Genomic DNA, 143,403 nt, shown 5'->3' on the forward strand with positions numbered 1-143,403 from the left:
TTGTTGTGACACCAAATCAGGACATTTGGTGCTGGGGCTCAGGAGCGGAGTCGTGCCTGGAGGTCAGGGCTGTGCAGGGATTCCTTTCCCAAATTAGAGCCTGGAGTGCCAGCAGAGCACTCAGCAGGCTGTGGGACGGCCTCAAACCCTCCTGGTTTGGTGGTGACACATCCCTGGGTGCCCTGGAGCAGCAGAGCTCTGCTGTGCTCCCCTCTGAGCCAGCCCAGCCCATCCCAGCCCTGAGCAAGGAGGTTGTGCAGGGAGCAGGAGCCACCAGCAGAGCTGGCTGGAATCATTCTGGGTAAATTTGGGTTATTTGGAGCAACAACATCTGGGTAAATTTGGGTTATTTGGAGCAACACCAACAAAAGAAAGGAAATGTTGCTGGTTTGGAGAAGTCCTGGTGGTTCTCGGTGAACAGCAGGAAATACAGGGAGATTTTATGTGGAACAATTCATTCCTAGGAGGATTTCTTTATGTTTGGTCTTGTTCTGGTCCATGAAAGTTGATGTTTTCCTCTAAATGTCTTCAGAGTTGGAGTATTTGGAAGTGTCCATGCTGCCACTGGTTCACAATTTACCATTTTCACATGGAATCATCAAGGTGGGAAGAGCCCTACAGGATCACCCAGTGCCACCCCAGCCCCAGCAGCATCACCCCAAACCCTGTCCCCAAGGCCACATCCAGACTGTTCCTGAGCACTCCCACAGACAGGGACTCCAAACCTCCCCCATGACAGCCTGGATTTTTATATTAATACTGAAAATCAGAGGAAAGTGGGGTTTTTGGTAAATGTTTCTGCTGTAAAGTGCAAATCAGTCAGAGAGGCTCAAATCACGCACAGAGATGGGAAGAGGGAGCTCTCAGCCAGACTCTTCCTTCAGCTGCCCTTCATGGGAAGATCCCTGAGCCCACCCAGGTGTTCCCTTTTCCACTCTTTTCTTTCCTCCATATCCCAATCCTATCTCAGGAAAAACCCCAGTCCTTGCCTATTAAAAACCAGAATTGCACGAGAAGGGTGGATGGATTTCCCAAGGGTGGAAAGGGGAAATCTAAAGGGAGAAATTTAAAGGGGAAATCTAAAGGAGAAATTTAAAGGGAGCCTCGTGGTTCCCTTTAATTCCTCACTTTCTTTGAGCTTCATCCCCTCCACTCTGTTCCTGTCACGTCCCACCCTTGACTGATGTGTCCAAGTGCTCCTGCTCTGCACCCTGGACCAAACCCAGTCACCTGATACAGCCCAGCTGTTTCTCCAAGGCTTTTCCTCCTCTCTGGGCTTGGTCAGCTCCAGAAACCTTCACTTGCTAAGGGCCCTCCAGCTCTAGAAAGCTGCATTTTGTGTTGCATTCCTGCAGTGGCAGGACTGAGAAGCATCCCCTGCAAAGATGCCTTGGCTATTTTTACAGATCCTCCCCGCAGCATTTGTGCTCTCAGGTTTCCCCCCCGGGTGCCTGTGGGATTTTTCCCATGTCTCTCATTATTAATAGCTGCTCCTCCTTCGTATCCCTTACCTCAAATCCACTCTCAGTTATTTCTGTGGTGACAGTTGCAGCCTCTGCACTTTATCTGATCCATCAAGTGTGGCTTTCCCCTTCTGGAATTCTGTTCTGCTGATGCATCCTGCTCTCAGTTAGAACTTCTGCCTTCCTGCCCCAGAAACAGCACAAATCCCACTTTTGCTGCATTGGAGCTTTTAAAATTCCCTGATGAGCATCAAAAGATCTTTTTGGTTTTCCCAAGTTGGGGAATTCAGACTTGGGAAGTTTCTCTGCCCATGGTACACCCAGACAAACCCCAGAACCCTGGGTTTGGACTTGGGGTTTTTTGTTTCTTTCTTTGTTTCTTTCTTTGTTTCTTTTTTTTTTTCTTTGTCTCTCACTTGAGATAAATCCCAAACTCCTCAGCACATTCCCTGTTCCCACAGGGAAGGAGCAGGGACACCCATCCAGCAGAACTGTCATCATTTCTCTTATTTGCTGGGTCACTTTGTGCCCAAAAGAGAAATTATTCCAACAGAACCAAAAAGATGCAAGGCTGAAACAATCCTTTATAAAAAGCTCCCTTGTCACAGATCTTTGCAGCAGGGTTTGTAACTCAGAAAAAAAAATGGAGTTTGTCTGAAGCTTCATTGTCAGAATGAGAGCCTTGACACAAAAATCAGGGCTCACCACCACTGCAGAGCAGAGGGAAGGGGCTGCACACTCCTGAGTTTACTCTCCCCATGACAAGGGGATGTGTCCAAAGACATTTCTTTTCATGGAATCATGGAATGGTGGGGTTGGGAGGGACCTTAAAGCCCACCCAGTGCCACCCCTGCCATGGCAGGGACACCTCCCACTGTGCCAGGCTGCTCCAGCCCCAGTGTCCAACCTGGCCTTGGGCACTGCCAGGGATCCAGGGATGGAATTCCATCCCAGCCCTGCCCACCCTGCCAGGGAACAATTCCTCATTGCCAAGATCCCAGCCAGCCCTGCCCTCTGGCACTGGGAGCCATTCCCTGGCTGCTGTCCCTGCATCTCCTGGGAATTGTCTCTCTCCAGCTTTCCTGGGGCTCCTCCAGGCCCTGCAAGGCCACCCTGAGCTCAGCCCAAAGCTTCTCCTGTGCAGGTGAGCAATGCCAGCTGTGCCAGCCTTTCCTGCCAGCAGAGCTGCTCCAGCCCTCTGCCCATCCTGGAGCCTCCTCTGGGCTCTCTGCAGCAGCTCCAGCTCCTCCAGGGCTGGGCCAGGGCTGGGGCAGCTCTGCAGGTGGGAAATCACCTGAGCAGGGCAGAATCCCAACCCTATTCCCACTCCCAATCCCAGTCCCTTTCCTGCTGCCCACCCTGTTTTGGATGAAGGCACAGATGAACATTCTCTCCTTCTCCCAAATCAATATTTAGGAGAATTCCCCCCAGGGTGTGTGGGATAAATCCTCCCAGTTAACAAATGCACCAGCAGTGTCCCAGGGCAAAGCAGATTTCATTTAAATTTTCTCTTTAAGAGAACTTTAGCTGGGTTAACTTCACCTTCCAGTGAAGTGAAAGCAGCTAAAAGTGCAAAGAATGAATGCTGGGGCACTTGTTTGAATTGGCTTGAACTCCTCCTGCAGCCTCAGTGCAGAGCATGAGGCCCAGCAGAATTTGGGAGGCTGCTGCTTCTAAAGATAGGCTCAGAATTTGGGAGAGCCGAGGGCTGGCAGAGCAGCAGCTGAAATTGGAGCCCAGCAGACCCTGTCAGATGTGTCAGGAACCCACTGCAACTTCAATATTCTTAATATTTTTCAAGCAGGCCCTTCCACCCAGGCAGAGTGAAGTTTATTTCAGGGAATGATGGGGAGTTACTGCTCAGAATTTTTCCAGATTTGAGGGAAAACAAGTCAGGAGAAAAAGCCCTGCTCAGATCTGCTTTCCCTCCTTCTCCCATTACCCCCTAAAGCCTTGGCTGGATTTTAAACCACGCCTGCCCCAGCTCCCAGCTGTGGGAGTTTGGCCAGAGCTCAAGGAAAGAGGGACAAGGAGCCTTTCCTGGGATGCAGCTGGGGCTGGGCATGGGTTTGGGATGAGGGAGAAGCTGCAGGGCAGCCCTGGGAGCCCTTCCATGGACACAGACCAGGATCTCCTGGGGCATCTCCTCCCGGATTCCACAGGCACCCAGGATGGCTCCAGCAGCTTTTTGGGCACTTTTTAGTAGCCAAGAAATTTTTCCTAACCTTCAATAATTGGGATTGATGCCCCAGGGCTGAGGGGGGTTCTCCTCAGTGTGCTAATTCTGATTTACCATCACCCATCAGCTCTTTGGGGCTTTCCCAGTGGATCCAGTGAGCGACACCACATGGATAAAATCTGGATTTTCCCACTCCAAAATTCCAGTCCATTTCAACTTTTCAAGCAAAACAATCACATCAGAAAGCAAAGTTTTGCGAAGATGATATAAATACAATATTAATACCAGGTTTATTTTAATTTATACAGGTTTTTTTTTTTGTCTTTCTCATTAACTAATCAGCCAGATTTTTTCCAAAGCCACCCAAAAATCAGCACCTGTTAAATCCAGGCTGCTCTCCTTTTGCTTCCCTCAGCCTGTTATTTTTCTGGACCTGTGCCCTTCCATGGACACAGACCAGGATCTCCTGGGGCATCTCCTCCCGGATTCCACAGACACCCAGGATGGCTCCAGCAGCTTTTTGGGCACTTTTTAGTAGCCAAGAAATTTTTCCTAACCTTCAATAATTGGGATTGATGCCCCAGGGCTGAGGGGGGTTCTCCTCAGTGTGCTAATTCTGATTTACCATCACCCATCAGATCTCTGGGGCTTTCCCAGTGGATCCAGTGAGCGACACCACATGGATAAAATCTGGATTTTCCCACTCCAAAATTCCAGTCCATTCAACTTTTCAAGCAAAACAATTTCACCTCAGAAAGACAAAGTTGTGCAGAAGATCTGATATAAATACCAATATAAATACCAATATAAATACCTGGTGTATTTTTAATTTCTACAGGGTTTTGGTTTTGTTTTATTTCATTAAATAATCAGCCTGATTCTTTCCAAAGCCACCCCAAAATCAGGCTCCTGTTAAATCCAGCCTGCTCCCCTTTTGCTTCCCTCAGCCTGTTATTTTTCTGGACCTGCCATCAAGGCCTTTGCCTTCCAGTCTCCATCCAGGAGAGCTTTTCCATTCCCCTCATCCTTTCTTCTCCTTCCCCCCTGGGCCTTTCCATGGAGCTGTGATATCCCAGTGCCATTCCCAGGATTCCAGCCCCAGGGAGGTTGCTCAGGTTTCTCACAGCTTTCATGAACTTTGTCCCAGTTTCCACAGCATTTCTGGGATTTGCCATCACCCTTTCCCAAATGTCTGCTGAGGATCCAGAAAATGAGAAAAACTTTGAGCCAGGACAGGTTGGGACAGCCAAGATTTTTTCCATTTTCCTTTAGGAAATTTCCAATTTAGGGAGGAAAAGCTCTCTCAGCCATTTTCACACCTGTAAAACAAAAGGTTATAAAGACATAAAACTAAACAGAAAAAGGGGAAATAGTTGAAAGAGAATTAAAAGTTATTAATGGAGCATTTACAGTAGGATCAAGTTAAAGTTATGTAGGGGGAAAAAGCACCAAAACCAAACAAACAAAAAAAAAAAAAAAAAAAAAAACAAAAAAAACAAACAAAACAAACAAAAAAAGGGAAATTTTCCTCCAAAAAGTGAGAATAAAGAAAAGGATGGGGGAGAAAATACCTGCAAAGGAGTGAGAATAAACAGGAAGAGTTACAAGGATGGGAAAGGGAAAGGGAAAGGGAAAGGGAAAGGAAAAGGAAAAGGAAAAGGAAAAGGAAAAGGAAAAGGAAAAGGAAAAGGAAAAGGAAAAGGAAAAGGAAAAGGAAAAGGAAAGGAAAAGGAAAAGGAAAAGGAAAAAGGAAAAGGAAAAGGAAAAGGAAAGGAAAAGGAAAAAGGAAAAGGAAAAGGAAAGGAGGAAAAGGAAAAGAAGGGAATCAAGAGGGTTATGAAAAGGAATGGAGAAGAAAGAAAATACCTGAAAAATCAGTGAAAATTAAGCCAAAGCACTGCAGGCAGTGGGAATGGGAAAAGTAGGGAAAAGGGAAGGGAAAAGCAAGGAAAGGATCTGAAAAGCAGAGAAAAGTTTCTTAAGTATTGAAAAGGATAGAGAGTGGGAATAACAGCATGAAACAAAAGGAAAAGGTAAGAATAAAAAGCAAGGAAAAGGGAAGGAGAGGGGAAAAAAGAAATTAAATTAGCCAGGAAAAGCATGGAAGAGATGGGAAAAATGGAAAAAGTCAAAGCAAGGAGGGGATGGAAAAATGAGCAAAGGGAAGAAGAAATGCACCTGGAAATCATCTGGAAAAAAAGTGGAGGAGGAAGGGGAAGAAATCTGAAAAGCCCTGAAGTGAGGGAAGGAAGCACAGAAGCACCCAGAAAGTATTGAAATAATGGGGGGAAATGCAGGGGAAAAGAAAAAAGATTGGAAAGAAGAGGGGGGAAAAGACCTGAAGGGAGAGCAAAGTTGGGGAAAACAAATGCAAATCAAGGGGGGAAAGAGAGGCAGGAAAAAACCAAGCAGGAAAGATGGGAAGTGAAAAGAGAAAATACAGGGAGGAGTAATGAAAATAAATGGGGGGTGTAGAAAGATCCTGAAAAAATAATGGAAGAGAACTCAAAGGAAGGGAGGAAAAGTCAAAGCAGGGGAAAATCTGAAAGCACCAAGAAGAAAAAGGGGGGGAAAGGAAAGACTTGGGAGGAAACCAAAAGGGGAAGGAGGAGGGAGAGGAAGGGAGCAAGAAAAAACAGGGGAAGAATGGCAGGAAAACAAAACCAAGGAAGACACAGGAAAAGCTGTGAAAAGAGAGGAAGAGAATAAAGAAATACAGGGAGAAGGAAAAACAGAAAAGATTGGAGGAAAAAGAGGAAAAAGCAGTGGGGAAAGAAGGGAAAGGCAGAGATGGAAAAAGAAGGGGGAAAAGAAAAGCAGAGGGAAAATTCAAAGCTGAAAGATGGGAAAAGGAGGGGAAAATGTGAAAAGGAAGAAGAAGTTTAGGAAAGGGGAGAAGGGTCAGAGTGGAAAGCAGGGGAAGGAAGCACTGAGAAAGGACAGGAGTTTGGGAGGGGGCAGAAAAGATTTTGAAGTGTTCCTGAAGAGGGAAATGAGCTACAGCTTCAACTGAAAACCAAATGGAAAGAGCACTGAAATTCTTCTAGCCAAAGTGACCAGGTTGGACTTGTGACAAAACTCCACCACTGTTCCCATGAAGGAGCTCTGGAACAGCTCTGCTTTTCCAGGCCCTGGCTCCTGAAATTCCTGCATTTCTTCTCCCAGGTCACTGAGGCTGTGACACTCAAGCTTTGAGAACTGAATTCCCAAACGGGCACTGGGCACAGCCCTGAGGCTGCCAGAGCTCCAGGAGGGCTTGGGCAGCTCTGACAGGGATTGGGATTGTTGGGATTGTTGGGGGGTCTGGGCAGGGCCAGGAGCTGGGATGGGTGAACTCTGTGGATTCTTCCCACTCAGGACATTCCATGACTCTGTGGTTGAAGTCCCTCAGCTTATTCTTGGCTCCAAATGTCTCCAGAGTGGGACTTTCCTTCGAGTACAAATTAGGAAAGGCTTTGCTGAGTTCAGCTCAATGTGCTCCGTCCTGGACGAGCCTTTCTTCCTGTCCTGGGTAAAGGGAACTCCATCATCATCATCATCATCATCATCATCATCATCATCATCATCATCATCATCATCATCACCATCATCACCATCATCACCATCATCACCATCATCCCTGCAGTCCCAGAACTATCCATTCCATCCACCAGCTGCTGCTATTGAAGGGAAGGAGTCCTGGATTCCTGCCTGAGCTGGCTGGCAGGAAAATCTGAAGGGAAAAAGAGGTTGGAAAATGACAGGAAGGGGTGAAGATGTCCCCAGCTGGGGAAGGGGAAGAGACATCCTGAAGAAAGATTTTTTTTTTTTTTTTTGGATGTTCTGCTTGAGATCTTCCATTTATTTCTTTAGAACAAACATTTGATTTTCCATTTATCATTTTCCAATCATTAACTCCCTGCTTTTGGACAATCAACATCCTTTAAATCCACCTCCTTTCTCAAGGGGAGGCCTACAGGAGGGGGATTTGGTTATTAACTTCTCCTGCCTTAGCCACGCTCCTCTTTTATTACACAACACCACAAGCAATACCCATAAAACCTGAAGTTTCAAGAAATTGTTAAAATTCCTGTGATTTTGCAAGAGATTCGTAAGTCAGTGCTCAGCAGGACTCAGTGATCACACAACGGATTTGAGAAGTTTTTACCCGTTTTTAACAGAATCAAAGAAAGCTTTGGGTGGGAAGGGACCTCAAAGCCCACCCAGTGCCACCCCTGCCATGGCAGGGACACCTCTCACTGTGCCAGGCTGCTCCAGCCCCAGTGTCCAACCTGGCCTTGGGCACTGCCAGGGATCCAGGGGCAGCCACAACCTTTGCCAGTGTTTTACCACTCATGGTAAAAAATGTCTTTCTTATATTAAACCTAAATCCAGCTCCTTAATGCTGAAAGCCATTCCCTGTGTCCTGTCCCTCCATCCCTTGTCCCCAGTCCCTCTCCAGCTCTCCTGGAGCTCCTTTAGGTACCAGAAGGGGCTCTGAGCTCTCCCTGGAGCCTTCTCCAGTGAGCAGCCCCAGCTGTGATTAACTCTGATGCTCCAGAACATCCACCACAAAACATAATGAGCAGCAGCTACGAACCCCTCAGGTTTAGGCAGACCCCATGAATTTCAACAGGGCTCCTATGGAGAACTGCTGAAATCAAATCAAGGCACCTTCATCAGTGAGGGAGGAACAGCCCACAAGGTAGAAACCCAAAAACCAACTGCAAATTTCCAACGTGGAGCTGTTCCTGTAGAACCCCACAAAAACAGGGATGTGGAACAGAAAACCACTGGGGGCCTGCTTTGCTGGGCAGGTATTGTGCATTTAACATGAATCATTCCAAGTAAAATAGCCCAGAATCCCAGAATCCCTGAGGCTGGCAAAGCCCTCCCAGCCCATGGAGTCCCAGCTGTGCCCATGCCCAAATTATCAAATATGAGGCCCAAGAGACTGAGGAGAGGAGCAAGACCTGAAGCAGGCTGGCCTCATGGCTGGTAAAACTTGAACCATCAGAGAAGTGGAAAGGAGTCAAAGCATATCCTGTTCAAAATGCACCTTTTCATGGAGATTGGTGATGTGCTTTTTGGTGATCAGCTTGGGCTTTGTGCCCACAGCAGCTGTGGCTGGAAGGGTCCAAGGCCAGGCTGGGGCTTGGAGCAGCCTGGGATAGTGGGAGCTGTCCCTGTCCATGGCAGGGGGTGGGACTGGATGGGCTGTAAGATCTTTTTGAATTTAGTCCCCCCTGAAGAATCATTTAGGTTGGAAAAGCCCTCCCAGCCCAGGCAGTGCCAGCTGTGCCCCATGGCCACCTTGTGCCCAGCCCAGAGCACTCAGTGCCACCTCCAGGGGACACCTGCAGGGATGGGCACTGCAGAGCTCCCTGGGCAGCCCCTGCCAAGGCCTGAGCCCCCTTTCCATGGGCAAATTCCTGCTGCTGGCCAAGCTGAGCCTGCCCTGGCCCAGCCCCAGTTCCCTCTGCTCCTGTCCCTGTGCCCTGGGAGCAGAGCCTGACCCTTCTCTGGCTGTCCCCTCCTGGCAGGGACTTGTGCAGAGCCACGAGGGCCCCCTGAGAGAATTCCAATAAATAAACAATCCAAAAGTCAGGCTGAACACCAGCCACCCTCAGGAGATCCATGCTCAGCAGTGTCTCTACTCTGCAGCCACTTCCCTGTGTATTTTTGACCTGACAGACATTTCCTTTCTATCCAGAAGTTCCAGACTGATCTTACTGGGATGAATTTGTTGTATAAACCAACACAACAGGTTCTGTGTCACCAGGCTGGAGTTTGCACTCACTCCCTCATTAGGAAGGATGTTCCTGATGGGCTTCAACAGGAATTCTTCCACAGAGGATCTTCAAACCTTTTTTCAGTTGTCCAGTATAAAATATAAGCACATGGATGGTGTGATGAAAACAAGGATGGCAGAGTGATAACTAATGGAGATGAAGTCACATTTCCAGGTGAGTCCAAGCCTTGAGACATCCAGGCCCCTGCAGACACCACGGTACTTACAGGAGGGAATCCTAAATCCTGGCAGAGCAGCCATTCCCCAAGGACTGAGCAATCAGGATGGAGAACCATCTAAATTTACAATCTTTTAATGCAAAGAACTGAGGCTGAAAGGTTGAAAACTGCAATCCTGGCAGGGATAAACAGACAAGGAAGCGAGTGAGAGCTCCAAGGATGTACCTGCACCTCCTGCACACGCCCAGCAGGACTGGCAGCACTCCCAGGGGCTGTGTGCAGCAATTCCAGCTTCTACAACAGCTTTGAAAACATCTGAGCTTTCAGAAGAGCCACAAGAGCTTTAAAGGATTTAAGGAGGTTCATCAAGTGAACATATTTTTACGTGGAATAGTTTTAAAGTGGAGCTGTTACTCCTCCTTCTGCCAGGCTCTGGTGACCACCAGCTGCAGCTCAGCAGTCCCAGAGCTGAAGGAGGACTGGGAGCCTGGAAATAACCTGGCTGAATCACTCCAGAGACAGGGAAAACTCCTCCCACTTGGAAGAATCTCCAGGAAAATCAGCTTTTTCCAGACTAGGTCCTACTGCACCCACAGCCAGCGAGTTGGTGGTGCAGGAGGAGCTGGGCTGGGCTCTGGGGATAACCAGTCCCAAAATCCCATTCCACGGTCTCCAAACCAGCTCAGCTGGGATGGGGAGGAAGCTGCAGAGCACATCAGAACACTCAGACTGAGAGATGAGGATTAAAGAACCCAAACTACAAGCACAGTCCATGAGAATCAAGCAGAGCTGTGTTCACACATCACTGATTTGCAGACCTCGCTGGTTTTCAATCAAAAACTCCAAATTAGCTGTTAGGCCTCCAACTTTTACTTTCATATTTTTAAGTCTGTTTCAATGTATCTGATATTTACATATTATAGTATAATTATACCTACCATACCATGGCTTGGAGTAGGTTCATTGCATAGGAAGACTTACTACGTTTTACATTTTTTTTCTTCGTTTTTTTCTTAAATTACCTTTTTTTTTTTTTTTTCCTTCTTTTTTTCTCTTTTTTCCTTTTTAAAAAGCACAGTAAAGAGTCTGAGGACAAATTATTCAACTGTTTATCATACATAAGACTGCATGACTATAATACAAAGGGCTTGTCTTTTCATTTAACGTTACAATATACACAGCAAGTCCGGACTAGATCTTACAATCTGAACACAGGTATTTAACCTTTTCCATGCTGTTTATGTTTACAATGCACAGAAGTCCTGTAACCAAACTGTGTAGTAAAGCACACAAAACTGGACTGTAACATAACACAGTATGCAGAAGCACTGGATTTGATGAATTTTTTTTTGTTTGTTTGTTTGTTTTCTTCTTGATGTAGAGGTTATTTCTTTGAACTGCTTTAGGTTTGGTGGGGGTTTTTTGGCGCTTGCTAAGGGGTGGCGCGTGGTGTTACCCAGATTCCACATGACCCTTCTATTCCTAGGCAGCAGTAAGATTCCTTTTAGTTGATATTGCTAAACTCAGCATTCTTTTCTAAGGTGACAGCCTTCCCAATCTCATAAACTTCTCTGAATTACTGAGCTTCCAAAGAAAACCAAACCAAATAAAACAAAACAAAAAAAGGGGGGGGGGGGGGGGGGGGGAAGAAAAAAAATCTGCTTTCATCCACAGGGTTGATGTGTCAGTACAAAAAGAAATATCTGATAAGAAAATCATGATTTACAAAAAAAAACCCCTAATCCCAAGGATTCCTTCCCATTTACATGGTAGTCAGCTGCTGTGTTGCCACTGTGAGTATAAAAAATTCCACCTTTTCCACTGAAAAAACGACTTGGCCGCATGGAATTGACCATTTGCTGCTAAAATTAACTTTTCCAAGGGCTGGCTGGCAGAGGTAGATCACTGCTTCTGTAAGAGAGGATGGGCAACACTGTTCATCTGGGATGGGCAAGCTAGGAACTCACCTTCATTCTTTCACCAAGGTGTTTTTCCTCACGCAGCTGTTTGGTTTTTTTTTTTCCTTTTCCCACAAAAAAAAAAAAAAAAAAAAAAAAAAAATCTCTTGGATGGGCCCATAAATTTTGCAACTGCCAAGCTGACTGTGTTATATTAAGGCAGCGTTACCCAAAAATTAGGCACCTGTTAAATACAGCCTGCTAACCTCAGGTCTCCCTTGAGGGTTTTGCTTTACTCAGCCTATTGTTTTTTTGGACCTGTTCATGCAATCAAGGTCTTTGCCTTCAAGTTTACAACTCTGTTAATAAGGAATACAAGAATCAACTGCTGGTTTCATAGCTTCTGGATCTAGTGTCCCTTTTAACCTTCAGAAGCCTGAACACATTGATAATGTAACAGATGTTATAGTCTCCAAGTAGATGTCAATCTATTATCTTCAGTACACAGATTGCTGTAAATGTATTGGCTATGAATTCAACGACAGTTCCAGTTTTGTTTAAGCAATAGTACAGCCATAATTTTTCAACTGACATTTAAAAATGGTCTAGTTACACCTTGTGTCAAAGTGCAGAACTGCTACATTATTGGTTACAGACATCTATGTGCTATAAAAACAGCTTTGGTACAATAAATTATCAAAAAAGAAAATAAATTTTTGTAAAATTCACAGCATAATTGTGAGGCAAAAAAGCAGTCACATAAAATTCTGCATTTTTTTTTTTTTTTAAAAATGTTCAGGATGAACAGAAGACGTCTTTGTGCAGAAGTAATGGTGGAGAAAACCACGTGCCGAGAAAAAGCAAAAGAAAAAAGTAAAAAGCAGGAAGGGACACAGTTGTAGCTATTTCCATCAAACGCAAACCACTACTCCTGTGACCTTCAACCAATAAGGAAGTCAACTTTATGACACACGCAAAGTGACCTTGCAATACCTTACAATAAGTGGGTCACAAAAGTCTATTTTAAAAGAAAGGCCTCTTGAATTACCCATTCTCTGTGTTTTCAGCATTAAGGACTGTCTGCAAAAGCATGTCCAAAAGTGATTGCATCTGAAATGGTAGGCTCTTCTAACTTAAGAGTCCAAATCCATAAGGCCAAAGGTTATCCCAAAGACCACCACTTAGACCTCCCCAGGACTGGCCAGGACCGACCCGTTGATTGCTTCTCAGTGCACCTCAGTTATGAAACCAGTCAGATTTCCATCCTAACTGCCCGTGGGCTCCAAAAGGTGGCACCCACAGGGTTCCCATCACAATTGCTGCTTTGATCCTCAGTAGATTCAGAAAAGGAGAGTTCTGCTCACCGCCACTTCGCATGCTCAATGTGCCTCACAAACTCCGTCACAACCGTCCCTTTTTACAGCTGAAGAATAATATATTTGTGTAATCTGAAGGTCCCTCTTTCTTACAGTACTGCATTTCTGTGCCCATGGTTGTTTGGGGAACTAAAAAAAATATATATATTACTCACTCCCCCTCCCACCCAAAAAACTTCAAAGGGCCTTTTTTTAGAAATCATGTGCAATGCCTTTAAAAAGAAACTAGTTTGCAACTATGACTAACATTTGAACAATAACCCCTGTCGAATGAGAGCAAAAAAAAAAAAAATTAAAATTAAAATTAAAAAAAATCAAAACCCCTCCCCAAAAAAACCAAGCTATGACTAGGTTGTGGCAAGTTAAAATGGGGGAAGCAAAAGGTGAACACCACTAAGCTATCTGTTAAGGTGGGTCCAGACATGGCTCTTAAAAAAAAAAAAAAAAAAAAAAAAAAAAAGCCAACCAAAAAAACCTCCCCCCAGCAAAAAACCAACAAAACAAAAAACTTCATTGTCCCTTTGCAATCTTTTCAAGTTTAAAAAAATAGTCAACTTTGCCCTCCTGTAGCGGTTCAGTGAGTTTATCTCCTTCTGATTCAAGCAGCTTTGCACTTTGTTTTTTTTTTTTTTTGGAAAAACACCACTTCTATAAAAACACACAAGAAACAAACTTAGTTTCAGTTTAGTCACGAGCTAGCCACAGGACTTTGCTGAACACAAACTCCTGTCATGGGAGACTCTTCTCTATCAATGCCTTGCCTCATGGCAAGGTGTCCTTCAGTCATGTAATGAGCAGGACCTGTATTAGCAGAAAACTGGTACGTGGGATGTCCAGCTATGCCAGTTTCTTGGCGAGGATTAGAGTAGACTGTTAAATTCATGTCCATAGCTCCGTTCTGTCCAAAGTCCAAGGTATTAGCAGCCACTGGGCGGTTCTGATAGGCCTGATTGCCTTGGTTACCAGTAGAGGAGGAAGATGTAGAGGAAGAAGTAGTTGAGGAAGACAGGGATGTCATGGAGTGGTGACTGTGGCCCACCTCCATAGAATCCTGGGTGGAGGAGCTGTTTGTTGGAGAATTGTAGACTCTCGGCCTGGTCCGGCTGCCCAAGGCTTGCTGTCCATGGTGGTGGTGGTGGTGGTGGTGATGGTGGTGGTGGTGGGAGCTGTTGCCGTGGTGATGGTGTAATGCGTTCTGTTGCTGAGGGTTGACGTGGAAGGTGGTTTCCTGAACCGGGTGGTTCTCCACGGTGACCTGGGTGGGAGCTTCGGTGGCTGTCCAACCGATGGGAGGGGGAAACTGCTGCCGAACCTGCAAAATTCCAATGACAACGCTGACTCACCGCTGTCCTTCCACCCAGTCACACCATCACAAAGGCTGGAGAAGACCATCCAACCATCCAAGACCATCCAAGACCATCCAACCATCCAAGGCCATCCAACCATCCAAGACCATCCAAGACCATCCAACCATCCAAGGCCATCCAACCATCCAAGGCCATCCAAGGCCATCTAAGACCATCCAAGACCATCTAAGACCATCCAAGACTATCCAACCATCCCATATCATCCAAGACCATCCAACCATCCAAGACCATCCAACCATCCAAGACCATCCAAGACCATTCAACCATCCAAGACCAACCAACCATCCAAGACCATCCAACCATCCAATATCATCCAAGACCATCCAACCATCCAAGGCCATCCAAGCATCCCATATCATCCAAGACCATCCCATATCATCCAATATCATTCTACCATCCAAAATCATCCAAGACCATCCAACCATCCAAGACCAACCAACCATCCAAGACCATCCAACCATCCAATATCATCCAGCCATCCAAGACCATGCAAGACCATCCGACCATCCAAGACCATCCAACCTCTGACCGCCTTGTCAACTGAGTGTCACATCCACTCAGTTCTTGAACAGCACATCAGAGATTAAGTTATTTGTATTTATGCCACTTTTTAAAAATGTTAACCGAGCCTTGCAGTTGGACAACTATTCTAGAATTTCAGGCATGCCCTTAAAAATAATTTCCAAGACTTTTCTTTCTTGAACAATATATGAGAGATTATTTCTATTTATGTCAATTTTTTAAAAGTTTAACCAAGCCTTGCAGTTGCACAATTTTTCTAGAATTTCAGGCATGCCCTTAAAAATAATTTCCAAGATTTTCTATCTTGAACAACACATGAGAGATTAAGTTATTCATATTTATACCATTTTTTAAAAACGTTAACCAAGCCTTGAAGCTGCAGGATTATTCTAGAAATGCAGCCATGTACTTAAAAATAACTTCCAAGACTTTTCTATCTTGAACAATAAAGGAGAGATTAGGTTATTTGGATTTATCCCATTTTTCAAAAACGTTAACCAAGCCTTGAAGCTGCACAGCTATTCTAGAAATGCAGCCATGTACTTAAGAATAATTTCCAATACCTTTCTACATATACCTTAAGAAAAATGAATGCACACCCTGGATGTTATTTTCAAACACTTAAAGGAAGTCTGATAAGTGACTTTGTCAAAATTATAGGAGCAGCTTTACATTATAGTAATAATAACAATATTTGTACAACACTTAGAAAAACAAAGCCCTGACTTCTGGCTCGGGAGCCTGGAGACAACAAGCAAAGCAAATGAAATCAAAATGTTGTAGCTCAAACCTCGAAAGGTGCCAACAGCACTAGAGGAAGCACTGGAACAACACAGCTGATTAAAGGCTACTAAAAAAGCAAGTTCTGTCTACACAGCAATGAATGGTCTACAGGGGGAGGATCTATGGTTTGATGGGTGCTGCAGTCAGGTGTTTCATTACCTGTGGGCTGTGTGTTTCACAGTCCATGGCTTGCACAGCAGCAGTGAAGTGCCCACCGCTGTGTCGATGCTGGTGCGTGGGGTCCGACCGCGCCCTTCCGCTGTTGCTCGTGCCAGAAGATCCACCTGGAAAACCCCAACATGCTCAGTGACTGAAGGGACACAGAATTTACAGCTAGGAAACAATGGCAGCATAAAAGATTTGTCGAGTGCTTCAAGGGGAAAGTATAAGATCAGTGTTAATCACTCACATTTTTGCTCATCTAGTTGGGTTTTTGGGGGTTTTCTGCTTAACTGTTCCAGCTGATTAAAATACTTGTTTAGTGATCATGACTGATATTTTTTTGACAGTGTGGAAAAAAAAAATAACATTTCAGAGAATCATGGAATATTCTGAGTTGGAAGGGACCCACGAGGATAATCCAGTCCATGTGCACAGACCCCCCAACAATCCCACCTGGGCACCCCTGGCAGCGCTGGCCAAAGGCTCCTGGAGCTCTGGCAGCCTCGGGGCCCTGCCCATTCCCTGGGGAGCCCGTTCAGTGCCCAACATGAGGAAGCAGAATTTTATCACCTGATGATGACCAAAACCCACCTGAGCTTGAAGATGTACTAGAGGTGGTTCCTGAAGACTGTGACTGCTCCATGGCAGGACTCGTGGACACGCTGTTACTCGTGTTGGTACCTTCGTCCGCCGTTTTCTTGAAGAAACTGTGCTGCAGGGCGTAGTAGGGCTGGATTCGTGTCTTGGGGTCATAGTCAAGCATCCTTAAGATGAGGTCTTTGAACTTCAAGTAGTCAGCTACAGTATGACCTGACTCCCCAGCACGGCGCCCACCAGGCCCTCCTGTCTCAACTCCCAGGATATTGTGGAGTTTGCGAGTTCCCGGTGGTTTGTATTCCTGTGGGGAGGGAGGAATGGCTGGGGATCAGTGTGTGAAGCACAGAATCTACAGCAAAAGTCAAATCAAATCAGGAAACTATTCAACACGACAGGAAATGTTATTTAATTGGCAAGACAGAACAAAATAAACAACAAAGCTGCATTTTCAGTAAGACGATGCAAAACAAAGTAACAACTCACCATTTTATAACTTTTTATATATATTTATAATTATCCTAATTGTTTTACTTACCCTTTTTCCATCTTTGGTCTTCTTCAAGTTCCAAGTGCTATCTGGCAACTTCTCAAAGAACTTCCTTGCTTTGGGTGCTTGGTCGAGGATGTGGGTTGGTGGTATCCCCAAAACTTCCACTATTTTATTCATCTGATCCACCTGTCCCAAATAAAATGGGTTGGTGAAGGACAAGTGACAGCCAGCCCAGCTGTGGCACAAATGTCAGCTACTCTCTAAGTTCTAAGTTAATTAATTTAAGAAAAATTTAACATGGACAAAACAAATTAAGGAGTAAGAGGGAGACACAGAAAATTATGAACAGGCTATTTTGTGTCCTGACAAAAGTCATGCTATTGATCAGAATTACCAGTTTTCCTAATTTATGCATTCCAAAAAACAGATGAAAATCATGATGGGCATTAACAACAAAATGAACCAGTTTCTGGTAGGTAACTTACCTCATTTGCCCCACTAAAGAGAGGCTCTCCAGTGTGCATCTCGACTAAAATACACCCAAGGGACCACATATCAATGGCAAGGTCATAAGGCATTCCCAGTAGCACCTCTGGTGAGCGATAAAAACGACTCTGGATATATTGGTATATCTGCAGGAAAAGCATCTCCAGGTCAAAATCACACACAGCATCCCAAGGGAATGAAAATCCCAAGTGATAAAACACAGCTGCCATGAAATCCCATTTTGGTGCAGGGAAAGATGAGGTATCAGGGATAATAAAATATATATCCATATTACATTAATAAAAGTATTTAACTGTTAATTTTTAGGAAAATATTATGGTCACAAAAAAAGCAGGAAGTTCAGCTTGAGTCATGTCATGTTTTTGTAATTGTGATTCTTAACATTCCAAAATTATCTTATTATTGATAAATAATGGATTTGGATAAATAATTCAGATGTCATTTCACCTCCTGGTGTCTTCCTTCAGCCCTTCCTTTTAGTTTATAGCAAGAAGTTCTTCTATTAATCTAAATCTCTGTCTCATTGCTGCTTTTAATACAATATTCCACCTTCTAATCAATTCTCCCTACATTTATTCTGGGAAAAAGCAGTGGGGTGCTACTGACCAGTGCCAGCTCCTCAAGAGACAATTGGTGAAGTCAGTCATGAATTCCTGAATTCTTTTCCTACAGATCCAATCTGCAGTGTCACTAATAATACACAGGGGACATGCTAAAGGAATGCTCATGGAAAGAGGAATGTAGATGGAATAAGATGATAATAAAAGAGTATTTTATTTATTTATTTTTACCTAATTTTTTGTTTTATTTATTAGCACTGCAGATTTCTACAATTAAGTGCTGGTGCATTCTCCACTGACAGCACAAAAACACAGCCAAGGAGAAAGAAAAAAACCATGGAAAATTTATCATAGAGTGGATTTTTATCTACTGGGGCACTAAAGGAAGTGGTGGATTGTCGAATTGTTCAAACAAAGGTGTGGATGTGACACTTTTGGACTTGGTCTAGTGGTGAACGTGGTGCTGCTGCTTCATGGTTGGACTTAATCTTAAAGATCTTTTCCAGCCTTGACAATTCTGGGATTCTGAGCTCTTGTAGACTCAGAATCTGAGCTCTTGTAGATCTCTATTTAAAACTGAGTTATTGTTTTAAAACTATTGTGTTTGCATTGCCCCCAGACCAGAGAACAGGAGGGAGGAATGAAGAATCTGAATTGAACTGATGAATCTCCCCAGAAGGGAGGAATGATGAAGCTGACTCCATGTTCTCAGAAGGGTAATTTATTACTTTATAATACTATATTATATTAAAGAATACTAAACTATACTAAAGAATACAGAAAGGACACTTACTGAATGCTAAAAAGACAATAATGCAAACTGGTGACTCTCTCCAGAGTCCTGACCCAGCCTGGCCCTGATTGGCCAAGGAGTGAAAACAGCTCCCAGCAGAATGCACTGGAACAATCACCTGGGGGTGAACAATCTCCAAACACATTCCACATGGGCACAGCACAGGAGAAGCAAATGAGATCAGAATTGTTTTCCTTTTCTCTGAGGCCTCTCAGCTTCCCAGGAGTAAAATCCTGGGCAAAGGGATTGTTCAGAGAGTGTGAACACCACATAAAACCATCATGAATGAACCTTCAATGAGCTGGATGAGTATTACAACTCACAAACCCTGCATTTTTCACCAGCACAAAGACAATTCCCACCCATTCCCCCCCAAACTCACCCTCTGCCCAAGCTGACACGAACTGCCAAAATCCACAATCTTGATGGCGCTCCTTTTGGGGTTGCAGAGCAGGATGTTCTCTGGTTTTAGGTCACAGTGAATGATGCTGAGCTCGGGGGTGGCCAGGAAGAGCAGGGCCGTGCACATCTGCTGCGCGAACTTGCGCGTCAGGTTGAGCGACACGCCGCGGAAGTTGGTGTTCCTCAGCAGGTCGTACAGGTTGTAGGACAGCATCTCAAACACCAAGCACAGGTGGTTCCTGAACATGAAGTGACGCTTCAAATGCACTAGGGAAAAGGAGAAAATGTCATTAATGCACTCTGAGAATGATGGGTGATTACAACACAGCGTGGAGGAAGGAGGACCCTCAATAAAATAACACAGCATCGGTTTTTTTCCCTGGTTCTGTGGTGTTCACCAAGTATTTCTGCCAAGGAGGCAGAAGTTTCTGTCTTGGAGGACAAGAGGACATTTCCACATCCTCAGGTGCACCTCAGTAAAACTGGGAAATCTTGTGAAATCTTTTAAATGCTTTAATCAGTGTGTAGGAAGCTGAGCACGGAGTAAAAGAAGAGGACTGGGGTTTTAAACTCATTCTGTGTTCCTTAAAAAATATTTCTGCCATGCCTGGGGTACAGAGGGGCATTTTACACATCCTTGGGAGCAAAAACTTGTGAAATCTTTTAAATGTTTTAATCAATGTGTAGAAAGCTGAGCACTGAGTAAAACAACAGCATCAGGTTTTTTCCTGGTTCTGAGTTATTTACAAAATATTTCTGCCATGCCTGGGGTACAGAGGAACATTTTACACATCCTTGGGAGCAAAAACTTGTGAAATCTTTTAAATGTAGGAAGCTGAGCACTGAGTAAAACAAGAGCATTGGGTTTCTTCCTGATTATTTACAAACTATTTCTGCCATGCTTGGAGGACAAGAGGACATTTTCACATCCTCAGGTGCACCTCAGTAAAACTGGGAAATCTTGTGAAATCTTTTATAAAGCATCTTTTAAGTTTATTTAAACTTAAAAGTTTAAGTATCTTATTTAAGCATTTAATTTAAGTTAAAAGCATATTTGAAGTTTATTTAAAAGCATCTTTTAAATGCTTTAATCAATGTGTAGAAAGCTGAGCACTGAGTAAAATAAGAGCATCAGGTTTTTTCCTGGTTCTGTGTTATTTACAAAATATTTCTGCCATGTTTGGAGGACAAGAGGACATTTTCACATCCTCAGGAGCACCTCAGTAAAGCTGAATTAACCAAAAACTTGTGAAGGAATATATAATCAAAAGAAGTTATCACTCCCTTACATGTAGAGAGGAAATATTTAATTGTGATAATAATTTAAAATTCACAATGACATCACTGCAGTTTATAAGCTGATCACTTCAATTAATAGAACTGATCAATATTCCCAAGGAACTGTATTCATTTCCTTTCAGTTTATGAAAGGAACCAATCCAAGCCTTTTTTTTTCATTAAATAAGTGAAAGAGTCATCTCATTCCTCTGCTCAGAGGCCAGCAGGGTTTGCCACTGTCAAACCTTCAGGTTGCCACAAGAAAACTGAAATAGGAAAAACATTTCAGAGAAAAAGCAAAATGCTCCCCTTTCTGACATCACAAAATCTTGAATATGAGCACCAGGAGAATTCAGATTTTTAATTAAGGTGGATTTTTGGTCAGCTTGGTGTCCATGGATTTGTTTTCTCCATTATCCCACAGCAGTTCCTTCTGTGTCCTTTACAACTCACCTGAGATGGAACATTTTGCTCCCACCCTGATGCCATTTCCTGCCACACATCCTTGTCCAAATTCCTGTTCTCTCACCTTTGGAATTCTCCTCCCACCTTTCCATGTCCTGCTGGGCTTCCTACACTTGGTTCCAGCTCCTCCCCACATTCCTGAGCTCACTGGACCCACCAGCGTTGCAGGAACCACCAAACACCATCAGAAATATTCCAAAATAGATCTGGCCATCAGCTGAAAGCAGCCAAAGCTCCACAGCAAGATCCAAACCATTCCAACTGCAACAGAAATGAGGAGTAATGGATTCCATACCTATGTAGTACTTCATCTCAGTGTCATGTTTGTTCATCAGCTCGAGCAGTCTCACTTCAATCTGGGCCTGGTTTAGGAAAGCCTTCTTGTTTTTGATGATTTTGATGGCCACCCACTCCTGCTCCACTCGGTCATAAGCCTTCACCACCTGCAAGAGAAAAATCCATCAGGGAAATCCAACTTTCAAACCCCACCCAAACTCCCTCGTTCACTTTTTTGAATTCAGAATTCTCCTTTTTAATTCTATTTCTTCTGATGATACAATAAAGCTACAACTCATTTGGTGGCATTTATTGCAGTGATGTCATTTTATATGCAAATAAAATGATCTAAACCAACACTGTAAAAGGACTGGTAAATCTGAGGAAAACTAAAACCAACAAAATAAAAGTTCCATCCTCCTTCCAGCCTTGGCTAAAGCTGCAACCAGTCAAAACAAATGCTGGTAATGACATTAATGTATAGGAGGTAAGACCCAGCACTAACTATTGTTTTAAGTTAGAAACCCAATTCAAACTAAAAACCTAACTCAAACTAAAACCAAACTCCAGTTAAAAATGTCAGCAGATGGCAGAAGGTGGAGGATTTCTCATTGTAAAACACAACACATACTGGAATATAATTAAATGTTTTCTGTAGTAACATGAAACAGCACAAGACAGGAGTGTCTGAACAGGCACTCAGGACAACAAGAGTGAGAAAAAAGAGTTTTAATTTCAAAATAAAGCAGAAACAGCACTTCAAATTAAACCCCACTGTGATATGAACACCTAAGGAGCCATTACCTGTCCAAAGGATCCTTTGCCTATCAAGGAGTCGATTTCATAGCGGTCCATCCACTTCTCCCCATTTTTCACAATGTAGTCGTAGTTGTCATCATCATAACCATCATTGTAAACTTTCCTCTCCTTTTTGTGACTGGAATCATCTCCCTGGCCCTGCTGATGCCGCCGTTTTTTTTTTGCATAGTAAACCTGGAGGGGAAAAGGAGCTTCCTTAAGAGCCCTGATTACAACTGCAGCTCAAGAAAGAGGAAAAATCAACTTTTATTCAGCATCCTGTGGTTTGAAAGTGGAATTTCTACAAGCCTCTCCTCCTGTTGATGTGTTTGAAGTCAGGTCATTTGTCCAAAGGAAAGTCTTGAAGAACTGAAGAACTGAGAAAGCAGAGCTAAAGAAATGTACTGACACTAATAAATAATAATAGCAATAACTGATAAATGCACTGACACTAATAAATAATAGCAATAATTGATAAATGTACTAACACAAATAAATATTAGCAATAATTGATAAATGTATTGACACTAATAAGTAATAGCAATAACTGATAAATGTACTGACACTAATAAATAATAGCAATAATTAATAAATGTATTGACACTAATAAATAATAGCAATAATTGATAAATGTATTGACACTAATAAGTAATAGCAATAATTGATAAATGCACTGACACTAATAAGTAATAGCAAAAATTGATAAATGTATTGACACTAATAATAGTAATAATTCTGATAAATGTTCTACCATTAATAAATAATGACACTGATAAATGCAGTAACACTGATCTCTGGAGTTCACAGGTGCCAAAGGAACAGGAACACCCCAGCACACTGTGCACACAGGAAAATTCTAAATGCTAACAAGAATTACCATTGATGTTCCCACAAGACTGGGAAAGAATTCCATGAAGTCATTAATCACTAAAAAACCTTTCACATTCCCTTTAACTGTGAAAAAATTGAAACTAACTGATGCTTTCCTGAATTAACCTGAACAACTTTGTATTTTCCATTTGTCTATAATATTTCATTCAGTAATTAAGGGAAAACACTTCAGCATTTTCCTTATAAGCTCTTAGAAACATTAATAAAGTTTTATTGAGCTCAAAGTGTGCTTGTGCCACCCGTGTCTCCTTGTCCTGCAAGCTCAACATTTGTTTAGAAAACACCAGAAAATAAATCCCAGGATAAAAGATTTCCTGAGTGCTGGACAGAAAGCAGGACAGTGACAGCCATGACCTCAAACAGGACGTGAACAACTGAGAGAAAACCTGATTTTTTTGGATCTCTTGGTGAGATAATTTGTAGAAAATCCATGTAAATCATGTGTTGTAACAAACATCAGTGCACTCTGAAGCCAGCTGCAGTGTTAAATATTAATAATTACCTCATTAATATGCTTGTATGTTTTGATCAAATCTACGGAGAGTTTCCTCAGTGGAGCAGTGGCTGGATCACGAAAAGTTTGGGGCATCCGCCTCTGGAATGGGAATAAGGCAGAAATTAGAACAAAAATAGGAATTGAATGGTGTGGTTACTGCATCAAATGGTGAAATTCATCACAGAAGTGAGCTTTAAATGAACAGGTTTTTTTTAAACTGACAATAAGAAAAACCCCACACCCAGTTTAGTTACTTTTTGATATATTAATAATATTAAATATATTAAGAACTTTTCAAAGTTCTTAATATATTTAATATTATTTACTCAAAAAGGAATAAATTCCAAGATTCCCACCTCTCCTCCCACTACATCCAACAGGTTTAATCCAAATCTCCTCTGACAACAAAGACTCTCCTCCATCACTCCTGACACATGAACTGTCACCATATTTAAGGTACAGCTCCAAAGGAACTTCACAGCAAGTTCCCACAAACTGCTTGAGAACTGGGCCAGCTCACCACATCAACTGCATTAAATTCCAAATAAAACCCAAATCCAGGGTTACCAAGGGACAAACCAGCTCCAAAGGCTGTGCCCAACACTGCTGGACAAGCTCTGGGAATTCTGTCCCACCCAGCCAGAGCCTGATGGGGCTCTGGAGAGTGGCTGCTCCCTCAGCCTGCTCCTCTCTCCATCCCAGAGCACAGGTGGCTCTGGAATGTCCCAGGGAGGAGCCCCCAGAGCCCCTCTGGTCCCTGCTCAGGGCTGGGCACTGCCCAGGGCAGAAGTTGTGCCTCCTGGGCAGGGGAATTGCTGGGCTCAGCCCCTGCCCGTGGCTCTGGGGCCATGGCTGGGCCTGGAGCAGAGCCTGGGCTGCTCTGAGCTCTGCACACAGGGACAGACACAGGGACAGACACAGGGACAGACAGGGACAGACCCAGGGCCAGGCAGGGCTGAGGCCCCTCTCCCTGGGCTCCTCTCCAGCTGAGCAGCCCCAGCTCCCTCAGCCTTCCCTGGGCACGGAGCTGCTCCAGGCCCTTGCTCAGCTCCAGGAGCTCCTGGCCCTGCTGTGCTGAGGAGCCAGAGCTGGGCACAGCAGCCAGAGGTGCCCCAGGGCTGGGCACAGGGGCAGGGTCAGCCCTGACCTGCTGGCAATGCCCATCCTGATGCCCCCAGGTCACTCTGCTGGCCCAGGGACAGCTCGGTGTCCCCAGGTCCTTCCCCAGCAGGGCACCCCCAGCCTGGGCTTGGTTCCCTCCAGGTGCAGGACAGAAAACCTCAGGGTGAATTTAAGCAACTCCAGAGAAAAGCTTCTTCTGTGCACGTTTTCCATCGGAATTATTGAACTAATAAAGGAGTTATTAAATGGAAGTGTCCCAGGAAGGCCTGGAGGTGGCACTCGGAGCTCTGGGCTGGGGACAAGGTGGGGACAGGGCACAGCTGGGATTCATCCTGGAGACCTTTCCCAACCTAAATGATCCTGGAATTCTGTGATAGGAACTTGAAAAAGCAGAAATCACCTTCAGTCACTGAAGAGAGTTTGCCATTGCCAAGTCTACCTGCTCCTCCATTTTTATGGGATAACTTAACACTGACAATGGTTGCTGCACAAATAACCCTTTCTTTTTTTCCCCTCAATGACAAAATAAAAGGAATCACATCAAAGTGACCCAAAAAAGGTCTGACAGAAAGAAATTCTAGAGAGTTTGTGCTTCTGAAACTGGACATGCACTGAGGTACCCGAGGGACCACCCTAGAAAGCCAAACTCCCATTCTCCTCCTGTGTGGGCAGGGGAAAAACCATTAATTTCATTTTATTACAAGTACAAGCACTTTGTAAACATCAGGAAACTGTTTGAAAGTTTCCTAAACAAACCATCAGACATTTACAAAACATTTTTGTTTCTTCCTTTCATCTGGCAAACAAATGTGGCCCATGAAATGAACCCCACCTAAAGGGGATCTTTAGGTTCTCTCCCACAGCAAGTCCTGATCCAGCTGTCATCCTTAAAGCATCTTCAAATCCAAATATTTCCCTCCAATTCTTTAAATTCTGACTGAGAGGAGGCGCTGGAATATGGGAACACTGGTGGGGCTTGCTGGTGAAAGAAACCAGGGTGTGGCAGAGGAATATCAGGAACACTGGCAGGGCCCAGCCTCTGTCCTGGGCTGGATGAGCAGCACAGGGATTTGACTTTTGAGGGAAAAGTCTCAATGTGGAAGAATTCCAGAGTTCAGACCAACTATTCCCACAAAGAATTGCTCTGATTTGGAAAGGGAGTTTGTATGACAAGTCTTCATGTTTATTTTCTAATTTAGAAGTCAAATTTGCTTGCTTCCTTCAAAAATAAAGATCTCATTTCCACTCTGAAATAGCCTGGTGAAAAATAAATATCTGAATTATCACCATCCAAAAACTGTAAATAATTTAAATTCTGCAGGCTCCTGCAGGCAGTCCCTTATTTCCCAACTGTGCCTTCTGACAGTCACACATTTCTGAGCACACTCCTGAACCTGTGTGAACTTTGCCACAGCTTCTAGTTTGCTCCCCTGGGTTCAAAAAGTTTTGGGTTGAATTTTTTTCCTCACACTTTTATACTGTGAAATTTGCAATATTCCCTTCCTTTTTCAAGAGAGATTCTTTCTTCCTGACGATGGAGGAGCATGGAACAAAATAATTTTGTGCTTTACACAACAACACTGTCCAATCCTTCATTGTTGGGTTACTCTGACTTCTGACTTGGATTCAAGGAATGCTCAACTGCCAAAGAAAGGGGAAAGGGGGAAAGGAAAAGGGGGAAAGGAAAAAATGGAAGGTTTGGGAAGGTTTGGGAAGGGAAGGTTTGGGAAGGTTTGGAAGGTTGGGAAGGTTGGGAAGGGAAGGTTGGGAAGGGAAGGAGGGAAGGTTTGGGAAGGTTTGGGAAGGTTTGGGAAGGGAAGGTTTGGGAGGGAAGGTTTGGGACGGTTTGGGAAGGGAAGGGCGGTTTGGGAGGGAGGGCAGGTTTGGGACGGTTTGGGAAGGTTTGGGAAGGTTTGGGAAGGGGGAAGGGAGGGAAGGGAAGGGAAGGAAGGAAGGGAAGGGAAGGGAAGGGAAGGAAGGGACGAGGAAGGGAAGGGAAGGGAAGGGAAGGGAAGGGAAGGGAAGGGAAGGGAAGGAAGGAAGGGAAGGGAAGGGAAGGGAAGGGAAGGGAAGGGAAGGGAAGGGAAGGGAAGGGAAGGGAAGGGAAGGGAAGGGAAGGGAAGGGAAGGAAGGGAAGGAGGGAAGGGAAGGGAAGGGAAGGGAAGGGAAGGGAAGGGAAGGGAAGGGAAGGGAAGGGAAGGGAAGGGAAGGGAAGGAAGGGAAGGGAAGGGAAGGGAAGGGAAGGGAAGGGAAGGGAAGGGAAGGGAAGGGAAGGGAAGGGAAGGGAAGGGAAGGGAAGGGAAGGGAAGGGAAGGGAAGGGAAGGGAAGGAAGGGAAGGGAAGGGAAGGGAAGGGAAGGGAAGGGAAGGGAAGGGAAGGGAAGGGAAGGGAAGGGAAGGGAAGGTCCCATTTCACAAGCTTCAGTCTCTATCTGGTGGCCAGACAGCAGCACTGCAAGCTCAGATCTCTAAAAGCAGAACAATCCAATGAGATGCTGCATCTCAGGTCTGAGAGACAAGAAATGACTTTAATTACAATTACAAATAGTGATTAAATAATAAGGAAATACCCACAGAATGTCCCATTTATGTGTCCTCAGCATGTTGGTGACATTTTATGGGAACTGTGGCTTTTATCTCAGGTGTGCTCTCTGAACTCCCAGCCTTTGGGGATGGAACACACAACAAATTTCTCTCTTCATGGACATTTTCTTTTTGTCCAAATGGATGGCATTGCTCCTTTTAAAAATAGTTTTATTTTGATTATGGAGAACCCTGAGCTGTTTACAGGATGCTTTAATTCAGATTTTTTTTTTTTTTTACAAAAAGAAAGATCCACCACCATCCACATTCTTTAGAAGAAGAAAGAAAAAAAAAGATAAATTCAGCTTGGGTATAGCAAATGTTCCACTCCACAAACAGAATAAATAATGAAGATTTCACTGTGTCAGGGCAACTTTTAGCAAGAATTCCAGATGTAATTGTTTAACTGACCTGCATGGCCACACTGATGACAGAGACTGCTGAAGTTAAACCATCACCAACAGTAATGCTGAACAGGGAGTGGGAATATCTGAATTAAGGATTTTAAACTGCTGCTACAGCATCAACTTGGCAATGATCTTGATGGGGTTAATACCATCTCTGGCCAAGATGTGGTCAGATAACATCAAATTCTGCAGATAATTATTTATGTATAATAACATATTAAATATATCTATTTTTATATGCAAATGATGTTAGATAAACAGAGCTGGAAAGGTGTTCAGCAATCAGCCTGACCTTCCCATTCCAGGTGTTTCACAAAAGCTGAACTGCTGGAATTTGTTACCAAAACCTCACCTCAGCTCCTTTATCAGGTAAATCAATTTTCTAATAATTTTATAATTCAATGAAAAGAGTTTTAGGCAATCTGAGCATCCATGATGGAGATAAACAGAGCAGCAAAAAAAAAAAAAAAGAAACTTTGAAGTTGTGACAACTTTAAAGCTCTTATCTTTTATTCCCATCAGGCTGTGTTGGACTCACAAGATGGAACTGGACAGAGAAATATGAATTTATTACCACTGCAGGAGAAAGATCCCAACTTTTCTGTTCACCCTGGACCATGTGCTCCCACACTTCCCTGAAACTGAAACACTCAGCAGCCACAGGCAAGAGCAGCACCCCTCCTGCCAGCACTATTTGGGAAATAAAAGCCTTAAAAAAGAACTCCTGAAGGAAAAAAATGCAAAGAGACAGAGCTGGAAGTTTTTAACTGTAACTTAAAACCTCATAAATAACTGAAAAACAAAACAATCTGGCTGGTCTTGGAGTATCTTCCTAGAATTCTTTGATCCTTGTCAGTGATGGGTGTGGGGACCACAGGCAGAAAGCAATGAGTGCAAGAGAAAATTATGTAAATAATCTTCTAAGAGCAACTTAAATGTCATTATTTCTATGATTTACATTTAATATAAATACAGACAATTGATATAATCTGAATATAAATTGTCATTATTGTTCCCTAACATTTAAGGATTCCCCAAAAACCAAAATATGGCCTGCAAGCCACTAGAACCCCAAATCCAAGCAGGACAGAGCAGGAATAAAACCAATAAATTCACAGGCAAGACCTGGCTTCCCTTTCTCTGCTTAGGAATTAAAATCATTCCAGGAACCTGAACCAGACACTCCACAAAAAAAAGGAGTCAGTCTGCAGCAGAGACACAGAAATGACCTGATAACCTGATGTAATCTAAATACATAGATTGCAGAGGATTTGGATTCAATTGTCATTATTGTTCCCTAACTTTTGATGATTCCTGTGAATGATTCCCCAAAAACCAGAATATGGCCTGCAAGTCACCACAACCCCAAATGCAAGCAGGAATAAAACCAATAAATTCACATTCCCTTCCTCTGCTTAGGAATTAAAATCATTCCAGGAGCCTGAACAGGCACTGCATTAAGGAAGGAGTCAGTCTGCAGCAGGGACACAGCACTGACCGGGGAGAGCAGGGATGGACTCGGGAGAGGCTTTGGGGCAGCACCGCGCGCTGCGGCCAGCAGAGGGGGCTGCAGCTCGGGAAAGGCTGCGCTGGAATCCCGCAGCGCCCAGCCGGGAAAATCCCCTTTTCCTGAGCCCAAATCCCCGTTCCCGAGCCAAAATCCCCATTCCCATAGCCCAAACCCCCATTCCCATAGCCCAAACCCCCATTCCCATAGCCCAAATCCCCATTCCCGAGCCAAATCCCCTTTTCCTGAGCCCAAATCCCCGTTCCCGAGCCAAATAACCATCTCCTGAGCCCAAATCCCCATTCCCATAGCCCAAATCCCCATTCCCATGAGCCCAAATCCCCATTCCCAGAGCCCAAATCCCCATTTCTGAGCCCAAATCCCCCTTCCCATAGCCCAAATCCCCATTCCCATAGCCCAAATCCCTATTCCCAGAGTCCAAATCCCCATTCCCAGAGCCCAAATCCCAATTCCCATAGCCCAAATCCCCATTCCCATAGCCCAAAGCCCCATTCCCAGATCCCAAAGCCCCATTCCCAGATCCCAAACCCCCATTCCCAAGCCCAAATCCCCATTCCCAGAGCCCAAATCCCCATTTCCCAAGCCCTAATCCCAATTTCCAGAGCCCTCCAGCTGCTCCAGCCACGGGGGAACGAGGGCAGCAAGGGGGCTCCAGCTGCTGCCTGCTCACACCAGACTGGGCACTTTTGGGGCACCAAATTTGCTGTTTAGGGCACCCAAAGCAGTTTTAGGGCACCCAAAATGTTTACTTTTAGGGCACCCAAAGAAATCATTGTTAGGATTTAGGATACCTAAATGAGTTACTTTTAGGGTACCCAAAGAAGTTTTAGGGCACACAAACAGTTTACTTTTAGGGCACCCAAATGGGGTATTTTAGGGCACCCAAAGAAGTCATTTTTAGGGCACCTAAATGAGTTACTTTTAGGGTACCCAAAGAAGTTTTGGGGCACACAAACAGTTTACTTTTAGGGCACCCAAAGAGGTTATTTTAGGGCACACAAACAGTTTACTTTTAGGGCACCCAAAATAGTTATTTTTAGGGCACCCAAATGGTGTATTTTAGGGCACCCAAATAAGTTACTTTTAGAGCATCCAAAGAAGTGACTTCTAAGGTACCTAAATGGGTTATTTTTAGGGTACCCAAAGAAGTTTTAGGGCACACAAACAGTTTACCTTTAGAGCACCCATATGAGGTATTTTAGGGCACCCTAAGAAGTGACTTTTAGGGTACCTAAACGAGTTATTTTTAGGGTACCCAAAGAAGTAACTTTTAGGGTACCTAAATGAGTTATTTTTAGGGTACCCAAAGAAGTTTTAGGGCACCCAAACAGTTTACTTTAGAGCACCCAAAATAGATATTTTTATGGCACCCAAAGATGTTATTTTAGGGCACCCAAAAGAGGTATTTTAAGGCACCCAAAGAAGTTACTTTTAGGGCATCCAAATGGGGTGTTTTAGGGCACCAAATAAGTGATTTTTAGGGTACCTAAATGAGTTACTTTTAGGGTACCCAAAGAAGCTCTCTGTAGGGTACCCAAAGAAGTTTCAGGACACCCAAAGAATTTACTTTTAGGACACCCAAATGAGGTATTTTAAGGGACCCAAAGAAATTACCTATAGGGCATCCAAAGGGGGTGTTTTAGGGCACCCAAAGAAGTGACTTTCAGGGTACCTAAATGAGTTACTTTTAGGGCACCCAAACAGTTTACTTTCAGGGCACTCAAAAAGGTTATTTTAGGGCACACAAACAGTTTACTTTTAGGGCACCCAGTTAGATTAGTTTAGGGCACACTAAGAAGTTGCTTTTAGGGCACCCTAACAGATTCTTATATCTGTACCCTAGCAGGTTATTTGAGGGTACCCAAGCAGGTTGGTTTAGGGCACCCAAACAGTTACTTTTAGGCTGTGGGAATGCCCTAAAAGTAACTGCTACTTTTAAGCTGTGGCACCCAAGCTGTCCCAATGGTCCAGGCTGCTGATGTTGGGAAATTCCAGGAAACTGAATCTCCCAGACCCAATCCTTGTCTGTCTGACTGGATGGGAGCCACTGCATGGAAAGGATCCAACCCTGAAGGATCAAACTCCCTGAATCTGCCTGAAATCACCTTTTTCCTCCTGTTTTTATGGATATATTAAGATTAAACTATCAAGGCCTCTCCAACAGCCAATTCCTTTTGCTGCATATTAAAATCAGGATTTTCTGGAAGATAAACATTGGAGAAAAGGAGGCTCGGGGGGACCTTGTGGCTCTGACCAGGGAACAGGGACAGGAGCAGAGGGAAAACAGCCTCAGCTTGGCCAGCAGCAGGAATTTGCCCTTGGATAGGGGGCTCAGGCCTTGGCAGGGGCTGCCCAGGGAGCTCTGCAGTGCCCATCCCTGCAGGTGTCCCCTGGAGGTGGCACTGAGTGCTCTGGGCTGGGCACAAGGTGGCCATGGGGCACAGCTGGCACTCCCTGGGCTGGGAGGGCTTTGCCAGCCCCAGGGATTCTGTAAAGAGCTGGGAAGGGGCTGGAGCCCCAGCAGGGGCTGAGGGAGCTGGGAAGGGGCTGGAGAATTCCTGAGGGAGCTGGGAAGGGGCTGAGCCTGGAGCAAAGGAGGCTCAGGGGGCCCTTGTGGCTCTGCACAAGTCCCTGCCAGGAGGGGACAGCCGGGGGGGTCGGGCTCTGCTCCCAGGGCACAGGGACAGGAGCAGAGGGAACGGCCTCAGGCTGGGCCAGGGCAGGCTCAGCTTGGCCAGCAGCAGGAATTTGCCCATGGAAAGGGGGCTCAGGCCTTGGCAGGGGCTGCCCAGGGAGCTCTGCAGTGCCCATCCCTGCAGGTGTCCCCTGGAGGTGGCACTGAGTGCTCTGGGCTGGGCACAAGGTGGGCATTGCTCACAGCTGGGACTCATCTTGGAGATTTTTCCCCACCTAAATGATCCTGGAATTCTGTGCTATGAACTGGCAAAGGCAGAAATCACCTTCTGTGACCAAAGGGAGTTTGCCATTATAAAAGGCAGCTCTGTGTTTGAAGCTCTACAAGGAGATGACAGAGAGAACAAGTGGGGATCCCACCAGAGTAACGAAACAACCACCTAAAGATGGTTCCAACAATGTTCTCTGCAAGGTTCCTTTCCAGAATTAACATTTACAGGACAGAATTTATCAAGTTTTTGGATAAAAAACTTTTACCAAGGCTAGAGAGAGGTGGCAGCATATTCATGGCAATGCCTTGAATAAAAGAGATTCCTGTAGGAATGTCATAAACAAAGAATCTGTAACATGCAGAGATCAATGGGACACAAACCCCCAGATGTTGGCAGATCACATCTGGAGAGAAAAGCACAAAGCCTTTAACCACAGAGGTTAAGGTTTTTACAGGAAAAAAAAAATATTTTTTAAATCAAGATGAGCCAGAGCTGTAGAAGGGCAGCCCTAAGAAAGAACAAGGAATTGATTCTGCAGAGAGAGCAGGTCCAGAGCAGATGACCTGAGGCACCAGCAGGAAGATCTCAGCTGGATCTGGCTGTGCAGATAAAATCAGAAATGCACTGCAAAGACAAAAAGTCTTTCAGAGTCCCCACAGAGGCTCACACAGAACTCCCACTCCAAGCAGGAGCCTGGTGAGGAGAACTCTTGGTGGGAGTGGGTGATGGCAGAAGCACAAGAACTCGAGGGAGGAAAGAGGCAGGGAAGGGAAGTAGTCAGGAGACTCCAGAAGTTGGCCACCATCAAAGCCAAGACCACTGATTCTGTCAAACTGTGCTGGTGGTGCAAGGACAGCCTGATTGCCATGGCCAAGGTGGATTATTTCCTCACATGGGTCATGTCCATACAACCTAAAATTCCTTCAGTTTGTTTCCAAAGTGCCTTGAAAGGATTCAGGTGCAACTTTTCTTGACTGACCAACCCCATTGTAGAACTTTTGGAAGACCTTTAACCCAAAACAACTCACATAAAATGCCTCTGTAGATCCTCCAAGCTATACATTATTATATAGGAGATTTCCTCTTCCTCCTGGAAAGGAAACCCATCCCTGGCCAGCTCCATTCACTTTGCCCCAGTCACTGCAGATCTCCAAATCCTGGCCATTCTCATCCCCTCTAATCCTTTCCTCCTCCTGCCAAAGCATCCTCCCACAGCACCAGAGCACCTCCTGATGGTTCTGGAGACTCTTCTGCCTAAAACATCTTGAGCAGCAAACACACTTCACCTCCACCCTCTTCAGTGACACACTGCTCATCAGTCTGCACCACATTTTCAATTTCTGACTTACAGGCTTTGTTGGAACCCATCTGCCCTTATGTTTCCACACCTGGGCCATGGAATTTTTAAAAACCAACAGAATTCCCACTCATCCAGAGCCACAGCAGCTCTCGGGGCTCCTGGCACTCTGGGTTGAGGAGCTCCTCCAGCACTCCTACCTACTCAAATAAAACCTATTTTGTGCAAACTTCTGTATTCCAAACACACCAACCAGTGACTCTGCATTGCAAAACTGCCCATTAGGAGAAGTAACAAAGCTGCTAACAAACACCCAAAAATTTTTTAAACAGTCATTATCTTAAAAAGAGCTTTGCACAGTTCTCCACTTTGGCCAATCTTTCTCTCCCCTTATTTAAAAAAACATGTTATAAGTAGAATAATCCTAATAAATATGTGCCAGGAGTTTAGAAACAACTTTAAAAAGTTGTTTTTGAAGTTATAGTATACATAGAGATATATACAGATATATATACACACACACACACATATATACACATATATAGATATATATATATACATACACACACACACACACACACATATATATATATAAAAAGGCATATAAAATATAAACAGTTTTAAATATACTGTTGTATCTTAATTCTATCCTTACAGAGTTGAAAGTAATGAGTTAAATAAACCCTATAAGAATAAATGCCCTGATCCTGTAATTGATGGTTGTACACTGCAGGGACAGAGAGGGACGCTTCACAAGGGCTTAGAGTGACAGGACATGGGGGGAATGACCCTAAACTGCCAGAGGGCAGGGCTGGGTGGGATCTTGGGGATGAGGAATTGTTCCCTGGCAGGGTGGGCAGGGCTGGGATGGAATTCCCAGAGCAGCTGGGGCTGCCCCTGGATCCCTGGCAGTGCCCAAGGCCAGGTTGGGGCTGGGAGCACCTGGCACAGTGGGAGGTGTCCCTGCCATGGCAAACTCGATCCCTAAAGGTCCCTTCCAACCCAAACTCCACACTGAAGAGCTGCCAGCAGCAGAAGGAGCCTTGGCCATACCTGGTTTGTCAGGGGGAGTGGCTGCTCGAGCTGCTCAGCGTAGGATAAGGCCGAGACCTGCTGGTCACTGATGCTCTGCTGCCGCCGGTCACTGTACTGCTGATGCGAATGGGACATCTGTCCAGCCATCTGAAGGCCAGCAGCATGGAATGAAAACGATGGTGCAAGCCGAACAGATGAAGGTTTGCATGCTGAAGTCTCTCCTCCTGCAAAGACAAGGAGAGGGTTAAGCACAGGGGATGGGGTGAAAATCTTACCCTGTGTTCAGAGTCCCCAATCCCGGAGCTCATCGGCACCCGGGGGTTGTCACACACGGGGGGTTCCACAGGGAGGGATCCCAGAACTGTCCTCAGGGAAAGGAGACCTGCAGGGCTGGGCAGGGACCTCTCACAAGGAGACAGGGAATGGCCTTAAGCTGAGAGAGGGCAGGGCTGGATGGGATATTGGGAATGAGGAATTGTTCCCTGGCAGGGTGGGCAGGCCCTGGCACAGCTGGGGCTGCTCCTGGTTCCCTGTCAGTGTCCCAGGCCAGGCTGGAGCAACCTGGTCTGGTGGAAGGTGTCCCTGACCATCAGACCATTGTCACACACGGGGGATTCCACGGGGAGGGTCCCAGAATCATCCTCAGGGTAAGGTGATCTGCAGGGCTGGGCAGGAAGGGTGGGCAGGGACTTCTCACAAGGACACAGGGAATGGCCTTGAGCTGACAGAGGGCAGGGTTGGCTGTCCCAGCCCTGGAGGAGCTGGAGCTGCTGCAGAGAGCCCAGAGGAGGCTCCAGGATGGGCAGAGGGCTGGAGCAGCTCTGCTGGGAGGAAAGGCTGGCACAGCTGGCATTGCTCACCTGCACAGGAGAAGCTTTGGGCTGAGCTCAGGGTGGCCTTGCAGGGCCTGGAGGAGCCCCAGGAAAGCTGGAGAGAGACAATTCCCAGGGGATGCAGGGACAGCAGCCAGGGAATGGCTCCCAGTGCCAGAGGGCAGGGCTGGCTGGGATCTTGGCAATGAGGAATTGTTCCCTGGCAGGGTGGGCAGGCGCTGGCACAGCTGGGGCTGCTCCTGGTTCCCTGGAGGGGTCCAAGGCCAGGCTGGAGCAACCTGGTGTGGTGAAAGGTGTCCCTGACCATCAGAACTCCATCTTTAAATGTCCCTTCCAACCCAAACCATGCTGGGACTCTAATCCTGAGCATCCTTTTTCTCACATCTCCCCCTGGGTGTCATAACTCTGTCAGAATTAGACAGGGGTTACTCCAAACACACAAATTCTGTGTATGGATTCCAAAAAGCCAGAAAAACACACAAGTTCTGCCTTTCAGGGCTGCTCCCAGCAGCTTTCTGGACTGACTGTACCCAAGGAAAGCCCAGTGCCCAGCCTAAGCAGCTGATCTTTGTTTGGGGATAAGGTTTAGAGGTGATGATGGTGGGACTGGGATGATCCCAAAGGGCTCTTCCAACCCTGGTGATTCCCTGAATCTCTGATTCCCTGTCCCCGGTGTTTCTGCCTCCCTACAAAGCACAGCAAGCAAAGAGCAGCTGCAATCTGAAAGCAAAATTATCACTAAAGATTAAATTTAGAAGGAAGGTGTTGAACAGCCAAGCACCTGACCAGCAAAGGGAAATCCCACTTCCTTTACAGTCCAAACCTTGCAGAAAACACAAGCACTAGAAAACAGTAGATGAGTACAGCCAAGATTTGGCTTTCTTAAAAACAACTCTGTCAAAAGAAAACTAAAATATTAAAATTGATACTGCACATTGACTCACCACCTATCAGGGCAACAGAACTGCATGGATGAAATCAAACACCATTTTACATTGATGATATTAAAATATTAACCATTTTAAGTTAGCATTGCACAAAAAACGACTTTTAACTCTTCTACAAAATGTCCATTAAAAGCTGAGAATCAGAGTTAATCTTCCTCTCTCTAACTTGGTGGATTCAGTGAGCATTTCCTTTTCAAGATTCACTGAACACTCCTGTAAGAATGGCTGAACATATGTAAGACATCATCCAGCATCTCTACTTTTTGCTCTTTTAATTTCTGAGGTTCTGCTTAACCTGAAAAAAAATCATAATCTCACTTAGCAACATCATGGTGACTGAAGTAAAAGTCAAAACAATATTTAAATCAGAGAGTCAAAAATACCACTAATTCTGAAGTGGAGAGCCAGTTCCTTTCAAAGGTTTAAATCTTGTATTTTCTCACCTCAGGCCACAGCTTTCCAATAGAATTACCTGGCCAATTACAGAACTTTATAAACACAAATTTTATTTTCAAAAATTCTGCCCTTCCATGTGTTCCTCAAAACCCAGAAAGCTCAAATATATAAAATATCAAAAATATCAAAAATCCTGGCACCATGGGGTTCTCATTTACTACACAGGATCTTCTGACACTCCAAAAATCACAACAAGTCTGAGGATAAACTGAATAATGCACTACACATTTTTAAAATGAAGTGAAAAAGCAAAGTAGAAGAGTTAAAAGTGTAATTATCCCACAAAACAACAGTTGCAATGTAACACAAATGTTGTAATGTGATGTTCTGGTTCAGCTGGAAACTTTCCATGCTTGTAGATCTTTTCCTCCCAAGTCAACCTGCATCCAAATCCATAATTTTGATTTTTTTAGTTTAGAATTCTTTTGAGATGTGCTGTTTGTGAGTACCAAAGAGGTCCCTGTCGGCTTGGAGGACAGCCCCACACCAAATGTGATACCACAAACCCAAACTGTGTCCAACAAGAACCTTCTTAACCCAGAAGCACAAATGGTTCCAGAGCCAACCTCAGGAAAAGGGACAAGATTAGAGCCTGGCCAGTGTGATGATGTGAAGGATGCCAAGGGGATGGATGGGAATTGGCCAACTCATCCCTGTGTTCCCAGCCCAAATGGGAAAGGATCTGAGTCACCTGTGCAATGGGACTGAGCCCTCCCACCTCAGCAGCCCTGGGAGCACAAGGATCAGCAGCCCCTGGGGCTCCAGTCCTGGCCACCAACACACACAAGGGCCCTGATGGAATCCCTGCCCTTGCCACATCCCAGGCTCTGCTCCTGAGCCCTGCAATCCCACCCCAGCACAGCTAATCCCCAGGGAACACTCTAGAAACGCTGGGGACACAGCAGGAGGAGAGGAGGGGAAAGAAGGACTGGTTAGAATAGAAATCTTGACCTCCTTTAGTTTTAGGTCGAGGAGTAGCTCCAGAAATAGGGACATTTGTGCACAGCCATTAATTGAGGCTTGCACAGCCCCTGGTGCCTCTGAGATTGGTTTTTGGCTCATCTGGAGAGCTCCAGACAGCCAAAACAAAAAAAAAAAAAAATCAGGGATCTGCTGACCACCAGGGCAGGGCTAAAATCCACCAGCACTTGTTCCCACAGCTCACATCTGAGAAAAAGGTGCAGTCAATCACCAATTTTCTTTTTTAACCACTAAGAGTTCAAGTGATCACACCTTGTAAAGCACCTTGGGAAGAAAATGAAGTTAAAAACCCCCAAAACATACGCCAAGATCTCTGAGCATGAAGTACATTAAGGGAAAAGATTATGGATTTGGAGTGGGTAGAACTGTCTCACAAATAGGCCTTACCTAATGTTAGTTCAGGGGAGGCATAAAAATACCCACCTTGATTTGTATTTGCACTCAAAAGAGGCTCACAGAACTCTCTGAAAATAGACACACTGCAAAAATGGATTCCCTCATAAAGGAGAAGGTTTGTTTCTTAAAGCATCATCTCAACACAGTGGAAGAAGTTCCAGAATATATTTATTTATTTATTTGGTGAGGGTGGGAAATACTTTTGTATTCAAACTGCTGTGTTTTAAATGGATTTTTTTTAAATGGATTTTTGGGGCCTCCCCATCCCTGGAAGTTGGGACAGTGGAAGTCATCCCTGCTCATGGCAGGGGGGGAAACCTGGATGATTTTAAGGTCCCTTTCAACCCAAACCATTATGTGATTTTATGATTTTTCCAAGCAACAAAGAAATTAGTAACTGCAGGCATAACAAATATTTGAGATTGTGATTATTGAGGAGTCTATGAATGAACTACAATTGGTGTAATATTGGAAAAGTTTGTGTAAATTTCTGCACAGATTTTTAAGAATTCAATGCAGATTCAATTTCCCCTCTCATCCATTCGAGATCCTGTTATTTCTATTTTGATTTCAGTCCACATAACTCGTTTAGACATTAAACCTCCCCCGAAAAAAGTATTTTTGGTGGTAAAACACATTCCTGGCCTTCCCTTTCAGCCACAGCAAGACACAAACATTCACTGACTGATGGGGAAGAGCTGCAGGTGACTGAGTGATCCCAAGAGTGGATCATCAATCCAGAAAAAAATCACTGGATTGTAAATTGGATTGAAATCCACTTTAAAACCCAAAACCCAGCTGGCCACAGGACTGGGCAACCTCCAAAGGACTCTTCCAGCCTGAAGGTTTCCATATTTCTGTGACACAAAAGTCAGCACAGTGAGGTTTCTCTCTGGATCAGGAGTTGCTAGAGTAGCTCCTCTGCTGGGTGGGACTGCACCTGAAAATCCCAGCAGTAATTCCAAGGTTTCTTTGCATTCCTGTCACCCAGCTCATTAAAGATCTACTTTGCCTCTCAAAGTATCTTTGTGACTTTCTTTGTCCCTCTGTCACACTTCTACCTTAGTGTTCTACTGAGGTGTATTCATAGTGAAATATAAAAAAGGAGGCAAAGTCAGACAAAAGCCATTAGAGCATTTAAAAAGTGACATTTCCTTAATATGTCTTCCTACTTCTCACCTCACAATTAAAAGTCAGCCCCCAAAAGGACCATGGTGACAGTTTGGACCCTGTGAGTGATGCAAATCTGCCTTCAGGACTGACAAAAGCATCTCCCAAGTGCAGCAGTAGCAGATCTTGGTTCCATGACATGATGAAGAGTTATCCTGCTGACAACAGAACCTTTGCAACAGCCTTAAAACACTTCCCTGCCTGCTGATGCTTGTGCAAGATGAAGCAGGTAACAGCAGTGAAAGTCCATCAGCATTTATCAGTTTAAATTCAGGAATTCCCCAAGTTTGGAGGTGTCCAAGGCCAGGCTGGACAGGGCTTGGAGCAACCTGGGACAGTGGGAGGTGTCCCTGCCCGTGGCAGGGGGTGGGATTAAGATGTTCCATGAAGTGTGAAACTTCCTCTGCACAATTCATTTGCCATTCTCTTTGCCTTGCTACAACTTTTCTTTCTTTTCTTCAACATTCTCTCTCCTAAGAGCATTGCTATGACCCAAAATGTTGTGAGCCTCTTTCCCTGCCTCTCCCTCCTCTGCCACCCTCCCTTTCCACGTTTTGGTTGCTCAGCCATGAGCAGACATTCCCTCTATTCCCTCTCAGGGATATGCTGGCAGCTGAGTGAGAACCTGCCAGAAAACACCACCAGAGAATAAAAGTGTGAAGTGTCTGGTTGGCCACAAAGGGTGTTCTGCCTCCCACACTCAGAGCTCAGGAGCTGGTGGGGCCACACCACAGAACAAGCACAGCCCTGACTGAGCAGGACAGGTTCAGACTTTCAATCTTTTTGTTTCCAACCCTGCTAAACCACCACAGGTGAAGGCAAGCATTTCTTGTTGCTTTTTTCTGTGTTTAAATTAGTGATGTGCTAGTCCCATGTCCGCTCTAAGAAAATCCTGTGTTAGCTGAGCAATTGTACAACCCTCTTCCTTCACAGAAGATTTTTTTTTTTGCAAAGTTCATTGTTTTGCAGAGTTCTGGTCAACTTTATTTTTCAAAATCTCTGCTTGGAAAAGCTCTCAGCATCCATGAGCATTGTGAGAGCTCAGCTACTGAAGAGTGTCTGGAAAAGGGAGGCAGATCCCTGCACTGCTCTAACACCCAACCACCTCTGAGGTGGATCAGCACATCCTGAAACAGCCAGGGAGCAATCAGCAACAAGCACTTGGATCTGAGAACTCTCTGTTCAAATAAACCCACGCTGAAGACGAGTTAGACCTAGCAGAGTTCTGCCTGAGCATCACAAATGTCAGCCCTGGGGATGGCAGAGTTGAGAACAATCGTGGTTCAGGCAATGAGCAAACGCCGACCTGAACTCTGTGTGACCTCCTGCCGCCCTGCTCTGCCCATTGTCCCCACGCAGGGCTTTGGAGTGACTGCCTGAGAACGTGGGGCTACAGGCACCTCACTCTGCTCGCTCTGGAGTGGGAAAAGCTGAGAGAACCCAGGGAAAAGCCGAGAGAACTCAGGGAACAAAGGGAAATTACCTGTGGCAGCTCCCGGAGAACAATCCCGTTATAAATATCCCCCAGAGTTCCTCCTCTGGAGGAACTTTATTATTGTGGGGGAATTATTAAGAATGGCTGCTTCACAAGTTCTCCTACAATAACCATTCAGCCAACTTCCCTGAACAGAAATGCCAAACGCTGCTTTCCCTGCGAGCAGAATGGAACCCTAAACTTAGAAACAACCCTGCTCTCCAACCCCAGGGTTCCTCCTGCTCCCGCTCCTGCTCCTGCTCCTCCCGACTGGCCAGAGCTGCAGGGAGGTCACAGGGCTCAGGAGGTGACACCAACCTCCTGGGTGCCATCTTTTCCCAGCCTGGAGAAAAAGCAGGCCAAGAGCAGGTTCATGAACTGTTGTACCACTGCTGAGCCTGTCTTGGCCAGTTCCTCCCCTGGATGAGCTGCAGCAGGAGGTGGACTTTAGGCAGGATTTGTGCTCTGTGGCTTTGGTGCAATCAGAGGACACCAGTTCCCTTTCCTGGAGAAAAACTGGAGCTCAGACCTGTCACAGGGAAACACTGTGGGAAATATCTACCAAAAAAGAAAAAAAGCCACTTCAAAAATCTGGTACCAGAAGGACAGAACGCTGCTGCTCACTGTAATTCTCCCACTACAAGAGAAAGAAGTTTCTAAAACTCATTTAATCCACTGGCAGTACAGTATATAAATCTGTGTTTCATTATCTTATAAATATGACTTGAGTACACTCCGGAGAATCTTAGAACTGAGAAAATGTTGTGAAAGTGAAACCACTTTTTTTTTTTTTTTTTTTTTTTTAATAAGTGAAGCCCAAGATTGCCAAAATTCTCAGCTAAAACCTACAGGAAACACAAGCACTCTGAACTTTCAAAGCCCAAATTAAGCTCTGTGAGACCTCTGCTTTTCCATTTCTGCCCTGGACAAGCACCTGCTTGAAAGCACAGCTAAAAAACCAGCTGGAATTCCACAAGGAAACAGGGACAGGCCTACAAAGAAATGAATGGACTGAAAAGCCACTAAAATGAAGAGAACTGTGCCCAGAAATTAGGAAAGCCCAGCATCCTTCCCCAGCTTTAATTCTGTGCCTCCATGTCAATAAGTTATGATTCTGTTTAGCTCCATGAATGCCCTGTTTGTTTTAGGGGGCAGAATGGAAGCAGTGCTGGCTGAATAGGTGGCCATACAATAGATCTTTTTATTTTCATTGTGTTTAACATAATATCCCTTGCCACTCTTCAGACTGTGCTCCAAATAAAATTATTCCTAGCTGCTTATATATTCTATAGAGTGGCCATTGTTTTTGCATCCTAGGAATTCACAAACAATCATTTCCTTCTGTAGAATTCTGGATTTTCTCCTGTTCTGCAGAAAAACGTCCAGACATGGGACAAACACAAAAAAGCTCCATTATTTAAATTTCTGTACATGCAGGACTTTGCAAAGACAAGGGACACATCCTAGAGCAGGTAAATCTCTGTTTTACAGAGCTCCACAGAGCAGCAGCTTTACAGGTTAGCTAAAAAAGCTCCTTTTTGATGCACTGCCCTCGTGTGATCCTCCAAGAGAGCATATCCCAGGATTTAGAGAGGAAATGACTGCACACACACCAAGAGAGCTGTTAGGGAAGCTTTTCCCCTTTTCTAACACACTTCAAGTTCTTCCCAAGTTTTCCTGACACACTGGAACCCTGTCCAGCACTGCTCAAACTAAAGTACTTTGGCTGCTGATTCACCCCAGCGTGTGTTTATTTATTTAATGACAAATCAGCGAGTGAAACAATATCTCAGCAGTCAATACTTTATTACTGAATACTTAATAACCTGTTTTTCAAGAAGAGACCGAACTTTTATTTTAAAACTGACAAATAAAAATTATCCAAACCCACTGATATTGGTGAAAATGTGCCAAGGTTGAGGTTCTGAGGCTTCTTTTAATGTCTCCCCCTACAAATTCATGTGCAATTTATGATCTTATGCAATTACTCAAAGGTTTATAATTTTTCTAATTGAATGAAAAGCCTGCCATTAAAAATAGGGAATATAAAGGAGAGGGGGAAATGGAGATAAACTTTTTTTATGATCATGGTGAAAGTTCAAAGACTCACAGAAACAATAATGTTGGAAAATAGCTCCAAGATCATCAAGTCCAACCTTTGACCGAACAAAGATAACAGCTCTTGAAGCAGAAATTAAGATTGAAGCGTGAATATTATTCCAAACACAGGTTTTCCAATAATAACTTAACTCCAGCTACCTCTGCCTCTTTAATCCTGCTGAAAGACCCACACCTGCCCCTCTGTTCTGAGTCAAAACCATAAATACAAACAAAAAATTCTGTCAAATTCAGTAAACAAGGAGAAAATTCTTTTATAAACAACTGTAATCTCCTAATTCAGCATAAATTTAAGGACACAAAGTTTAAATTGACATTATTTTATCTCTTAAACGTGCTATAAAAGAACCTCTCAACTGATTCTTCATAAGGCTTCAACCAAACTCCAAGTACACACAATTTTTATGAACTCTATGTTTTTTAGTTCTAGAAATCACTAAGTTTCTCTATGAAAATATTTGCTTTATCCAAGAGAAACCAAATTTCCCTTTGCTGAACCTGAAGTTTTCTGAAGGGTTTAAAAAACAGTCAAAAAATTAAAATTCCACCACAGTAAAAATCCGATTTAACCAAAAATCTGCTGGTGACAGGAATTCCCACTATTACCAGCAAATGCCAGATGGTTTCAAACCACAGATACATATTGATACGTATGTGAAAGAGAAGGGGGGAAAAAAGGAAAAAACAGGGTATGTAGCAGGATTTACTGAGTTAAACATTTCATTATCCTTCCAGTGAATTTTAGTGAGTTTGAAGGAGGGAATGGGAGCAGTTATGGAAGAAAATAGAGGAATTGGACACTGAGGAAGACAGAGAGAAGGAGTGGGAACAGGACTGAGGAAGGGAAAGTGATCCATGACTGAAGAGCAGAAAAAGCTGCTTGGGAAGGCAGGGAAAGGAAAAAAGGACAGATACAGATGCAGATTTAAGCAGCAGGATATATTTTAAGCTCAGATTCCCCAATATTCTTAGACATGAATGATATTTAGGACAGAAAAAAAACAGGACTCAACTTAGAGCTGAGGAAGGGCTTGGTTTTTGGTGTGGAGTTTTTTGGGTTTTTTTTTTTGTCGGGTGGGATGTGAATACACCACTTTTGAAAGGTGAGTCTGTGTGTTCCAGAAATAGATTATTCTAAAGAAAAATCACATTTAGATCCCGATCTCGGACAGCGAGAAGGGTTGAGGTGAATGTATCAGCGTTCTGCTTTCTGCGGGAAGCTGGCTACTTTAAGGCATTTTATTTATTTATTAAATAAATAAATAAATAAATAGGGAAAGAATGAGGGGGGAAGCAGCAATTAGACGAAGCGGCGGGCGGCCGGGGCCGGGCCGCGCTCGGGGCCCGGCGCAGCCCGGTGTGAGGGCGGCTCGCAGCGCGCAGGCCCCGCGCGTGAGGGGGAAGCCGATCCCGGCGCTCCCCTCAGCGCATCCCCGGCTGCCGCAGCGCGCCCCAGCAACAGCGCCTCATTAGCATAGCCCACCCCGGGCCGCGCCGCGCCATTGGCCCGCAGCGGCGCGGCGCGGACCAATGGCGGCGCGCTATGCAAATGTGGGCGCGCAGTTGCCAGGGCAGAGCTGGCGCGCGGCGGCCAATGGGCGCGGGCTCCATAAACAAGGAGCGCGATTGAGCTTTGTCACATTCGCCGGGCGCTGTTAACACTTTCCAGTTTAGGGCGAAATTAGCTCCATCTCCCGAGGATCAGGCTCATGTTCTACATTTCACCCCCACAGCAAGGGCAGGGCGGCGCAGCCATGATACACGGGATTTACGGATAAGCGCGCCCGCGTTAGGATTTCGCCTTGCCCGGCTCCGGGACGCCTTCTCCAGGGCTGGGATGCGACAGATCCCCCAACGATGCCGGGTGGGAGCGAGCCCGGCTGGAATTCTTGCCGGGGCTTTAAAAAGCTCTAAAGTTCCCTGTCACTGCCTTCCTCAGGCAGGTCACCTCCTAAAATTACTGTGTCAGGCTACTCCTGTCCTTTCCTTCTTCTCAAAGATCTGAATTTATGTTTCATTGGTTTGGGTTTAACCCTAAAGACACAACATCCTTTATTATCATTATTATTATTATTATTATTACTATAATTCACCACCCCCCCCCACAGATTTTAAGCAAATGATATTTCAGCTCGTTCCACCGCCGCTAACGACTGAACATGAGATATGCTGAAGCATCCTACGAGAAATAAGCAGATTTTTTTTTTCTTTTAAAGAATATATATATATATATTATCTGACAGCATATTGGTGTCTCTGTGCCTGTGACGGTGTGAATCCATCACTGACCAGCACCGCTCGCAGGGCTGCTGGGGAGATCCCCTTCCCACGCGCAGGGGGGATGCGGATGTGGAAAACCGGCGGCTGGAAATGCAAAGAGTGACAGACAGACAGACTTACTCTGGAAGCCCCCGGCTGTCCCTGCAGCAGCAGCAGCAGCAGCAGCAGCAGCAGCAGCACTGTCCCCTCTCCCTCTCTCTCTCTACGCCGTGGCGGCCGCAGCGATGCCGGGCATGTTTTACTGCACTTTGCCGAGCCCGGCAGCGATGTGCCAGCGCCGCTGCGAGTCACTCACCTGCCGAGGGGGTGGGGGGTGCTTCCTGTTCTCCGGGGCTCCGCCAAGGTGCCACCGGACAGGGGACAAGGTGCCACCGGCCGGGGGACCTGGCACGGAGCCCCCGGAGCCGCCCTGGCACAGCGGGGACAGCACCTGGGCCGGGGCAGGAGGGGGCACGGGCAGAGCCGGAGCGGCTCTTGGGGGCCCAGCACGGCTGAACTCCACAGAGCTGCAGCGGGAAACCTGATTTTACACAGCGCCCAAAATGTCAGTTCCAACAGAACTTCAGAGTTTTACCGGCTCCCTCATTCAACAACTTCATTTTGGACATTTTAGCAGTAGTGAAACTACTGAAATATCTGCTTCCATGCCCTGGAACACCAGCAACTCTATCAGTGAAGCTCCTGAGAACTGCAACAGTGAAACTACTGAAATATTTCCCTCCATGCCCCAAAACACCTGCAACTCTCTCAGTGAAGCTCCTGAAATCTCTCCATTCAACAACTTGATTTTGGACATTTTAGCAGTAGTGAAACTACTGAAATATTTCCTTCCATGCCCTAAAACACCAGCAACTCTCTCAGCGAAGCTCCTGAAATCTCTCCCTCATTCAACAACTTCAGTTTGGATATTTCAGCAGTACTGAAACTATGAAATATCTCCTTCCATGCCCCAAAACACCAGCAACTCCCTTGGCGAAGCTCCTGAAATCTCTCCCTCATTCAACAACTTGAGTTTGGACATTTTAGCAGCAGCGAAACTACTGAAGTATCTCCTTCCATGCTCTGGAACACCAGCAACTCCCTCAATGAAGCTCCTGAAATCTCTCCCTACATGTCCCAAACCACCAGGAACTCCACAGTGTGTGTGCACTTACACCCCAAAAATCAGTGCTGCCCATTCTTTATCTCCTGGCAGCTTTGGGGACGCATTTATTGCATTTATTTTGTGCCCATCTCACAGCCCCTGCAGCAGCAGCGTTACCTGACCAGGGGCTTACAGGATTTTCCCAGCAATCCGGGCTGGGCCGGCCCTTTGCAGCACTAATTTATTGCACTTATTGCAGCATTTATTGCATTTATTTGGTGCTCACCTTGCAGTCCCTGCAGCAGCAGCGTTACCTGACCAGGGGCTTACAGGATTTCCCCAGCAATCCGGGCTGGGCCGGCCCTTTGCAGCACTAATCCCGTGCTGGGCTGTTTCAGGGAAGGACTTTTAGCAGAACTTCACCGAGAGTTCCTCTCTCAGTTGGTGCAGCGCCTCCTCCTTCCCCCACCTCCAAAGAACATTACTCACAATTTGCAGTTTGTAGCACAAAACTAATTAGAGATGGAATAAATTACCTGCTGCATGGCAGCACGAGAGGTGGAAAACACCCAATATTTTATCCCAAATCAATACCTGGCATTTCCAGCTGAACATAAAGTTAGCAGAAATATCAGCACCATTTTTAAAGCTCTCCTTTTGTACAAACAGATATATATTTAAAAATAAAAAAAAATTAAAAAGAAATCTTTTGCTACTCATCAAGCCCATCAAGGGAAATTACTTGAATTATTCTATTTCCCATTTGTAGTTACTGAGGCACAAGATATATTTAAACAGTTGGTAGAGAAAAAATGGGAAGCATCTCCCATATCAATGTACAGCCAGCATGCCAAACCATGAATGTAAGCGCTAAACAAGGGATGAATACATCATGTGCAAGAGTCTCACATGATATAAATTATTCAATACCTGACCAAAGAGAACAGCTTTCAGGAGAGAGGGGAAGGATCTCAAAGTACTTTTGTAGTTTGAATACAGGCAGGGTTAGGAATTGGTGCAGAATCTTTTTAACTCGGTTAAATAATCCCATGTATTTTCTAACTATTCACTGGGTGACATCCACCCAGCTCTGGTGTCCACCATAAATAAAGGTGGATTTCATCTAACACAGCCATGACAATTTCAAAATAAAACCAACTGCAAAAATAAAATAACTTGGCACGTGGGCAAGTGGGTATTTTGAGAATTTGGGCTGTCCCCTCCTTCCACTTGCAGGATTTGCACAGCCCTATTGATATTAAAAGTCTTTTTTCCTTTACTAATCCCAAACTGGCTGGAAAGTTTGGGATTTTGGGGATTGAATTTGCTGTTAACCTATCACACACCTTTAAGGACCAACAAACACACAGAGGCTTTTGAAGTGAAAAACTGAAGTACAAAAAAAATCCACCATTATAAATTCCACCTCAATTATGGGGAAGCTGCTGGTGTGCTGATTCCAGGGAATTCCCTGGCTGGCTGATTTCATGGATGATTTTGAAGTAATTCATGTCACTCCAAGAGAAATTTATAGCACTTAAATTTTAGCTGCAGAGCAGTTCTGTTGCATTTGAAGACACTGCTTTGATACTCTGTATTAATAACACAAATTCTGACAGAGTTCCTGAAAACCAGAATATTCTGTATTAATAACACAAATTCTGACTGAGATCCTAAAAACCGGAATATTTTGTATTAATAACACAAATTCTGATGGAGTTCCCAAAAAACAGAATATTCTGTATTAATAACACAAATTCTGACTGAGATCCTAAAAACCAGAATATTTTGTATTAATAACACAAATTCTGATGGAGTTCCCAAAAAACAGAATATTCTGTATTAATAACACGAATTCTGACTGAGATCCTAAAAACCAGAACACTTTAAAACTCTTAGGCATGCTGTCCTTATTAATCCACATCACAGTTCATAAAATAGTAACATTCCAGGTTTTTTCCTCACTCCAAAGAGGCCTGGAAGCACCAGAACTGTTCCATAAAATCCTCACAGTTTGTGAACTGCACCTAAACCATTTTTCTGCTGCTCTCTCCATGATTTGATAACTGATATTCTGACACCTGCATTTTACAGCAGGATCTGAAGCCAGTCCTGACAAACTCCACTCAGAGTTCCCAAGTCATTAAACAATAAATCATTCCCCAGTAAAAAGTTTCAATATTTCCATGTCCAGTTTAGTCCATGCTCATCACAGAAAATCCAAAAAAAAAAAATCAGAAATAAATCCAGGCAAGGCTGACAAGTCCAGTCCAACCTCACAATTCCAAAGCACTCATCTGAAAGCCCAATTTCCTGCCTTTGTACTAATTCCTGTATTTAGTACACACACTTCTAAGTTTAAGCAATTACTTCTTTTGATTTGTCTCACCTTGAAGTAGCAGCTTTTAAGGAGAAAAAAACCTGAAGTGTGGTTGGATCTGTGCTTCCAGCTGGAAACCACCAAAACCTGGGGATGCCAAACTTCCCCAATCCAAACGAGAGCCCAAAGTGGGGCTCACTGTAAACTGCATTGATTTCTCTCAAGTAACACAAATTTCAAGCCAGAAAAATTTAAAACATAACAACAAAAACCATGCACAAAACTGACATAAAATATCATTATTCCTTTAGGATAATACTGTGATTTAATAAAATTATTTTTTTAAGGGTAACTTGCATTTTTCCTTCTAAGGCTTTACTGTTTCTAGCATAAACTAAGGAGTAGGCATTAAAGCTGACTATGAAAATTGGGGTTTTGTTCACACTAATAATAATGATGAGAGCAACACGACCCAAGTATCAGAGTTGTGCAAATTTAACAAAATAACTTGTTAAATATATATAACATCTTAGAGAATAACTTGTTAATATATATAACATCTTAGAGAATCCCAGAATGGTTTGGGTGGGAAGGGATCTCAAAAATCACCCAGTGCCACCCCTGCCATGGCAGGGACACCTCCCACTGTGCCAGGCTGCTCCAGCCCCAGTGTCCAGCCTGGCCTTGGGCACTGCCAGGGATCCAGGGGCAGCCCCAGCTGCTCTGGGAATTCCATCCCAGCCCCTCCCAGGAACAATTCCTCATTGCCAAGATCCCACCTAACCCTGCTTTCCCTCAGCTCATCTGCACCCATAAATCTCATTCCCAGCTACAAAAACCCCCTTCTGCCATCTCTGGGCTCCTCCTTTGCAGGAAGTGCCACCTGTCCCCTGCAGGGACATCATGGAAGGTGCACAAAGCAAAGACACCCTGCTCTGGCTGGGACATCTGAGCCTCTCCTTCCATCAGGCTCTGGTTTTTCTGGAATGTCAATTCCCAGAACAAGAGAATTGAGAGAGCTGCCTGCCACCTGCCCCTGCAGCATCCACCTGGGCCACCAGAACAAGCAGGTGACTTCCAAAGGGTACAGGAGGGAAGGAATCATCCCCAGCAGTTCCTGAAGGATCTACAAACTCCACCAAGGAGAAGCTGACTGGATCATTTGCCATGGTTTGGTGTTGGGTTGGGTTTCCTCACCTCCAGAGAGGTGCAGGGGAACCATTCCACCCAAGGAGAGACTTGGACGTTCCCAAGGTAAGGTGATGATGGAAAATTATTTACAGGATCTAAACACCAAACACAGAAGGAAATCTTCAAGGTTCAGCCAACAACTGCTCTGGGAAAAGATCACCCCAAGTCCTGTTCACAGCAGAAATGTTCATGAAGTTCTAACCCCTAAAGGCTTTTGATTCAAACAGAGCTGTGCCCTGCTCTGGCCAGGGAATGTTCCCAGCTCCTGAGGACACTGTGAAACCACATTTACAGGCACTAGACATGACTGTCCTGCAATGCAGAGGAACCACAACCTCCTATAAAGTCATGTCAGCAAGGCTGAAGTCACTGCAAGTCAACAAAAGTGAAATAATAACACACAAACTCTTTATTTAGAAGTTGAGGTATCAATGAGCTTCACAGCCTCAGCACTGAGGTTTTAGAAGTGTTCTCTGGGAACAGAACACTCAGCTCCATGCGTGGTACAGGCAGGATTGCAAACACACACGTGAGGAGGAGTCTGGGAACAGCCTGACTCTTCCCTGGCAGGCAGACGCTGAAAGGAGAAGGAAGAAGCTGCAAGTGCCCTCCTGCCATGAGAGAAAACTCACTGGAGTGAGGGCTGGGCCAGGCTGCGATGGCTGAGAAGGGGTGCAAAGAAATGCCACCCCAAAGAGATGTCACCCCAAAGAAATGTCACCCCAAAGAGATGTTACCCCAAAGAAATGCCACCCCAAAGAGATGTCACCCCAAAGAGATGTTACCCCAAAGAGATGTTACCCCAAACAAATGTCACCCCAAAGAGATGTCACCCCAAAGAAATGCCACCCCAAAGAAATGTCACCCCAAAGAAATGCCACCCCAAAGAGATGTCACCCCAAAGAAATGCCACCCCAAAGAGATGTTACCCCAAAGAGATGTTACCCCAAACAAATGTCACCCCAAAGAGATGTCACCCCAAAGAAATGTCATCCCCAGCAGGACATCACCAAGGGCAGTTATCAAACAGTCCCCAAGGTAATGGGACCTGAGGTTGCCCAGAGCAGCTGGGGCTGCCCCTGGATCCCTGGCAGTGCCCAAGGCCAGGTTGGACACTGGGGCTTGGAGCAGCCTGGCACAGTGGGAGGTGTCCCTGCCATGGCAGAGGTGGCACTGGGTGGGCTTTAAGGTCCCTCCCAACCCAAACCATTCTGTGATTCCATGAATTTGGAGGAGAAAGTTCCAAACAAGCCCAGGATCTACCACCTCTAAGATGTCTGTCCACAACAAGAGCCACGTAACTCATTATTCTCATCACTACCATGGAGCCCAACTTTGCACAAGTCCTCTGAAGAGCTGGAAAGCCTTACCAGAAAGAAAGAGCAGTGTTGTTTGCATGCTCCAGAGGCAGTGCAGAAAGCAGGGCCTTGGTGCAGAAGGAGCAGGAAGAGCCCAAAGCACCTGCTCCTGCTCTGCAGCACCAGTTGTTCTGCCAAGCAGTGGCGACACTCGAGGCTGTGCTCTGCCAAAGCATCTGGGCTGAAAGCACCACGCTGTTGTTCTCTGGCCCTGCTGGCCAAGAGAGCACAGAACTGTTCCAAATGTCACTCAAGCTCACACAGCTCCTCAAGACTTCTTTGGGAATTTGTGGGATTGCTGTGATTTCTCAGCAGCTCCAGAGAGCCCAACCATGTCCGAGCTGAAGGTGCCAGAGAGGACTTCCCTTCTTTTTCTGCCCCACAAAAGGGGAGACTTCCCAACATCTCAGGTAACAACAGGGAGTGGACAGAGGTGGAAAATTGTCTTTGCCACCACTTGTGAGAGGAAAGCATGGCAGACCCTTCAGAGGTCATGGCACTGAGCACCTCAGCCAACACTCCAATGTTTCAAAACATCATCAAGGATGAAAGGATGTCGCCAGGGGAGGTTCTGATTGGAATCATTGAAAAGCTTTCCATGCAAGAGTGGTCAGGCCTTGGGATGATCTGCTCAGGGAGGTGGTGGAGTCTCTGGGAGTGCTCAGGAGGAGTCTGGATGTGGCCCTTGGGGACAGGGTTTGGGGTGATGCTGGTGCTGCTGGGCGATGGTGGGACTGGAAGATCTTGAACACCAATGTTTAACAATCCTTCCAGTGAAGAAATTCCTCCTGGTGTCCAACCCAAGCCTCCCCTAGCACAGCTTGAGGCCTTTTCCTCTTGTCCTGTCCCTGTCCCCTGGGGAGCTCAGACCCCAGGGTCATTTTGTGTTCCCAGCTCACAGGATTTCACTCCTGAGGGTCAGAAGTACATCAGGCACAGAGTCACACCTGGAATTTCCTGGGCTTGTCCCTTCCCTTGGAATTGTGCTGAGGACCCCAGAAAGGGCTGGAGACCCCCCTGGCTCTCCAAAGCTGAGCACAGCAATGCTCCTCCATGGAGCACCTTGTCCAGATGCTTCCAAAAACCTCCCGAGGTATTTCTTGTTCTCCAAACCGGATCAGTTCCCATCTGTAACTGAGGAAAGCCAGGCCTCTGTCAGAGGTGCCATTAACCCAAAGGTGCAGCACCTGTCTGATTACCTGGTCTTTGGTGAAATTCCCACCATTCATTAGGAGCTGATGCTGAAAGGAGCCCACATTGCTTTGTTTAAGGAGCTGCTACCCAGACCTGCTCAGAAGACACCGACTCACTTTTCTCTCAATTGATCTCACCCAGGAGGGAGATCACCCATCTTCCTAATGGATTGGGGCAGCTTCTTGGGAAGACAGAGCTACTGCTAATCTGTTATCAAGGATAATGTGGATTTTTGATGGCAAAAAACACTGCTAATAAACTGGGATCTATGGGAGAAAGTGTGACACAAAGTCAAACAACAAAATACTGTAACCAAGCTGTAAATACTGAGCACCTGCATCTGTGCAGAGGGTGTCTGCAGGGAAGGAACTGGTCCCTGTGAGGATGGGGCACAGCTAGTCCAGAGAAGCTGTGGATATCCCATCCCTGGAAGTGTCCAAGGCCACGTTGGACAGGGCTTGGAGCAAGATGGAATCATGGAAGGTGTCCCTGCCATGGCAGGGGGTGGGAATGGGATGAGTTTTAAGGTCCCTTCTGACCCAAACCATTCCAGGATTCTAGGAAAGCAAGAATTCCCTTCTCCTCTACCAACCTCTTCCCAGAAAAAAAGTGAAGCAGATTTTTCATTCATGTTGTACAGGCTACAATTCATGGAATTCCAGGACACAAATGATTCCTCAGGTGTCTGAACATCCACTGAGTGTTTACCCAAATACCTGGAGCCAGAGTGAACGACTCTGAAAAAGTGCAAAGACGTCACCACGGATCTGGAAGTGTTTTGAACCCAAATCCCTGCTCCAGACAAAGTTAGCTCCCAAATTCTATTTAAGGAAAGTGCCTTCTATTGAAGAAGTGGAGTATTCAGCTGGCTCCCTTTTGGTGGCACTTTTTCTGAGCAGAGAAGTGTCAGAATTTTTGCATTTGGATGGCAGCCTATAGAGCCTGGATTTCTCCCAAGAAAAAATGAAGTTGTGCTTCTTGCCTTCCCCTGGAGCTCCACATGCCTCCAGACATAAAAGAAAACACCAAACAAAGAAAAAAACACAACAACTACTTTTTGCCTTTCTCAGGATCCAAACAGTCATTGCCTGGGGCCTTTTGCTACCAGAATCTTTGTTGGAAAACAAAGCTGAACACAGAATTTAAGCTGAAGGTGCAGAATCCCAACCTGAAAACTGACCCATTGATTTGGGTGTGAAACAGCCTCTTTTTTCAGAGGAAAATCTCTTTTCTTTACAAGAGAAGTCATGAAGACTCCTGAAGTCCATGAAGTCAGCCCAAGCCAGAGGACAAGAACAACTTTAGAGATAAAATTTCTCAGAAGATGGAAGAGAAGCTGAACTTTCGAAGGAAAGCAACACAAAATTCTCCCAGGCTTTGTAAGGGAGAAAGAAGCAAAGGAATATTCCTGCAGCTGCAGGTCAGGAAAAAAGAAGTTATATTTCTATTTATATATTTATATATTATGTATATACAACAAAAGATAGAACAACCCTGGGGTTTTTTGCTTTGACAAGAGGGGGGGGAAAAAAGCAATTTTCTTGTGAGACATCGTAAGTCCAAAGAGAAAGGAAAAGGGATTTAAGGACACCAGTGGAATGAATAGCTGAGGAAGGATGGAAGCAGCAGCTGAGTGCCCCTGGATCCAGCACACCCCAGGAATCCTTCCCAGCAGGCAGCCAGGACAGGGAAGCAGCAGAGATGGGAATTCTCCATGTGCTAACAGGGAAACAGCTCTTTGAGTCTGGGAACTGGTGCTCTGAAACCTCCCCTGACCACATCTGCTCCTGCAGCTCTCTGCTGGCACAGCTCACACATCAAGGCTCTTCCTTGAGACAGACTCCTTCCCACCAGTGAAAATGGCAAAGCAGGAGAGGCTCAGCTGGGAACTGAATTTTCTAAAATCCTGGGATGTGAAGAAAGGAAAACACCCCAACAGCACTGGCCAAGAACTGCTCTGCTCACCTCCAGATTTTGGGCTGTGACCCTTTTTCTTTGCAGCATTCAAAAGAGGCTCATGCTCTTATCAAACACCTTCCCAGGGAAGGACATTAAAGGTGAGGAATAATTCTGAGGCTCACCAGTGACAAAACACAAGATCATCAAAAACTGGTCTAAATTAAAGCACACAAGGCTAACTTGTATTTCTATTCCCAGTTATTTATTTATTATAATTATCCTAATGCTGGGATCAAAGTTTCCCTTCAACATCTCAGCTTGCCCAGAGCAGCTGTGGAGCCCCTGGATCCCTGGCAGTGCCCAAGGCCAGGCTGGAGCACTCTGGCACAGTGGGAGGTGTCCCTGCCATGGCAGGGGTGGCACTGGATGAGTTTTAGGATATTCCTCTGCTGGGAGGAAAGGCTGGCACAGCTGGCATTGCTCACCTGCACAGGAGAAGCTTTGGGCTGAGCTCAGGGTGGCCTTGCAGGGCCTGGAGGAGCCCCAGGAAAGCTGGAGAGAGACAATTCCCAGGGGATGCAGGGACAGCAGCCAGGGAATGGCTCCCAGTGCCAGAGGGCAGGGCTGGCTGGGATCTTGGCAATGAGGAATTGTTCCCTGGCAGGGTGGGCAGGGCTGGGATGGAATTCCATCCCTGGATCCCTGGCAGTGCCCAAGGCCAGGTTGGACACTGGGGCTGGAGCAGCCTGGCACAGTGGGAGGTGTCCCTGCCATGGCAGGGGTGGGATGAGATGATCTTCAAGATCCCTTCCAACCCAACCCATTCTGGGATTCCATAACCTCAACAAGCCAATTTTGAAAAATGGAATTTTGGAGAAAACTCCAGGGATTTAAGTGAACATTTAAGCCTAGAAAGAAACACTGCCTTATTTACCTCCCTTTCTAAGCACCAGAAATACCCTAAACCTCCACACCATGGATCCACCACTGCACTCAGGGAAGTCTCCAGGAATTACTCAGCACTGTGAAATGATTATTGTAAAATCATTTTGCAGCTGGAAGTTTTAGAAAGGTTTAACTTAAGAAACAAGAATAAATCAATTACCAGAATGGTGCTTTTTTACACAGTCTTTAGGGCCTAACACAGAGCCTGCCATGAACATCTGCAGCTCACCTGAAGTGAAGCTGTAAATGGAATTCTGATGGACATCTGCTGCCTTTCAGATCATTTGCTAAACTTCAGTAAGTGAAATATTTCAAAGGGTCTAATTCCCATTTTCATTCCAAACTAGCACAAAGCCTCTGCATTACTGGAAGGTACAAAACCTGGTAAATATATTTGGTGAGGTGTTCTAATTTATTTTATATTTTATAAGCTAATATAATATATGTAAGCCATTATTCCATACCTACATGAAGATAAAATCAGTTTTATATTCAACTCAACTTGCGGATCTACTGAGAGGCATTAACAGCAAGTCAGAACTCACATTATTATGGCAAGTGAAATCACAGATACTTTTACCAATATATAAAATCTTGGAGAAGCAGTTCATTCCTTTTAGGCACCCTCAGGACCTTGGAGGAGCAGAAAGATGTCAGCCCTGGTACAGCCAAGCTAAAAATCCATGTCTGGATCTCCATGTGTTGCCAGAAAGAGTTTATTTTTCTGGAGTGGCAAGGCAGTCCTGAGGAGTTGTGGACTTTAATCACAGTGTTAAATATTTTCTCTATTTAAAGGCCTCACTGCCTACAAAACCAGGTAAAAATGAAACCAACTTCATCCACCTTTACAGACATCACCCTTCTGTTTATTTCTGGCACAGCACATTTGCTGGTCCCTCTCCATCACATCTGAGGGAGCACAAACCAGTGGCAAGGTCACCACAAAATGCTGAGCTCAAAGAGGCAAGATGCTGAAATATTAAAATTTTCTGTGATTTTAGTAAAGAAAAAGCAAAGTGTTGTGTGGTTTAGCAAACTTGAGGTTGGATTCTCTGATCACAAAGTGGATTCAATGAGGTGAAGAAGTTAAGAGTATGCACAAAAAGAAACCAGTTAGAAGATCCAGAGTTAACCAGTCAAAGAAGAACTTCATACTCTGCTCTCTGCTTGCATCCCCAGATTTTTAAGAGATTTACAAATAACCAAACTGTTAGGAAAATGATTCCCAACAGATTCCCACAGGGAAGGAGGACATCAAGAACAAATCTCTTTTCTCAGCCTGGAACAAAACTGCTGCCCCCTGCTCCACCTGTCCAGCAAAGATGTTCAACAGCTGGCTCTGTGCAATGAACACAAAGATATTTTGGGATTCAACTCAGCCAGAAGTCCCCAGGGGTTAGGGGTGAGTGTCAGGGAGAGCTGAGCCTCAGAACCAGGCTGTGCCCTTGGGCTGATGGATCCATGCTGGGCTGGGCATTCCCTGCTCTTCCCAGGACAAGTGCAAGGTCACAACCTCAAATCTGATGTGTCACTGCTAAAACCAAATTCTGTTCCTTGCTCTCTAATCTAATCTCTGTCCTTAACAGCTTATCAACAAATGTGGTTTTGAGTCTGTGGCGTCACAATGGAAATCTGAGAGTCAAACGTTGCCACTTTTACATTTTCCAAGCTTAATTGTGTTCCTAAATCCAGCAGGGTTTGACCAGAGCTGCTCAGATGACGTCTGAGGCAGCAGAGCGCTGACTCTGTGTCCTGGAGCTGCCTGATGGAAATACCCAAACTGTCCATGGAGAGCTGGCTGCACCCTGAGCCATGGGAACTCTGGTAAAACCTGGGGAGAGGAACTTCCTCTCCTGAGTATAACCAGGAAAGAACTCTGTCATCAAGCTGAGCACATGCTGGGCTGCTCTGGAGAGCTGGGAATCCACCAGCCTGATCCCAGGATCAGCCTGATCCCACTCAGGAATCAAGCAAACACATCTGGGCACCCCTGCCTGCCAGAGGTTTGATATAAACATCAAAAACCAACAGCACAAGCTGAACTGAACAGTTCAGGAAGCACCAGCCTGGCTAGAAAAAGAGAAATACAAACCTTACAAGTCAGATTGTCCCATTTCAGCAGGATTTAGGAGCAATATTTGCCCAGTTCTTGCCTCCACCTGCCTGAAGAATTATTATAAATGGAATCCTCACCAAGAACTTACCAATCCTTACCAAGAACTGCTCAGGCCTGGCTGTTAAGAGAGCCATCCTCTGTGTCTGTCTGTATTGTAAAACCTAACCCCAAAGGAACAGAACTTTAGGGATGGGGGAGAGGTTGTTTCCACCTGGCTCCACGATTTATGAAGGATGCCTCCTACAAACATTGCTGCCCTGCTCATGGATTCAGCACACAATATGCTCAGGAGCTCAGGTGGAGCTTTACCATTTAAAGTCCAGCTTGTCCAATGGTGAGGAATTCTGGGTGTTGTGTCTCCAGAAAGGGGGCTCAGGCCTTGGCAGGGGCTGCCCAGGGAGCTCTGCAGTGCCCATCCCTGCAGGTGTCCCCTGGAGGTGGCACTGAGTGCTCTGGGCTGGGCACAAGGTGGCCATGGGGCACAGCTGGCACTGCCTGGGCTGGGAGGGCTTTGCCAGCCCCAGGGATTCCATGCAATGCCATGGAGTGCTGCTGGTGCAGCTCTGGGAGTCCTCCAGGAGCACATTTCAGGAGGGATCCTTGCAAAGCTGCAGGAGCTCCCAAACTGCTGCCAAGGCCATGGAAGGAGCTCCCTGTGGATGTGAACCAAGGGCACTTCCCTGGAGCACAGGGCTGAGATCCCAACAGCCACCCCCACCAAAAACTTCCCAAACCCTCCCAGGCCAGGCCAGGCCAGCAGGAGCAGCCCAGGAACATTTGCTGCCAAAAGGAAGAGGCACAAAATGGGATGGACAAGACAGGGCCACTCCCAGCAGCCCTGAGCCAAGGTGTCCCAAATCCCTGGGACAAGGCACAGTTCTGAGCAGCTCCAAACTCAGTGTCACATCCCTGCTGCCTTGCCCAAGAGAACCTCTCCTTTTTGTGACCACCCTGAACACTGACTTTAAAGGCTGCAGAAAAACCTCTGTATTTGCAGCATTGTGTTCATTATAGAGCTCAGGCATTCTCAGGGTACTGACCAATCATTCAGGAAATGGGAAATAATTTTTAATAGTTATGATTGCAATTTTTGATCTGAATTTTAAATTGGTTTTGTTCAAATTTTTTTCTTTGCTCTTAGAAATCAGCAACAGAAATAAATTCAGTCTTGCAATAAAGAACCCTCCTCACAATTTAAAACTTCATTGAAAGTTACGTTAACAGGTTTTTAAAAGAGGGTCACATGTATTGGGAGGCAAAATAAGTAGAAATTACTTTTCCAGAATATTAGAACTATATACAAGAACAGCAGCACCTAAAGATTTTCTGGTTTAGATGCTCTGGTCTGTTCCTGAATAAGGAGAGCAGCATCCTCCACCAGGCTGCAATTCCAGACCAAAATCCTGGATTTTCCTTTCCTCTTAGATGGGGGCTGAAGCTAAAAACTTCAATTTTCAATATCACAGGTACTGAGCCATTCTGGAGGAGGGGTAAAAAAAAAAAAAACACCTTTTCTTTTAAATAGGCAACTTCTTAAATATGGATGCACGAGTCTAACTTTAGCTGTCCAGGTTTTCACATTGCTGCTCTCAAATTCAGAAAGTAGAGCATTAATTTAGTCTGTTGACTTCAAGGTTATCATTCATTGAGGTCAATGACTCCATCTCTGAACAGCAGAACTTCCACTTGCAGTCTGAGGAGCTCTGCTGTGGCACAAAAACTCCCAAAACCAGCACCAAGCCCTGCTGCAAAGGGATTGATTTATCCATGGAAAAGCAGGGGTTAATCCCAGGAATATACAAGGAATAATAATAAATAAATAAAAAGATAAATAAATAAATAATGCTAATAACAACAACAACAGGAATAAGAAGAATAGGAATAGGAATAGGAATAGGAAAAGGAAAAGGAAAAAGAATAAGAATAAGAATAAGAATAAGAATAGAATAAGAATAAGAATAAGAATAAGAATAAGAATAAGAATAAGAATAAGAATAAGAATAAGAATAAGAATAAGAATAAGAATAAGAATAAGAATAAGAATAAGAATAAGAATAAGAATAAGAATAAGAATAAGAATAAGAATAAGAATAATTTCCCAGGAATATCCAAGCCCTCGTTAGCTGCTTGTATTTCAAATCTGAAACTGGAGCAGCTCTGTCTCAGACATGATTTGGGTGGGATTCTCTGGGCTGATGTGCTCAGCCAGGACCTGAACATCCACCACAAACTCCCTGGGAGGACCCAGCCAGCCAGAATCCAGCTGGAACCAGAAATAAAACCAGTGGGAGCCACGCTGTGCCCCAGCAAGGAATTGGCATCTGGACCTCATTTGCTCTTTCCAAACCTGATTTTCTGCCACCAACTGGACCCTCCAGGTGTGCAGTGACCTCAGTGGTCACCAGGCCACCTCAGGGCCAGCATCTCCACTGCCCCAGGAACAGCCAGGGGAGGGATAACTTGGTGCTGGCCCAGGAATTTCAGGATTTTCCTGGTAAATCTTCCAGTTCAGGTAACCCAGGTGAGCTGCAAACACCATGGACACGCTTTGTTCTGCCTGCACAACAACAGAGGGGTTTTCTGCTTTGGTTTGTGGGGTTTTTTTCACTACTGACATCTAAAAACATCCTTTAAAATAGCTACAGGCTCAATGAAATCAGCAACTAAAATGTGAAAGAGGAGATGTGAGAGCCATGGCCCAATTCTCCACTTCCACTGTATTTCTAAATAAAATAAACACCTGGACACTTGCAGGCCCTAAATCCACCCCAGGCACTCCCCAGAACTCCTCCTCTGGATTTCCTGTGTTTCATAAGGAATACAGCTGGGGGAGGGCAGGTGTCTGTGTGAGAACAGTTTCACTGATCTGGCAGTATCCTTATTGAAAAGTACTGGATTGGCTCTTTCTCTTTTCCAAAAATGACCCTTTGTTATAAAATTAAGAGCAGTATGAGCACTTCCAATGTCTTACAAACTTCACTACACCATTATCACATTTCCTTGGTTCTCAACATCTCTGGTGCATCCAAGATAATTCCACATTGATGAGAATAATTTGCTGTAACCATTATGTTACACTGTTTTCTTCCAAAGGTTACAAAAAGAAGCTTTGAGCTCTTCAAAAGCCTAAAAATCAGACAAGTCAGTATTTTTAGATCCATATTCCTTAGGCTCCAGCATAACTACAAAAGTCAAAACCAGAAAGGTGTTTTAAAACCAAATGATTTTTATAAGAAATCTCCATAAAAAAGAGAAAAAAAAAGAACAACCAACCACACAGGAGCAGGACAAGGGGTAGCAGGAACTCTGGAAACACCAACTTTTAACCAAGATGAATCCCTGCTTGTGGGAACCCAGCACAATCCCAAATTTGATGCCACCACACCATGAAAAGTGAATATGGGCAGGATGATTGATCACCAGCCTAACTACACCCACAAGTGTTCGGTTCCTTGCTTTCCCAAAAGGTCCTGGAGAGACTTGCAAAGGACAAAGAAGTGAAAAATTCCCATTCTGAAAACATTTTTAATCACATTCTAAGGTATTACCACAACATGACTGAAATACAAACTTGGCTTTTCCTGTAAAGAGCTGAACCCCAGCTTTGCTTATGGCAGTGTTTCAGGGAAAAGCAGAACAGATCCTAAAATATCCACACGAGAACAGGGAGTCAGAGAATCATTCAGGCTGGAAAACACCTCTGAGACCATCAAAGTCCAACCACTGCCCAACTCTGCCTGGTCCTTCTCTAGACCATGAGCTCAGGTGCCACATCCACAGGTTTCTGACCATTTCCCAGAGCTGTGACTGCAGCACCTCCCTGGCAGCCCCTGCCAAGGCCTGAGCCCCCTTTCCATGGGCAAATTCCTGCTGCTGGCCAAGCTGAGCCTGCCCTGGCCCAGCCTGAGGCCGTTCCCTCTGCTCCTGTCCCTGTGCCCTGGGAGCAGAGCCCGACCCCCCCGGCTGTCCCCTCCTGGCAGGGACTTGTGCAGAGCCACAAGGGCCCCCTGAGCCTCCTTTGCTCCAGGCTCAGCCCCTTCCCAGCTCCCTCAGCCCCTGCTGGGGCTCCAGCCCCTTCCCAGCTCCCTTCCCTGCCCTGGACACGCTCCAGCCCCTCCAGGGCTCTCCTGCAGGAGCAGAACTGGACCCAGCCCTGGAGGGACCCCAGCACAGAGGGACAATCCCTGCCCTGCTCCTGCTGGACACACAATTCCTCATCCAGCCCAGCTGCCAGTGCCCTCCTGCCCACCTGGGCACCCCTGGGCTCGTGTCCAGCCCCTTTCAGCAGCACCCCCAGGGCCTTTTCCAGCTCTCCAGCCCCTCTGCCCAGCCTGGAGCTCCCCAAGGGGGACCCAAGGGCAGGACTGGCCCTGGCCTGGCTGACCCCCACCCCCCTGGCCTCATCCCACGGATCCCATCCTGTCCCCTCTGCAGAGCCTTCCCACTCTCCAGATCCACACTCCTGCCCAAACTGGTGTTGCCCACAAACTGAGGGTGCACTCGATCCCCTGCTCCAGATCATCAATAAAATTACTGAAAATCTTTCAGTTCTCTAAACAGCAAAGTGCCTTTTTGCTGGGTGTCCCCCAAATTGTACAGGGCAAAAAGAGAAGTTCAATGTGCTGCAAGTTTATTTTCCTGGTGATTCAAACTGGAAACCAGCATTTAATATCCCCATTTCTTCAAATTTTCACTTTTTTTTTTTTTTTTTTTTTTTAAGCAGTGGACCTTAATACATTTCTGTGTTTTCAGCCTAAGTGGTGATCTAAAATTAAAGTATTCCATGGCAGAAGAGAAAAAATCTTCTTCAGGGGATTGTTTGCCCAGTTCTGCTGTGGTTAACTGGAGGGCTTTAGAGCAGCTTCCAGGACAATGAAGTGAAGCCCATTCACACAAAGAGAAGCTTCCCTGCTTTAACCAAAGGTAGTTTAGACATTACCAGGCACCTCTAATCAATCTCCCTCGAGAAACCTTTTGAAAATGTGAGAGAGCCATCCCCAAGAACCACAAAACCTTTCAATTTCAGGCCTGAGCTCTCCCCAGCCACTTTGAACTTGAGACCAAGATCAGCAGTCACCAAATGACTCCTCCTGTCATTGCACAAAATTGTCTCATTTTAAGGCCTGCAAATCTTGTTCATTCTCAGGACCCCAGCACACCAAGCCTGGCTCTCCTAATCAACAGAAAATGCAAATAAATCTGAGTTTTTTAACTTCCAGCACACCACAGGCATAAAGGTCTTTGTCCTGGTTTTTCATCTGTATTTATCAAGGGACTTGGAAATAAAGAATTTGGGCTGCAGGAGACAGAATTACCACTTAAATTTCAAAATCTTGTATCCATTTCAATTCTGCAAGCTCATAATTCTTACAAGCTCAACACCATCAGAAATTCTGACCAAAACTGAAAGTGCTTAAGTTGGAAGTTTTAAATCAGAATAATGTATTGCAATGTGAAACTGAATTCTCTCAAACACTGTCACACATAAGGTACAATTTCATAACATTATCTCTCCTTTCAGTTGTGGGATGAGTATTTTTAAAGCTTTCAAAACATTTTCTCAATATTTAGGTTCTATTTTAATCTGTCACTGCCTACTACACAGAGCTCCCCAAATCTGATGGGACATCAATTTTCTACACTTTTAATGCTGCTCCTCTAGATTAAGATATTGAAAATGAAATAGGAAAATGCAATATCCCTTTGGAGAAGTTTTTCCTTCTCCTCTCCTTTGCCCAACCTAATTTTAGAATTCTTTAGACCCGCTTTGACTTGAGCTTTCAGCACACAACTCACAAACATGGGAGTGGAATGAGAGATGTTTGGTTTTCAGGGAATGAAATCTCCACTTCCAGCATCTTGGTCCTAATCCAAAGGCTCCATGTAAACAGACCCTCCAAAGCTGTTTATGCACCAACAGCTGATGCAACTGAAAACTGTCAATCAGGACAGGAGCTGCATGCACACAGAAATCTGCCTGGTGCTTTTTCTTCCAGCCCTAAGGATTCCTGGGGTTTAAAGCTGAACAAGCAAACCAAAGATCTGGTTGAAATAAGGGCATTTGGGTATAAAAAATTAGAGCAACCCTCTTGGACAAATTCGGTTTTATTCTGTTTCTACTGTTTGTGATTTTCCTGTTGAAATATGAACTGTATTTCCAGCAAAAGGAAATGAAGCTGCAAATACACTTGGCACTTCCAGGAGTTTTGATCAGCCAAAAAATGGGAGAACTTCCTAAAAATATCAATCAGCACCTTCAGAAGCATTCCCATCAAAACTTTGAAAACAATATTTCCATTCAGGAAAACCATTTTCTTCCTGGAAGAAGAAGAGTTTTCCAAGCTGCAGAAGAGTTTTGAAAGGGCAAACAAAGATTCCAAAATTCTTCAATATTCTGCTGGGTTGGAACAACATCATTTGGGGGGACAGAGAATGGAAGAGCAACAAGAAGCACAACAAGAACATCCATCATTTTTCATTGTTAAAAATCCTAAATAGAAATCACCTGTATGCATCGTCTTCTTTCAAGTCTCATATCATCCTGCGGGGTTGTGGGGACAGGGGGAGTCCAGCAGCAAACAACACTGAAAAAGGGAGAAAAAACAAAAATCAACTTCTTAAACTGCAGCCACACCTGCCCAGTTCAACCCCGAGCTAAACCAAGGAAATCCAAACAGAAAATGAAGTTTTCCAACAGGAAAAGCAAAGACAGGCATGCCAAAGACTTATTTTCTACTGATACCTGATTTTAGAAAAACTTTCTAAGGGTCAGAATGGCAAGTGTTAACTTCAATTTCAACTGGCCACTGAATAAATCTCAAACTTAACATCATTCCAAAAAATTGTCAGTTACCCATCTTTGCCAAGCCCTTAAATGCTTGGATTTTCACAGGAATTCAGTACAATATTTCCAAAACACAACTGAACTTGTGGGATTTCCCCAAATCTCCAAGACACAGAACTATAAATGCATAACAATTCCTAAATGTTAAAGTTCATTTCTCCTCAGAGCCTGATGACATTAAATTAGCTTCATCTTCCTGTAAATAATTAAAATATGCTCAGAAAAATAAAACTGTATCTTCCATAGACAAAGAGATATAAAGACAGGAGTTCCTGTCTATATATAGTATATAATATATAATATATAATATATAGTATATAATATATAATATATAATATGTTATATATTATATTGTCTGTTATATATTGCATATTGTATATTATACATTATATATTATATATTGTATGTTATATATGTTATATGTTATATATTATACATTATATAATAATTATTTATATATTATAATAATTATTATTCATTTCTGTCTTTTTTTAAGAAAACTCCAACAGAAATTAAGAAGAACAGCAGGATTATGAACAAAAAAAATTAAATTAAAATCCCAAACACAACACCCAGCAACTAAGACTGGTCAAAGTATTTCCCAAGCATTTATTTTTCACTTGTTCTCCACCAATCATTGGTACTGTACAACCTATGGAAACACCAAACCCACTCAGAATTCCTGAGACTTTTAGAGAACTCTGCAAATGACTGACCAGCTGGAATTGGAGAGTTATTATTATTTAAACACCTCCTGAAATATGTAACTGCAGGCAAGTGTCAGCAGCCTAAAACGCTCTCAGCCCCTGCACTGCGAGCAGCGAGCGCCGTTCGCTCCATTTCCCCCCGACAATGAGAGCCCAGAGCCTGCACAGCCCACCCTGGGCCTGCCTGTCCTCCTGCCACCACGCTGGCCTTGTCCCTGTGCCACTCAGAGTCACTCACACCACAGGGAAGAGGCAGGAGGACAAGGAGCTCTTGTTGGATCTGTGTAGGAGCAGGTGAACTTCTGCTGTTGTGCCCCCCTGAACCCTCAGCCTTCTTATGGCCACAATTCCACAGAGCCCTGGGATGGCACTGCCACATCCACAGCTGCCAGGGGCACTGCTGAGGCCACAGCAGGTCCTACAAACTGGGCACTCTGGTGCCTAAATCACTTTGGTTTGAGTGAGAGGTGCTGAGGGAACACCTCCCACAGCGAGCTGAGCCCACTGAGCCAGCTCAGAGCCCTGGGACTCAACAGCAAACAAGAACAAAGAGCAAACTCTACTTTAAACAAACTGACAGTGGAATCCCAGGATGGCTTCTGGAAGGGACCTTAAAGCTCATCCAGTGCCACCCCTGCCATGGCAGGGACACCTCCCACTGTGCCAGGTGCTCCAGCCCCAGTGTCCAACCTGGCCTTGGGCACTGCCAGGGATCCAGGGATGGAATTCCATCCCAGCCCTGCCCACCCTGCCAGGGAACAATTCCTCATTGCCAAGATCCCAGCCAGCCCTGCCCTCTGGCACTGGGAGCCATTCCCTGGCTGCTGTCCCTGCATCCCCTGGGAATTGTCTCTCTCCAGCTTTCCTGGGGCTCCTCCAGGCCCTGCAAGGCCACCCTGAGCTCAGCCCAAAGCTTCTCCTGTGCAGGTGGGCAATGCCAGCTGTGCCAGCCTTTCCTGCCAGCAGAGCTGCTCCAGCCCTCTGCCCATCCTGGAGCCTCCTCTGGGCTCTCTGCAGCAGCTCCAAGTCCTGGATCACCAGGTCTGTCCATCCCACACAGGTGCCCTGAGGCTGCAGAGCCTCAGTCCCAGCTCTGAAATCTCTCTCGGGCCAATATCCTTTTTTCCCTTTACCTGCAGCACCCCTGGGTTTACAGCAGGATTACAGGAAGCCTTTGCCAGCAGCAGCAGCAGCTCAAGGACTGAAGGACTCTCTTGTCTTTACCCCCCTAAAGCCCAAGCACTGCCTGACCCCCTCCCAGCGCCACCAGTGCCAGACCAGTTTCAATCCTGACCCAGCTTAGTCCAAACTATGACCAGAGTTTGAGCAATTTTCAGCCAAAATATCCTGGAGTGTTCAAGCAGTGCCTCCTGCCCATTCCAGAGTGGGAATGCTCAGCTCCCAGAGCAGCTGCAGAGGTAAGCACTGAGCCCGGAGTTAATTCAGAATTTAGAAGACACTTTAAGAGGTACCAACACTTAAGGAAGAGCTGCTGATGTGAGAAAGTCATTAACAGGCTATTAACAGGAATCAACACATTGAGCATTTCAGAGCTGACCAGGAACACAGATCCACCCCAGCCTCAGTCTCCTCCCAGCTCTCCATCAGCCCACCCTGGAGAACTGCAGAATTCCAAAGTGGAAAAGCAGGTGGAGCTCTGTTTTCCAAGGAGAGGTTTGAAATCTTAGCAGAGCCCAGTGCAGATGAGTCCCTGTGACAGTAAGTGTCACACAACATAAAAGGTAACAATTTTTGGGTTTTTTTAAAGAGGTACAAGCAAACTGCACCCCGTGGCTGCAGGGACAGCACCCTAACTCAGTGTCCTCAGCTGTGCCTGCATTGCCAAGTCCTTAAAGCAAAGGCCTTTCAGACAGCCTGCACAAAGGATTCCTGGTTTAGATAATAAACTGATGAGAAGAGGAGGCAAGAGCAAATCCTACTCATCACACAGTCTGTAAGATCATTACTGGAAGAATCCCCTCAGTAATAACATTTACTGGGCTTCAGGAACCCAGTTTGATCTCCTTACCAGTACAGAACAGAAGTGAATTGGAAATAAAGGAGGAGAGCAAGGAACAGATGACAGGAAAGGTGTTAAAAAGCAAATTACTGAAAGTGGTACAGCACACAGAAGAATAAAAGCTGAAGTCTTTTACTTAAACAAAGAGAGCAATTCTTAGAAATCATCTGTGCTTTTGTTTCCTGTTTTCCTCCTGGATCTGCTGAGAGCCAGGGATGGGATCCCTGTGCAGAGGCACTCCCTGCCCCTGAGCAATCCCAGTGTAGAGTCACACCAGGCTCAGGCACACGAGGATGCTGAGCAGTTCCACTCCAGCTAACATCCACAGCATTGTGGACATGGGGAACACCGAATAACAAAACTTCCTCACGTTCCTGACTCCTCCTCACATGCCAGGCCTGTTTCCCTGCTGGCCTCTTGGAGAATTAAAGTTTTATTCCCTGTATTCCTTAGGAGCATCCATCCATTCCTGCAAAACTCAATACCCAGCACACATCAAGAGGTTCAGTGCAGATCAAAGTTGGGTTCAGAGCAATCAGATTTCTAAACCCCTAACAGTTAAAGTGCAAAACCCATTATTAACATGAAAATTTAATTAAAAGAGAAGTCTGCTGGGGAGGGGTTTACTTTTTACATTTTCCTAATTAAAACCCTTCAGAGGGACTTATTTTCCTTATTCAGGATTGTTGCATTGTGAAATTCAATATGGAATCTTTTTGCAAGGCCACATTCAAGTTTTTTCCTCTGTGAAAAGATTATTTTGTAATTTTTAAAGTCATACTGGTGGAATACAGAGAAACCCCTGCATTTCTCATGACTACACACACTGCTGGCAGAGCTGAACATAATTCAGGTCACTGACCTTCGGTGAACACAGGCAGGCCTGTTGCTAGCAACATAAAATATAAATACTTACTTAGAAACCAATTTTTATTTTATTTATTTACTAGGAAAATTATCCTGAGGTACCCACCATGAAATTGGAGTTATTAACATACTGGAATATAATGGATTTAGACATCTGAACTATGCAGAGGCAACCAGTGATGAGGTTTGGTGTAAGACAAACTGAGCAAAAGATTCTTCAAAGGCACAGATTCGGTGTTTTATTTCAAACCCTGCACAGTGAAATGTGAAGCACAATCAATGCAATTGGAATTAGATTAATAAATCTGCCAGGGTGCTCAGTGACTGACAGCTTCCCAGAGGGACAAAGCTGAGGAATTTCAGAATCATTGTTCTGCCAGCACCCAGCACACGCAGCGTGCTTTGTTACCAGGGAAATCCCGCGTGTTTAATGTCCAAATTAGCACCCGTTTGAAAGATGAACACACCCAAATTCACTGCTGCTCTTGTGACCAACATAGGTGATGATTTAGCTAAGGAATAATTCATGGGAATGAAAAGGGGGAAAAAAATGGCCAAGCTGTACTGAGTTCTGCTTTGTACAACAACTGGGCTTCACCTGCAAAATCACAGCAGAAAATTAAAAGTAAATTATGATTCCAGCATAAAAGTCTAATATAGCCCTTCCCTTTCTGGGCACTTGCAGGTTCCTATGTTTGATACAGCAAATGTATTAAACCACAGATAAATTCATTTGTGATCAGCACCACATCTGTCCTGTTCCCAAAGAAGTCACAGATTCCCTTCTCCAGTTTTAAGTTCTATGGGATTCTGGAACTCTTTTTAGCTGAATGTTTTCACTGAAACAGCAACTACTGTAGGACTACACAATCAGGGAATCATGGAATGGTTTGGGATGGAAGGGACCCTTAAGATCATCCCTGGGCAGGGACACCTTCCACTGTCCCAGGCTGCTCCAAGCCCCATCCAGCCTGGCCTGGGACACTTCCAGGGATTCAGGGGCAGCCACAGCTGCTCTGGGCAAAGGTTTTAAAACTCATCATCTTCAGGTTTTAAAATTCGTAATTCAGTAAAAATAAAGTACCTCTCTTCAGGTGACTGTGTGTATTCTAGAGAACCACGAGCAGTCACTTTCTGATGGCAGCTCACCCTCACACACGGGGGGCAGGTTTCTCATTCTTAAACGTGGAAAGGGAACATTAAAAATTTGGGAATTAAGCATTTTCCTACATCACTGGGGGAAAGCCAACAACAGACAAAATGAGTTGATAGCAGACTTGCCCAGCACAGCCTCATCCTCCCGAGGAGCTGCACTGGGAGCTTCCACATCAGGACGTGTGAGATGCTGCTCAGGAACCAAGCACAGCTCAACCCAAACACGTCCAACCATGGGGTTTTTTTTGTGTGCTGCAAATGATTCTCAGCGTTCCAAAAGCACTGGTTCCTCTGAAAGGAAGATGCTGTGAATGACTGGTTTCACTCTCACGCTGAATTTACACCACGTGATGCCAGAAGCCATCGGTGAGGTGTGAAAGCTCGTGGAAGCAGCTTTGCTGAAATCACCCAATTCTCACCCAATTCCAGAGCTGGCACAGCAGAACTGCGGTTGCAGCAGAGCAGGGATTTCTCTCCAGCAGCAGCAGAAGTGAGGCAGCCTCTGCCCTTCCCCAGCTGCAGCTGCAGCGGGACAGGGGCACTCAGCAAAGTGCACTGGGGGAATGGGGAGCAGGAGAAACCCCCAGTCCTTAACCCCAGCTCAGTGCTCTAAGCTGAGATGCAGATGTGCAGTGGTGCTGTCAAAATCCCCTCAAATGCACCTAAAACACAACCAAGTGTGATTTTATCACCCACACAGCAGGATTAACCCAGGCAGGTTGAGTCTCTGAAATACCTGATTTATAACACACCCATTCTTCTATAATACACGATTTTTTTTACAGCCTGTTTAGGAAATGCATCACTTCTAAACATGAATTGCTTCCCAGGTGTCTGAAGGAACTGAAATGTTAAATTTATAACTGACCCATCCAGCCAGAGAAGTCAGGATTTGTTTTTTAAAATATTCATTAATTCATGTGAACCCCAGAATAAAGCCTGTGGTTTTAGAGAGAATTAAACTGACACAGCGAGGGGGGGGAGGAGGGGAAGAAAAACCCCACAACAAAGGTTGAAATACTTGAGATTTTTTAGATAATTTGCATCTGATGCTTTACTTACTCACTGACTAAAAAAAAATTAATTTTAGAAGCACAAACTTCAAATATTTCCAGTCCACTGACCTTATAAGGAAGGTCCAATTAGAGGGGGGAGTGGCTCTTTTTTCCACCCACTTAATAGTGCCAGACAAAAGTCAAACCACTGGATTTGCATTCCCCTCCCTCCACCAAACAAAAGGAAAAGATGCTACAGCTCTTGCAGCCCATCCCCTGCAGTATCAGGAGCATGGGAATAAAGTCAAGTTCCAAAGTGGAATGTACACGAGGGTTGTAAATTAATTTATCCAGAGGAATATGAAATTTTTAGCTGAGCTGAGATTTTTTTTCTGCAGGTATTTTTTTCCCTACAGATGTCCTCAACAAGGCCAATAATTCCATGTATAAAAACTGTTTCTGTTCCTTGTGGTTGGGAAAAGAACTTGAGAAATGCAAAGCCAAACATGCCCTGCTACAGAATTGCATTCATCACTTCAGAACTTCAGAGCCAGAAGTCCCAAGGGAGCACAACCTTCCCGCTTCTCCCTGAATTTCTGAGCCACAAAGGAAGAAGAATTACAGGAACACCTCAAGTTTCCACAGAACGTGGCCAAACCACTCAATTTACAGATTTTTACTGCAACCTTGATATTCCTACAGCTGATTGTTCTCCCAGTTTAGTGGTTACTACCGCTCCTCTCATTTTTGGTTGTACTCTTTATTTACAAACTGGGCTCTGTTTCTCAGAGACCTGGCGAGGGAGGGGACTCAGGTGCAGCCACCTGAACTTTTTCATCCAGGACTAGAGTTGGAAAAATCAAAACCAACCTAACTCAGACCACAGCAAACAGAAATACTTTCTATATTTATGAAGATCCTGTGCAGCTGCTGTCCCATGTTTAAATGAAAGAAAACTTCTCCAGCTCTGTTTTGGCACATGACAGTTCTGGTGTTGCTCTCAAAGATTTAAAGTTACTTATTTCAAGTAGAACAATGTAGATGTTTGTTGCCCTGGTACAGCAGTACCTTTAATCTTGAAAGTTTCCAAAATATTTTCATACATGGAGATAGGCATGTATGAAAATTAAGAAACAAATTAAGACACAAAACCAAACAAAACCCATAAAACAATAAAATAACCAAGCACAAAAAACCAATCACTCCAAGGTGTAAGTGCTGGCTGCTCTGCACAGAAATGGTGCAATTTTGTAAGATTTTGGGTTAGTGGCTTTCTTTTTTTAAAGCCATGTATAGGCTTGTGAGCATTTTTAAGGACTTTTGGACCTTTTCAAGCACACCAGGAACTGCTGTTTAAATGCTGCCCCTCTGGCAGCTCCCACTGACACTGCAATGCAAACCTTTGCCTTTAATTATTCAGATTTAGACTGGACAGACATAGCTGGGTCCTCTCAAGCTGCTCTTCCAGCTCCTTTTAACTTGGAAAACCCCACACCAGCCCCAGCTTTCTCCAGACATGCCAAGATAGAAGCACCAGGTTTAAAATCCTTGCTCAGCACACCCTCAAACAGCAGTTCCTGTGAAGTTCACCAGCTTTGAAAACTGACAGTGGGCAGGTTCAGGCTCCAAGACAATCAGCTGCACTCAACTCCATGGGAATAAACGGAATTATTTCACTAAAATCATTATTTTCAGGCTGAAGTCTCCCAAAAGCCAATGGTGATGTTGATGGGGCTGCTGTGTTGCCAGAGCCCTCCCTGTGCCACACCTGCCCCTGCCCTGCTGTGAGTCAGGGCTGCAGTGCTGAAAGCCCAGCTGCAGTTTGGTCACTGCCCTGCTGACTCTGCACGGCTCCACACGGAACCTGACTGACAATTCCTGCCTTGGAAGGGACCTGAAAGTCACCCAGTGCCACCCCTGCCATGGCAGGGACACCTCCCACTGTGCCAGGTGCTCCGGCCCCAGTGTCCAACCTGGCCTTGGGCACTGCCAGGGATCCAGGGATGGAATTCCATCCCAGCCCTGCCCACCCTGCCAGGGAACAATTCCTCATTGCCAAGATCCCAGCCAGCCCTGCCCTCTGGCACTGGGAGCCATTCCCTGGCTGCTGTCCCTGCATCCCTTGTCCCCAGTCCCTCTCCAGCTCTCCTGGAGCCCCTTTAGGCTCTGGAGGGGCTCTGAGCTCTCCCTGGAGCCTCCTCCTCTCCGGCCCCAGCTCCCCCAGGCTGTCCCCAGAGCAGAGGGGCTGGGACCATCTTTATGTCCCTCCTCCTGGCTCTCTCCAGCAGCTCCACACCCCGATGTTGGGGTCCCCAGAGCTGGAAGCAGCATTCCAGGTGGGATCTCACGAGACCATGGGGGAGATTCACTCTACATGAACAACATGAATAAATAAAGCTCCCACATTTTCCTCACACTGTTCACTCCAAGCCCTTCCATTTCTCAGAACACACACCCTCATCAGCTCCAAACGTTTTTCCCTAAATATGAATCATCCCTGGGATGATCTCTGTTAACTTGCCACCATTCAGGATGGGTTTATGGCCCATCTGCAGCACATTTGCCATGGCCTTATTCCCCGGTTCAGGAAGCTCTGACCTAGAAAACTCTCACTGAAGGAGGAGATAAACTAAGGAACTTCAGGAAATTCTCACATCATCTGGGGATGGAGTCAAAACACCTTTCTCAGACTCACAATTCCAAGGTCTTGTTGCATTATCTTTTCAGCCTCCATCCATCCCTGCTGTTAAGCATAATATTCAAGCAAATCTTGGTATATCCCAAGGTATACTGAGATACAGGCAGGGGGAGGTAATAAGCTGCAAATTCCTCCTTTTTAAGTGGCATTCTAATCCATAAGAATAATTCAGGCATCCTATCCAAGTGATAAAAGCATGTGGATGCAAGGGAGGAAAGCCAGTACAGACACTGGGTGCAGATCAAGCAGCAAAAGCTTTACTGGGTACATTTATTATCACACTGAATAGAGATTTTATCAAACATTCCCCCCCAAAAATATAGTTACTGGTAGCTCACTGGAGACTCCAGAATATTTGTTCTCCTACATAAAACCATTGTCTTTAATGTTAAAAAAATAAGACCAGAATGTGCTAATTATAATCTGATATGTACCCAAATTTCTTACAATTTCCACCAGGAATTCCTCATCAAGCCTTCATCCACCCAAAAAGAATTCATCATTTATAAAGCCTTCAATGACCAAAAAGCCATGACACTCTTTTGAGTGAACTGATTGCCAACCACCCCCAGAAGTTGATTATCTCCTGCTCATTAATATGGAAAACAATGATTTTTCTGAGCTTCAGGAATCCAGCAAGAGCTTGGAGGTGACACAATCCCAAGTGGACAGGACCTGATGTGCAGCTCAAGCTCAGTCTGTAAATTTGGGATAACGTTGGCTTGAATCCCTTTTTGAGAACAGGCACTATGGAGAAGCTTGGAATTCTCTTGGGATTATTCCCTGATGGCAGCTGTAAGATAAAAGTCTAAGAGACTTCTATCCCTCAGTGACATAAAGGGCCAGGAAAAGTCTCTCTAGCAGAGCTCTCTCACGTTCATTTGGTCTAACCTGACTTCTGTGAGGAGAAATAGAAAAAGTTGAACCTTTGGGACAAGTTTATGGGAACTTCACCAATTCCAACATCCCAGTGTGGAGCTGACACTGGTCAGTCTGATGCTCTCCAGGATACTTCTCATTTGTTCCAGAAGTAGACACTGCACTAAATCTCTGACAAACTTATCCATTTAAGTATCTAGGTCACAGTAAGACTATACAATTTTTATTAAATACCAGTATCTCTGCCAGCAGCAGAAGTTGGTAAGGGCCTTACCAGAGAAGTTTGGTTTCCTGTAGCATTTTTTTCCTTGATAACAATTCCTAAAATGGTTTTAATAAGGCAGGTTGCAGGAAGGAAATGAGGACAAATAAAATAAAATAAAAATAAAAAAAAGCTTTTAAATCCTGACCTTATAACCCTCCAAAGAGCACTGAGGATTGCCAAGTCCAAGGTATCCAGGAAATAAAAAAGCAAGAAAACCTTCAGTGTCCCACTGAAGTTCACACTCCCAAGAATAGCTTGGCATGGATGGAAAGACTCCAAAACAAAACCACTTTTCCAGCAGATCTTGTCTTTACTTTTGATACTGAGCAGGTGCATTCCATGGAATGAGCTGTGCTTCTGAGGAAAACTGATGGGAAAAGGGAACTTTTGGTACAGCGCTGCTCCTGTTCCCACATTGTGGAACAGCCCAACAAGAGAGTCCTGACACATGCCAGGGGCTGCCCAGGGAGCTCTGCAGTGCCCATCCCTGCAGGTGTCCCCTGGAGGTGGCACTGAGTGCTCTGGGCTGGGCACAAGGTGGCCATGGGGCACAGCTGGCACTGCCTGGGCTGGGAGGGCTTTTCCAACCATTTTCCAAAGGATTCTGGGATTCTCTGATCCAGCAGCCAAGGCCTGGAACTCACCCTTTTTTGCTCAGACATTTTTGTCTGAAATATTTCATGGACAGCCAACCCAAAGCAACTCAGGGAAAAGAGAAATTTGGCTTCAGGAGAAATACCATGGAATACCAAAAAAGGGGGGATGGAGGGAGGGAAGACAAGCACCAAACACCAGAGCAGAATTCTGTGCCTAAGGATCCTCAGCTACTCCTGGAACTGAGCAGTGCCATGAAAAAAAAACCACACAGAAACCAAGCAGGATGGGCAGAGTTCACTGGAAAACGACTCAAAGGGATTAAGAAAATTAAGGAAGAAAATCATCAGTGAAGCTGTGAGTCACCAGAGATACAGCATTTATGAGCAGTAATTTTATTTACTAAGAGGGAACCACTGAACATCTCTGAAGACAACCACTGTAATTCACACTCTCAGTTATGTTTATTATCATAGAAGAGTTCCAAAGATTGGAATGGCATAGAGAAAGCAGGTCCCAAAAATTCAGAGAAGCCAAGGGCATGGGCAGAAGAATTTCACTGCTTTTTTCCTGCTATAAAGAGTGAGTGTATTGCTTCATTTTTCAGTTTTATTTGAAGTCACTTTGGATTGTTAAAATGTGGATGGACATTCAAATGGATGGATTCAGATATTAAAGTATGAGCACTTCTGTCTACTTTCCCAACAGGTAAATAATGATCAACAAGATTTAAATAATTTGGGCTGAAATATTGTGTATCTGAATGTATGGATGTGAAACCTATTTAAGAGGACAAGCAAGCATGGAATTTCCAAAGGAGTTTGGGTTGTTTTTTAACATAACTGGCCCAGCTGGTGGTTGTGTGGAACAGAAACATTTTTTACGTCTCCTTTGCAGAACAGGAAGAAGAAAACAAAGCATCTTCACTCCACAATTCAGCATCTGGTATCAGCAGGTTCTGCTCACAGCTTACACAGTGAAAATACCTTTTCTTAAAAGTTAACTTTGGGAACTTCAATTCATTTTTCAGTTGGTCCAAAAAGAAAAAACACATTTTGTGGGTGCACACCTATCCTAAGGCAATACAGAAGTCAAGTGAAAGTTCGAAAGCAAATGAGACAGAGACAAAACCTGTATGTTGTATTAGTTTGTGGTATGGTTTTGGGGGGAATGCAGAGAAAACTAAAAACTTGGGGGTTTTTAAGAGGTTTTAGTGTTTAAAATGGGTTTTTTTTCCTATGGGGGAAGAGAAAGGAGAAAGAACAAGCAACTGAACAAATGACAATAAGAGAGGTGCTGGCAATGACCTGGGAGAAAAAGGGCACAAACAGAAGTTAGAAAACTGTTAAAAAGGTGAGGAAAACTTCACGAGGAAGAGAAGGGAAAAGAGAGCAAGAAGAGAAGCATCAGGAGGCAGGAATGATTCCCAGGCTGTGCTGGGAGTGCACACGGAGGGCAGCAGCTGAGCACGGAGCTTGCAGGTTTGAGACAGCCAAAGTCAGAGAGGCAGAGCAAGGAGGGGACAGAGGTGACAGAGGATGATTTACTGCACGAGGGGTGGCAAGAATTCCTGGGAATGGTGCTCTCCACGCAGTGCCAGGGCTCTCAGGGGCAGTTACCCAAGCCCTGCTGCTGCCCACCCACACAGCCCATTCCAGCATCGCTGCTGCAGTGTAACCCGACTCCCACCCCCACGCACACCCCAACGGTAAAAATATAAAATTATCTATTTCAGCCAACTCACCCTGCCAGCCTGATTCACTGGCTGGGCTGACAAACAGCTGTGCCAGCACAAAGCAGGTGGGAGCAGGCAGCCCCAAGGGAGGGAAGGGGAGCTGCTCAAGGGGTCACTGCCTTCAAAGAACTCCTGGTTGCACTCTTTGCCTTGGAAGAACTCTTCCAATAATTTCCCTCCAAACTCTTCCATGATCTACACCCTGTACAGGAACTTCCCATCAAGCCTTCACCCATGTATGGATACCTCCAAAAAGAATTCATCATTTTTGAAGCTTTCAATGACCAAAAGCCATGACTCTCTTTCAAGTGAACTGACTGACAGTCACCCCCAGAAGTTGGTATCTCCTGCTTGCCAACACCAGCATGTTAATGCTGGCCCTCACCCCTCGAAAATCAAACACAAACCCAATTCTTTCTTTTTATCTTTATGCTTCTTTTGTATCAATTATTTCAAATTGGACATAGGAACAGGTTTGGGGAGAGCAAGGTTATTTTCAGCAACCCCAGGAAAACATGGACAGATCTGGGTGGGTGGAAGGAAAAAGGGGGAGAAAATCAACATTGCTTGTGTTTTTCTCTGAATGTGCTGTTCTTGCTGTGGTGCCCTTCAGCATCCTCTCAGCACTGGAACGATGTACCAGCCCATGGCCTTATCTCATTCCAGAGGACTGATCTGGATGAAAAAGAGATCATGAATTCTGCTTGAATTTCCCCCAAATTTAGGAGGGTGTAGCCACAGAAGACCAACAATTCCATCTTTATTCCCCAGCTCCAGTTGCTCTGCTTCCCTCCACTGCCAGCACTACCAGCAGTGTCTCAGGACTCTGTCACAAGTTTGGTCAGCTGAAAACCAGAACATGTTCTTTTTAAAGAGTTTTATTTAAGACATCTAGTCAGTTTTCCCTGCAAACTCCAAGCACACTCAAGCACAGAAAAAGGTGGCTCACACACCCCGTGGATACTGGCACAGGTAACTCTCTGCTCCCCAAACTGGACACTCCTGAAGGCTCAGAACAGAAAAGTTTCCCCACCAGAAAAGCTCTTGGACTGCTAAGATGGAGCTGTGGATGTGTCACCCCTGGAAGTGCTCAAGGTCAGGTTGGATGGGGCACGGAACAACCTGGGAAGGTGTCCCTGCCCAGGGCAGGGGGTTGGAATGAGACAATCTTTACAGTCCCTTCCAACCCCAACCATTCCATGATTCCATATTCCAATCACATAAAGTGGGCAAATCCCATAAATGCCTCCTTCCCCTTCCATATGAAAGAAGTTGTAGAAATGTCATATCCATTGAAGTTCTCATTTATTCATTGCACAGATGCTTCTCATGTGCATCAGGAGGAGAGCACACAGAAAACAACCAAGCTACCTAGTCAACCCAGCTACCCCAAAATGATACAATTTCCTGAAATACCCCATCACTTTTCCCAAAATTGAGGTATGAGGATCAAATGGGAAAAGAGGTTACAAATTCAAAATCAGCATCTTTTAAAGACAAACTCTGTTTGGGAAAAAATGAGTTCAAATCCTAATTCCCCCAAATTTCCAACAAATCCTAAATTCCTTGAGCAGACCTCTATGTGGATGTGCTGAGTCACTCTCCAACCTTAAGAGGCTGCTTTTTCAAGTTACAGAGCACTCAGAATACAAACTCCAGGCAAATGAAACTGCAAATGCAAAGAGCATCCTGCCATTAAAGCATCAGACACGGGAACCCCCCAGCTCAGCTCCGCCCGCTGCCTCACCCGGTGACTTTGGGCACTCACCAGGTCACCAAGGGAAATAGAAAAACACAGAAAAATATTAAAAGTTTTTTATGGAAAGAGTGAGAAAGTACTGCAATGGTTTGCCTGGGGAGGTGGTGGAGTGCCCATCCCTGGGGGTGTTTAACAAAGCCTGGAGGTGGCACTGGGTGCCAGGGCTCAGTTGGGCTGCTGGGGCTGGGCTGGACTCCATGGGCTTGAAGGTCTCTTCCAACCCTGGGATTCTGGGAATTCTGTGACTTTGGGCTCTCACCAGGTGACTTTGGGCTCTCACCAGGTGACTTTGGGCTCTCACCAGGTGACTCTGGCCTGCCACTTCACCCTTTGGTTTTCACTCCCTGCTGGAGAGCAGCTCAGGGAGTTCTTTATCTCATGCTGTGTGCAAGGAAAGCACACAAAGCTCTACAAGATGCCAAAAATCTCTGAATTCCCTCTCTTCATCCCCAAAAAACAGGAGCTCAGTGCCTTAGGTCAGGCTGGCAATAGGATACAGAAAGTTTGGGTGGATTGGAGTTTTCTGTATGTTAGATCCCAAACACTGAAAAACTTTTCCATGGCATGCTGGAAAAATCCATTAGAATTTACTTGATTCAGGTACTAAAATGTGGCATGAGAAAGTCTCAACCTAAAACGAAATGCAGAGTCTGGACAGTGATCAATTACTAAATTTCACTTAAAAAAATTAAATTTATATATTTACTGATAAAAGTAAATATATTTTATATATTACCTGATAAAAGATAGTGCCGACCACCAAAAGCCAGAGATGATTCTCCCATTTTTGTGGGTGCTCGAGTGCTTGACTTAGTTTGGGAATTTCAATGGAAATAATGAAAAGGTCAAGTGTAACTCCACAGAGACAGTCAAGATTGAAATGTTGGAAGCAAGACCATGTTTCCAACCTATGGAAGATAATCCAGACCTGTTTCCTCATGTACATCAAGGAAGTTTCAGAACACACATCATGACTAACACAAAACTTAGAAATTGCATTCTGGGCCCCCTCTGTGATTGCTAAAAATGTATCTTGAGCTTCAGCCTCACCTCAAACCACAGCCCTCAGATTCTTTTGTTTTATGAAAACAAAAATAATGCAAAGATGAAAATTAAGATTTGGTTTTTAAAGTAGCAGTGGTCCAGAGGAAGAAAGTAACAGCAAAGCAGCTAAAGAAAGCTGTATCAGAAAATACCAAGGGGCTTCTTTTCAAATATGGAAATCTGAACATCAAATTCTTCATCCCATATTCAAAGTCTTGTATAGAAATAATCACAAGTTCTCACATTTCAATGAAATTAGGTAGGAACTAAAGACCCAAAATCTTCACAACAGAGTGAGGCCAACACTTACAAAATACTGGGTTATAATATGTAGGCCCAGGATTATACTTCTGAGGTAGAAAAAATAGTGATAAATATTTCAAAAATGAGGAATGACATAAGGAAGGTCAGTTAAGTCCACCCTCTCTCTTAGCAGACTTTGGAAATACACATTAAAGGACAACAAATATAAGCTTAGGAAATCTTTGTCTCACACACACACAAAAAAATTATTGACTGATCTCAATCAGAACATGTTCCTGATTTAAAAAATAATAATGAGAAATTAAGAACTGGAAGTTATTACACTGGACAGAAAAGGAGGAATAAAAGAAAGGGAAAAAAACCCCAAACAAAGCACCCCAAGATAGAAAACCTCCTGTGCCTCAGCACGTGAGCCCCATGAACTTCTCAGTGCCAGGAGGAGATTTAATGACATGAACTACTCCAATGTGGGCTTCCCTTATTTGCAGATTTTTAAAAAGTGACTGAGATTGGGTTTTGGGCTGTGGAATCAAAGCCCCAGGCCCTGCCCTGCCCAGAGGTCACTGCTCACCTCCCTTTGGTGCTCCAAACCCCCTCTGAGGGCTGGCAGGAGCCCTCAGAAAATGTCCCTTTGTCACAGCAGGACATCCCTTCCCCCCCACAGCAGAGCCAGGCTCTGTGGGCCTGTGCACTCCATCTTTACATTTCAGCTAAACTGAAACAGGTTTTTCAATAAATCTGCTCCATTTAAGGGGCATTTTTAAAGTTTTGCAGGAGGGGGTGATTTCAGGAGGCATCACTGGAACTTTGTGAACTGTAAGGAGAACTTGTTTTCTCATTTCTTGAAATGACTGGGTGCTGATTAAGAACATCCAGCAGAAAACCAGAATTAAATACTCACTTTATGCAGGTGGAATACAACCATTATACAATAGTTACACAACTATCTTTGCATAATAAGAGAAAAAAGTGGGATTTTTAAACCAGCCTTCAAAAGGGAGAACTTGATAACACCACCACTTGGCCAACTGGTTTTCCTTGCTTTATTGGCTTCTGCAATAAATTAAATGGAAATATTCTAGCAAAAACTTGGGTTTGTGTTTCCTGTGTGGCAGTAATCAAGTGAATGGGTGTTTAATCTCACAGGAAGGTGAGAGGGAAGACAGGTGAGCCACCAACCAAGTGGGAGGGGGAGGGTCTCAGGGAACAATGACACCTGGACAAGCCAATGACTACAGACCTGAAGGGCATCTTTTGAACTTCTGCCAATCACACCATACCCTTGCTGGAATGTAGATCTTGACACAGTAATCAGGACCGGGCAAGGGACAGGCAAGGAGGAAGCAGTCACAGCTGAGGGGCAGAACCTAGCTTTACACCACAACAAATGGGCACTGGGTAGAACCTTCAAACCCACTTTTAGAAATCTGTGTCCAATTCTAATAGGAGAAAAGCATTTCTGGTGCCCATCACACAGAGCAAAGCCCTCTGGACTCCAGACTGAGACCCAAAGCAGCCAGAGCTGCCAACAAGCACCAAGGAAGGCAGTGCAGGGCCTGTGCTCCATCTGTCTCCACCTGTGCTCCTGGATTTCTCAAGGTTTCAACACTGAGCTCATAAAGTTTTAAAAGGTCCATGCTGTGAACATGACTCTGGTTAATTTAACTCCTCAGAGATACATAAATGAATGTTGTGATGGGTCAGAGACTGCAGGGCTCACATGGACACTGCACTGCAATGGTGGAAAACACAGCTGAGAACATCCCCAGGACACAGGACCAACCTTCCTGAAGGGCCACATCAGAGAAAGGATCTCCATCCACACCTCCAGATGATGAGTTTCAGACCTTCTATCATTAAGCTTTTGTACAGCAGACTATCAAATTACAATAATTACCAGAACTCACAACCTTTTTGTTTACAGAAGGAAACCCAAACCACAAACACACGGATTTCCCCAAGGCTGTCCTAGAAATTCTGTGGAGCAGCATGTGAGGAATGGACAGGGACCTCCAAGTCAGGAAATGTGACACAGAAAGAAACAATTGTTACTCCATGCTGTAAATACAAACCAAACCAGAAATCAGATCCCAAGAAGGGTCTCTGATTAATACAACACAAACTCAAGCAATTCTTATTTGTCCTTATAGAAACTTCACCTGTATAACACATCTCTCATTCTCTTTTCACTCAGACTTCAACTGACTCATTTGGGATGCTGACTCTAGTAGAGATAGTTCACAAAACACATTGATTCACTTCAAATGTAAGCTTTATAATTAAGTTTAAAATTAAGCTTTACAAATAATAAATATATACTAAGTTTCTAAAAATTAACAAACCCCCACAGAAAGTTTGAGGAGCTACAAGAGTCATTCCAAGAGAAGATGTAGTAGCTGGGTAGTTGCAGGGTAGTTATCACTACCCAGAGTTGCCCCTACAACTGCCTCTGATTTTGGGCAAAGGGCCAGGAAAGTTTGGATCCTCTGGTTAGAGCTTGACTTCAGCCAAAGTTTAAAAACTCAGTCAGGGACAGAGACAGGGGGACCCATGGCACCCTCACAAGTGACAAGACACAGAGCTGTGTAGGTGAGACACAGAGCAGGGGTGGCATCCAGAGGGACCTGGGCAGGCTGGAGAGGTGAGGCTGGGAGAGCCTCAGGGAGCTCAGCAAGGCCAAGAGCCAGGGCTGCCATGGGGAACCCCAAACACAAACCAGCTTGGGTGGGGAAAGGATGGAGAGCAGCCCTGGGGAGGAGACTGCAGGTGTTGGCTGGTGAGGAGCTCAGGGTGCTCTTAGCCCAGAACCCCCCATGCCCTGCGCTGGGAAAGGGATGGGATTGTGTCCCTGTGCCCCACAGGTGATTTCCCACCTGCAGAGCTGCCCCAGCCCTGGCCCAGCCCTGGAGGAGCTGGAGCTGCTGCAGAGAGCCCAGAGGAGGCTCCAGGATGGGCAGAGGGCTGGAGCAGCTCTGCTGGGAGGAAAGGCTGGCACAGCTGGCATTGCTCACCTGCACAGGAGAAGCTTTGGGCTGAGCTCAGGGTGGCCTTGCAGGGCCTGGAGGAGCCCCAGGAAAGCTGGAGAGAGACAATTCCCAGGGGATGCAGGGACAGCAGCCAGGGAATGGCTTCACACTGAAAAGTTACAGGTTTAGATCAGATAACTAGGCAAGATTTTCTCCCTGTGATGGTGGGGAGGCCCTGGAATAGAATTCCCAGAGCAGCTGGGGCTGCCCCTGGATCCCTGGCAGTGCCCAAGGCCAGGTTGGACACTGGGGCTGGAGCAGCCTGGCACAGTGGGACGTGTCCCTGCCATGGCAGGGGTGGCACTGGGTGGGCTCTGTGGTCCCTTCCAACCCAAACCATCCTGGGATTCCATGAAAAATCAGATTTTATTGGGAAGACAAGAGACCCAGAGTTGCAATCACACACCCCCAGTATTTGCAGGAATGCTCCTTTCCTGCACAGGGCCTGCCATAACAATCTCAGTTTCTGAAGGAACACTCTGACATTGACAGAAAGTCACCCCAAGTACAAGGGCACAAAATTCTAAGCTTAGGAACATCTCATGATGGTGAAAAATGTGCATTAAGCTGTTATTCCACAACGCTGACCCAGTGTTTGTTGTATTTACGAGTAACTCCTCTAGCAATGAAAACTCCCAAGATCTTGTAACATTAACAAAGAAATCAATGCACTTCTAACACTAACTCTGCCACAGCATTACATTAATGCCTAATTATCCACAAGTTGGAAAGAATGACAATAAAGAAGCCAGAATCATGATCCTGGAAAGTTACTGAGCTTTCAGTATCAATCAGATTTCAAAAGAGTGTATGGAAATGGAATTGTCTGTGGCCACACACCCCCTCTATGTATTTAATGCACAAGTCCTGTTCAAACTGCATTTAAAAACTGGAATAGATGTGGTTCTACAGCTGTGAGTAGGGAAAAGCTGTGGTTACAACCAGACAGGGCAGAGATCAGTGTGAGGGAACTCTCAGTGAGCAGGACAATACAGAACTGAGGAAGTACCAACACATTCACTTCCCTGACAATATTTCTCTCCTCTTTTAACCCTTCCTTGAGTTTTAACTCAAACTGAGACCAGGGGCACAAAACTGCTCCCTCTATAAAGGAGAAGTCTGTGTTCCAACAGGAGCAGAGTAAATGAGTTATTAGCAGTTTATGGAGTTCACAGGAGCACAAATCATGAGCTGAACACATTCAGGGAATGGGGATTTGGAATGAAATGTTGTTTGCAGTCAGGAAACCACAAACCCAGTGAACAACAGGTTTTGGGGACACTAAGATTTAAAAGTTGCACTGGCGAGTTCAATTTAATTATTAAAATTATTTACTTATGCTTTTGTGAACTAGTCATCCTACTAATTTGATTTTTTTCCAGTAACTCAACAAAATTCAGTCTCATTTTTTTCCCATTATTTTTTGAAGGAATGACTCTGCCATCAGAAATCAATTTGTACATTTCCATCCCTCTCTTATTTCACCATCCAAACAGTTACCAAAAAGAAAGAGGAAACTTTTCAACACAAAGAGGTATTAATGTATTATTAACTATTCCTTTAACTGACTCACAACACAGTCTATTTTTATTTGCCTCTGGGGGAAAAGAAAAAGGGGGGGAAAAAGGAATGCTAGGAGGCTTTGGAACTTTATGTAACAGCAATTGAAAGCTTGGTCTCTCACAGCTGGAACAAAACTGACTCTTAATGGACTTAATTTTACTTTCATTTACTCACTTTCACTTTCAGGTACTTGGTGCTACCCAGAGCTGGAAACTTTGCATGGAGGATATTTACAAATAGGTGTCAGCTCGTGGTGTTTCAGTGACAGAAGCATTTCCCTGCCTGTCCAAAATTCTGAGCTGGGATTTCACAGATTTTGTTTTCATACAGGGGCCTGAAGCAGCACCAGTTTCCCACTGTATGGATGCAGGCAAAGCTGCTGGGAATTGTCTCCCACATTTCCCTGGCCCTTCAGTGGAGACTCTCCCCAAAGATCATAAGGACAGGACACCTTGGACTAAACAAGATGATAAAGCCAATACCCTTCCAAGTGAGCCATTCCAAGGGTTAGGACACAGCAGAGCCCTGCTCTGGAGGGATGAAATCCGTTGGTACCAGCAAAAGCAGCCCAGTTATTTTCCCAGTCATTCTGGGATAAATGAGAATCAAATGCAGAATTTTACCTTCCTTCCCCAACAGAGGAAAATATGGATAAAGCAATGGATAATCACTGCAATTCTACTGGCATGTTGTGTCACCTTGAAGAGCCAGCACTGGGGAGCTCCACATATGGAGCATGTCTTTGTGGAGTAACCATTCCTGATTTTCCAAAGTTTCCCTGGTGCTCTAAGGCATCCAAAGACTACAGTTCCCATAAGCCTCCTCCTGAAGGACCCGTGGAGGTGAGGAAGCAAAGGAAGAGCATTCCCCTTCTCCTCATTACTTCTTTCTCCCCTCAGAAGCTCACAAGAAAAGCAGTTGGCTCAGACAGGCTTTTGGTATTATTTCAAATAATAAAAATAATAACAAATAACAAAAAAAAAAAATCTCAGAACAAAAAAGAACTCTCACTGCATAAATATCAGAGTCTGAGTAGCCAGAAAGTTATTACATAATTTTTGTGAAAATGTATTTCTTATCAAGCTCTTTGCAGAGATGAAACTGTAAACTCAACAAATAATGTACTCAGTTTTAAAGACAAAAGCAGCAGTTCTCTGTAAATAATCCTATTCTACAACAACAGATCTATTTACAAAAGGATTTCAGAAGTTATACAACTCCCATAATATAAAGGTATCAGAAAGTTTTGCACTTTAGTGTGGAGAGCAGCTCTCCAAATGGCATTCAAAATGACCATGGAAAGTCTAAACAGATACCAGGCTGCAATTCTCACCCCAAACCACAAACTGTCACACAACTTCCAACCTGCAGTCCCACAGCCAGGCTCAAAAGCACCTGAAACGAACAGGTTTTAAGAGGAATTCCCAAAAGATAATCTAATTATAGCAACAAAAAGTGCTTTTTTTGGTACCAATTGTTTTTAGCCTTCAAATCAGCACCCAGCTGAGCTCAGATGAAGCTGTGAAATGCCTGCATGGCAAAGAAAAGCTCCGGTTTTGAGTGTTTATTCTTTTCACATACCATCCGAGCAGGTGGTCCAGTTTCAAACATGACTTGAAGATGTGGCACATGTAAGCAAGTCTGTCCTAATTAAATGTCACTTGAAAAGCTCCACCAAGGCACAGTTTTTCCCGGACACCAGTGGTGCTCTGCTGCTTTGTTTAAACTCTCAGCCACTTTGCAGAAGTCTCCGATGGCCATCAGGTGCTAATCCCCACCCTGCACCACCCCCAGAGTCCCAAACGGGATCGATCCCCGTGAGTCCCCGGGTGTTTCACACGAGGAAGGGAACCCTGCCCATAAATCGGCGCTGAAAGGGAGAACTCTTGGCTGCTATTAGGTAAAATTATCCTTGTCACTGTCCAGCTGGGGGAGGGGATGCCAATGACAAGTCCTAAATCCACCCGAGTATTGATGCAGGAACTGTAACACTCGCTGCTCCTGTAACCAACCCTACCTGTAAGCCTGGAAACAATATCAAACTCTTGACCTATTGCCCTCCTGGCTTAAGAAAACCCTGCTGGCTCTTCAATTTTGAACAAGATATACTTCCTTCACCCAAGGAATATTCTAAAGCCGTGAATTAAACTCAATAAGCTTCATAAACTTGGGTGGAATTTTTAATTCACAGCAGAAAATGTAAATTTAACACTTCACACACATATTCTACTTCAGACTGCAAATAAAAAGTCTGGTTCTAAATAATTCATGTAAGCCAAAAACATGAAGCGTAGCCTACAAAAGTATCTATATATACACACACCAAATATATATAGATAATAGTTAACAAATACTAGCTCAGAGTTATTTTCAGTGTTATTATTCTAATTCTATAAAGTATAATTAATTTTCCAAAAATATCCAACCTACAGAGGTTGGGGGAAGGGCGGCGTGGAGAAAGAGAGAAACAAGTTTACCAAAACTTTTTAGGGCAACAGACTATTCCAAGGAGGGAGGTTAAATTCTGCTTGGTTACAAGCAGAGAATGAAACACTACCAGAAACTAAATGTTTGCTAATTTATTACCAGATATCATCTAAGCGTTCTTCAACTTCACACACCTTTCTTGAGGAAAAGGTAAGGAAACACCAAGAAGATAATAAAAAAAAGTTGTTAACTTGTTCAAACCCAGGCCCCCATGAAACTCCATCCACCTCACTGTGACTGCAAGTATCTCCTGGCAAAAGTTACCAGCACACTCTGGTTCGGATTCAACCAGGATGGTTGTCAAAAACACGCTTGCCGACTTATTTTGGAGTCAGTTACTCTGTCTTCGTTGATTTCAAATAACAATAAATGTTCATTTCCCCCGGTGGCTGTGGAGTAATAGGACAACTAAGTAACAGCAGCAATCTACAGACATGATCAAAGAAGCCCTACGTGGTCTTTGGACAGGCTAAACCCAAAACTTCAAAGCCGGCTGAGATTCACAAACATGCCAATTTCTAAATTTCGAATTGCAGGACTTGAAAATGCGTTTTGTGATCCCGCGGCGGCGGGAGGGAACTCTGGCCACTCCAGAGGAGCACCCAGTGCATCCAAGAAGAGCTCCAGTTCCTCCAGCAGCACAAAGCTGAATCCCTAAAAGGCCGCGGCCAGCTACTAAAATATGGAACCAGGCAATCATTAATGATGGAAAAGACCTCCGAGATCATCGAGTCCAACCTACGGCCACCCTGTCAACCAGACCGCGGCACCGAGAGCCACGTCCAGCCTTCTCTTAGAGACCTCCGGGGACGGTGCCTCCACCAGCTCCCCGGGGAGTGCCCGTGTGTCCCTGCCTGTCCCTGTGCCTGTGTGTCCCTGCGTGTCCCTGTGTCTATTCCCAACGCTGCTCCCTCCTCCTCCCCACCCCCACCGAAGGGATGACAGGCACCTCGCTCAGGTAACTCCTTCCCCATCTTCCCCGCACCTTCCCCACCCGCCCCACCGGCCCCTCACAGGTGCCGGGGCATCCCAATCCTCCCCTACAACAGGTGATGCTCCAAGTCCAGCCGCCCTCCTCGCCGCCAGCCCGGCCCGAGCCCTCGCACCCGCCCACCGCAGGGCGTTGCGCATAACACCGAGAGGCTCCGGGCGAGCTCCCTTCCTCCATCGCCGCTCCCAAGGCCCGGGAAGCCACAGCCGCGCTCCAAGGGGAAAAAGGCCGCGGGCTGCGGAGGGGCGGGCGGGGATGGATCCCGGCCCTGCCGCCGCTCCCGCTCTAAGATGGCAGCGAAGCGCTGCGGCCCCTCCGCCGCGGGCCCGGGCGAGGCGGCCCCGGCTCGTCCCGCGGTGCGGCGTCTCACTCACCCGTGCGGCGGCTTCTCTCGGGGCGAGGCCTCTCCCTCCGCGGGGCGAGCGCCGGGCGCGTCCTCCCGCTCTTCCCCGGGGGCCTCGGCGGCGGCGGCGCCTCCTCCTCCCTCGGGCCGCGGGTCTGCCCGCGGTGGGAAGGGGAGCCCGGGCGGCCCGGCGGGTCCCCGGCCGGGCTCTGGCTGTTCGCTGCCCTCACAAAATGGCGCGCGGTCCAAACCTGCGCAGCGCCCGGCGGCGGCTCGGCCTCGCCTCGGCTCGGCTGCGATCGGCGGCCTGAGCCCCGGCCGGGAGCGCGGGGACAGCGGCGGGGGGAGCGGGAGGAGCGGGAGGAGGAGGAGGAGAAGGAGGAGGAGGAGGGGATGGGGGGAAGCGCAGCGCCGTACCGAGCCCCCGGGAACTCCTCGCTCCCTCCCTCCCTCCCCCGCCTGCCAGCCGCTACCTCCTCCCCCTCCCTCCCTCCCCGCCCGCTCCTCCTTCCCTCCCTCCCTTCTTCCTCACGAACCGGCTTCGCTTCCCGCACCGCCGCCGCCGCCTCAAGCCCGGCCGCGCATCCCCGGCGGGACCCTCGGAGCGCACTTTTTTTGCGTCCCTTCTTTTCCTTTTCCTTTCGCGGTGGAGGTCGGAAGAAGGAGAAAGAAAAAAAAAACTTTCAAAAATAATAAACCCCGAGATTCTGGCGGAAATGGAGCTCTCTGCTCTTGTTTTTTTTAATTATTATTTTATTTTGTTTTAATTTTTAAATATTTTTTTAAATTTAAAAAAAAAAAACCCAACTGACAAAATGGCGGCGGGGGCGAGCCTGTTGCCATGGCAACTGTCAATCACCCACGGCCGGGCGGGAGACGGCGCTGACGTGGGGAGGCAAGGGCGGGCCGCGCTCGCCATGGCAACGGCTCCTTCCCCCTCCTCCTGATCCGTGCCCGCCCGCCCTCCGGCGTGTGACGGTATCGGCGGCGCTGCGGGCCGGGATGGCCCCGGCGGGGCGGGGAAGGGGAGCAGCCGCCATTCCCGGTGAGGGGGGGGACCCGGCGGTTGAGGCGGTGCCGGCCCCGGCCCGCAGGGGGCGCCGGGAGAGCGAGGCCGAGCCCGCCGGGGCTTCCCGCCCGCCGCCTGTGGGGAGGGACAGGGCCCGGCACGTCCCCCTCGGAACTTGAGACGTTCCCGAAAAACCGTTCAAAAAACGCACTGTGAGGTGCCCGGAGTGCCTCAACCTGCTGAGGGAAGGCTCCTCTCCCCTCCCCTCCCCTCGGCATTGCGTCCACGGGTGTTTCTCGACCCGCTTAAAAATATCATCCCCGAAAAACGACTTGGAAAATGTGCTAAAAGTCGTCCCATGTGGGACCCCCGACATGCTGGGGGAGTCACAGGATTCTAGAAGGTTTCTTTCCCCTCAGAATTGCATCCAGGGGTCTTACTCGGCCCCTCAGAAAATCTGTATTCCCCAAGAACAAGTTAAAAAACGCACTAAAAGTCACCCAGCCTTGAGCTGCTGAGGGAAGGCTCCTTTCCGCTTGGAATTCTGTCCAGGGTTTTTCTAATTCTCATCAGAAAAAAAAAAATATATTCCTCCTCAAGTGAGTTAGATGTGGGAGCCTCAAGCTGCTGAGGCAAAGCTCCTTTCCCCTCAGAATTGCATCCAGGGGTCTTTCTCATCCCCCTCTGAAAAATCAATATATTCCCAAAAAATTATTTAAAAATGCACTAAAAGTAGCTTGGTGTGGGAGCCTTGAGGTGCTGAGGGAATCACAGAATAAAAGGCTCTTTTCCCCTTGGAATTGCATCCAGGGGTCTTCCTCATTCCCCTCAAAAAAATCAATATATTTCCCAAAAAAATGAGTTAAAATATGCACTGTAAGTAGCCCAGTGTGGGAGACTCGAGCTGCTGACGGAAGGCTCCTTTCTCTTCGGAATTGCCGGATCGGTGCTTCCAGCCTAAATCTGTGACGGGGTTTTTAATTTTTTTTTTTTTTAATTTCTGGAATGCCCACAAAGATCAAAAAGTAGAGTCTGGCCTTTATCTAATATTTTAATTCTGACGTGTGATACTTTAATCTAGTCGTTTCAGTTCCCAGCCAGCCTCCTTGGAGAAATTAGGACATGTTACTTGTTCTATTTGCTTTTTCTTCCTGTTTTAATATTTTTTTAATCTTGGCTTAAAAGGTGGAAATAAGCAGCCAAGGATTGGCAGACGGATGCAGCTGCAGCCAAAGCCCCCCAAATAATTGAAGTGTTGAGAATTTTACTTAAATTTTGTGATCACAAAATCCCGGAGTGGTTTGGGTTGGAAAGGACTTTAAAGCTCATCCAGTGCCACCCCTGCCATGGCAGGGACACCTCTCACTGTCCCAGGCTGCTCCAGCCCCAGTGTCCAACCTGGCCTTGGGCACTGCCAGGGATCCAGGGCCAGCCCCAACTGCTCTGGGAATTCCATCCCAGGGAAGGATTTCTCCCTGGTATCCCATCTAAACTTCTCTTTTTCAGCTTAAGGCCATTCCTGTTTGTTTTGTCACTGTCCCTTGTGAAAAGTCCCTCTCCAGGGACAGGGGTGCACAGGGAAGAGCAGGGGAGTCGTGGGACCACCCCAGGAGTGACAGTGAGGTGTTTGGTGAGTTGGAATTTCCTATGGAACTGCACCTTCCAGCCATGGGAGGTGCTGAGGAGAACCGTGATTTAAGTGATCCTTTCTCATTCCCCTCAGCCCCAGAAAGATTTGAGGTCACTTGGAGCTGCTTTTGACACTTCTCTCATTGATCTGAGCGTGGCCAGAAAGTGGCTCTTGTCCTGGGATGTGGAAAGGAACACCTGAGGGAGCAAGGAAGGGGCTGAGCCTGGAGAAAAGGAGGCTCAGGGGGGACCTCATTGCTCTGCACAGCTCCTGCCAGGAGGGGCAGGGAAAGGAGGAGAGGAAATGGCCTCAGATGGCACCAGGGCAGGCTCAGGTTGGAGACTGGGACAGAAAATGTCCCTGGCAGAGTGGTCAGGCCTTGGGCTGAGCTGCCCAGGGAGATTTGGAGTCCCTGGGATTGTCCCAGAGCAGTCTGGATGTGGCCTTGGGGACAGGGTCTGGGGTGATGGCACTGGGTGATCCTGGAGGGCCCTTTCCACATGGACAATTCCAGGATCTCAAAGGCCTCTGCCCAGTCCCTCAGTCAGGAAGAAGAGCTCCACTCTCAGAGAGGAGCATGGGGGCATTCCCTGAGGATTTTTTCCCCTCTAAAATCTCTTTCTGGTTTTCGTGAGTGCAGTGACAGAATAGTTTCTCTGTTGCTCAGTGTAGGTAACTACAAAGCTCACAGAAATTTCTTACACTGTTCACTGCATTACTGTGACTTCCTGGGGTTTGGGTTTTTGTCAGGTTTTGAGAGTTTATTTTGCTAACACTTAAAAATGTTACAGAGTTTTCAAGAGTTTGTGCATTTGCTCATCCTCTACTTTTATTTTGCTGGCTATACCCAAGCTCTGGCACCTTGGGCAGAAATGTCCTTTAAAAGGTGATGACATCTTTTTAAACTGTTATTTTCCAGCACAAACAACTAGATATTTTTGGTTTGTTAATTTTGTTTGGTTAATGAATAACCTGCATGGTACAAAAGTGTTCTCTTCAATTTCCTTTTCATTAAAAAGCCAGGGAAGGTTCAGGTTGGACATCAGGAGGAATTTCTTCCTGGAAAGGGTTGTCAGAAACAAAATGTTCTCTGCTGGAGGCTTAGGGATGCTCCAACATCCTCTCTTATGTTCTCTGCTGGAGGCTTAGGGATGCTCCAAGCTGGGATTCCTCCAGAATCCTGCCTCACCTGGAAACTTTGCACAGAGTTGTGACCTGGATGAAGGGAATCCAAGTTCTTGCTTATCAAAAATTATCAAATTTTACTCCTTTTTTATTGTCTTGAGGAAGGGAGGGACTGCCAAACAGAAATGACTTGAGAGTCCTTTTTTTTTTAACTCTCCATCACAAACTACCTGGAGTAGGTTTGCAGTGCTTGAAAACAGGAGGTTGTGTCCATTCTACATGAATTACTGGACAGGCTCATGAGAAATACTTGAATTTCTCTTCCTAAGAGACCACCCCTCAGAAAGCAGAATATTTGAGACCAAAAAATAACAATAATAAGCAGAAAACTTGAGAAAAAATAAGATAAAAGTACATTAAAAATGAGGAGGAAAGAGTGGAGAAATGAGTTCTAAGAGAGAAAATACCACACGGCATTCTAGGGGAATGGAACAGATGTAAAAGAAGCAATGAAACAGCTGAAGAGTTGGGATTGCTCAGCCTGGAGAAGAGAAGGATGTGGGGAGACCTCACAGCACCTTCCAGGGTCTGAAGGGGCTACAGGGAAGTGGGAGAGGGACAATTCATCAGGAGGGGGAGTGACAGGACAAGGGGCAGTGACTTCAAACTGAAAGAGGAATTCTGGGTTAGGCATGTGAAGTTGTTCCCTATGAGGGTGGGCAGGCCCTGGCACAGGGTGCCCAGACAGCTGGGGCTGCCCCTGGATCCCTGGCAGTGCCCAAGGCCAGGTTGGACACTGGGGCTGGAGCAGCCTGGGACAGTGGGAGGTGTCCCTGCCATGGCAGGGGTGGCACTGGATGGGCTTTAATGTCTCTTCCAACCCAAACTATGACTCTATGGCAGTGGAGTGTGATGATAGGTAATATATCCCATTTTTTCCCCTTTCCAGACTTCCTGCATGGAGTAGAGGGGCCCATTTGCCTCTCACTGTGTGCTTTGGAAGGCTTCATTCCCTGATCCCACCTGCCCTTGTAGCCCTGCAGTTTTCCTCCTGGAGCATTTCCATCTTTGCCTGAACTCCAGGCTTCCTTCACAGCAGCCATGGGCACCCTGACTTTTCCAGTGCTCAACATTTGTACTTTGGGTACAGGTTTTGATGCAGATGTTGTGTTGGACCAGCAGCAATTCCAATAATCCTCTGTATCCCGCTGCAAGAGGGGCCTTCTTAGGTCACCTGACCCAAGCTGGATGATCTTCAGGAAGAATTCCATCAAAATACAGAAAGAAAGATTCTGCTGTTGTTTCTCCACCAAAGCCACCCCACAGCTCAGTTCCTTTGGTGGGCCCGTGTGTGGTGGTGTTCACAGGGGTCCCAGGATGAGGGAAGAGATGAGAGCCTTGGCTCCATGTTTCAGAAGGCTGATTTATTATTTTATGATATATATTATATTAAAAGAAAATTATATACTAACACTATACTAAAAGAATAGAAGAAAGGATTCCATCAGAAGGCTTGAAAGGAAAGGAAAGGAATGATAATAAAATCTTGTGAGTGACCAGAGAGTCTGAGACAGCTGGACTGGGATTGGCCATTAATTAAAAACAACCACATGAGACCAATCCCAGATGCACCTGGTGCATCCCACAGCAGCAAATAATTATTGTTTACATTTCATTTCTGAGGCCTCTCAGCTTCTCAGGAGAAAAATCCTAATGAAAGGATTTTTCATAAAATATGTCTGTGACACCCCTGTCGCTGTAGGACACGAAATAAAACAATGTGGATACTGGAACTTCTGAGGTAAAAAGAAGTTTAATTTCTGACTTGAACATTTATAGACTCTCAAAAGTGACAGTGGATTGGAGGATGACAGTGCCACCTCTCCAATGACACTGGACAAACCAACTGTCCATCAAATTTCTCCTCCTCCAGAAAAGGATGTAAAACAATAATTATTTACATAAAACTGGGTGAGAAAGTTCATTACACAACGTAAACATCAGAAGGCTTAGAAGAACTTAGAAGAACAGGGCGACTGTTCTTGGGCCCAAACCCAAGTGAAGTCCCAGCAGAAGTTCTCCTCCATGGGTTACATCATCAACACTTCCCAGAGCACCGTGGCAGCTCCCAGACAGCCTCAGTTCCATCATCTGGAGGGAGCAGCTTGTGTTTCGCCTGTCAAAAAGGTGCTGCTAAGGAACTAATGTGGTCCAGCTCTTTTTAGGCCAGAGGGGTTGCCATGGTAACTTGTTGGGATGGAGATAGATCAGTTTTTGAGTCATCATCAGAGCCGGCTTCGATAGTCCCGGCTTTGGATTGACAGCCAGAGCTGCACATTGTGTAGGCTGGCACGCCTCTGGACCAGAAGGTCCTGGAGCGGCTGCTGGATCAGCCTTGTTCCCAAAAAAAAAAGTGCATCTCCCTGAGTTCTCCCTACTACTCCCTGGAATTGTGTTCCTTGGTGTTCACACTCACGGGGAAGGTCACGCTCCTGAGCATGAAAAGTTTCTCTTCTGGTTTAAAACACGAGGCAGGAATTTCTGGACATCAGGAGGAAAGGTTTTTGTCATGGAAATGGTTGTTAAGTATTGGAAGAGGCTGCCCAGGGAGATTTGGGGTCCCCATCCCTGGAGGTGTCCAAGGAGCACCTGGAGGTGACACTCAGTGCTCTGGGCTGGGGACAAGGTGGCCATGGGGCACAGCTGGGACCTGATGATCTTGGAGATCTTTTCCAAACTCTGTGGAAATCCCTCCCCAAAACCAAGGAGTCTCTGGGGAAGAAGTCTCCTGGGAAAAGGCTGTGTTAGTTATCCCAGGGAAAGTGCATATTTGGAAGTTGTATCCCAGAAGGCCTCCTAAGGCCACTTTCCATGATAAATACATTTGTGGGAGTACAGAACAGTTCCTGTTGAAATCAGACATTCTGAAGAATTGTGATTCTTTAAAACTTTTGTAAATCAAGAGCTACATTATCAGGTATGTCTCCACCCTCAATTTCCAACTTTTAGAGGAATCTGGTTTTCCTGTGTTAGAAAACATGGAAAACAAACAAAAAAGATTAAATTAATCAACAAGTTCCCCTCACATCCAAAAGGACCAGTACAATCCATGGCTGTTTAAAAATCTTTGGTTCTGCTGACTGTAACATCTACCCCTGTTCAATTTCCAGCTTTTGCTTCTCTGTCAGAATTCCTGGAAGAGTCAAAAACTGTCCTCAATTCCATTAAAATCCCATTCCTCTTTCTTTGACCCCTTCCCTTTTCCATACCAATTCCCTGCTCTCTTGTGCAGCAGGGTTGGTGTCTTTGCTGGCCAAAATGAAAATTTGCTTCTTGCTGTCAGGAGAAAGCTCCTTGTGCAGCTTCCACTGGGATCTTGTTCTTGAAATTCCAGACCGTGATATTTGTGGTGTCCTGACACAAATCCACTCAAAAAAGTTGTTAGAAGTATGTTCTGCTTGGTGTCCACTTGATCAACCTCCTGCTAGCAGAGAGAAAGAAATTGTGATGAATTTTAAATTTTTTTTTCTAAAATTGTCACTTAGGGAACTTCATTAGGCTAAGAAGTCATTCTTCAGTAGAAGCAGGAATGCTTTGTTGTCTGTTCCTTTTTCCCTCCCAGATCCTCTATCCCATCCCAGTTCAGAAGAAAGATGGAGAAAGACTTTTTACAAGAGCATGGAGGGATGGGACAAGGAGGAATGGCCTTCAGCTGAAAAAGTAAATTTAAATTAGAGATTACAACAAAATTATTTACTATGAGGGTGGTGAGGCCCTGGCACAGGGTGCCCAGAGAAGTCCAGAGCTCAGTCACTGCACAGGAAAGTTCTTCCTGATGGTCAGGCGAAACTTCCATAACAGTTCAGCTTTTCCCAAAGTCAGAGATGGTTTAGGGATTAGCCAGGATCAATCCTTCACGCAGCCACCAGCTCCCAGAACTCCTCTGAATCTCTTTATTCACCACCTCTGCCCAAGGTGGCTCTGTCAGAGGTGGTTGTGAGGAATAAAAATCCATTGCAAGAGCTGAGGCTCTAATCAAGGGCTGGTCCACTCAGAATTATGAACCAGAAGAAAGAGTTTGTATTTTCTGCAGAGGAGCTGTGTGTACCTCCCCTCGCTGTGAGGTGCATTCCAGTTCCTGGGTGTCCCCACTGCCAGGCCCTGGAGCTGCTCGGTGCCATCACTAATGTAGGCTAATTGCTCTGGGGGCCAGCACTCCTCTTTTGTAGGGCACCATTTTTAGGGCCTGCATTTCCCCTCTCTGAGCTATTCCAGGGAGCTGCAGGGCAAGGTCAGTGCTGACCTTCTGCTGAGATCCCTGCTGGAATTCCAGAGGGACCAGCCAGGCCTGCAGGGCCCAGTCCTGCCAGGATGGAGCTCCCAAAATAACTGCTGGGCAGGGCTGTGCTCCCAGGGCAGGGAGATCCCTGGAGCACTCCCAGAGCAGCTCCCCCAGGCTGGTGAAACTCTGGAGAGGGCACAACACCACGGGTACCTGAGGGGCAAGCACTGGGCACCAACCTGAAACTGCTGTGGGAGGGACAATGGCACACAGACCATCTGGGGCTGGAGCCATGGGTAAATCAGCCCCCAGCTCCCTCTGAGGTGTGAAGGGGTGCAGGAGCCCAGAAAACCTTACAGTTCTCCATCCCCATCCTTTTAAAGATGCTTCAGGGCTCCCTCATCCCACTGTCACTGTCAGGGAGCCCCAGCTGCGGAACTGCCAGGGGGAGGTCAAAAGCAGCCATGGAGGAGTCCTGGCTGTCAGGTCTCAGGACATCAGGAAACTCTGCAAAGGGTCCAGCACCCAAAACCAAATCTGGGGTGGAATCACAGAATCTGCTGTGGGTTGGAAGGGACCATAGAGGAGGGGGAATGGCTTCAAACTGCCAGGAGGTGGGATTAGATGGGATATCAGGGACAATTCCTGAGGGTGGGCAGGCTCTGGGATAGAATTCCCAGAGCAGCTGGGGCTGCCCCTGGATCCCTGGCAGTGCCCAGGGCCAGGTTGGACACTGGGGCTGGAGCAGCCTGGCACAGTGGGAGGTGTCCCTGCCATGGCAGGGGTGGCACTGGGTGGGCTTTAAGGTCCCAGCCCAAACCATTCTGGAATCTGTGATTCCCTGATACAAGGAATATTAAAAAATAGGTCTAAACTGGGCAGAACTGGTAGGCAGTGGTAGCACAATGGAAGATGAGGTGTTTTGCTTGTTTAAGTGATATTTCATAAACATTCATTTGTTTCCCAAGAAATCTGTCAGGTTTGAAATTGTCCAGTGGCCTCGGTAAAGTTGGCAAATCTGTGGAGCTGGAAAAGATTTCACCGAGCAGCAGCTGCACAGGAAACTCTCTGAGGCAGGGGTTGCACCAAACCACTTCTCTGCTCTGTGCTTCCAGCACTGCTCATCAGTTCTTTCCTTTCTGGAGAATTAAATTACCATAACTCCAGGTATTTGGTATTTCTGTGTGCAGGGCCCATCAGGCTGCAGAATCAATTGAATTAGATGATGGTTTTACATCTCTTCCCACTAAAATATCCTCTCCTGAGTGCTCACATCCACACGACACACAACACTCGTGCTTCCAGCACAGAAAGTTTCTCTCCTGGTTTATAAAACCAAATTACAAAAAACAAAAGCTTAAAAATCTCCTCAATCCCATTGTTTTTCCCTCTTCCAACCTATGTGTAACAGCAAATCTTTTCACAATAAACCTCAACTGAATTTTGATCTCTCGACAGAGTAGTTTTTGAAAGGGATTACCTCAAAGAGGTGAAACTGAACTGCTGAACCCAAATTCCAGGCCGAACATAAAGATTTCCAGGTAAAAATTAAAACCAAACTAAATGAAAAGCATTGAAAAAATTCCAAGTAGCCAAATGCACCTGTAAAATTATGAATATTTTAAAAAAATCAGTGTAACATAACCTACTCTAGATATTTATTTTATTTATTCTATTTGAATAAACTCTAGTTCATTCTAGGTGTATGAGTAATGTAAATCTCAACTTTGACATAGAAAAGTCTAAATTAATACATTTTAAAAAATTCTATTAATGAAATACTAATTAATGCCATTTATATAGATAAAAACCAATGCTCAGATTTACACAGGAACTTTGTATCTAGGATGGACAGAGCACACAGAGGATTTTCCAACAGGACTCATCAGGAAGAGAACACTTCCTGACCTTATTTTGGGGATTTGAGGATAGTTTGGGAGGTTTTGTGTGTGTCCAGAATATTCAGGCTCAGACAAACATTCAGCTGATCCTTGTTTGTTTGGTCTCCATTGTTTGCAGGTTTGCCAAGCTTTAACTGCTTGCAAGAAGTTTCCTGTCCTGGGTGTTGCTTCAGGCTGATTTTTTATTCTTTAAACCTCCCCTAGTTTTTTTTTTTCCCCTTCTGTTTTAAGTGGAAGGAACAAGGAGAATTTGGGGTTTTTTTGGAAGGGTAATATTTTGGTCAGGGAAATTTATAAGCAACTTCAAGTTTCAAAGGCTGAAAACAGCAGCTAAAAAATATTTCTTGCTTAAATTGTCACAAGAAAGAACTTTTTGTTGTCTTTTTTATGTTGCTTTTCAAGGCAGTGAAATTGATATGTAATAAATTATAGTAAATATGCCAAGCCTGTGGTATTAATTTTTACCCCAATTCCAGATTCTGAGCATCACCTTCTCAGCCAAAGGGACAACAACACAAGGTTTTTACAGGCAACAGGGATCTGTTCCACAGGGGGAAAAATTCCTTAAAAGTTACTCCCAAAGGGGAAAACTTTTCCAAATATTTTCTGTTCCTTTTCCCAAGTGTCTTAAACCCCAGACCCAGGGCTCTCTGCAGCAGCTTCAGCTCTCCTTGAAGGCCATGGCTGAGGGTGGGAGGCAATGCTGGGATGAGGAGTTTGTTCCAAAATTCTGTTTTTCAGAATTGGCATGGTGAGATCCCAGAATTACAGAAACACAGAAATCCCAGAATCCCAGGAAGGTTTGGGGTCAAAGGGACCTCAAAGCTCACCCAGTGCCACCCCTGCCATGGCAGGGACACCTCCCACTGTGCCAGGCTGCTCCAGCCCCAGTGTCCAACCTGGCCTTGGGCACTGCCAGGGATCCAGGGATGGAATTCCATCCCAGCCCCTGCCCACCCTGCCAGGGAACAATTCCTCATTCCCAAGATCCCATCTGCCCTGCCCTCTGGCACTGGGAGCCATTCCCTGGCTGCTGTCCCTGCATCCCCTGGGAATTGTCCCTCTCCAGGTTTTTGTCAGCTCCTTCAGGTCCTGGAATCCTTTTTAAGACGTCTGGAAGAGAACTGCACACACTGCTCCATGCACAGAGAACTATGGATTTATACCAGGCCAGGTGTGCTCCTGTGTTCTCTGGTTTGTTCTTTATTTTGTGCTCTTAATAATTCCAAATATTTGATTTGTTTCTCTCAGTAAAAGGGAACATTGTGCCAATATTTTCATGGCAATATTAATCAGAACCCAAAGATCTCAGTTGTGAGTAGAAAACCAACTAAGAGCCCACCCTTATGTACACAGAATTTCCCCCCTTATGCACGACTTTACTACATCAGATTTCCCCTGCCATTTTTTTATCCAGTCCCTCAGTCTTGTAAGGTCTTTATTCAGGTCTCCAGCCAGTCCCTTTAACTGCACCTCACTTTTTACCTGAACACCTCAATACCTTCAGCAGGCTGGGGTGTGTCCCTGCCCAGCCCCTCTCTCCAGATCATGAGGAATGCATGAAGCAGCACCAGGCACAGCACAGCTCCCTGCAGACTCCTCCTGTGACCTCCCCTTCTCTGAAAACTGACCTTTTAGTGCTGTTTCTTTTCTTTCCTATCATCCTGCCAGTTTTTGATCCATTCTTCTCTTGCTTCTTTTGCATAAAGGCTTTTTTTATTATTATTTTCCAGGTGGTGCTTTGTCTGGGAAGCTCATTGTCTCAGGAAATCCTGGGAGCATTTAACCGTGGATCTTCATGTTTGCCTGCCCCACCTGGTTAGTGGGGAACACACTGGAGGCAGTTCTTCAGCTCTTGGACAACAGGGATTTGGGACAGCACAGATGGGAGAGCTGTGCCCAGTTCTGCTCCTGCAGAGAGCCCTGGAGGGGCTGGAGCGTGTCCAGGGAAGGGAAGGGAGCTGGGAAGGGGCTGGAGCCCCAGGAGGGGCTGAGGGAGCTGGGAAGGGGCTGAGCCTGGAGCAAAGGAGGCTCAGGGGGCCCTTGTGGCTCTGCACAAGTCCCTGCCAGGAGGGGACAGCCGGGGGGGTCGGGCTCTGCTCCCAGGGCACAGGGACAGGAGCAGAGGGAACGGCCTCAGGCTGGGCCAGGGCAGGCTCAGCTTGGCCAGCAGCAGGAATTTGCCCATGGAAAGGGGGCTCAGGCCTTGGCAGGGGCTGCCCAGGGAGCTCTGCAGTGCCCATCCCTGCAGGTGTCCCCTGGAGGTGGCACTGAGTGCTCTGGGCTGGGCACAAGGTGGCCATGGGGCACAGCTGGCACTCCCTGGGCTGGGAGGGCTTTGCCAGCCCCAGGGATTTGGGGTTCTGTGGAACTGTCACATTGTGAACTCAGAGGCAAGAACGGGAACTTTGTTTTCTCTGTGATTTTGCTTTCTCTGTGTGTTCCTTTAACATCTTGATGCTCTCTGGGCCCTGTCCACCCTGCTCCTGATCCTGAGAGAAAGGATTTGGCTGTGTGTTATTCCTCAAGCTCAGCTCAGAGCCATGGAATGCTTTGGGTTGGAAAGGACCTCAAAGCCCACCCAGTGCCACCCCTGCTGTGGCAGGGACACCTCCCACTGTGCCAGGCTGCTCCAAGCCCCTCCAGCCTTCTATGAAAGTTAAAAATAATTTCCATACTGTCCCTTGCTCCAGTCTAAAATACTGAAAATATATCATTAAAAACATTAAATCAACAGTTTTGGTTGGTGTCTCCTATCTATCGTGGAAAAATCTATTTAAGGGGATTGAGTTACACAGTTTTCCTCCTATTTGACAAGAAAAAAACCTAAAAAATCTGTGTTCAGTGCCTCAGGAAGCTCCAACCACCTGAGCAGTCAGGGTGGAAATATCCTGCCATTAACACAGCCAGTTACACACTCCTTACAACCAGGAGAAAAAACTGAGCCATGAATTGTAATCTTACACTTGGAGTTTCCAAAGCTATTTCTGTCACAGGGAAATGTAAACAGCTGAGGGTGTGCAGATCACTCACTGGTACAATTTTGTTTTTCCCCTGGACCCAAATCAATATTAAAAAAAAAATAAATTTAAAAAGTTCTTTTTCCATTCCAGTCCCCTTTGAGGTCACTACAAAACTTTGCTTCCACATAAATGTTGGGCACCACAATTTTTAATACACCTGCCAATGTTTTCAATATCTGCATAAATCCCAAATTGTTTTTCAAGGGCTATCAGCACTCAAAGGTCAGTCAATTTTAATTTTTCATCATCTTTTCATTATTATTTTAATATTATTTGAAAACACCTTTTTTTAACACTGTATACTACAATTCATTGCTGCTGGAAGAATATACAAGTTTTAGTTGGAAAGTTCATTTATTTTGTATTTATTTGTGGTTTTATTCTCCATACCTGTACCCTGCCATAGGTTATTTAAAATATATAAAGAAATATAAATTATATATAAATAAATATAAATTCTAAAAATAAATATAATTACATCAAGAAAGTATAAAAGTGAAGATAAATTCCCAAACAATTCCTCCATAACCATCAGTTCTCACACACAAGCCTGCAGAATTCACTGTTTTGTAAAGAGTTTCTTCTTCCACAACATTTTTAAGACACCAGCTTGCCCATCATCATTCAGACTCTCACAACGTCCAGTAACAACCTTTTACTAGGACAAATTACCTAATTAATACCAAATTATTTCATTCTTTTACATTTTTTTTCTGATTCCTAAGTAGTTTTTATTCAGGATATTCAGTCATTATTTTCTTTCCCTACCAAATATATTTTTTTAATGTCTAAACCACTTGTTTTGTGTCATCCACTGCTTGTGTCACCCCTGCACATTTTATAGCATTGTTTTCCTTATTTGCTAATTCTCCTGAGTGGCAAGTGAAGCTCAGTGCAATTTTCAGTCAGTCCAAGCCCTTTTTAAAGTATCTCATGACAGTTCCTCTGAGGGAATTCCCTTCAAAACTCTGAATTTTGGCTGGAAAATTAGTTCATTCTTAAATACCTTTTAAAATCCTTCACCAATATTATTATAATTTATGGTTTTTTTTTTCTTTTATTGTACCTCTCTCAATTTAAACACTTTCTTTAGACCTTTTTCCTGGATGTTTGTTTCATCTCAATCAGCTTTTCTCACCTTGCAATGTGAATAATTCAGTTTATTTTGCCGCCTTCTTCAGTATTTCCTTACTAGTTCTTTGAACTCTGATAGACTTTAAAACATCATTTTTAAAGAAAAGGAATTTTCTGTGCAGTGGGGAAACATTTTAGAGAATATTGGTGAGATTTAATGTGTGTACAGTCCCTTTATGTGGTGCAGGGATTTAAATTTCTTTTTTTATTACCTTCTTTCAGGAGCACCACCACTTGTGAGGTGCAGAGCTGGGATTTGCTGATTTCTCCACCAAAAATAAGGATTTCAGTTTATTTCCTGTTCTTCAGGGCATCACTTTTCTTCTCCCCCCTCCTTGGTGTTCAAGAGCAGCTTTTCCACCCAGGTGCTCTGAAAAACAATTTGTCAAATGTGCTTACAGAAACCATGGAATGATCTCAGAATGGTCCAACACATCAACAAGATTTGAAATTCCTTTTTTATTAGATTTAATCATCTCTGAGATCCTTAAAAGTGTATGACTTTTTGTCATGACTTTATATAAACTGTAGAACTTCTCCCATTGAATTCCTGAAGTTAAATCCCTTCTAACCCAAACCATTCTGTGATTCTACACCACTGGCCTCTGAGCAAAGATTTCAAAACTAATAAAAAACCCCAAAACCAGAAAAACAGGTTCTGGGTACCCAAAAAAAGTTTGGGCAACCCCAGCTTCCCTAGGTTATCCCAAATGAGGAATGCTGTCATTCCAAACCAATTAATCCATACATTTCAGCTCTGGGTTGAGGCAAATACAGAAATGGAATTATTCTAAACACTTTAAATCTATTTGTAACATGATGATGCCCCAGAAATAATCAGGTAGAAAAGTGGAAGGGGTTTGGAAGTGGATGATCTTTAAAGTCCCTTCCAACCCAAACCATTCCACAAGGAACAAAACCAGATGTATGGATCATTCTGAGCTCATTCAGATTTTCCCTTGGCCTTCACTTCAGGTTCATTTGTTACTGGAGTTCCTCTGTTCAGTTCTGGCTCAGCAAAATTTGCAAACAACAAATGAAGATCCAGGTCAAGTTTGAATCTGGTTGACTCCACAAGTGGAGTTTCATCCAAAATGGATTTGAGCCAAACCTGTACCCTCCTGTTTAGTTCTTTGTGATAAACTCAGGAATAACCAGAATTTGTTTATTTAATCCTGTCCTTGCAGCTGAACACAGCAATGCATGAACCAACAGCAGTGACAATTAGAGAAATTAAGTGATTAAGAGCTGCCAACCATTTCTGCATTAATTCAGAGCTCCTCATCACAGAATCCCAGAGTGGTTTGGGTGGGAAGGGACCTCAGAGCCCACCCAGTGCCACCCCTGCCATGGCAGGGACACCTCCCACTGTCCCAAATGTCCAGCCTGGCCTTGGGCACTGCCAGGGATCCAGGGGCAGCCCCAGCTGCTCTGGGAATTCCATCCCAGCCCTGCCCACCCTGCCAGGGAACAATTCCTCATTCCCAGTATCCCACCCAGCCCTGCCCTCTGGCAATTTAAAACCATTCCCCCTGGCCTTACAAAAATGTCCTGCCCAGTAACAGGATTTCTTTTTATTGATCCAAATTATAAATTTACAGGGTATCCACCTCCCACTGAATTATTTTGGAAGATCTCAGTAAAATCAGTGAAAGAGTTTGAGCATCAGAGCAAAAGCTGGAATGTTTGGCACTGAGCCCTCTCATTGTCAGGAGCCTGCTGCATTTGTCCACTTCCAAAATCCACCCCAAATTTGGGCAATTTGAGACTGTCAATTTTAGCTTTGTTTGGGAATGGGAATTCCTTCAGAAAATCAAAACTAAAGGGGAAAGGGCCTTCCCAGGGGAATATTGGTGCCCCCAGGCTGGAGGTGGGAAGGGAGTTCATCTGTCACTGCATCTGGGCTGGCAGTGATGACCGGTCCCACATGAGGACATTTCTCTCCTTGAAGGAATTGTTTTGTTCCTCTGGCTTTCTGGGTTTAGAGGCTGGGGTTTTTTTTGTGTGTGTGGGGATTTTATTTTGGCTTCGTTTTTTTGGGGGTTTGTGTTTGTTTCTTTGCATTTTTGTTTTGCTTTGTTGGGTTTTGGTTGGGGTTTTGTTGGTGGCAGTGGTTGGGTTTTGTGGGGGTTTTTTTGTTTGTTTTTGTTTTGGGGTTTTTTGTTTGTTTGTTTGTTTTATTTTGTTTTTTGTTTCTTGGGTGTGGTTTTTATTTTGGGGTGGTTTTTTTAGATAATTTTATTTCCTGCACCTGCAGAGCTGCCCCAGCCCTGGCCCAGCCCTGGAGGAGCTGGAGCTGCTGCAGAGAGCCCAGAGGAGGCTCCAGGATGGGCAGAGGGCTGGAGCAGCTCTGCTGGCAGGAAAGGCTGGCACAGCTGGCATTGCTCACCTGCACAGGAGAAGCTTTGGGCTGAGCTCAGGGTGGCCTTGCAGGGCCTGGAGGAGCCCCAGGAAAGCTGGAGAGAGACAATTCCCAGGGGATGCAGGGACAGCAGCCAGGGAATGGCTCCCAGTGCCAGAGGGCAGGGCTGGCTGGGATCTTGGCAATGAGGAATTGTTCCCTGGCAGGGTGGGCAGGGCTGGGATGGAATTCCATCCCTGGATCCCTGGCAGTGCCCAAGGCCAGGTTGGACACTGGGGCTGGAGCAGCCTGGCACAGTGGGAGGTGTCCCTGCCATGGCAGGGGTGGCACTGGGTGATCTTTCAGTCCCTTCCCACCCAAACCATTCTGGGATTCTTTCTGCAGAAGAGGCACCCTGGGGGTGCTGAGCTCTCTGCCCAGCAGGGTTGGGACACAGGTTCCTGGTGTGCTCCCTGGTTTGTTTGTGGGATCTGTGTTGCCAGGCACAGGGGCAGCTCCTGCCTGCTCCAACAGGACACGAGGCTCCAGTTCCTAGAAATGAGTAACTCAAGTACCTTGGAAAAAGTTTCCTAAGAAAAACAGCTGATTGTGAAAGTGATGGCAAAACAAATCTTCACACTCAGAAGCAGCTGTGCCGTCCAGGCTTTTATTTTCCTCTTTTGAGCTCTCCTTGGATGGAGTAAAAACAAAACCAAAAAAATCCCTCTTTATCTGCCCCACACAAATTAATTACAGTAATTAGCTACCTGTGTCCTGCCAGTAATATTCAGTGATCCCAATTAAATGCTCCTTTCTTTTTACAATCACCACGTTCCCTCTCTTCCCTGAAATGTGGGACAATTTGATATCTCAGTTTTTTTCCAAAATAGGAGCACGCAGTGGGTTTTGCCCAATTTTCCATAAGCACAGCAGAGGAAGGGACATGGATGGGTTTGGGCACTGAGGGCTGAGGAGGAAGAGGACAGAACCATCCTCCAGGAACTCCCACCACTGACAAGGTTACGTTTATTTTAACGATGTAAATCAGAATAAAACCTAATTTCAGTGAATAATGTGTGAAAATAATGCCTTAGGAAAGCAATAACATTCAGAACTCGACTCCTGCTTTGGAGATTTCCTTCAGGACTTGCAGTTCCACCGATGGACGCGTCCCGGTTCCGCTGAAATCACGGGAATTCCGTCTGAGGCCACACCTGCAGGGGAAGGCAGCATTTCCCTCAGCCCTCGGCATTCCCACACCGAGCACTTCCGTGCTCCAGGTTTTCAAGGAGAAATTCCTCGCTGCGTACTTTGCAAGGCTTTGCCTTCCTGAATTTATCGGACGAGCTGCGGGGAGCCCTGAGGACCGCGGCCGGGTCGGGTTTGGGAACTCAAAGCGATGAATCCCGGTGGAATTAGAACGGAGACAAGTTCGCTCCTCGTTTAGATCGGTGCTTGCGGCTGTGCAATGCACTCAGGATACATTTCAGGACAGCGAGGCCTTTCCCGGGCTCCCATTGTCACCGCCCCACAGTCGCGACAGGCGACATTGGCGGGCCGCGTGAGGCGGCCGTGGCCGCGCCTACAACTCCCGTCAGCCCGCGCGGCGCGCCGGCCCGCAGCAGGCGCTGCCGGCGCGCAAAGCACGCCGGGATTCGAAGTTCTCCCGGGGTGACGGCGTTGCGTCACTCACCCCGCCCGCGCGTTGCTGTGACAACCGGGGAGTGGGCGGGGCCGCGCGGGAAGCGGCGTCAGTGGCTGGGAAGTGACGGCGGCGAGGACCCGGATGTGAAGGGGGCAGGGCTCCCGCGCACCCCGCCCTTGGGTCACGTGAGGCGGCGATCACGTGACGGAGCGATGGGGACGACGCTGGACGTGCGGGTGAAGCGCGCCGGGAAGGTCTATCGCGATGGGGTGCGTCTGTCGCGACAGAGCCCGCGGGAACAGCGGGCACCGCGCGGGGCCAGCGGCCAGGGAGGCCTGGGGTGCATCAGGATGGGCATTGCCAGCAGGTCAGGGCTGACCCTGCCCCTGTGCCCAGCCCTGGGGCACCTCTGGCTGCTGTGCCCAGCTCTGGCTCCTCAGCACAGCAGGGCCAGGAGCTCCTGGAGCTGAGCAAGGGCCTGGAGCAGCTCCGTGCCCAGGGAAGGCTGAGGGAGCTGGGGCTGCTCAGCTGGAGAGGAGCCCAGGGAGAGGGGCCTCAGCCCTGCCTGTCCCTGTGTCTGTCCCTGTGTCTGTCCCTGTGTCCGTCCCTGTGTCTGTGTCTGTGCCTGTGTCTGTGCCTGTGTCTGTGCCTTTGTCTGTCCCTGGGTCTGTCCCTGGGTCTGTCCCTGGGTCTGTCCCTGGGTCTGTCCCTGTCCGTCCCTGTGTCTGTCCCTGTGTCCGTCCCTGTGTCCGTCCCTGTGTCCGTGCCTGTGCCCGTGCCTGTGTCCGTCCCTGTGTCCGTGCCTGTGTCCGTGCCTGTGCCCGTGCCTGTGCCCGTGCCTGTGTCCGTGCCTGTGTCCGTCCCTGTGTCCGTCCCTGTGTCCGTCCCTGTGTCTGTCCCTGTGTCTGTGCCTCTGGCTGTCCCTGGCTGTCCCTGTGTCTGTCCCTGTGTCTGTCCCTGTGTCTGTCCCTGTGTCTGTCCCTGTGTCTGTCTCTGTGTCTGTCCCTGTCTGTCCCTGTGTCCGTCCCTGTGTGCAGAGGTCAGAGCAGCCCAGGCTCTGCTCCAGGCCCAGCCATGGCCCCAGAGCCACGGGCAGGGGCTGAGCCCAGCAATTCCCCTGCCCAGGAGGCACAACTTCTGTCTCTGCAGGGAAAAAAGGAGGCAGAGCCCTGGAACAGCTGCCCAGGGAGGTGATGGGGTCTCCTCACCGGAGACATTCCGAGCTCCCCTGGACGCGTTCCTGTCACCTGCTCCAGGTGACCCTGCCTTGGAGAGCTCCCACATCATCTCCAGCGGTCCCTTCCAAGCCCGGCTGTTCTGGGATTCCCTGACCCTGTCGGGGACACTTCGGGGTCTTCGCTGGGCTCCGGGGCCGTGTCCTGGTCCGGGCTTCCCGCTGGGACCGGCCTTGGCAGCGGGGACTCCTCGGCAGGCGGAGTCGATCGCCCTCTCCTGTCGGTGCTGCCGCGGTGTCGGCGTCTGTCCGTGTGTCCCGGAGCTTTCCCTGTCCGTGTGTCCCGGGGCTTTCCCGGTGTCCCTGTCCGTGTGTCCCGGAGCTTCCCCGTGTCCCTGTCCGTGTGTCCCGGAGCTTTCTCGGTGTCCCTGTCCGTGTGTCCCGGAGCTCCCGTGTCCCGTCGTGTCCCGGAGCTTTCCCCGTGTCCCTGTCCGTGTGTCCCGGAGCTTTCCCGGTGTCCCTGTCCGTGTGTCCGGGCTTCCGGTGTCCTGTCCGTGTGTCCCGGAGCTCTCCCGGTGTCCCTGTCCGTGTGTCCCGGAGCTTTCCCCGTGTCCCTGTCCGTGTGTCCCGGAGCTTTCCCGGTGTCCCTGTCCGTGTGTCCCGGAGCTCTCCCGGTGTCCCTGTCCGTGTGTCCCGGAGCTTTCCCGGTGTCCCTGTCCGTGTGTCCCGGAGCTCTCCCCGTGTCCCTGTCCGTGTGTCCCGGAGCTCTTCCCGGTGTCCCTGTCCGTGTGTCCCGGAGCTCTCCCCGTGTCCCTGTCCGTGTGTCCTTTCCCTCTGCCCTTCCCTGGAGCTTTCCCGCTCTTTCCCAGCTCTTCGCCCGGCGCTGTTCGGATCCCGGCGGTTTCCCGGTGCTCAGCTCCGGGATTTTGGGCGTTGCCTTTGGGATCGAGCGGTGCTTTTCGTCCTTCCCCATGTCCCGGGTACCGCGGGAAGACTCTGACCCAGCTCTGCTGAGGCCGATGAGACTTGAAAGGGAAGGAATATTTTTAATTTTTATCATTTTTTTACCTAGAAATCTCGAGTTGCTCTGCAGCAATGTTCAGGTCTCTCTTTTTTCTTGCACTTGTATCATAAAAATCCTTTCCATCCACCGGAATTCCATTAATTGAATGACTTTAATCCTGGAAAACTGGACTTGAAAACAAGGGTGTGCAGCATCTGTCCTGCAACTGTCAGATTACCTAGAGAGTGGCTTTGGTAGAGCTGAATTTTTCCCTGTAGGAGTTGCTCCAGAGGGGTAAATACTGTCTGTGTCTCACCTTCACATCAGTTTGTGCATTATAAAATTATAAATTATTAGGATTTTGTTTGTTTATTTATTTCAGTTTCTCAGTGCTGTGTCCATTTTCAATTTGACCAAACTTGGCTTGCTTTATATCACTTTTAAATTGAATTTTTTTTTTGTATGGAAAGGAATATTCCCTCTGTTTTAAGCTGAAATTAGGATATTTCTGGTCAATCAGTCTGTCAGTTTTGTTTTTAGCTTCCAGTTTAACTCCATGTGGAAAGGTTTAATTTTAGTTCATTAACTGGGCCTGGAATCTGTAAGTCTGGGATGAAAAAACAACAATGGGAGAGCTCTACACCAGGGATACAACATGGAATTTTAGCTGGAATCTCCATGGGAGAGAAAGGAGATGCAAACCTTAATTAGGCATGGAAGGGACCTTAAAATCACCCAGTGCAGGGACACCTCCCACTGTGCCAGGTGCTCCAGCCCCAGTGTCCAGCCTGGCCTTGGGCACTGCCAGGGATCCAGGGATGGAATTCCATCCCAGCCCTGCCCACCCTGCCAGGGAACAATTCCTCATTGCCAAGATCCCAGCCAGCCCTGCCCTCTGGCACTGGGAGCCATTCCCTGGCTGCTGTCCCTGCATCCCCTGGGAATTGTCTCTCTCCAGCTTTCCTGGGGCTCCTCCAGGCCCTGCAAGGCCACCCTGAGCTCAGCCCAAAGCTTCTCCTGTGCAGGTGAGCAATGCCAGCTGTGCCAGCCTTTCCTGCCAGCAGAGCTGCTCCAGCCCTCTGCCCATCCTGGAGCCTCCTCTGGGCTCTCTGCAGCAGCTCCAGCTCCTCCAGGGCTGGGCCAGGGCTGGGGCAGCTCTGCAGGTGGGAAATCACCTGAGGGGCACAGGGGCAGAATTTTGAGCTGTTTTTTGCATTTCTGAAGAAATACTGAACAGAAATTTGATATTTAACTTCCAGTCACCCTTCCCCTTCCTGCCCCCAGGCCGTGCCCCCTTCCCATCTGCAGGCAGCAGCTCTGGAAGGGGGTGTTGCTGTGTGACAGGAAACATCTCCTTTGTTAAAGCAGTTCACATCTTCAGGGTTGTCCTTGCTTCTCAGAGTTGAGCTGGACTCATTTTTAAAGCAATAACCTAATTGCTTGTGCTAATTGAGGCCCCTTAGCAGAGCAGTGCAGAATTTAGGTCAGCTTTTCTTTGCTGTCCCTTTGTGCTCCTGTTCCAGCATTTCCCCCTTGCTGCATTTCCTCTTCCCAGGCTCTCAGGATGTCACCCTTGTTTGGATGTGGATGTTTTCCTGCTGCCTCAACTCCCCCTGACCCATTTTTGCCATCCTGTACCACCAGGAGAGACAAAGATCTGCCAAAATTCCCATTGTGCTGGAGAGATCCTGGTTGGAAGAGGTTGGGTGCAGAGTGAGCATTGGGATTGTCCTGGCTGGAGAGACCTTGGGGCCAGTTTGTCTGGGAAAGGAGCAGGAGAGGAGCTCAGGGAGCTCTCCAGTTCTCAGTCACCTGCTGCCCCTTCCAGCTGGGAATATTTCAGGATGGAAGGAGGTTCTGCAGTGTGGGAGAAGGGGAGGATAAACCATGGAGTGTGTGGAGGGAGTTGTTGCTGCTCTCCTGCAGCTCACCAGGTTTTCAGTGGTCAAGCCTGAGCTGACACTTTGTGATGAAGCATTTTTGTGCCAAGGATATTTTGTGGACAGCACATCCCTGATGGGATGAGTGACAACATCCCTGGAGTCACACAGCTCCTGCCTTTCATTCAGATTCACTTCAAAACTGTTTCTTTGTGTTCATTTCTTGTATTTTAAATCTCTTCTGCTCCACTCTTGAGGTGAATCTCACCTTCAGCTTGACCATCCCTTTTCCAGGTGTGCCTTTTCTTCCCTCTCCTGTTTCTGACCATCCCAATTTTCCTACAGCAGTTCCTCCTGGCAGGTTATTCCAGCACAAACAGAACTTGGCTGTTCCAGCTGACCCAAAAGAAAAGTTTTTCATCTTCCTGGACAGAAAAATCTTGAAATTGTGGGAAGAATTTGAAGGTCAGGTTAATACATCAGCCAAGAGGGGGATGATATTTTTAAGGGAAAACCAAAAGTGCAGAACTCTCATCCTGAGCTTGGGATTCTGATCCTGAGCCTTGGCATCCTGGAAATCCAGGGATTCTGGTAGAGTTGAGATGCTGTTTTTTCTCTCTCTCATCCTAATTTCCTTCATCAGGAAGGAATTGTTTGTTTGTTTGTCTGTCCTGACAAGGTTACACCATTCTTTGGGCACAGGATTTTTTTGGAGTTTGGAGATCATTCCAGGCTGTTTGAGTAACAGCTATGAAAAAATGGATTTAAACAAATGTTTTCTTCTTTCCTCTTAGGAAATTCTTTCTGGAGTGGTGGTCATCACCAGTAAGGACACGGTGCAGCACCAGGGGATCTCCCTGACCATGGAGGGCTCAGTGAATCTGCAGCTCAGTGCCAAAAATGTGGGTGTGTTTGAGGCCTTCTGCAACACTGCCAAGGTAAGGCCTGCCCAGGTGAATGTTTTTAGCACAAAAAACCTCTTTTTTTCTCAAATGAAACCTTTCCTTCAAGGCTCTCAGGTGGTCAGAGCTGCTCATGCTGTGGAAGTGATGGAAAGCAGGGAAAGGCTCAGCTTTATCTGGAGATCACAGAATCCCAGGATGGGTCAGGCTGGAAGGGACCACAGAGGGTCACTGGTGCCACCTCCCTGCTCCAGCAGGGCCATCCCAGGGCACAGGGCTGGGTCCAGACAACTCTGGAATATCCCAGGGAGGGATATGTGAGGACATTTTAGGGAAGTAACTCGCACTGATGGGAGAATTTTCTTTCAGGCCAAAATGCACTGCCATAAATAGGTAAAAAGGGTTACTGGGTGGTGCACTGAATCTGTGATTTAAAGAAAAACAATTCTTGTGTGATGTTATTTTACTGTTGTTGAGGTGACTGGGTTTAACTGGACTTTTGTGCCAGATCAGTCACTGTGGAGGCCATGGAGGGGTTCCTGGGTGTGAGACAAGGCTGCTCTGGAGAGAATGGGACCTGGGGAGCTCCTGGAATGGCTCTGTGCTGCTCCCCAGGGACAGGGCTGGGATGGTGGGACCTGGGGAGCTCCTGGAAGGGCTCTGTGCTGCTCCCCAGGGACAGGGCTGGGATGGTGGGACCTGGGGAGCTCCTGGCAGGGCTCTGTGCTGCTCCCCAGGGACAGGGCTGGGCTGGTGGGACCTGGGGAGCTCCTGGAAGGGCTCTGTGCTGCTCCCCAGGGACAGGGCTGGGCTGGTGGGAGCAAGGCTGGCTCTGCCTGGAGGCAGCTCCATTTGGAAAGGGTTTGGTTAAGTGAGGGCAGCCTTGAATCAGGGAATCACAGAAAGTTCCAGGTGGGAGGGACCTCAGAGCCCACCCAGTGCCACCCCTGCCATGGCAGGGACACCTCCCACTGTGCCAGGCTGCTTCAGCCCCAGTGTCCAACCTGGCCTTGGGCACTGCCAGGGATCCAGGGATGGAATTCCATCCCAGCCCTGCCCACCCTGCCAGGGAACAATTCCTCATTGCCAAGATCCCAGCCAGCCCTGCCCTCTGGCACTGGGAGCCATTCCCTGGCTGCTGTCTCTCCAGCCCTTGTCCCCAGCCCCTCTGAGCTCTCCTGGAGCCCCTTCAGGCCCTGGCAGGGCTCTGAGCTCTCCCTGGAGTTTTCCCTTCTCCAGGTGAGCACCCCCAGCTCTCCCAGGCTGGCTCCAGCCCTGGGATCAGTTTAGTGGCCTCCTCTGGATTCACCCAACAGCTCCACTTGAGTTGGGGACAAGGATGGCAAAACTTCAGAGAGAAAGGAAAGGTCATGTCCAACCTCCTGCCCAGGCACAGCACAGTTAACCCTCCTCCCCAAATAATAATCACCTCAGAGCTCAGGGTCATTCCTGCTGCTGTTCAGGGTCATCATTTAGGAAATGAAGCTGCACTTCCCAAAGCTGGAGCTGATTCTGGTGAGCTCCCTTGAATTCTTTGGTCATTAATGTGATGCACCCTTAAGATAGAAATTGTTTTCTATTTTAAAATAGAAAATATTTTAAAATATTTTCTATTTTAAAATAGAAATTAAAATTTCTATTTAATTAGAGCAAAATATTAATGTTTCTTTCCATTGTAAAAATAATATCCCAGCACTTTGTGTCCTGAAGAGATCCCTGGGATTCTGGAATTCCAGGAATTCTGGTGGATTTCAGATGTTGTTGGTTCTCTGTCTCAAGCTAAACCTCTCTGATGTTTGTCCTTGCAGCCTATCCAGATTATCAGCAGCACCATTGAGATGGTGAAACCAGGGAAGCTCCCCAGTGGCAAGACAGAAATTCCCTTTGAATTCCCACTGCAAATGAAGGGCAACAAGGTTCTGTATGAGACATACCATGGAGTCTTTGTCAATATCCAGGTGAGGAGTCCTGACTGGGGAGAAAATAGGAAATTTCATCTGCACAGTGTCTTCTAAAGCAGCTCTTAATCCATGGAAATTGAGGGTGAGGTTTGGTGGTGTTTTCCTTTCACTCTGACTGAGCCTTCCACCCTTCGTGCAGTAAATCTTGGAATGATGGCACAAACAAGATGTTTGACCTGAAATATTTCAGCAGAACATCTCTGATCCATGGAAAAATGCCCCTCCTAGTTCATGGCCATTGAGGATGAAGTTTGGTGTTTTCCTTTCCTACAGACTGAGCCTTCCACCCTTCGTGCAGTAAATCTTGGAATGATGGCACAAACAAGATGTTTGACCTGAAACACCTCAGCAGAACATCTCTAACCTAAATCTGATCCATCCTGATGTTGTAGGAAACTGTTTCCATTCCCTTCCTGAAAAAAAAAACAACAAAACCACCCCCCCAGTGTGGCTGTATTCCAGATAAATGTGTAATTTCATGTGGTGTTGAGAGCAACACAAATCAGGAATTGTTTGCTTTGCTGGGGTGAGGAGGAGTAACATTCCCTGCCCAGATCCATATGGAATGCCTGCCTGGACACAGCCTTGTGGAAATACAGTTCTGAGATTTGATCTCTTTTGGTTAAGACTTGCCTCAGCATAGGTGGGTTGGGTTGTTTGGGCAGTTTGGGGTGGTTTTTTTAGGGGGAAAGTCTTTGTTCAGCCATCTCTTGAAGGTAAATTCTGGGTTAGACAATGAAGTTTGATGTCACTGAGATGAAAAAAAAAAACAACCTAATAAACCAAATCATCCCCCAGCAACCTATCAGAAGTAATTTAAAAAAATCCCTTTTTTTTGGTCTGTGTTTGGATGTTTTTTAAATCCTTTCCATTTATTTGCTCAGTTTTGGCTCCTTCCCTCATGCAGCAGCTGCTGTTTGTGGTAGGGATGTCACAAATGGTGCAGCACTGGTTGAGTTGTTTCCCATATCCCAAATAACTTACTGTGATCAATCAATCAGTTTGAGCTGCACTTTAATGAGGAGTATTTGTTTTATTTTGTCATTCCTTCTCTCCTCTGTGGAGCTTTTATTGGATAAAATATCATTAAAATTGAATAATTTAAATTTCAGCCACACTTGGAAAGTCCTGCTGTCCTGAGGAGGGATTTGTAACACTGAAGTGCTGGTTAAGGGACACTTCCTAAACCTCTGGGCAGTTTAATTCAGCCTCTCTTTCTGGATTTAGGGATTAATTGTGGGTCCAAGTCTCTGTTCTGATGCAGAAACCTTTAATCAGCCACTGCTGGGTGGTTGTGGCCATGAACCAGAAGTGAGGAACCCAAATCCCTGGTCTGAGGGGGGAATTAAAAATCAAACAAAACAAAAAACCCCATCCCAACAAGTTCCATGTCCTGTAAGGACACTGAGAGGCTTTGGTGGAGATGAAGTGTAGGATTTCTGGGATAACCAAATTCTTCCTAGTTTTCACCTGCTGGTTTTTGGCTCCCATCTTAGGGGGGAGCAAATTGGGAGCAAGTTCACTTCCTTGCCTGATTTTAGTGCTGCTTGGAGCTCAGCTGTGTGGCTGAAGTTCCCCATGAAATATCCCAACAACTGTGAATTCAATCCCACAATAAAACCAAAATTAGAGGGGCTGAAGAGAAAAATACAAAATAATAAAATACATCACACTGACAATCCCTTAACCAAACCAGGGTGAAAAATCACCCTCAACTGGATATAACAGCAACAACACTCTGCACAGAGGCAGAGGGGAGGTGAAAAGTTGGGAAGGAGGGAGGAAATCTGAATTAAAGCTTTTCTTTTTCCCCCTTTTTTGCCTTTTTTCATCCCTTCCCCCAGTACACCCTGCGCTGTGACATGAGACGTTCCCTGCTGGCAAAGGACCTGACCAAGACCTGTGAGTTCATTGTCCACTCCCTGGTGAGTGTGCTTTCTGTTCATTTTGCAATTAATTAATTATTTTTAATTGATTTTTTTTCTCCCCACTTCACTTTAAGGAAAAAAAAACCCAACAAATAAACCCATGGAAACTGTGGTAGTGACACAAGGGATTACAGAAGTGTAGGCTCAGAATATCCTGAGTTGGAGGAGACCCCAAAAATCATCAAACCCAACTCCTGGCCCTGCAGAGGGCACCCCAAAATCCCACCCTGTGCCTCAGACCTTTGTCCAGAATGTAGGAGTAAAGGAAATCTGCCCCAAAACAAAACCACCCCAAGGAGCTGTTGCTTCTGATCAGGAAAACCCATCCCTGTCTCAAAGGACAAAGAGCACTTGGATTTTCAGATGTTTTTACAGTGCCCTGAGTTTATTCTCTTGTTCATCCTTGGAGTTCTGAGACAATGGGGTGGTCACACCAACATGATGTCATTTTTCCAAACTCTGGTTTGAATTATCCCAGCAGTTCTCAGCCAGAGCTTCCAGGCTCCCCCAGTCCTGGAAATGGGAGCTGGGAGGTGAAAATCCCTGATTTCTGTCCTTCAGGAGTTCCCATTCAGAGCCCTGGCTCCAAACTGTCCCAGCTGGGTCTGCATCCAGGTGGAAATCATGGGAAGATGGTGGGAGAGACCTTCAGGATGACCCAGTCCCATCCTCACCCCAAACCATGCCCCACATCCAGGCTCCTGAACTCTCCCAGAGGCTCCAGCCCCTCCCTGAGCAGCTCATTCCAAAGCCTGACCTCCCCTGCAAGGGAAACAAGGCAAAGCTTGGTCCTCATTTCTAATCCTGGAATTTCTAATCCTTGTTTCTAATCCTGATCCTCCTGGCAGCAGGTTGGACTCCCAGAAAACGCTTTGCTGGTTCTTACAGAAGTTCCTGTGTTGGATTTGGGGTTGGCTAAATTCAGCTGTGCTGTCCAGAGCAGCTGAGCACAGGCCAGAGCTGATGAAATGTCCCTTTTCCATCTATAACTTGCTGGAACACCCTGCCTCTGTCATTCCTTTGAACTCTAACAGGACAGTAATGATCAAAGCCCTTTGTGTTACTCAGGACTTGAGGTTTAAATGTTATTTGAGTTCTAAAGGAACTTTTTAAAAGATGTAGTTTGGTGTTACAAACAAGTTTCCTGTTGGTAAGATTTCAGTATTTTCTGATGCTACATTTTATTGGTCCATTATTCCATTTATAAGTGAGCCTCCCTTGTCAGAGCAGTGACAAATCACATCTCCTGCAGTTTGCCTGGGTTTATTTCTTGTTCCCACTACAGCACTTCTGAGCTCACCAGTCAGTAAATCATGAATCTCTCAGTCAGGGTGAATTAATGAGGTTTTACTGAACATATAATTCTCACTGTCAGTGCTCAATGTACCATTTCCCTTCAGCCTATTCTGTGCCAGAATTTGTCATTTTGGGAAAATGCAGCCAATCCTTTGCTAATCTCTCCCATCTTGCAGCTGGGCAGCAGCAGCTATTTTGAATTCTTGAGCAGTGAGGGCAGATCCTCACTCAGAGTTCCAGATCAGCCCCTTGCTGGTGGAGAAGAAGAATTTATAAAGCAGCTTTGAAGCAATGGACACAAGCTCGTTTAGAATCTCCCCTCCCCAGATTTAATAATGAAAGGAAACATTCCAAGGGACATGTACAGTGAATTTATTTGTACTTTTTTCTTCTCTCCTTCAGATGGGGAGGGTATTCCTGCTTTTCCAGGTGGTTTGGGGCAGACAGCTGTTGTGGGTGTTAATATTCTCTCTCTGTTTTGGGGATCAGATTTCAGTTTAACCCTTCCATTCCCTGCAGTCACAGAAAGGGAAGCTGCTGCCGAGCCCTGTGGACTTCACCATTACTCCTGAAACTCTGCAGAATGTTAAAGAGGTAGAAGGATTTTCTTAATATTTTATTTTAAATGTGAAGTTTGTGTGTTTCTGAGAGACACCAGAGGAGTGACTAAATTCTGCCTTGTAGAATATCAGGCAGATTGTCTTGGTTCTATTTTTCCATTTTCTTTTTCACTTTTATAAGCAATAAGTGATTTTGCCTCTTCATCTCTTGCACTCTGGTGACCAATTGAAGGTGGAATTTTGCTCAGGAGTGGTTAAATATTTTTATTCCTTTCCTGAGTGAAAAATGGCAGTGAAGCAAGGGAAACCATTCTATACATGGACAGTCAGGAACCCTAAAAATGTGTATTTTGGGCCTCGTTTGTGCCTTTTTTTACAGCCCTCTGTGGCTTTGGGACGCCTCAAGGAGGGCAGGCTTAGATGGGATATTGGGAAGAAATTGTTCCTGGCAGGGTGGGCAGGGCTGGGATGGCATTCCCAGAGCAGCTGGGGCTGCCCCTGGATCCCTGGCAGTGCCCAAGGCCAGGCTGGACACTGGGGCTGGAGCAGCCTGGCACAGTGGGAGGTGTCCCCACCCCCTTCACCACGTGGCTCCAGCTCCTGGATGAATTCTGACAGCCAAGTTCTGGCAGTTCTTGCCAGGAAATGCTCATCCATGGCTGGATGGAGGAGCAGGAAGGACACATGTCAGGAGAGAATATTGTAGGAGAAATCCTGATACAGAGTGCCAGAAATAAATTTAAGCTCCGTGAGGAATTCGTGGACTTTTGAATTCTCAGCTTTGAAACCACTGACTGATTTCCTACTTGTTTTAAGATTTTTTTTTTTTTCCTTTAATCTGCTCCTCACAGTGCCATCTTTTTCTCCTCCTCCCAACCTTTTCAGAGAGCCTCCCTCCCCAAATTCCTGATCAGGGGGCACCTGAACTCCACCAACTGTGTGATCACGCAGCCGCTGACGGGGGAGCTGCTGGTGGAGAGCGCCGAGGCGGCCGTCAAGAGCATCGAGCTGCAGCTCGTGCGTGTGGAGACCTGTGGTGAGCCCTGGGCAGGCACAGCCTGCAGCACTGCCCTCCATCCATCCCCTCTGGCTTGCTTGGGAAGCCAGGTGTCTGCTAAGGAAGGCAGGAGCCTCCCCTGAAATGGGGAATGTAACCCTCTCCCTATGAATTGTTATAAATTTGAAATTAAGGGGCTCTCAGGCAAAGATATGGGAGAAGGAATAACAGTTCTTTACTAGGGAAGAAAATAAAAATAGAATTGTGGTGTTTGTGAGGGTCCCCAGGGTGAGGGAAGAGATGAGAATCTGACTCCATGTTCTCTGAAGGCTGATTTATTATTTTATGATATTATATTAAAAGAATGCTACACTAAACTATACTGCAGAAAGAGAAGGATACAGACAGAAAGCTTAACAAGAATGAATAATAAAAAACTGTGACTGACTCCTCAGAGTCTGACACAGCTGATGGTGATTGGTGATTTAGTAAAAACAATTCACATGGAACCAATCAAACAACCACCTGCTGGATAAACAATCTCCAGCCACATTCCAAAGCAGCAAACACAGGAGAAGCAATCAGATAATTATTATTCACATTTTTCTCTGAGGCTTCTCAACTTCCCAGGAGAAGAAATCCTGGTGAAGAGGATTTTTCAGAAAATGACAGTGACATAAAATAAACAATGCAGTAAACCAAAACAACACTGACAGTCAGAGCACACCTGACACCTGTGGGTGACAGCACACCTGACACCTGTGGGTCAGAGCACACCTGACACCTGTGGGTCAGGGTGCTGGCACAGTCCCATTGGAATTGTGGCTCAGCCCTCCTGCAGTGCCAGGGCTGGCTCTGCTGGAGCAGGGATCCTGGAGAAGGGTTTTGTCTCCCTCTGAAGATCCAGTGGGAGAGGCAGCTGCTGTTCCTCTGGGAATCCATGGAAAGGCTGTTCTTGCTGTCCCAGCACCTCAGATTGGATCCAGGTAGGAATGCTTGGCTCCTCCCCTGGGCAGAGCATCTCCCATGGGATGGTGGAATTTGATCAGCCCTGCAGGGACACTCCCTGGCCATGGACAGCAGAGATCTCCTGCAGGGAGGATGGGCTGGGGGAGAGATAAAGACAGCAGAGAACTGCCCCAGCTCTGACAGAGGGTGACAGAACACATCTTGCCTTGCAGTCTGGGACACCTTCCCAGGGAAACAGGGACCAGCACAAAGGAAAGGCCAGAGCTCTGAGGCCTTGCAGAGTTTGCACTTTGGAGGAACAGCCCCAGTATAATTTAAATTATCTCCCTGATCCTTTACTCAGTGAAAACTTGCAGGGTGTTTTCCCCCTAATCCTGGTGCATCTCTGCTGGTTCTTGGCTTCTTTTTTCTGCCTCTGTCAGGGTTGGGATTGAAGCTCTCAAGACAATGTTTCGTGTTCAGACTCAGGTGTTTATTATTTCTTAACCATATCACAGACTTAAAAGCCCTGAGTTCTGCAGTATTTCACTAACAAGGTACAAAATGGCCTAACTGTCTTTCTCTACAGGGACTTCTTAGGCTGAACTATCCAATTAAGAAATGACACTTAAATGATTTTTACTTTTAACCGAGTAACTAATAACTTAAGTCTGCAATGCAGACTTTTCTGTCCAATGACACAAAACCACCCAAACCCATGGGGAAGGAGGAGAAGGAGAAGGAGCAGCCTCCACCCTGACACCTCCACCTTGCTCTCTATCTCTGACTCCATTCTAAACCCTCCAACTCTGAGTTTCCCACCCTGGGATATCACACACTTCTATCCAAACTCCACCCCCACAATCCCAGCTCTGCCATTCCATTCTGGAAGCTTCTCCAGGCCCTCAGGTCCCTGCAGTGTCTCTGGGGGTCAGAGCCTGGCAGCACAGACACTCTGGAATTCTCAGCACCCAGGGCTCCAACATTTCTCCGTGGTGAATTTTGGCTGCTGCTTTCTCTGACCTGTCCCATTTCCCTGCCCAGGCTGTGCTGAGGGCTATGCCAGGGATGCCACAGAGATCCAGAACATCCAGATCGCCGACGGCGACGTCTGCAGGGGCCTCCCCATCCCCATCCACATGGTGTTCCCCAGGCTCTTCACCTGCCCCACCCTGGAAACAACCAACTTCAAAGTGGGTGAGTGGGGAGGTGTTTTCCTGGGAGAGGAGTGGCCACATCCATTCCCTCTCCATGGGCAGCTGAGGGGATAAATCCTGCAGAGCTGCAGGAGGAGCCCAGGACATCCCTGTGCCTCCCTGAGCCTGAGCCCTGCTGCATTTCTGACTGAGAAAACTCAACCAAACTCTTCCCACACAAAGTGCTGTGCAGCCACTCCTGACAAAACTCCATGGTGAGGGACAGGAGGAGCAGTGGAATACAGGACACCTGACTAAACACTTGAGGAGTAGTCCAAGAATAAAATTCCCTCTTTTCCTCACCAGTGAGAACCCTCCCCTTCCATTTCTTCTCCTTTTTGTTTCCCACTCTCCTGCTGAAAGCCCTGCAAGCAGCAGGGTTGGTCAGGCTGTGATTCTCTTACCTTCACCTCATGCCCCTCCCTGCTGATTGTTGTCAAAATCCAGTATTTTTATTAACAAAATCAGGGCTTTCCTCACTTGTTCAAATACTGCAAGAATCCACTTGGCTGGTTTGTGTTTCTTCCCTCCAGCCTGCTGGAATCTCTTAGCACAGATCTGTGTGCAGTGGTTTTCCCCAAAATAATAATTTTTTTTTGCCATTTTAAGCTCTTCACTAGCAGTTTACAATGAGAATTTGAATTTATTTCGATTTCTGCTTCCTTTCATTTATTTACTCTGCCTGGCTTTTTGTTCTGTCTCTATTTAGCATTGATTTTTGATCTACTGATCAAAAATCAATGCTAAATAGAGACAGAACAAAAAAAATCAGCTACTGATTTTTGGCTTTGAAGGAGACAGTGTAGTATCTAAGAGCAGATTTCTTACTGGAATTTTTGCTCCCCAGTTTGCAGGCCTGTTGTATTCCAGTATTTCATTTCTCTGTTACATGCTGGAATCAGGCAGTGGGTCTGTCCTGGAATTCTCCCATTCCATGCTTTAAACACCATCTTGGTAGAGGTGTCTTTCCCAAAACATTTTATTCTTTCATGTCTGAATCCTCTTTTCCAGAGGAATGTTTGCCATAATTTATCAGTGCTAAAACAATCCAGAGGAATCCCATAAGATTACAACAAAGCAGGAATTTCTAGGAATGGTCCCAGGGCTGGGATGCGTGGGTGAGGTTCTGGTGGAATGTTTCAGGAGCTGCTGCCTCATCCTGCTGCTAGGATTGAGCTTTCCTGTGGAATTCAAGCAGGATTGCTGCTGGGATTGAGCTTTCCTGTGGAATTCAAGCAGGATTGCTGCTAGGATTGAGCTTTCCTGTGGAATTGAAGCAGGATTGTTCCTAGGATTGAGCTTCCCATGAATTCTCTCTCTTTTCCCCTCTCCCAGAGTTTGAAGTGAACATCGTGGTCCTCCTGCACGACGACCATCTCATCACAGAGAACTTCCCCCTGAAGCTCTGCAGGATGTGAACATCCCCAGGAGAAGCAGGGAAGGATTTTCTGGGAATTCCTCAGAGGGAAAGTGGAACTTTATCCGTGCCTGACTTCAGCTGGAGCCACCTCACTCCCTTCTTCCCGTGGGCACTTCCTGTGCTTCCACTTCCCTGTTAACCTGGCCAAGACTTTGCCTCTCTGCATTTCCCAATCCTGCCTTCCACAACCACGTTTTTCCCAATTTTTCTCAGGCAGAACCTGAAGGAATCATTCTGGAGCTTTCTACAGCTTGTAGAAGTTTGCAGCAAGTTCCTCTCTTGGTTTAATTTTGTAATATTGGTTCCCAAGTCCTTTGAAGACCCCTTAGAACTCACCAATCCCATTACAGCCATACTGGGAGAGGGTGGGAATTGAGACAGAATGAGAAGGAAGGTCCTGGAAGGTCTAAAAAATGGTGCTGCAACTCTGGGAGGTGGTGCTGTGGGATCTGTCCCAGGGTGGATGGGAAATGAGTGATTTCAAATCACACCAAGGAAATCTTGGTCAAACTGGGAACAGGAGTTGGTGTGGGAGGAATAAATTAATTATTGTGTTAATTCACTGAGAATTAACCTTCCCAACACAAACAGGTTGTGGATTTTGATGTTGTTTTCATGGAACAGCCACAACTTGTGGATTTTCCATTGATTTTCCATGTGGGGCACAGACTGGCTCAGTCTGTATTGTGGAAATTGGAAGTGTGAAGATCAGCACCTAAAAATGCACAATTAAGAAAACTAAGAAAAATAATTTCCTTTGGTTTGTCCAGCAGGAGAATGTGATCCCAGTCTGGGCCCTGGTGTTTCAGGAAGAAAAAGCTGAAATTTTCATTTCAATGTCAGGGAAGGGGAGGAAAATGGTATTTACTGAAAATATTATTTACTGAAAATGGTATTTCCTGAAATGTAGCACTTTTCCCTGAGACCAGGGAGATCTGGGGAAGAGCTGCAGCCCCCCAAAAATACAGGAAGCTGAAAAGGATTCCAGTGCTGGAATTTTTAGGCCTTAATTCTACAGCATAGAGCAGTTACTCACCCCTAACTCAGAGTGAGCAGAAATAAAACCAACGAGTTTGGCTGCAGCAGTAATTTTATTTTTTATTCAAGTGGAAATGAATACACTGATTAATGAGAGAGGAGTTAAGAACTTCAGCTGGAGGAGGTGTAGCAGTGTGGGGAACAAGTGATCCCTGGAATTAGCCAAGGGCTCCTAATCCATGTGATGCTCCCTGGATTCAGACAACAGAATATTTGAGTTTCACTTTGAGATTCTCAGGCTCTGGTCCTCACCCTGTGGCTGTTTGGGACAAATCTGTCTGTTTTGAAGGTGCTCTGGCCACTTCAGACTCAGAAAACAGTGGGAGAAAATTCCCTGAGCTGTTGGAATTCTGTCCCTCCTGCTACTGGTGACCATTCCTGCACAAAATACAGAGGAAGTGTCACTTTAAAATCACTTTTAAAACATCCTTTAAAAAAATCCTTCCCATTTAAACAGACCAACTCTTCAACAAGAGGGGGAAATACAAATTTCAGTCTTATTTTGAGATTTAAAAATTGATCCAAATGAATAATTTAAAATTCTTGCTTCAAAATGTGACCAAAAAAATCATTATTGAAACAATTTGAATTCTCAGGTGAGGATTTATGCAGAGAGAGGAGCTGCAAAGAGCACACCAGGCTTGAATCCTGGAGTGTCTGTGCCAGAGGAGGGGAATGTTTTGGAATTTGTTTCCAATTGGGTTGGAAACAAATGTCTGCTATTGGAATAAATCAGAGGGAAAAGCCCCTTCTTCACAGGAATTATGCACTGCTGAAAGAATTTGGTACTTTCAGTGTCCCTCAGCCAAAACTGCAGCAGTTCTGTGTGCTGCCAGCCCTGCAGTGCACAGCTCAGGCAGGAGCCAGGAGCAATCCCAGGAGCCAGAGAAGCCAGGGCTGTGTCCTGTCCCCAGCACTGGGCTGTGCTGCAGCCTCTCCACGTTGAACTGTGCAGAGGGAGGGAGGGGAGGCAGGAGGAGCAGCCTCAGCTGGGCTTGTTCCAGGCTGGAAGCTCAGGGAAGTCCTCGGGCAGCAGAGCGTGCACACGGCAGATGGGGCAGGTGCTGGAGTGCTGCTTCAGCCACGTCCGGATGCACTGCGGGGACAGGGACAGGGACAGGGACAGGTCACCAAACGGGGCCAGAGGAGTCCAGCTCGGGCTGGAAAGGACTGGCACTAATGGGGAAGCCTTCCAATGAGTTCTACACCCCCAGATTTCAGTGGTGTGGAACTCTTCTCCTGCTCTGATCAGAGTTATTCTGAGAGAACAAATGGGCATTGAAACAGAAAGGTAAAGGGAGAAAGGTGGAGTTAAAATGTTGTGGTATGAGAGGAAATTAGTTTTTTTGGGATGGTGTGGTCACCATCACAATCCTTTTTACTTCAGGAATTTCCACTAGCAGGAGGCAGATACAGAGTTTTCAGGGATAACCCCTTCCCTGAGTGTGCTGCCAGCAATCCCAACCAGATCCATTCTCTGAATAATCATCAGAAATCCCACTCTGATGAATCATTTCACTTCAAGAATACCTAAAGCTTTCTGACAGGCTGCCTGTGGGCCAGGTTTGAGGAGCAAAGGCTGGAGAAGGGAACTGTGCCCTTGTTGTTCAAGCACTGAAGGGTAAGGGAGGGAAAGGGGATGTTTTAGGAGGTGGAGATGAGGAACAGGAGCAGAACTGACCTCTCTGTGGAAGTGATGGCCACACTCGAGCTCACAGCAGTCTCTGCTCAGCTCATCATGACAGATGCTGCAGGGATCCTCACTGCAGGCCTGGCCAGGAGAGGAAGGCTCAGATATTAAAAAACCAGCAATTAACCAGCACATTCTACTCAATTAACGAGGTCACTGACTTTAACCAAGTCTTTTGAAGCTTTTTGTACACAAAATAAACAAGGCAATCATTTTTTTTTTCCAGGATTATTTCGTGTGTGGTACAAAGCACATGGCAACAACTCCACTGAAAGAGCAAACTTACAGCACTGTCTTGCTTCCTCCATTTGGCTTTAGGTGTAGCTCCAGCATTGCCCCAGGGCTGCAGGTTTGGCTGAGAGGGGTTTTTGCTGGAGGAGGCTTTAGGGGCGGGTGCTGCCCGGGGAGAGCCGGGGCGGGTCCCTTCCATGGGCACTTCCCTGGCCCGTGCTGGGGGAGCAGAGCCTGGGGAGTGCAGGGCTCTGCCTGCTGGAGGTGCTGCCTGCACAGGAGCAGAAAGGAACTGCGTTCTTGGGGCTGTGCTGCTCCGTGTCCCACGGGAGGAAGAGGAGCAGCTGCAGCCCCAGTACCTTGAGCTGCTGGTCCAGGATGAGCTCCGTGGCCCTGCTGAGGAGTTCATCAGGGCTCAGGCTGGTCCCGTTTCTCCTCTGCACCTCCCCGATGGAGGCAAGGAGCTCTGAGCTGCAGGGACAGGAGAGGCAGGGTCAGGGATGGCCCTGGAGAGCACTGCAGGCTCCCTGTCAGATCCCAGCAGGAGCAAAGACAGCAGCTTCCCCAGGAACTGGAGCCTGCTCCCAGTGACTCCCAGTGTCCAGGATGAAACCCCTGAACAATCACCAGAATTATGGAATGGGTTGGGAAAGACCTTAAAGCTCATCCCATGCCAGCCCTGCCATGGCAGGGACACCTCCCACTGTGCCAGGCTGCTCCAGCCCCAGTGTCCAGCCTGGCCTTGGGCACTGCCAGGGATCCAGGGATGGAATTCCATCCCAGCCCTGCCCACCCTGCCAGGGAACAATTCCTCATTGCCAAGATCCCACCCAGCCCTGCCCTCTGGAAGTTCAAACCACTCCCCCTTGTCCTGTCCCTCCATCCCTTGTCAGCAGAACAAAACCAATTCTTTCTGCCCTTCATCCCTGGCTGTTCAGCCCTTGTTTCACAGCACTCCTTCCATCCAGTACCTGCTGCAGTTTGGGAATATACTCTGGAGCTGGGCAAAAATATTTTCAATTCTTTTTGGAAGCTTTTTGTTGTTGGGAATTCCAGAAGGCCTCGGTTGCAGAGCTGAGGGATCCTGGTGGGTCTGGCTGGGCTGGACATGCTGGGAGTTACTTCCAGAAGTGCCTGATGGGCAGGATGGTGGGATTTGAGTGGAATGTGATCCCTCTGGAGCTTTGGGCTGTGCTCTCCCAGCTGCAGAAGGAGCCTCAGAGGTGGCAGGTGCTGCCTTAGCTCGGGTCTGTGCTTGCAGTGCAGGCTGGGCTGGAGCTTTCCCATCAGAACTGGAAAACGGAGGGAGGGCACTGGGAGGTGCAGGAGCTGAGCAATAGGTGACAATGGCAGGGTCACACACTGGAGGTCTGCCTGGCATTGTCTAGGAAACAAACACATTGCACAGCAAACAGGGATTCAGACAAATTCAGCCTTTGCAGTGGGAATTGTGCCAGCTTTGGTCCTGCCCAGGATCTCAAAGGTGACAAGGTGACATCAGCTTATCCTAAAAACTCCCTGACATCAGGGCAGGTGTTTGACCTCATGGTTCCTTCTCTTCTAAAGGGTCACTCTGGTCTTACTGCAGAAGAAATAAATTCCCAATGCAGAACAAGAGGCACAAAAGTTGCTCTTGCCCAGTAAATTGGTGGGAAAGATTAAGTTGTCTCCATATTCTGTGTCAATAAAGAGAAAGGACAGACCTAAAAATAAGTGGGGAATTTTGCAGGAGAGCAGGAGTGGAACTTGCAGAAGTCCAGAAAAAGTGTAATAACAATCTCAAATGTTAGACCAGAGCCCTGAATTTAAATTACACCCAGACCTAAAAAAGAAAAAAAAAAATCACAAACCAAGATTTTTCACAGAAAAAAAAAAAAAAAAAAACCAACTTAAAAAAAAGCATTGGTGGAGCTGTTGGGCCATGAGAAGACACCTGTGGACAGGATTTCTGGGGCTGTTCTCATTGCAGATGCATTCCCAGAAATGGCTCTGCTCCTGCTCCACCTGGACTCACCTGGCTGGGAGCTGAGCTTGGTGTTTGCAGTCAGTGAGTGGCACACGGTGCTGCAGGAATTCCTTTGGGAAAGCTTCCCCATGGAAAGGGGGCTCAGGCCTTGGCAGGGGCTGCCCAGGGAGCTCTGCAGTGCCCATCCCTGCAGGTGTCCCCTGGAGGTGGCACTGAGTGCTCTGGGCTGGGCACAGGGTGGCCATGGGGCACAGCTGGCACTGCCTGGGCTGGGAGGGCTTTGCCAGCCCCAGGGATCCTGGGGTTCTGCACAATGGGGCTTATCCCAAGGATTTTGGGGCTGTCCACCCTGGAGAAGGCTCCAGAGAGCCCCTTCCAGTGCCTAAAGCAGCTCCAGGAGAGCTGAGACAGACTGGGGCCAAGGGATGGAGTGACAGGACACAGGGAATGGCCTCGAGCTGGAGGAGGGCAGGGCTGGAGGGGACACTGGGCAGGAATTGTCCCCTGGCAGGGTGGGGATACCAGGGAACAAGGCCAGGTTGGACACAGGCTTGGAGCAGCCTGGCACACTGGAAGGTGTCAGGGTTGGAAATGGATGATTTCAAGGTCCCTTCCAACCCAAACCATCCTGGAACTCCAGGATTTTGGTGCCACAGGAAGCCTCCCATGGACAAAACCATCAGAGAGACATTTCCAGGTCTGAACAGCCTCTCCCAGGAGCTGGGAATGTGCTGCTCCCTGCTCCATCTCCCTGCCCTGTTCCTCTGGAGCCCTGTTCCAGGGATCCTGGGCAGGAACTATTATCATCATCATCATCATCATTATCATCATTATTATTACTTCAATATAACAACAGAAAATAAAAACTAAAGTCAATATAATCATAGAATATAAAATAAATATTAATCCAAAATCAGTTACACTGCAGCCCGTTTCCAGGGATACTGGGTAGGAATTACTGGAATTTATTATTATTATTATTATTATTATTATTATTATTATTATTATTATTATTATTATTATTATTATTATTATTATTATCCCTCCTCTGGAGCACCCCTGGCTGCAGGGAGAGCTGGGTGTGTCCAACTCCAGCTCTCCTGGAGACCTCCCAGCCAGGCCAAGGGAAATGCCAGGGGATGGAGCTGCTGTGCAAGGCAGGTGGGATGGGATACTCACAACAAAGCCCTGAGGCCAAGGAAAATCCACAGTTTCCACTTTGCTGAGGCAGTTCCTGTTCCCCTTCTTCACCAGCTCAATCTTCTCTTCATACTCAGCCTGCAGAAGGAGAAGAACCATCAGCACCTCCACACAGCACCAAAAATCACATTGTACACTGAGCTCCTCCTCACCAAAAATCACATTGTACACTGAGCTCCTCTCACCAAAAATCACATTGTACACTGAGCTCCTCCTCACCAAAAATCACATTGTACACTGAGCTCCTCCTCACCAAAAATCACATTGTACACTGAGCTCCTCCACCAAAAATCACATTGTACACTGAGCTCCCTCTCTCCAAAAATCACATTGTACACTGAGCTCCCTCACCAAAAATCACATTGTACACTGAGCTCCCTCACCAAAAATCACATTGTACACTGAGCTCCTCCTCACCAAAAATCACATTGTACACTGAGCTCCCTCCTCACCAAAAATCACATTGTACACTGAGCTCCTCCTCACCAAAAATCACATTGTACACCGAGCTCCTTCTCACCAAAAATCACATTGTACACTGAGCTCCTGCTCACCAAAAATCACATTTTGCACTGAGCTCCTCACAGAGCTCCCTGGGTTTTTGCGCTTCTCTAAAGAAGTTCCATGGATTTTGAAAAGTCACCATCAGAAATAACAGACTTGTTCACGTGGTGTAGTGGTCTGGAATAAGAGCAAATCTATGGAAGTGATGCAAAAATCCTAAAGCTAAATTAAAATTAAATTAAAATTTTAAAATTAAATAAAATATAAAACTTCGTAAAATTCAAATTAAAGAACCAAAACCACTACAGGTGGGGACACAATTTTGAAGCAAGTGTATAAAGGGCAGATTTTTGCCTTTAAAAAAATGAAATATCCACTAGAAATGACAGGCCTGGACTCCAACCTGCCTCTTTCTTTTGGGATTAACAAAATCCCCCTCAGCGTTTGGAGGAGCAGCTGCTGGTGTTTGAAAACCAAATTATTTAATGCTTTCATTTCCAAAATTCAACTGGGAAGGTGGTGGAGAGAAATGAAATTTTACCTCGACTTTTTCCAGCTGTTTCTTGACATTTGAAATAAAAATTTCCCAGGAATCAATCTGGGACTTGAACACAGGAGCTGCTGAAGGTGAGCTGCTGGAATATCGAGGATTCACAGGTCAATTAAAATACTCCCTTCATTTTTAAACCTGTTCCTGCCTCAACAATTAACCCCAGTTAAAGTTTTGAAAGGATTTCAGGTTAAAATCAGTTACACTGCAGCCCTTTTCCAGGGATCCTGGGCAGGAATAACTATTATTATTATTATTATTATTATTATTATTATTATTATTATTATTATTATTATTATTATTATTATTATTATTATTATTATATTGTTACCACCATATATTCAATATAACTACAGAAAATAAAAACTATAGTCGATATATTTATAGAATATAAAATAAATATTATATAGCAAATAATTAACAATTAATCCCAGTTAAAGTTTCGAGTATAATAAATACTATATAGTAAATAATGAAATATATAAATATACACTAAAAATAAATATATTAATATATATTAATATATATAGTGAAAAATTAACACTTAATCCCAGTTAAAGTTCTGAAGGGATTTCAGGTGAAAATCAGTTACACTGCAGCCCTTTCCCAGGGATCCTGGGTACAAATAACTGGTACTATTACTATTTTTTATTATTATTGATGATTATTATCATCATCATCATCTATTCAATCTAACTACAGAAAATAAAAACTAGTGTCAATATGATTATAGAATATAAAATAAATATTATATAGCAAATAATTAACAATTAATCCCAGTTAAAGTTCTCAGGTATAGTAAATACTATACAGTAAATAATAAATATGTAACTAAAATATATAAATATATATACAGTGAACAATTAATCCAAATTAAAGTTTTGAAGGGATTTCAGGTTAAAATCAGTTACACTGCAGCCCTTTCCCAGGGATACTGGGTAGAAATAACTGGTACTATTACTATTTATTATTATTATTATCATCATCATCATCTATTCAATCTAACTACAGAAGATAAAAACTATGTCAATATGATTATAGAATATAAAATAAATATTATATAGCAAATAATTAACAATTAATCCCAGTTAAAGTTTTGAGTATAATAAATACTATATAGTAAATAATAAATATATAGTAAAATATATATATATATATATATATATACAGTGAACAATTAGCAATTAATCCCAGTTAAAGTTTTGAAGGGATTTCAGGTTAAAATCAGTTACACTTCAGCCCTTTCCCAGGGATCCTGGGTAGGAATTACTGGAATTATTATTATTATTATTATTATTATATATTATTATATTATTATTATTATTATTATTATTATATTTATTATTATATTATTATTACCATATATTCAATATAACTATAGAAAATAAAAACTGTTGTCAGTGTGATTACAGAATATAAATTATTTACTATATAATATTTATTTAACAATTAATCCCAGGTGAAGTTCTTAAGTATAGTAAATACTATATAGTAAATAATAAATATATAGTAAAATATATAAATATATATAGTAAATAATTAACAATTATTTACTGTATTATTGTTAATTATTAATAATTAACAATTAATCCCAGGCAAAGTTTTGAAGGGATTTCAGTTAAAATGAGTTACACTGCAGCCCTTTTCCAGGGATACTGGGCAGGAATTACTGGAATTATTATAGTAATTATAATTATTATCACCCAAATAAGGATGAGACTCAATTTTCAGCTGAATTTTGTTTGGGGCAATATTATTTACCCCCAACTCTGTGCACTTCTATATTACTACTACTACTATTATTTTTCATATAAATGCTATATATTCAATATAACTACAAAAAATAAAAACTATAGTCAATATAATTACAGAATATAAAATAAATATTATATAGTAAATAATTAACAATTAATCCCAGTTAAAGTTCTCAAGTATAGCAAATAAAGTAAATAATAAATATATAAATATATAATAAAATATATAAATATATATATAGTGAATAATTAACAGTTAATCCCAGTTAAAGTTCTGAAGGGATTTCAGGTTAAAATCAGTTACACTGCAGCCCTTTCCCAGGGATACTGGGTAGGAATTACTGGGAATAATAATAATAATAAATAATATATAATATAATAATAGATAATAATACACACAAAATAATAATAATAATAATAATAATAATAATAATAATAATAATAATAATAATACCACCATATATTCAATATAACTACAGAAAATAAAAACTATTGTCAGTATGATTATGGAATATAAAAGAAATATGATATAGTAAATAATTAACAATTAATCCCAGGTAAAGTTCTCAGGTATAGTAAATACTATATAGTAAATAATAATATATAGTAAAAGATATAAATCTGTATAGTAAATAATTAACAATTATTTACTATATTCTTGTTATTCGTTAATAATTAACAGGTAATCTCAATTAAAGTTTTGAAGGGATTTCAGGTTAAAATCAGTTATGCTGCAGCCCTTTTCCAGGACAGGAATAACTGGAATTATTTACTATTATTATTGTTATTGTTATTATTGTTATTATTGTTATTATTGTTACTGATTTGTTTTGATATTATTATTATTATTATTATTATTATTATTATTATTATTATTATTATTATTATTATTATTATTATTATTATTATTATTATTCCCCAGATAAGGATAAAATTCAATTTTCAGCTGAATTTTGTTTGGGGCAATATCATTTTCCCCCAGCTCTGTGCACTTTCATACTATTTCTGTTCTTATATTTAATATAAATGCTATATATTCACTCTAACTATAGAAAATAAGACCTGTAGTTGATATTATCAAAGAAATGTGATTTAGGAAAGATTTAACAAGCAGGAGCAGGGGATTCCTGCTGGGAGCTCCCAGGACCTGCTCAGGGCCTTCAGCTTCCTGAGGTTTCCTTCTGCCTTGGCAATGGTGCCTCTGAGCTTCCAGCTTTCAGTTTCCTTCCAGGTCTGGAGCACTGAGACCTGGGACAAAAAACAACAAAATTCAACAATTAAAAACAAACTAGCAAAAAAAAAAAAAAGAAAAAAAACAAAAACAAAACCAAAGAGCCCCCCAAAGAAACCCCCACAAAAAGCCCCCCCAAAAAACCCCCACAAAAAGCCCCCCCAAAGAAACCCCACAGAAAGCCCCAAAAAACACCCACAAAAAGCCCCCAAAAAACAAAACAGAAAAAAAACCAAAACTAATTTAAAAAAACCAAAAAAAACCTACAAAAAGCCCCCACAATAAGCCCCAAAAACACCCCACAAAAATCCCCCCAAAAGCCCCCAAAAAACACCACAAAAAAACCCCACAAAAATCCCCCATAAAATTCCCCAAAAAACAAAACAGAAAAAAAAAACCCAAAACAACCAACAAAAGAAATTAAAAAAAAACCACCACAAAAATCCCCCAAAAACACAACCCTCCCAAAAAAACCCAAACAGAAAAAAACCCCACCAAAACCAAGTTAAAAAAACAAGGGAAAAAAAAGGGATAAAACCTTCAAGTGTGTTTTAATAAGAATGTAATTGGAGGATTTAATTTAAGAATTAAAATGTAGTGTGAATTTTAAATTTAGGAAGAGTTTGAGGATACAAAGTGCACAAAGTGCTCCTGCAGGGAGGAATTTTCAGTGGAGTTTCCCTGCCTGGAATCACCAATATTTAATCAACTTTGGATTAATTGCTAATTAATTTAATCATTTTGGAATCATTTCCCCACCTCCAATCAGCACAAGCCCATTGGAACAAAAGGGTTTGAAGGATTTTTTTGGGGTTTTTTCTGTACCTCTGCTTTAACAGCTCTTTTCTCACACTCCTGGCTCTCATCCTGACTCTTTTTTATCAGCTCTTCCAATTTGCCTTTCTCATTAGCAAATTTATTACTGTGAAAGGAAAAAAAAATGAGATATTTGAGTAACATTCACAGCAGAGCAGTATTTAAAATTTATGCCATTTTAGGGGTTTTTTTACAGCTACTCACTGTCATGTAATCATGGGAAAAATGTATGAAAGTATGATTTCATTTATTCTAATTATTACTATTTATTCATGGCAAGTAAAAGCAAACTAAGAGTAAGAAATTTGGGTTAAAGTGCTGATTTTCCCCTCAACCTTTACCCAGAGTGAGGCAGAAAAATACAAATATTGCTGGAAGGGACATGAGTTTTACCTGGTCTCCAGAAATATATTTAAAGTTGCATTATATTGTTTTTCCTTCTCATCAATGGTCTTCAAATACCTAGAGGAATGAAACATTTATTGAGTTTGTTGCTAATAAAGGTCAGTGATTAAGATAAAACCAGGTTGATGATTTTGCAGGAGAGATTTGGCCCAAACTATTTCAGATAAAACATTTAAAGATAAAACAAAGGCATTCAAGGAGCAAAGTCTGTGCTCTCTGAACTGAGAGGACTTTAAAATGCAGAAGGAATTGTCAAATGTGCTTAGGAGAATTATTGCTAAATCAGTTTCAGCAGTTATTTAAAAGCTATTTGAGATGTTTGCCTGTGATTTGCCAAAAAATTCCAAATAAAGTGGCCATGTCCATATTCCAGCCTCAGAGTGGGAGAAAATGCCTGGCTGGTTTCAGAGCCAAGGATTCCATTTCCTAAAGAGCTGTGAGATTTTCAGCCTGGCAGGGTGGAGGGAAGGAAATCCATGTACAGCTGTACCTCTCATTGGTGTCTGAGTGTTTTTTAGCTGTGCCCTTCAGTGCTTTCAAACTCTCTCGATTTTCTTTCTTCTCCTGCTGCCATTTCTTCATTTGTGCTTCTGAGTCCTGGTGGAACCAATCCAGCTCATTCTGGGACACCTGAGGGCAGCAAAGAAAACTTCATTTCTGAAAATGCTGCTTGATTCAGACAAAAGCTGGAGCAGGCTGAGCATCTTGGACTCTTACAATACTCCAACAGTAACTCAACCAAAACCAACAACAACTATTACCAAAAATATAAATAAACAGGAGAGATACAAAAAATACCTTTTAAGGGTTTTAAGCCAATACTTAATATCCTTTATATCATATACATAAAATATAAACATATAACAATAAACAATGTTAACACCTCAGTAAAACAGTTCATATTACAACTACACAAAACACCAACATCACTGTGATTTCTCACACATTTTAACCAAACAAGTCAAATTTACTAACAGCCACAAGCACTCTCTCAAGTATCAGAAGAACTAATTTATATCTACAAAATAAATTCCTAATTACTGCTAAAACCTCCAAGTCAGGGATGACTCAGGGAATGCTGGAATGGCTGGGTGGGGAGGACAAAAACATATCAACAGTATATATATAAATAAATGAAAAATATTATCTATATAATATCATATAGCATATCAACAATAAACAATGTAATATATATAAAAATAAAAATTATATATATAAATATAAACATATCAAACAGTTCATATTACAAGTATACACAACACAAAACTCAACATCACTCTGACTTCTCACACATTTTTAACCAAACAATTCAAATTTACTAACAGCCACAAGTACCCTCCCAAGAATTAGAAAAACTACAAAATCAATTCCTAATTACTGCTAAAAACCCCAGATCAGGGGTGAGTCAGGGAATGCTGGAATGGCTGGGGTGGGGAGGACAAAAACATATCAACTGTGTAAATATATATATATATATATTAAAAAAAAATTATATATTTATTTATATATATAAATTATATCTATATATATAAATTTTATATATATATATATATAAATTATATATATATAAAAATATAAACAAACAGTTCATATTACAAGTATACAAAACACAAAACCCAACATCACTCCATCACTGTGACTTCTCACACATTTTAACCAAACAATTCCAATTTACTAACAGCCACAAGCACTCTCCCAAGAATCAGAACTAATTTATATCTACAAAATCAATTCCTAATTACTGTTACAAACCCCAGATCAAGGATGAGTCAGGGAATGCTGGAAAGGCTGGGTGGGAGGACACCTCCCAGCACCCCAGGCTGCTCCAAGCTCCCTGGACACTCCAGGGATTGCAGCACCTCTGATCCATGGGGAGAAGCTTTACCTCGGTCTCTTCAATGCATTTTTTCAGGAGCTCTTCCAAAGCAGCAATTTCCTCCAGGCTCCTGCTCTGGGACTGCTCAAACTTCTCCTCTGCTTCCCTGAGTTGCTCCTGCAGGACCTGGTGCTCCTTCTCCAGGCGGAGGATGTCGCCCTGGAAAGGAACAGTTCCCAAAGCAGCCTGAGTGCAGCTGCTCCACATCTCCTCACAGTGCCTCCTGCTGCACACATCAGCCTGCACTGCCACCTCTGAACTGCCTCCATGCCAAAGGGAATATTCAAACCAGGTCTGACACAGGAAACACCTCAAACACTCAAACAGCTGACAATAAAACTGTCACTGCCATGTGCTCTGGAAAACCCCTTGGCCAGGATTTCTTCTCCTGGGAAGCTGAGAAGCCTCAGAGAGAAATGAAAACAACAATTGTCTGATTGCTTCTCCTGTGTTTGGCTGCTTTGGAATGAGGTTGGGACATTGTTCACCAACTGGTCAATGTTTGATTGGTTCCATGTGAATTGTTTTTAATTGATGACCAATCACAGCCACCTGTGTCGGACTCTGACCCTATTATATTTAGTATAGTATATTATATTAATATAATAATATCATTAATATACTATAATATATAGTATATATTATATTAAATAATATAATATGATATAATGAAAAACTCGGGAGTTTTTCAGGAGTCAGGAGTTTTTCATTCTCATTCTTGTTAAGCCTTCTGTCTGTATCCTTTCTTTCTGTAGTATAGTTTTAGTAAAATATGATATAATATACTATACTATACCATAATATACTATACTATAGTAAATATAATATACTATACTATACATAATGTACTATAGTAAATATAATATAGTATAATATAATTTGGTATAACTAATATAGTATAATATAGTAAAATACATATAATATAATAATATATATAATATAATATAATATAATATAATATAATATAATCATAGAATATAATAATATAATATACTATAATATAATATAATCAATATAATATACTATAATATAATAGTAATATAATATAATATAATATAATATAATATAATATATATAATATATATAAATCAGCCTTCTGAGAACATGGAGTCAGATTCTCAATTCCTCCTTCATCCTGGGGACCTCACAAACTCAACACAAAACAATCAGAAGAAATATCAAATATCAAAGCAAAGCTCAAAAATCAGCTCCTTGTGAGGCTGGCTGATGTTTGCATGAACATCTCAGAACACAAAAACATCCAAAGCACCCAAAATACACAATATCTGTTAAATCATGCTGTTTTCAGAGACCTTTCATTCCTTCACTGTTCAGTTTTTGGGCATTCCTTTGAGCTCCCTCAAGAGAAATGTAAAGCAGGATGCAGAGAACTTACTTGTTGATTTTCAAATGGATGGAAAGGCACAGTATTGGTTTCCCTATCAGCAACTTCCTGATCTACCTGGAACACACACACAAAAATAGAATTTGATTAAAAATCCTCTCAGTTCCTAGATGAGCTGCTCTGGTTTGGAGTTTTTGTACCTCCTCATTACAAATCCAACTCCAACCCAGGCCTAGAACTGATGTAGGAGAACCTTGTGGAGCTGGTTGTGAATGGAATTTTTAATTTTCTTTCTGTGATTTCATTGTCCACAAGCAGCTCCAGGGAGTTCTGTGGATCTTTAAACAAAGCCATGCTCTAAATGTCTGAAAATGAAGATTTGCAGGAAGAGTCTCACCCTCCTAGAGAGTGAAAGGTCCTCCCTGAGCCTCCTCATCTCCACAAATACAAATCCTCAAATGTTGTGGGAATGAAAATAAATCCCTGAACTCATCACAAAAGGAAAAAAAAATAACACAAAATGACTTTGTTTCATCTCTAAAGTGAAGCTGAAACTTTTGTGCAGCAGTTCCCTGTGTGACAGCCAGGGAAAAAAGAGCTGCAAAAACTTCAGGCACAACAAAATTCAGAGAGCAGCTCTGAAGAATTACAAATGAGAAATGAGTAATCACAGAAAGTGAAAGTTCTCAGGAATCATGGAATGGTTTGGGTTGGAAGGGACCTTAAACCTCATCCATGCCAGCCCTGCCATGTGGAAAGGTTTAATTTTAGTTCATTAACTGGGCATGGAATCTCTAAGTCTGGGATGAAAACACAACAATGGGAGAGCTCTACACCAGGGATACAACATGGAATTTTAGCTGGAATCTCCATGGGGAGAAAGGAGATGCAAACCTTAATTAGGCATGGAAGGGACCTTAAAATCACCCAGTGCAGGGACACCTCCCACTGTGCCAGGCTGCTCCAGCCCCAGTGTCCAACCTGGCCTTGGGCACTGCCAGGGATCCAGGGATGGAATTCCATCCCAGCCCTGCCCACCCTGCCAGGGAACAATTCCTCATTGCCAAGATCCCAGCCAGCCCTGCCCTCTGGCACTGGGAGCCATTCCCTGGCTGCTGTCCCTGCATCCCCTGGGAATTGTCTCTCTCCAGCTTTCCTGGGGCTCCTCCAGGCCCTGCAAGGCCACCCTGAGCTCAGCCCAAAGCTTCTCCTGTGCAGGTGAGCAATGCCAGCTGTGCCAGCCTTTCCTCCCAGCAGAGCTGCTCCAGCCCTCTGCCCATCCTGGTGGCCATGCCCACCCAGCCCTGTTCCCCTCCTTACCTGAACAGCCACCATCCTCGTGTGAGGATCGCTCTTCATCCCGCCTTCATTTCTCCTTCCTTTTTCCTTTTGAACACATTTCCCACTCTCAGCTCCATCAGAACCATTTGCAGGATCCTTTTTATCCAAGTTCTCCACTGGGCCCCCAGGGCTCTGGCCCTGCTGGGCTCGCCCTGGCCCCAGCCCCTCAGGGCAATGGCTGCCAATGGCTGCGGGCAGGTTCCCCTGAGCAGGCCCAGCATAGACGAACCCGGCCTGAGGCAGCGGCAAGATTCCATACTGGTAACCCCAGGAGCTCTGAGGTAAAAACACAGCCGGGCCTGCAGGCTGGAAGCCCTGCAGGAAAACACCTGAAAATTGAGCTTGGTTTTGCATGGAATCAATATTTTCATTTGGCAGAGGAGCAGGGAAGGAGCAGGGGAAATATTGCTGGGTGTGATAATCGGCTAAATCAGGAGCTGCTGCATCCAAGGGGTACGAGAGAGGCCGGAACTCCTGGGCATAGGGATTCAAGGGCAGCTTGCTGTGGGAACAATTCTCCTGGAATTCCCCAGGTGGATTTTCCTTTTTATTCCTATTTTCACTTGGATTTCCTTCCAAAAGGACCGAGTGTTTCCTCAGGCCAATCAGGCCATCCACGGTGATGAAGCGAGGGGATTTCAGCAGGAAGGGCTCCAGGCCGCCCTCATCTTCCACCACCTTCCGAGTCTCCTCAGGGAAATTCTCATATTCCCCAACCAGCAATTTATTATTCATCTCCAGAGGGCCATGTTCTTCCAAGATTTGAGAGAAATAACTTCAAAAAACAAAAGAGAATTTTAGAATGAATTCGTTTTTTAATCCATTCCTTTAATCCATTCCTTCATAGACACGGTACGCCCACCAGGATTCCAATTAATCAAAAAAAATTATTAAAATTATGAAGTAAAAATTCAACATACAGAAATTTATACTCACTCATATAAATTCTCAGAGATTGGATCTGGATTATTATTATTATTATTCAGTTGATAATTGTTACTATTTGAAATATTATAGCGAGCTTCGAATTCCTCCAGTTGCTCCCGGAGATATTCTGGGATTACAAAGGGATTTTCATTTGGAAAATCTCTGTACCTTAAAAATCAGGAGAAAAAAAATAAAATCAAAACCAAGTTAACCCAGCCTTGGTGTTTTTAAGGGATTCTTCTCCTGCAGTTTGGAGTTTGGGCAATAAAGGCAGAATCAAATACTCACAAATTATTTTCTTCTATAAATATCTTCTCTTCTTCTCGTGGTGCTGTACTAACTCCACTGGATAATACTAAAATAGACTAATTCAAAACAGATTCCTTTTAGTTTTTACCTCACAAAAACTCATATAAAATAATCCACTGCAAAGATCAGGAGTAACTTATTTACACTGAATTTTGTTATTTAAACTCATCGTGTTCATTATGAACTGCAAAATTTCCAGGTAAAATTATCAGTGCTGAGCCACAGCAAGAAAATTCTTAATTTAGTTTTATTCATTCCTTCTTTAGACCTTATCAGGGAAAAAAAATTGGGATATTCAACTCCAAACCCCTCTTTTATTACCAATTTCATCAAAATTTAATTAAACTTTCTTTTAAATTTGAGGCTGTAACGAATTTACCCCAAGCAGGAGTTATCCCAAATTCCACTTGTGACTCTGCTTATTATTATACCTGTCTATGCCATTAGAGACATTTTAGTTGTCTTTATTTTTATGACCCAATAATTCAGAAATACACAAATAAATGCTCCCAAGTCAGAAAAATAAATCCTGAGGGAAAAAATCTGAAGTTTACTTTTGAAATTTTAGAAAAATGACAAAGAGGTGAGGGCATGAGATTTTCAATAAAGCAAAATCCTCCAAAAGGCAGCAAAAACCTCAGGCAGAATAATATTCCAATCAAATCTATAATGATGAATAATAGTAACATTCCTGAGCATGAAATGAAATTTTTGACCCAAATTCTTAATCTTCCCACGTGGAAAATTAAAATCCCAACAAAAATTCAGAATTAAGCCAGTGGAAGGCGCCTCCAGTCAGAGGCAAAGTTAGTCATAAATAAATATTAAAATAGCTGTTATAGGGATAAATTTTACCATAATTATATCATTTAAATCTTAACAGCTTAATTTCACTTCAGGAAAAGCCACTTCAGTTAGGAGTCTCCTCAAGGTATTTACAAACACAGCTCCCATCCAGCTGAATGGCAGAAATTCTACAAAAATCCCAATTTTTAGGAGTAAATAAATGGTACCTGCTGGGTAAAAGCTGCTTGAGCAGCTCCCAAAATTACTGACCTTGGAATCTTTCAAATTCTTCTTCCTGTTTTTGTTTTTAACCTTGATTTCATTATTCTGAAACAGAAAATAAAATGAAGGCACAGGATTGGCAAATGTTGCTTCAGTTTTCCAAAAAAGACAAAGATGAAGGAACTGAAATTTGAATTATTCTTTAACAGGATTGGGATTACACAAGAACAGAATAAGTACAGGTTATTTTAACACTGAAATCAAAGCAGTTTTCTTGTGCTGGTTTTTATTTCATTCTTGGATTTTCCCAATTCATGAAATAAAAAAGCAAAAAAAAAAAAAATCTGCATTTTATTTATGTGTACATTTAAAAATCAGAATTTTATTAACGTGTACATTAAAAATTCTGCATTTCATTAACATGTGCACTAAAAATTCTGCATTTCATTCATGTGCAGATCTTTTAAAAATCTGCAATTCATTAAGAACTATATTAAAAATTCTGGATTTAATAACTGTGTAGATTAAAAAAAAATCAGCATTTCATTAACATGTGCATTAAAAAATCTGCATTTTATTAATGGGCACATTAAAAATTCTGCATGTAATTCATGGGTAGATTTTTTTAAGTCTGCATTTTATTAATGTGCACATTCAAAATTCTGCATTTCATTAAGGTGTAGATTTAAAGAAATCTGCATTTGATTAAGATGCACATTAAAAACTCTGCATTTTATGAACATGTCCATTTAAAATTCTGCATTTTATTAGTGTACACTTTAAAAGTCTGCATTTTGTTAATCTGTACATTAAAAAGTCTGCATTTTAATTATGTGAACATTAAAAATTCTGAATTTTATGTCTGCATTAAAAATTTTTCAATTAATGTGTACATTTAAAATTCTTCATTTTATTAACGTGCAAATTAAAAATTCTGCATTTTTTTTAATGTGCACATGAAGAATTCTGCATTTTGTTAATATGTACATTAATTAACTCTAAAGCTTTATTCTGAATCAAAAATAAATCCTGGATTGGTCAAGGGAAATTGAACTGCAGACAGAACTTCAGTGAGGGCACCTCAAACCCAGAATTGACTGAAATCCAAACTATTTCTGCCAGTTGGGATGGATTTTATTGACACCAATCAAAAAGTGATTCACAATGAGGAACACTTGGAAAATTATTATTAAATAATCAAAATAATTTAAGAAAAAGAAGCTAAACCAAGAGATTAAAACTTCAGTAAGTCTGAAGGACCAGGCTGCAAAATAATTCCTTTTCTAAAATAGCAAAAAGTTCTTTGTGAGCTGAGGCCAAAGAGAAATGAAATTCACTTACTGATAAATTCTCATTTCCCTGCTTCTTTAATATAATGGTGGGATCATCTGTGGAAAGGATAAAAGTCATGGTGATTGATGGAAATCACAATATTTCCATTAATTTCCAATTTAACTGCGAAATCCCAGCAATTATTGCTCAAATCCTTTATCCAACACCACCAAAGCAGCTCCAGAACTGCAGCTGCAGAACTTTACTGCTAAAAATGCACAATAAAAATGAATTTTTACTGGAAATGTTTGATCTACTCACCCATTTTATCAAAGAATTCATCTAAAGCTTGATGGAGCTCTGGGAAATGCTCTCTGTTTTCTTCTAAAAGCCATATAAAACAACGGGATTTCTCTAGGGGAGGGCTGAGGAAATAATCACAAATTTCTTGCTTTTCACCATCAGCTGCCACATAATCAAATTTACTGCCATATTTCTGGTTCCACACTGGGATTACAATAGAAAGGTCAAGCTCTTGCAGAACTTGGCAATATTGAAGGAGAAAGTTTTCTGTAGCTGTCAGACCTGAAAAAGATGGAAAAAAAAAATCCCAATATTTCATTCCAGCTTTAAATTTTTAGTGCTTAAAATGTGATATTCCTCTTCAAAGGGCAAGGGTTTAGAAATTCAATGTACAGACAGTGTGAGAGCTTTTGTGTCTTGAAAATGCAAACAAAAAAGAGGAATGGGGTTGATGCAAATTCTACTGTCACCAGTTATTACCTGTATAGTAATAACAACAAGATTTGGATCTATTCTATGAAAAGAGGAGGAGGAGAAGGAGAAGGAGGACGAGAAGGACAAGGACAAGAAGGACAAGGACAAGGAGAAGGAGAAGGACAAAAAAGACAAAAAGGACAAAAAGGAGAAAGAAGAAAAGAAAATTGAATTCTAAGAATTCTAGGAACTTTTGGAAGTATATGAATGTGATAAAGCAAAATTAAGAACTCCAAATCCCAAAATCCCACTTTTTCCCCATTATAAACCCAACAAGAAACTGCAGAGCACCAACACGAAATTACTTCCAAGTTTAATGGCAAAAGCCCACCATTATTTACTCTCCAAAACCAGATTATTGCCACAATTATCAGCAGTTAATTAAACCCATTCTGGAATTTTAAGACCATTTAAAAATTGTTGGAACTTTCTCTGCCAAATCCCTGCCGAGCTCCTGAGCCACGCAGGTTGTGCTCCCCTCTGGAAATGAGGGAAAGGACAAAGAGGAGAAGTTTTCCTTTCTGTTTCAAGTGAGGAAAAGAGAGAAATTTTTTGTGGGGCTCAGACCCACCCAGGTGATCCAGGTGCTGCAGCCACTTGTGCACTTTGGGATCCAGCTCTCCCAGGCGGCTCAGCACGTGCAGGAAGCCCCGGCTCTGCACCCGGCCTCGCTCCTGCATCCAGGAGCTCAGCAGCTGCTCCAGCACCTCCTGGGGAGTGCTGCTACCTGGGGAAGGAGAGGTGAGATCCTCCTCTCTGATCACCCCCCAGGCCAGTAACTCCTTTAATAGTCTGGCAGCGTCAGGGACAGCAGCTTTGATCTGCTCGGAATTGCGCTGGATGTGCTGCAGGATTTGGTCCCCCGTGTATGAATCCTGGCCAGAACCTGGAAAAGTCCAAAGATTCCAATTAAAAAAAGCACAAAACCAGCAAGATTGCATGGCCTTGCCACAATTCCAACTTAAGAAGCAACTTTTAAAAGTTTAAAAACCTTTAAAGAGCTCAAAAACCTTCAAAAAGCTCAAAAACCTTTAAAAAGCTCAAAAACTTAAACCAACTTCAAAAGCACAGACAATTTGGGTTAAGTGGTGTTTCTAATTATTTGTTTTACACTGAGAATTACAGGATTTAAAGAATTATTTTCTTCCATACATGCTGAGCATTAGGGATTTGATCCAATTTGATTTGATTCCAATTTTTGTTTAAAGAAACAAACTCCTCGCCCAGATTTAAGGGTGAGGTCACAGTGACCTGCAGTGGCTCCAAGGATCACAGCTAAAGATGAGGCAGGGAAGAGGAGAGAGCAAAGATTTAAAACAAAACAAACAGGAAATAAATGAAATTATATTAATAAATGATTTTACAAATCCACAGGGAAGCCAAAATCTCTCCAATTTTCAGGAGATGCCATTGAACGGGGAACAGGCACGGGATTGAAAAACATTCACCCAGAGTATTTAACAGGGAATCCTAGGAAATTATAAATTAATTATGTCCCAAGTTGATACTACAGACCAAAACCAAAACCAAATTCCAACATTCCTCCTTCTTCTGTGCCCTGAGAGGCTGCAGGGGAAGTTCCCAGCTCTGGAATGTGCAGCAGCCAACATCCAGCAAGGAACAGCTGAAGCTTTAAATGCCTACAAAGGCACAGACTGAAATATTTTGATTTTCCCCAATCATCTGGAATGTACTTTTCAAGTCACTGCAGGTGGGAGATCACTCTGTCTTTATTTGAGGTATTTTTTTCTCTAACAGGGTTCACTCAGAACTGGAGCCTTTTCCCTCTCCAGGCTGATTCTGCAGGAATCAGCCAAGGAAAAATCAAGGTTTCTACAAGGAATTCAACCACACAGGGATGGAACCACACAGGGATGGGACCACACAGGGATGGAACCACACAGGGATGGGACCACACAGGGATGGAACCACACAGGGATGGAACCACACAGGGATGGAACCACACAGGGATGGAAGCACACAGGGATGGGACCACACAGGGATGGAACCACACAGGGATGGAACCACACAGGAATCAACCACACAGGGATGGAACCACACAGGGATGGAACCACACAGGGATGGAACCACACAGGGATGGAACCACACAGGGATGGGACCACACAGGGATGGAACCACACAGGAATTCAACCACACAGGGATGGAACCACACAGGGATGGAACCACACAGGGATGGGACCACACAGGGATGGGACCACACAGGGATGGAACCACACAGGGATGGAACCACACAGGGATGGGACCACACAGGGATGGAACCACACAGGATTCAACCACACAGGGATGGGACCACACAGGGATGGGACCACACAGGGATGGAACCACACAGGGATGGGACCACACAGGGATGGAACCACACAGGGATGGAACCACACAGGGATGGAACCACACAGGGATGGAACCACACAGGGATGGAACCACACAGGGATGGAACCACACAGGAATGGGACCACACAGGAATGGAACCACACAGGGATGGAACCACACAGGGATGGGACCACACTGTGACAATGTTCACAGGGGTCCCAGGATGAGGGAAGAGATGAGAATCTTGACTCCATGTTTCAGAAGGCTGATTTATTTTTTTATGATGTATATTATATTAAAACTATACTAAAAAAATAGAAGAAAGGATTTCATCAGAAGGCTGGCTAAGAATA

At 45.1% G+C, this 143,403-nt stretch overlaps 3 protein-coding genes across 4 annotated transcripts in view; 1 reads left to right on the forward strand and 2 right to left on the reverse strand.

The window, feature by feature from the left end:
* Positions 1-10,678: 10,678 nt before the first annotated feature.
* DYRK1A (dual specificity tyrosine phosphorylation regulated kinase 1A) lies at positions 10,679-87,948 on the reverse strand. 2 transcript variants are annotated; one of them, XM_050971710.1, is made up of 12 exons: positions 87,664-87,948; positions 63,397-63,475; positions 34,148-34,353; positions 23,259-23,351; positions 21,872-22,060; positions 21,087-21,234; positions 19,029-19,315; positions 17,272-17,418; positions 16,832-16,972; positions 16,291-16,597; positions 15,697-15,821; positions 10,679-14,177 (listed from the first exon to the last, which is right to left on the reverse strand). In XM_050971710.1, the coding sequence occupies exons 2-12, from the start codon at positions 63,404-63,406 to the stop codon at positions 13,554-13,556; spliced, it is 2,277 nt and encodes a 758-aa protein (XP_050827667.1). In that variant the 5' UTR covers positions 63,407-63,475; positions 87,664-87,948; the 3' UTR covers positions 10,679-13,553. The 2 variants fall into 2 exon arrangements, with proteins under 2 accessions (XP_050827667.1, XP_050827630.1); XM_050971673.1 differs by lacking the exon at positions 87,664-87,948 and adding an exon at positions 87,159-87,584.
* A 17,377-nt stretch (positions 87,949-105,325) lies between these two features.
* Positions 105,326-120,731, forward strand: VPS26C (VPS26 endosomal protein sorting factor C). Its single transcript, XM_050977694.1, has 8 exons — positions 105,326-105,486; positions 110,069-110,212; positions 111,985-112,134; positions 113,982-114,062; positions 115,881-115,955; positions 116,807-116,957; positions 118,911-119,063; positions 120,398-120,731. Exons 1-8 carry the CDS (start codon positions 105,430-105,432, stop codon positions 120,478-120,480), a joined length of 894 nt encoding a protein of 297 aa, XP_050833651.1. The 5' UTR covers positions 105,326-105,429; the 3' UTR covers positions 120,481-120,731.
* Positions 120,732-121,560: 829 nt separating this feature from the next.
* TTC3 (tetratricopeptide repeat domain 3) overlaps positions 121,561-143,403 on the reverse strand; it is a gene marked incomplete at its 5' end in the record, with an annotated part of 65,274 nt that continues 43,431 nt past the window's right edge. The window contains 20 exons of the mRNA XM_050976784.1: positions 121,561-122,616; positions 123,202-123,291; positions 123,497-123,712; positions 123,801-123,912; positions 124,413-124,825; positions 126,587-126,685; positions 127,653-127,746; positions 130,563-130,663; positions 131,472-131,568; positions 131,856-131,924; positions 132,358-132,497; positions 133,753-133,902; positions 135,140-135,205; positions 136,409-137,204; positions 137,366-137,524; positions 137,645-137,721; positions 138,722-138,778; positions 140,015-140,061; positions 140,267-140,530; positions 141,294-141,608. Coding sequence (XP_050832741.1) covers positions 122,506-122,616; positions 123,202-123,291; positions 123,497-123,712; positions 123,801-123,912; positions 124,413-124,825; positions 126,587-126,685; positions 127,653-127,746; positions 130,563-130,663; positions 131,472-131,568; positions 131,856-131,924; positions 132,358-132,497; positions 133,753-133,902; positions 135,140-135,205; positions 136,409-137,204; positions 137,366-137,524; positions 137,645-137,721; positions 138,722-138,778; positions 140,015-140,061; positions 140,267-140,530; positions 141,294-141,608 — 3,473 coding nt within the window. The remainder of the gene's footprint in view (positions 122,617-123,201; positions 123,292-123,496; positions 123,713-123,800; positions 123,913-124,412; positions 124,826-126,586; positions 126,686-127,652; positions 127,747-130,562; positions 130,664-131,471; positions 131,569-131,855; positions 131,925-132,357; positions 132,498-133,752; positions 133,903-135,139; positions 135,206-136,408; positions 137,205-137,365; positions 137,525-137,644; positions 137,722-138,721; positions 138,779-140,014; positions 140,062-140,266; positions 140,531-141,293; positions 141,609-143,403) is intronic.

Source organism: Serinus canaria, chromosome 1 (genome assembly GCF_022539315.1).
Source record: "Serinus canaria isolate serCan28SL12 chromosome 1, serCan2020, whole genome shotgun sequence".
NCBI lineage: Eukaryota > Metazoa > Chordata > Aves > Passeriformes > Fringillidae > Serinus > Serinus canaria.

Coding starts and splice junctions, on each gene's coding strand:
- DYRK1A (XM_050971710.1), bottom strand. Junction 19,316..21,086: donor TGAGATGAAGTACTACATAG/GTATGGAATCCA, acceptor CCTTTTCCCTAG/TGCATTTGAAGCGTCACTTC. Junction 17,419..19,028: donor CGTGTCAGCTTGGGCAGAGG/GTGAGTTTGGGG, acceptor CTTTTCCTGCAG/ATATACCAATATATCCAGAG.
- VPS26C (XM_050977694.1), top strand. CDS start 105,430: ATGGGGACGACGCTGGACGTGCGGGTGAAGCGCGCCGGGAAGGTCTAT. Junction 112,135..113,981: donor GAGTCTTTGTCAATATCCAG/GTGAGGAGTCCT, acceptor CCCTTCCCCCAG/TACACCCTGCGCTGTGACAT. Junction 119,064..120,397: donor AACAACCAACTTCAAAGTGG/GTGAGTGGGGAG, acceptor CCCCTCTCCCAG/AGTTTGAAGTGAACATCGTG.